Source organism: Pseudochaenichthys georgianus, chromosome 16 (assembly GCF_902827115.2).
Source record: "Pseudochaenichthys georgianus chromosome 16, fPseGeo1.2, whole genome shotgun sequence".
Lineage (NCBI taxonomy): Eukaryota > Metazoa > Chordata > Actinopteri > Perciformes > Channichthyidae > Pseudochaenichthys > Pseudochaenichthys georgianus.
In genome coordinates, this window is record NC_047518.2 from 28,026,543 (window position 1) to 28,162,621 (window position 136,079).

Below are 136,079 nucleotides of genomic sequence, written 5' to 3' on the forward strand. Positions count from 1 at the left end.
TTTATCTAAAACCTTAATTCATATTCATTCAAATCATCAAATCATGTATTCTGGTACGTTCTAACAACGTCTTCCAGGAAAAGTCCAAATCATGTATTCTGGTACGTTCTAACAACGTCTTCCAGCAAAAGTCTAAATCATGTATTCTGGTACGTTCTAACAACGTCTTCCAGCAAAAGTCTAAATCATGTATTCTGGTACGTTCTAACAATGTCTTCCAGCAAAAGTCTCAATCATGTATTCTGGTACGTTCTAACAACGTCTTCCAGCAAAAGTCTAAATCATATATTCTGGTACGTTCTAACAACGTCTTCCAGCAAAAGTCTAAATCATATATTCTGGTACGTTCTAACAACGTCTTCCAGCAAAAGTCTCAATCATGTATTCTGGTACGTTCTAACAACGTCTTCCAGCAAAAGTCTAAATCATGTATTCTGGTACGTTCTAACAACGTCTTCCAGCAAAAGTCTAAATCATGTATTCTGGTACGTTCTAACAATGTCTTCCAGCAAAAGTCCAAATCATGTATTCTGGTACGTTCTAGCAACGTCTTCCAGCAAAAGTCCAAATCATGTATTCTGGTACGTTCTAGCAACGTCTTCCAGCAAAAGTCCAAATCATGTATTCTGGTATGTTCTAGCAACGTCTTCCAGCAACCACTTACCGAGAGCCATCTAACCCAGCTCTGAGGGTCAGAGCTTACCGGGAGAGAGTATACCAGGGGTTTCCCCCTCTCTCTCCTTCAAATCATTCCACTCAGCAAACAAATAAATTCACTCAGCATTCAAAGAAATTCACTCAGCATTTCATCCAAGAAATTCACTCAGCATTTCAACCAAGAAATTCACTCAGCTTTCAATGAAGAAAATCAAGAGATATTTACCAAGTTTGAGAGAACCTTACCGAGAGCTATTAACCCAGATCTGAAGGACAGAGCTTACCAGGAGAGAGTATACCAGGGGTTTCCCCCTCTCTCCCCCCGAAATCCCCAAAAGCCAGTCTTTTTAAGCTAAAAAAAACCGGATAGAAAACCCACAAACACCTCCTCTATACCCAACCAACATATTCTATTGGCTCTGGCATAAGACACACCTTCCCAAGTTTGTGTAAAACAAAACATGACTAGACATATTCTATGACTATGACATAACCACCTTTTTGAGGCCTCAATGTGTTTCTCCTTAAGTCCGGAGCCCCCCTCCCTGCTGTGAGAGGAGAGGAAAGAACCTGCCTACTCTCTGATAAGAGAGTAGGACATAAATCATTATAAGTCTTACACTCAACTAAACAAACCACTTTGTTTTGTTTATGCTGTAAATATAGAAAAACCTAAAATATGAAGCATTTTCATTGTGGGTTACACAAGAATATAATTGATTATATTTAATTACAACTAACTTTCGTTTTAAGTATTCAACATACTATGAAGCTCTCAACACTTGCTTTTGGCATTCAAATGTATTATAATCTCAACTTTTTCCTGGATGTCAGGAAGGCGTTCCCTTCAAGTCCGCAACCAGTCATAGGAGTTCAAATGCAAAGCCTGAAAGATGACAAGAGCGGGAGACTTACATGTTACAAGATAAGTAATACCAGAGCAGTGTTTAGGACATGCAGAGAACAGATCAAATCCCCTGACAGGCTCACACACTTTGGTGATGTCCTCATCTGATAATGATGTTTCATTTTTAGCAGCAAAGTAACATTACTCAAGGTATATGTTGGACCCAACTCATGTACAGTATGTTTTGAATCTCCTCAACAATGGTCTGTATAGTTGAGTAGAAACAAACTGTCCCTACAGTTTCAGGTAGATTAACAAAGAAAAGTTTGCAATGAAGCACAAAACCCCTCTTTGTATTAAGCTAGCTGCCACAGAAAGTACAGCTTAAATGAATGGTATGCTCATGACACTCATTTTTAAATAATTATCATCCGATAAAACAGACCAGTCTCTGCCAGTCTTTCTTTTTTTTTTTTTAATCCGATGACATTATCAGTGATTTTAAACTGATTATATACCGAAATAACATCAACACTGTGGGCGCCGCCATTTTCCGGACGTGACGTAAACCATGCGTTTGGTTTTCGAGGACACGTTGATCTCCATGTTATTTACTGTAGTTTCTCTCTTCAAATATGCCTCACTGTATCGCGAAATATTGCCACAATTCTGATAGGAACAATCCACGGAATGCTTAGTTCCATCTGTTGCCAAAAGGTAAGCATAAGAAGTACATTCAGAGGCAGTGGCTAGCGAAATGTGGCCAGCCCGAACCGAAAGATTCACAGGCTCATGTATGCAGCGAACATTTCAAATTTCCGGACGACTAGAGTATGATGAAACATAAGATGGGATTTATGGAACAACCATTACTTAATGGAGATGCAGTACCATCGGTCTTTCTGGTGTCATCACCGACCAGGACACCAGTTCGGCCAGTTGAGAAATCGCCCTCTGCAAGTGTGAAGCGACGGAGGAGCAGAAGTAGTGCTCGGAGTAAGAATAAGGTATGTTATAGCGCATTTCCATTGCAGCGGCTAGTCCCGTTTTAACGTCCTTCAGCGTCCAGGCCAGGACCGTTTTTGGTGGCCTTTCCATATAGCGTAGTACCGACTAGTGTGTATTTTCCCCCAGTTTTTTCCGGCCCCATACAATCGTGATTCTATGGCCAGGGACAACGAAGCTGAGTATGCTAAACTAGAGAGGGAATCGCTAGCAAGGGTGGTACTACATGCATACATATAGTATCTTATATCATCTTCCTATTATACACACATGCATTTCCAAACATCTGGACTACCTATGTTGCAAATGTATTATCTCTTCAATTTACACACGGCATCTATTGCACGTCTGTCCGTCCTGGGAGAGGGATCCCTCCTCTGTTGCTGTCGTATTGTCATACTGATAAAACATCAACACTTCTTCCTCTGCTGACGAGTCCGAACTCAAATATTCAGCCATGTTTCCGTGTGTTGACAAAGTGAACGCATGGATGACGTCACGACCATCACGTGACTACTTAAAATGTCAAAAATGGCGGCGGCCAGACGGAATATAAAGGTTTTGATAAAAAAGAGCTATAAAATCATTATTTACCGGGGAATATCGCTGATTTCTTCAGGGTATGGTTTAAACATAATGTTTCACTAAATACTGAAGTTTTGATTAATTATCTAATGAGTGGACCATTCCTTTAACATGCTAACCTGGTGGAGTTAGCTAACGTTAGCTAACTTCATGTCCAACACAAAACCTCTAACGTGCATTACATTGACGATTTTAAACACAACTTAACTCTCTCAACTTGTAAAATAACGTTAATTTAACATACCCTTAAATAACTACATCACGTTTTTCAGGGGCAACACAAACTGCAGAAAACGTTAGCTGCTAACTGTTGTTAGCTAAGACAGCTAGCTCGTAACGATAGCCTCCTAGCAAACGTAAGGTTACGTTAACATTAACTTAACGTTGTAAGAAAGCAAAACTAACCTTCGAGACATATTTTACTCTCAGACTGGGTGTAATTGTGTAGCGTTGCTTCCCTCCAGAAGGACTTTTAGCTGTTTCCCAGTAGAGACTAGAGAGAGCTGTCAGAGCGGTTGCTCTTAGAAGAGCAGCATTGGGCGGACCAGATAAGACCAGAGAAGACCAGATAAGAACCAGTTAAGTCTTGGAGCCCACCGACGTCTTCCATGTTGTTATTTTCATTTAGTAGTTTGCCTTATAGTCCTTCTCCTCAATTTTCTTCCTCTTCTCGAGTAGTCAGTGTGGTGCTGTTGCTTTGGTCTGGGTCTCTGGACCTGTGAGCTAACCACGCCCTGTTCATTTGCATATAACGAATGGAAATGTCTGATCATGAAATACAAGTCACATGAAATAAGCCATTATGAAATACGAGTCTCTTGAAATAAAGAAACGCGTCATTATGAAATACAAGTCATCTGAAATAAATAAATATGTCATTATGAAATACGAGTCTCTTGAAATAAATAAATGTGTCATTATGAAATACAAGTCTCTTGAAATAAATAAATGTGTCATTATGAAATACAAGTCTCTTGAAATAAATAAATGTGTCGTTATGAAATAAAAGTCCCATGAAATAAATAAATGTGTATTTAAATGTACATGTATACATATTTATTGCCTAATTTATTTATTTTATAATTTATTTCATAGGCATATTTATATATATATGTATTTATTTAATTATTTATGTATATATTTATTTATTTAATATTGGCTTAAATGGCATTCCATACTACTGAAGCCTTCCGAGTAAATCGCCAGAACGCCGACACCTCCTCATCTCCACCGCTCCCATGTTTTATTATTTTTGGGAGTTTTACGGGGCGTGGTTTGCAATCCGCCCAGCCAATCAGAAATATAGCTCTTTTCTCACAAAAGAGCCGCTCGAAAGTCCCTGCTCTCTAGCAGGGACTTTCGAGGGGGTAAAAAGGTTCACATGAACTAATTTTAGTACCGGCTCTTTTTGGTGTGAACGCGATCATGAACTAAGTTCGCATGAACCTTTGTGGGAAAAGTACCGCAGTGTGAATGCGCCTATTATATCATATATTTTGTATTTATAAGGTCTAATGCTTATTTTTTAAAAGTTTGGTTTTAAATATTTATCCCCCTCTACCATAAAACAACAATGTTATTTACCCAGGATATTCAAAATTCTAAATATTTACTCTGATTTGAGCACAAGTAGGCCAAATTGCTGTGTCCCAAATCATGTTTGCTCAACTTCTGTAACAGATATAAAAAAGAAATCAAAGAAATACAAACAAATTATACATTGTTGTCACTGTTGTATACCCCTTTTGCTAATATTCCTCACCAAATTTAATTTTTTGTTATTAATTCATTTTTATTGTTTAAAGTTTTTTTAAAAGTGTGTGTCCCCTGTTTGAATGTCCTCCCTGTTACTCTGATTTGAATCCCTCTGGACACACCCCTTTACTATTCCTATGACTCAAGATTGAAGAAGGATACATTTTGAGTGGGAACCTATGGTGGGAACATCATCTTCAAGAAGCAGAGTGGATGCATTCTTCCTTCAATGTTTTTTAAAAATGTTTTAAAGAACTTAACTGTTGCGGTAAAGCATAACATGTCCACGCTGTTATGCTCAGTTTGAATGGAAACTGATCATTTGTTTTACATTTAGAAAATAGGGTGAATATATCTATCAAATATATGTTTCTGTTGTCACCAAGTGCTAGCTTGATTATCATCACGCATGTAGCAATAGCTAAATTTAGCATAAAATGTCCACCCTGTTACTATTTTTCACATTAACAGGGTGGACACACAGTAACTGTTGGGGATGTTAAAAAATCCTGATCTTGACCAAAATATTTTTCTTATACTTTAACAAGCCATCATTCAGATAAAAAAAAAAAAAACATGGACAATTATGTTTTTGATTTTTGATTAGCCTAGCTGAAATGGCACCGAATGCTAGGAATGCCTCATGTTTAAAATCAAAATACAGCACTGAAACGGTTAACTCATATCCACTATTGCTAATTTCATAATCTGATATACTATGGCCTAATGTTTTATGATGCTGTGAAATATTTAGTTGTATTTTCTAAACGGAGTTATATCAGATGTTAAGCCTTTATTTTATTTGGACCTTTGCTTAACTGAGTAATTATTGAAAGCGAAGTTTAAGGAGGAAAATGCTAGATTCAGATTTGTTTTATTCATTTTGTTAGATTTATCAGCTTTTTATCTCTTTGAAATTAAAACAGACATGCCATTCACCCATTATATCAGTGTATGTTATGTATAATAAGAAGCAGCTCACACCTTTTATTGAACTTCTCACACGGGTGACACACAATTTCTTCCAGGACCCTGTACTGTCAGTGAAACCTCCTTTGTTTACAGACTCTTATTATCGGCTGGACAAATCTGGCTTCAAAATAAAAGTCAGCACTAAATTAGGCACACATCAGAACATGTATAATAATGTCATTGAAATATTAAACATAACAAAAGAGAGTATTTCAGTTTTAGTTTTTTCGTATTGGTAATTATTGTAAGTGTAAGTGACGTTAAGTAGTCGATCCACGGTCATTGGGAGGCACATGACATGACAGTACCATATTTACACACATGAACCCGAAATTGGTTGGGCGACCTTATTTGTCATGTTTATGAGTATATCCTTTACCAGGCACGTGCACACATAGACATCAAAGTGGGCTTGAGCCCATGCTTGAGCCCCATGCCCTTTTTCTTCCTCCAGAGAAAGTGCCCTTTCCCCCCCCTTTTTAATTTTCTTTATAAATGAAAATATATCTACTGCTGTTTGCGCACAGTTTCCCTTTCCAAAAATATATTGATTGAATACAAAATTAAAATATCAGGTCGGGAGATTAGACTGTGAAGTTCCGTAGCTCTCCCTCCCTCCCTCCCTCTCTCCCTCCCTCCTTCTCTCCCTCCCTCCACGTCTCCTGCACAGCGGTGTGGACATCGGCAGTCCCTTCAGACAGACAGGTAGCAGCACCTCCCACTTTACTGTTCCATGTTATGCCGGCTTTTCTTGGCTTATTTTGAAGGTGAGTGGTGATGAACAAATTACTAAACTGCCAGTGCCTCGAGTTTACAGCTACTTAGTTAAAAGAAAATAACAAATATATAGTTAACTAAGGCTACTAGCTAATGGATAAATTAGCTCAAGGTTTAGCTAAGGCAATTTATCACGGGCATACAGGCTAATGTACTGTACTCAAGGGGAGACACTTAAAGTGAAAATAGTCAAATGTGTATCTAATAACGTCATCACAATCGCTACATTGATATGCAAATCAGGCGTTAACTATAGGCTTAATTAAAATGCGTTAATTTGCATTCGGTTACCAAGGCATTGCAGGTAGAAGGATAAAACAAAAAACACATCACCTCACAACTTCCCCAGATAGTTACTCACGTCAAGTCAGTATTTCCCCCTGAAATGTTATGTTTATATTAGGGCTGTCAAACGATTAACATTTTAAATCAGATGAATGCTTAAAAATTAATGAATCATGATTAATCACCATTCGAACTATGTCCAAAATATGGCATTTATTTATGTATATTGTTGGGAATGGAAAGATAAATGAAAGAAGGCGGATATATCCATTTAACATACAGTATCTATGTTTATTATAAAAAAATTCTGCGTGTCAAAATGAAAGACAACCCACACACCTATCAATCATCAAACTGTGGGGTCTTAATTCATTACGTGTTGATTTCTATCAACGGGGGAGTACTTCAGGAAAGTCGACAGAGGGGGGGGGGGGGGGGGAGGCGGTGGACTACTTCGTGACCACAGAGTGTGAACGTTGTGATCAGCTGTTTTAGCGCAGTTCTCCAGTGAAGGGGGGGGAGTCTCCCTCCACAGCCGGTTGGCGTGGTTTTGGCACAATTCCGTTGTACAGACCGACGTTAACAGCAGCCCTGTCTGTGCACACGGAGACCGATTCTGTCGTCCGGTGATCGAACCGCCTTCTGGAAAAGCTTCACAAGTACGTCGGTACGCAAATGCGCTTTGTGACACAAGTGACGGTACGCATTTCAGATTACGCACATAACCTGCGTACCAGTTATGTGCACCCCTGTAATATGGTAAAAGTATTCTCCGCCGGGACATCCTGCAACAACACCACGCCGTTATCAAAGATGTTCTATTGAGAAGACGATCACTACGTGACAAAAGTTTTCAAAACCGTGGCTACTGAAATCAATCTTACCAACTGCTGTCTGTGCAATTTACTCCGCGCGAGTTGGCAGACTTTATTTTGCTTACTTTAACATCATTTTTCATGATGGGGCTAAGCCATTTCTTGGTATGGGTGTAGCCTACCCCAGCCATACCCTGGCGCTGCCACTGGTGGCACGTATGGGGCGGGCCATTTTGCACATGCGTTACATGCGTTAAATATTTTAACGCAATTAATTCAAAAAATTAATTACCGCCGTTAACGCGATCATTTTGACAGCACTAGTTTATATATGCAGATTAGCTTTAAATCTAGCCTATAGATTAATTCAGACATGGTAGTAAAACGAACACCATTTATATGCATTTCTTGGAAGTTCTCTTTCCATTGGAGTGAAAGAAAACATGGAAGCAAAATAGACCAAAATAACAAGTAGGCCTACAAGAAAAAACTATCTTTTAGCCTTTAATGTCCTTAAACAGTAACTTCATAATTTTGATTGTTGGCTGCTCATTTAATAACTATGAATTGTATTAGTTTGTTGTCTACTCTTGTGCTTAGTGAATACTAAAGAAGACTCTCTGTGTTAGCTGATTATTTTGTAGAATTCTGTTGAGTATTAAACAATTGCGTGAGTGTGAGGGTATTAAAATAAATTGATCAGTAAGTCAGAGATGTGCAACTATATTTAACTTTTTGTTTTAAAACATTTTTTTATAAATGATTATGGGAAGTGCCCTTTTTCTCACTTGAGCACCTACCCCCCAAAATGTCTGTGCACGTCCCTGTCATTTATGCACATGCCTTCAGGTAAGTTAAGTAGTCGATTTACGTTTTGTAGGAAAATGCAGCTGCACTATTCACACTCAAAAACATTTGCATGGTTTTGGGCCTACCTCGATTTAAAAACGGGGCCCATTCGCGTATCTTTCTGGACGAATATGTCACCAATTTGTTGAAGAAGTCCAATGAGGTTTTACAAATCTCTCCAACTAATAGTAATCATTACCGTGGATGTTTTGGAGGGGGAGCTTTTATTCTGAAGGTTCAATCCGGAAGCTCTATCATTTTGACTTGACGCAGGTTTGTGTGTAGCCCCTCCTTCAGCTGAGCAGCGTGAGTTGCTCGGAGGTGACGGAGACAGCCAGCTGATCCTCCCCTGGTGCAGAGGCAGAGGAGTGGGGACCACGCACCGCCCCCGCAGACACCGTCACGGGCCGGGGATGGCGTCGCTCGGCGTGGGGCTGCATCTTGTCCGCAAGCGGGGATCAGGCAGGAGCTCCGCGGTGGAGAGGAGGAATCTGCTCACAGTGTGCAGGTAGGGATGAAACTGCGTCTGACGGCAGATTTGTTAATCAAATGAGGTCAGAGGCGTTTTGTTTGAGGTTAGCTTGGGCAGCACATCGATGTTTAAAATATGACTTCAAAGTCATTCTGTCTGCTGGATAAGATGCATAACAATATTATTGAAACAATTATCAAATATCAGCTGGCTGACCTCAGGTAAATTCCGTAATCCTGTTTGTTTTGTACATCATGTGCATCTCTTTCATTCATTCAAACACACAGATACACCCACCATCAGCAGCATCCATTAACAACAATCACATTTCACTCTCGATTACACTGACTATCAGTCCAATCACTCCAATGTATAGGACTAAGCCCAAGATTTTAGAAATACACACCACATTAGTTTCTGTTTGTTTCTGATTGATGCTGAGGTGTGCTCACACATGTCGCCTGCCTGTGTCTCCCCCACCTCTATGTGTCAGTTCATGTTAAAAGCGCTCCGAGTATTGATCTGTGGTCCTCTCAGAGCTGTTGGCACATGTCAGTTACTGATTGAGAGTCCCTGTGGTGCGCTTGAGACAGAAGAGCAGAAAAGGTCAGACAATAGGGAAGATATGGAGCTGAACTTCTTTTCTTTTTTTAGCACCAAGAAAGGGTTCAGAAATAATAATGATCATGCACCACCTGGCATCTGCTCAGTTTACAGAAGAACATGTTCAGGTATCAGGAAAGTGTCAGATGTTATTTTTCCTACCTCTATTAAAGTAACTCAAAACAGATGCAAAGGGAGAGTAATTAGAGGCAGGAACACTCTGGTTGTTCCTGCCTCCGCACCAGGCATCATCTCGCTAAATGGCACAAGTAGAGGAGGGAGAAGAGGCAGAGAAGTGATGTCGGATTGGCAAAAGGAATAAACCGAAGATGAAATATTAGTTGTTTTAAAGAAAGACCTGCACAACATGGAAGCAAGAAAACAACTTCTTACATATTCTTTCCCTCTTTTGTTTTCCCCTGAAGCAGCTTTACTGTTGTCAAAATCCTCTTCTTCCAGACTGTGAGACAGAATCTTAAAGACCTGAAATGATTTGCATAATTCGACTGGCAGATTGATGAGTCATTTTAGGCATTCTTAAACAAAATGCCAAACATTTACTGGTTCTATTCTAAAATGTTGACATTTGATTTTAAGTATGATACACTTTATATTCTTGTGTTTATGACTGATGGTTTCTCCATATTGTGAGTTGTAGGCAAATGTTTGTGGTGCTGTGATAAATCTCCCTGATCTGCCCTGTCTGTAAAAGCCTTCTCTGCTGAAATGGACACTTTCTTTATAATGTTGCCTCACTCAGATTAGTCAGCCTTAGCTGCAGACCCCAATTAACCTTACAACTAATCTTGTTGATGTAGCTTTTCAATAGACATGTTGACATGTCACAGCAGGAATAACAAAGGTGTAATCAATATCATTAATAACTTCAATCCATTTAGGTCAGCCAGTTTCAAGATCATGGTATAGTACAGAAAATAGGCATTATTAATTATATTTGTTGTGCTTTTCCTTCAATGACAAAATGTCTGCTGTGAAAACAACTTTTAAAAGTTGATTATTTATGGTATTGTGCTGGAAGAAGATAGTTTTATATTTTGGTGTTAATCATAATATCAATCATGTCTCAGTTTTATTCAAGTGTTCCAGTATTATTTATTTTATTCATGTTTGGACCTGTGTTCAAAATGTTTTCTGTGAAAAAGACCTCCAATAAGGAAAGCATGTTGTGGGGTAAGGGTGAAAAACAACCTCATCAGTAACATTTAAATCCAGCGTTAAACATCTGTGTGGGCGGACAGTCGCTGTTGATCCTTTGACAGTCTGACTCTAAATGAACTGCTTTATTCAGTTGATCCAAAGGGGAAATCGATGAGTTTGACCCATCTTAAGCCAATTTACAAAATGTTACCAGGCCTATTGGTTAGTGGTATTTATTGTAATTTAAATGTCTCTGTAAAGCATTTTGATCAACATCTGTGGTTTCTTGAAATGTGATCTATATTAAATACATTAACCGGACTGTTGCAACCGTCTTCATAGATATACAATTTCTAAGACCAATATGTGTAATGTGGATTACATCTTCAAGTTTGCCTAGAATTTGAATTGCAACAGCAAACATGTACAACACATTGTACATTGGTTTTTCCTTTATTTCATATTTCAGGTTGCCAATGTACCAAAATGTTTTCTGTGTGAATGTTAAATAAAAGTATTAGCTGAGAGAGTAAATGCAATTTACTTAACACAGGAAATTAGGCTTGTGTAAATTCCTTTGAAGATAAAACTGACTGAAATATACACGATATTTAATTAAAACCTGCCCTAAATCATGGAAATAAGATGAAATCTTCTTCTTCAAAGGAAGCCTCTGTGGTCACCCTGCTGCTTAGCAACGAGATAGGGAGAGATGAAGTCAGATTATTTAGCTGACGTTAAGGGCTACTTTCATTTGGCAGATTTTGTACAACACACACACACACACACACACACACACACACACACACACACACACACACACACACACACACACACACACACACACACACACACACACACACACACACACACACACACACACACACACACACACACACACACACACACACACGTCGATTAACTCTCCTTCCTGTCTCATCAGTTGAATGAGATTGAAACCAAATTATACAGACTGTCGGTGCACAGACATGTCACAGTGGGCAGAACATAATGCTGATATCATCACAGGATATTAATGCAACCCTCATTACAGCTATAAGGCCAGATGTGTTTTGTATATGTTTCTTGAAATATTAAAAAGTAACTTCACATTGCCTTTTACATTGCTTTAGATACTTCTTATTTTTGTTTGTTGGTTATTGCGTGTTCAAATGTGCATTATCAGTGTGAGTGTGTCATCTTTTTCATATCATTCAGTCTGCGATCGGATGGCAACACAGAAAGCATTTTGTCATTGTGGTATTTACATGTCAGTGTAGAAAAATGAAAATGGGGATAGATCCATTACATATTTAATGGGATGCTTACACTTCCATAAGATTTAAGGACTAACAATAGACGGATTAACATTTTTTTAAAAAGGGTATTAACTGAAGCAACAGGGGCCAAAGTCTTCATAATGTTCAATCAATCAATCAATCAATCAATCAATCAATCAATCAATCAATCAATCAATCAATCAATCAATCAATCAATGTTTATTTATATAGCCCAATATCACAAATGTTACATTTGTCTCAGTGGTCTTCACAGTGTGTACAGAATATCAGTATGACAATACGACACCCTCTGTCCTTAGACCCTCACATCGTACAAGGAAACACTTCCGAGGAAAACCCAGTTTAAAGGGAACATGGGAGAAACCTCAAGGAGAGCAACAGAGGAGGGATCCCTCTCCCAGGACGGACAGACGTGCAATAGATGCCGTGTGTAAATTGAAAAGATAATACATTTGCAACATAGGTAGTCCAAATGTTTGGAAATGCATGTGTGTATAATAGGAAGATGAATCCACGAGGATATCCATCCAGGACCGATGATCCAGGACCACAGCCACGACTCAAGATCCAGCGCTCGCGATCCAGGACACAGGACCGCAGGATCATCCATGACTCCGGATCCCAGCGTATATAGACACCAAAAAGAAAGAAATGTGGGGAAGCTGGGTTAATCAGAACATGAGAGTACACAGGTATAGACAGAGAGAAGGAAGAAGTAAGATGTCCCCCGACAAACTAAGCCTATATCAGCAAAACTATGGGCTGAATCTAATCAGCCCTAACTATAAGCTTTATCAAAAAGGATGTGTAACAAATACACTGGATCCTACAATTCCCCAAATTCTACCAGCAGAGTATTTTCTTTAGACCTTACCTCATTGTAAATCTCTATCAAGTTGACCTTTAGGCTACAGGCCCAATAACTAATTTCAATACCACCATGTGCCTCTGATTTTTGTTTTCAGGTTTTCAGTGAAGACTCTACTGGACCGCTCCTGTTTTGATACGTTAGACGACGCATCTCCAGAGTTCGTTAACTTTATTTCCATCCTGGAGCACATCCTCAGTCACAGACTCAAAGGTAAAAAACGTAAGCAATTCTCTTCTCATCGACATAAAGGTAATTTACCTACACATAGTGTTATGTTTAAACTGCATAATTCAACATTACTTTGATGTATTTGACATTAATTTGAGGTAAGGCAAACGGAAAGAGATATAACATGTGATGATGGTCCTTAGTAGGAAATGATCAGCAGTCGGACTCGTCTTTATTTAAGATGATTGTCAAATATGGACGCTGGTGTATACATACTGGCCTGTTAAAGACAAATATTTGACTTCCAAAAAGATGCAAACTTTTTTATGTCACTTCAATTTATTTGTTCTGTTAAAAAAAAAAATATAACTGTATCCACTGACATTTGAATAACAAGTCCGTAATAGCTTTGTTCATTTTTAAAGTTCAGAGCACTATGCATGCAAGCTTATGAAAAAACCCTCTGTCTCTTTTTCTCTCAGGTCAGACAACTTGGTTCGGCTATGAGAGTCCTCGCAGTTTCTGGGATTACATCAAATCCGCCTGCAGCAAAGTCCCTCATAATTGCATCCGAAGCATCGAGAGTATGGAGAATGTGCGATCATCGAGAGCTAAAGTGAGTATAAGAAAAATCTTGACATCAGATTTAATTACCCAGGGCAGCAGGAAAGAAAATAACTTGAATCTTCACAACATCAGAAAGTTGAATTCAAACAGAGCGTTAGGTTAGAAAAAGTGTAATTAAGCAGAAAATGTAAAATATACAAGCATTATCAGTTTTATATAAGCAGCACTGCATCTTCTACAGTATCCTGAGATACAGCACACACATACTGCACAAGCAGGAGCTGTTATTTTTGCTTTCTTTTGATTTATCCACTCAGAAAAGCTAAAAAGGAAAGGCAATGGGGCTGTAGGTGAGAACAAGACACACAAACACTCTCTCAGGTCATGAACTGTTTGAGCATCCACTAACAGCCCAATGTCTCTCTCTGCAGGGCAGGGCGTGGATCAGAGTGGTCCTGATGGAGAAAAGATTATCAGAATACATCTCATCTGCACTGAGGGACTTCAAAACCACCAGGTCTTAATGTGCTGTTTCTCCTTCAACCATATAATGACATACTATCAAATCAAGTGTATTTAGGAAGTTAATCTACAATATTACCATGCTGCCGGATCATTTAGATCTTCTTACACTTGACCTCCAGATGTCTAGTATCACACATCAGTTGTTGAGATCTGGAGGAGTTGAATCAATGTCAGTAACGTACGCACGTGTGTTGACTAGGAGGTTTTACGAAGACGGAGCGGTCATGCTGGGAGAGGAGGCAGGGCTGCTGGCAGACACACTCATCGGACTCCACACCATTGACTTGAGGTACTCATTACATTTGGCTATTTCTCACTGTAACTCTTCAGTCCTGCTTTTGTTCTTTGTTGCTTCTTTGGCAAAGTGTCATAGGAAATAGTCTAGTTGCCAGCTTAGGGAACCCGGAAATGTTAAGTACACCAAAGTTTTATAATTTATTTAAATCTAGGGTTAAGGTCCCCTGCACTTGAGAAACTGCCAGATGGTAACTTGCATATTTTGGACAATTAGCATAATTTGCGTTAATTCAAATGAATGGCATTATAGCCTAAGTGGAGATTTTCTGGTTAAAACTGCCATTTTTGATCCTGAAAATGAGAGCATCCTCAATGACCCCCAAAACCACTCCAGCATTATCCAAATCAACCATTTATAAACTAGTGTTATAGGCTATAATGGTAATTCATGCTTATTTACGTAATTTATGCTGATTGTGCAAATTGCCCAATATATAAAAGTCAGCATCTGGCAATTTCTATGTGCTGGGGACCCCTACTATACTTCTTTTTTTTTTGCAGACACAAAAAATAGAACATACATGGAGATGCTTACATAGCTGCACCTGTTGTGCGTCTCTGTGTTACAGAGTTACGTTAATGTCTTCCTTGGACACCAAAAGGACATCCAATATCTCAATGCTCCTACTATACATTTGTAACATAACAATTTGGTGTACTCAACGGGTTCACAATAGGTGGCAACTAGACTAAAAAGTAACAATCACGATAAAAGGCTTTCATGTTAACAGGGTTAAAAAGGAGAATGTGGTTGCAATAACAACCTGCTCCTCTTAAATGGAATATAAATATGTTTTAGATGATATGTTGTATAACTGAAGAGGAACTAGACATTTCATGTGTCACCATCATAAGTGTGTCAGTCAATTTGGATAAGAGCTTTCTTTGAACCACTGGTCCTCTCTGCGGGTTTTTTTTTACCTAGGCCATAATCTTTATTGTTTCTAATGCTTCAACAACACAGGCAGTGATTCAAGCTCACTAAAGTGTAGCAGGCAAATTATATTAGTTCTTAACACAATATAACAGAGAAGCAACAGGGCCAGAGTGTCGCTGCCTGAACTGCAGGTGCATCACTTGCAAACGTTGCAGAACTATGTGATAGTGTAAGACAAAAAGCTTTAAAGGATTAATCATATGCCTAACACACTGCATTAGCAAAGAGGAACAATGATCCTCAGCGGAAAACTGAACGCACTTAATGGGATATCTGCTGAACACTACAAACTATATCCTCTAGAATAAACGTCAGGTAGAATCAGTCATCTGCCTCACTGAATAGTTACAAATGTTTTTATTTACTTCCGGGTTGTTAATAGTGCCTTCGATGAGATGAGTAGTAATGATGTTGAATATGCAGAAAAACATTTGTGTTTGCAGTGTTGATATTTCTTGCTTTTATCATTCTCAAATAGCACTTTATTTAAAATGTATGATAATATAAAATACATGAAGGATTTGAAAGTATTTGAAAAATAAATCTAGTAGCTATTATGTAAATGTTTTATGAAATCATCTGACACCAATCAACAGAAAAATAATAGAAACAGATGTATTCAAAGAAATTAATTACAAATATAAAATAAAAATAGATGTTTGTTCCCCTACTTAATTATACTTTACTCTTGAATCATAAATATTGCACCAGAATAGTTATTTACAAGATAAGTCGGTTAAAAATCTGGCAAAATAACAGATTTCCTGTCTTGTAGCTTCTGTCTGAAAGGAGAGGGTCTGGACGGCAGCTGCCCCGCAGTGATCGACTACACGCCGTACCTGAAGTTCGCTCAGAGGTACGTGAGATCAAACAACGTCCATCACACAGTTCATTATCAGTGTACAGTATAGTAAGGGAAAACAAAGCCATTTTGGCTGGTATTTAGAATAAATGTACAGTTGAAACGTTTTGAATATTCAATAATTCAGCTTTGGTCTCGAGGGTCAGATTCACTGTTGGCTGGATGTTTGTTAATATGAAATGTGCTTTGCAGTGCAGAGAGCATCAGCAGTGACGAGGAGGAGATGAGGACTCTGGGGAGCAGCGGCAGCGAGAGCAGCACCCCCGACAAAACGGCCACCGCCGCCTCCATCTTCACTGAGCAGAGCAACTTGGTCAGCAAGTGCAAACGCTTTGAGCAGAAGTACCGAACATCACTGGAGCAGAAGGTGTGTGTGTGTGTGTGTGTGTGTGTGTGTGTGTGTGTGTGTGTGTGTGTGTGTGTGTGTGTGTGTGTCCTAGAATTACTATACTTGTGGGGACCTACATCTGTTTACACAGTCACGTGTGGGGACTCGCCTCCCTTATGGGGACAAATTGGAGGTCCCCATAAGGGGAATCATTAATTTTAGGTTGAAGACTTGGTTAGATTTAGGATCAATGTAATGTCTCCTGAAGTGATGTATACATCGTGTGTGTGTGTGTGTGTGTGTGTGTGTGTGTGTGTGTGTGTGTGTGTGTGTGTGTGTGTGTGTGTGTGTGTGTGTGTGTGTGTGTGTGTGTGTGTGTGTGTGTGTGTGTGTGTGTGTGTGTGTGTGTGTGTGTGTGTGTGTGTGTGTGTGTGTGTGTGTGTGTGTGGTTATTTTGGGATAAAGGGAATGGTATATGCAAATTTGACATTTTCCATGATGATTGCATGATCATTAGAGGCTCGAAGTGTTGAATGTGAGTTCTGTGAAGAGATTTTTTTTGACAAGCAAACAGAAAGCTTGATGTTATTTCTTTAATTTACAGCATCTGTAATATATCTTACCTCAGCAATTAATCTAGACGATGGCGAAATCACTTCTGGTTATTTTGTTTGCTGGCGAAAACAAACTCAGATGTGAATTTATACAGCAGTACCTTAATGGAATTAGCCAAACAAGTGGAAAACAAAGTGTGTGTGTTTCAGGGTTACCTGGAAGAGCTGGTGCGTCTCCGAGAAGCCCAGCTGTCGAAGGCCGTGTCTCATAACAAAGCTCTTCAGCAGAGCCTAGCAGACACACACCTCACACACAATCTGGAAAAAGAGCAGCTTGAGTACATCATACTGGAACTACAGAACCAACTGTGAGTCCATCCTGCCCGGTGTGTGTGTGTGTGTGTGTGTGTGTGTGTGTGTGTGTGTGTGTGTGTGTGTGTGTGTGTGTGTGTGTGTGTGTGTGTGTGTGTGTGTGTGTGTGTGTGTGTGTGTGTGTGTGTGTGTGTGTGTGTGTGTGTGTGTGTGTGTGTGTGTGTGTGTGTGTGTGTGTGTGTGTGCATGTCAGTGCATTTAAGGGATTGTGAGATGGAGGTGGAACATCCAAGGTATACATTCTTCTCTGTTTGGACAGAAATATAGAACAGATAAATTTAAAGGGAACACACAAAATGTAGACATTATCATCCTCCAAGAGACCTGGTGTAGATCTGATTCCAACATCCACTGTCCCCCAAATTACAAACAAATTCTTCTGCAGAATTTTTTTTAGAGAGAACATTTGGAGGTTAAAGCGTTTTACACCAATACTTTACAAACTATCAAGGAGCCCTTCAATTTGGTAAATGAATAATTGTAATCGACATATGTTTTGGGGCATTTTATTTTTCAGTAACATGCCCTCTGTAATGGTGATATATTTTTCTAGCTACTTGTTTTTACTCTTAAATTGATTGTGTTTATTTTTGGAATTTCTGTTTACTTGATGTATTTGATAAGAAAAAGGAATACACACAGTAAAAGGTCCTCGAGTGGCTGCCAGACAAACCGTTTTTAATGTCTTATATTTGTGCCTGATCTGCCTTCATTGAATGATTCTCCTTGTTTTTATTTTGAGAGTTTATTTAGTTCATAACCTGTGTGTAACTGTGCCTGCTTTTGTCTCCAGGACGGTGCTGAAAAACAATGATTTGCGGTCCAGACAAGAGCTGACAGCCCACCTGACCAATCAGTGGCCATCTCCTGTCGCCTTGGATACCAACGCTGTCGCCTTGGACACGCTGCTGTACAGGAAGAGCACGGGACAGTGGGAGGAGTATGTACTAAGAGTTCACATCTTCTAGCATCAACATCTTAATAAATCTCAGTTATTGACATTGAATTATTGAATGTTCACAAACATGCTTAGCTGTTGTTCAGACAAGGAGATGTTGCTTATTTATCTTTCTCAATAAGCTAGCTATTCCTAGAAAAGAAGGTGCTTTTATGAAGCGTCCAGTGTCTTCTTCTTTGTTATTTAGTCAAGAGACTTTCCTGAAAATGTGCCAGGTATCATTGGGAGCAGGTTAGTTAGTATTTAAGATTTCACTCAAAATGATGGCTAGCAGTATTTACTGCAGTAAAAACATGGAAATCATTGGTGTAGACTAGAGCATATTTAGATACAAGTATCTGTGAATAAGTCTCAAATCACAAAGACTGTTCCTCCAATTTATTGTTGGGAATAAGAAATATGGGAAAATGTGTTCATTTCTTCTAATTATTATAATAATAATTGTATGAAAGAAAATGCTTTGATTGTGTTTCTCTAACATTATAAAATGTTTTACGATACATTTCCTGTTTATTGTTTCAGCCCAATATCTTTACTGATCTTCTGTTCTCTCATTGCAGGAAGAGTTTCCAGAGTCTGGAGCAGCTGTCTGCAGACATGAGTCTTTCTCAGATGTCTCTTGACCCGTCCCACACTCTGAGTCTGGAGGCCAGGCCCCCCGGCACACTGTGGCCTCACCAAGGTACGTCTCCCCCTGCAAGTAAACACTGGAGGGTGTCCACGCCGATGTGAGTATTGATTATGTGTATCTTGTGAACCAGGTAAAGAGGAAACCCCGTCTCTAAGAGGTCTGTGCGGCTCCCTGACGTCGGTTGCGAGCTACAAGTCTCTGGCCAGCCTGAAGTCCAGCGAGTGTTTGGCCAGTCCTGCGACGCAGATCAGCAGCCCGGGCTTCACTCCGTCATAATGAACGGAGAGATAAACAAAAACACATCTCCAGATAATCCAGGAACTCTCTTCATTTAGGTCATGTAGATTTGTAGACATTTATTTTCTGTAAGTGGAGCCAAGCGCTTCAATAGAAATAAATCAGGTTTGCAAGTGGAGAATCTGGTGTAGCATGTTCTCTGTGTTAAAAATGAAGTGCAGTTCTGTCGGACTCATTAAAGTCTTTAATATTAACGTAATATCCAGTGGAAATACTCTCTGACTCTTATTAGAGGATCTGCTGCCGTTACTTCATCGATCTGTGTTTGAATTATTTTGTTTAGTTTCTTTTTTTGTGGAACTTCAGTTTTTGTTTCCCTTTTTTAAAGGAAATAAATGAAAACAATAGCAGATGATGTAAGAATTGAAAGGTTTGCCGGAGTCACAGCATGCATATTCAGTATGAAAATACTGAATATAGATAAGAAAATACCGAAAGCCTCAGTCAATGTTGGCACTATGAAACATTTCCTGCAGTTAAAAGGGTATGTTATGTTCTGCTACAGCTGTTTATTTAGTTTAGTTTTTGACAAGTAATCTCTTTGATTTACAATGTATGTACTCTCACTTTTGTCAGATTACAATTTCAAAGTTTTGCTCTATGCTGTCTCACATTTCACGTCAGGTGTAAATACTTTTATTTTATCAGTGTTGCTTTGTTATTGTTGTACAAATTGCAGTCTCACAGGGGTTTTGTTCTCAGGTAATGATCCCTAAGATAATATTCACCCTTCACTTCTGAGTTTACTTTAAAGTCCAGCTTCATCCGACACCGACACTTGTTTTATTCCCTTTGATTATCAAAATGTAGTATTTTGATCACTAGTTACAACAAATAGGTAATTCCTAAAACTCTATGTTAAGACGTTGTTAAAAAAAATACTTTGCAACAGATATTTCCGAGAATGAGAAATGAGTGAACCATCAGAACATTTCTATTTGTTTTGTTAGTGACTAACCGTATACTTCAACACTGAAATATGATTTTGCCTTTAGCTCGTTCCAGCAGTCATTTGCACAGACATGCAGCAGATGTTTTATTAGATTTATTTGCCTTTTCATTCTTCATTTTGAATAAACTGCTCTTACTCAAACAGTGAGATTGATAATGAGTGAGGTGAACACGTTGCATAAAGTCAATGAATGAGAAATTCTAAAGAATATCACGTACGTATATTCAACACTTTAGACGTAACATTTTTAGAAAGTTTACATGATTCACAGTCCTCTTTCACAGTCTCTTCAAACTGAAAACAAACTCGCAGCTTCAAAATGGTACGATTTTGGCTTTCGTGTTTGTCTCTGTCTCACACGTATTCACAGGTCACAGGGAATTGGAGAAGAAGTGCAAGAACATGGAGATCTGTTCTCGGGGACAGGGGAGGCTACACTGACTGAGCGTGACACAGTGGAGATTAATCTTACATCACCAATAAATGACTTCAGGCACAGTGCACTCAATCTTTAAAAAAAATACAGATTAACAACACTGGGGTGCCATCTGCTGGCAGTTCAATTAATCAAAAAGCATTTGATTTGAACACTGATGAAAACATCACTTCTTTTCATTACTACACACAGGATCTATCGCATCAAATCCTAGAATACATTATAAATACTAATTCAAATAATTTAATATAAATCTTCTTACTCCGAAAGGGTAAAGTAGTTCATAATTTTGTTCATTTACATTTATACTCCCCCCCCCCCCCACTCTAGCAGTAGTTCTGGTTGGTTTGCAGAGAAATGACGGGGAATATATCAAGCGTTCGTGTCCTGCAGTGGCCTGAGTGTCCTCTCCTCGTTGTGTTTGCGGAAAAAGGTTTTTCCGAACTCATAACTGCTGATCATGATGGCGCAGGCTGGAGCCACTTTGATCAACCTCGGGATGAAACCTGGCAGAGAGACAACAGATCAGAGGAGCGATTAGATGCCATGTGGTTAGACGTATCTGTAATCATTCACAAAACATCACAGAAGAAGTATCTACCTGCAAACAGTCCACTAAACCCGCCCTGCGCCACAATCCTGCTCATCACGCTGAAGGTGGAGGAGGAGACCTGACATGACACTGAAGAGACAAAGATAACATCACCATCAAATGACACATTTAACTTAAATATAAGACGGACCACAAAGGATTTTATTTCAGTAAAATAAAACGGCCTTTTTTGTCTACCCCCATAGTCAGATAAACTGAAGGTTTCTCACTCCTAGTAACCTTGTGTATGAAAAAACGATTTATTCCACAAGGCCAGTCCTTTGTGCTGGCATACATCAGGCTCCTAACTAAAGCTTGACCCCCACAAAGGAAATGTAAGACCTGCACAGGAACGATGCAATTTCACAGTTTCAATACTGAGCCTGAAACCTATCTGCAGCACAAAGAGTCCTCAGATAGGCTTTTATATCCGTTGGGGTTTGATGTGATACTTACTTTTGACTTTGAACTACTCGTATATTTATTTAAATGTGTAAATTGATTGGGACTGAGGCTTTTTAATCAACAGATTGCGCATATGCCCACTCACTACCTCACACAGAGATCCAGTGCCGCTAAGGGCAAGCCTCCCATTGTTTGCTTTATCTTCATTCAAACACCACATTTTTATTCTTAAAATAAGATTATATTCTGCGCTCTTACCTATATCTCTCCTTTGTTTCATCCTAATGGCTGTTGACTTGTTTTCCAGGGTCTTAATAAAGTTTTATCTTGTATTTCGTTTACTGAGAATGTATATATTTAAAGGAATTCAAGACAATGATAGGATGCACAATCTTTTCATGTGAGTTAAGACAAATGCAGAAGTACCACCCGGTAAACCTATTCCTTGTTGGGAATCCACTGACATACAACATTTTCAAACTTTAGTAACATTTAATTATTATAAAAAGAATAATGCCATAATTACAATTCTTTGCTTGTAGCTCTCCCAGCTCCAGCTGCCTTCTCGTTTTGACGACATCAAAGGGTAAAGTCACAATGGACGCAATCTAAGAGAAATGTACAAATGATTAGATTATGGTTTACTTATATTAGATGACAGTTTATTATATTTGGTTTCTTTTTCTACAGGTTGAAAAACAGATGCACTTACAGAGCCAGACATCGCTCCTGATACAAAGGTGATGGTAAGGGTGGGTTCTCTGGTGTGAGAGCGCTCACACAGCCAGCTCTTGCCCTTCTCGTAGTTGTACCAGTACATGGCTGAGAAGGGCACGTCTCGCAGGAGTGTGGGTCCCAAGCCTCTCCACAGAGACAGCCAGCCCTCTGACTGCACTGCAGAGCGGATGCAGTCAGTCAGCTCCCTGTACGACTGTTTCTGCGACTGCAGCTGCGTACGGATCAGCTCCAGAGGGCTGATCACTGTCGCTGAACCCACTGACACACACATAGGAAACAGGGAAGAGAAGATCAAAACACATCTTCTCAAAATCATACTGTTGCAGAGAAAAATGATTGAAATGCACTAGGTGAAAATTATGTTTCACCGTGGTGGAGCATTTTGTATTTGAAAAGAGTAGTGCATGTCAAGAAAATTGTATTCAACCTCATAAACTGCCCTTTTTAAAACCTGAGCCATTATTAAAAAGTCAGGGTCTAAATTAAAATCTAGAGTAACACAATCTGTTACTTAAACTACTAGCATAATTTAAATACGGCAATAAGGTTACTATTCTGGAAGGGACTTCAGTAGATAATAGATGTGTTCCATTCTGTAAACACTAATTAAATGTAGATAATAATACATGTTATTTATATAGTGCTTTTTCTGGTGGTCAAAGCGCTTTACAAGCAAGTAAAGAAGAAAAGTAACAACAAAGTAAAAAGTGCAAATCTAGGTGGAATAGGGGCGAGGGGCTAGTGGATTAGGAGTTGAAGGCAAGAGTGAAAAGGTGAGTTTTGAGGGATGATCAGCAGTAATTGATGATGAAGCTCTAAATAGTCCTGTTCTGTTCGGTCCTGTTCTCTTGATGTGACAGCAGTTAGCTCACCTCTAGCGACCGCTCCTGCCAGGAGAGGAGCCTCCTGAGAGTGGTCTCCCATCCTGACCCGCAGCGCTGAACACAGCTGGTCGTAGCACGTGAAGTAGATCACGGTAGCTGGGACTGCCATAACACTGAAGAAAACATATATATCCACATATTATACTCAAGTGTTCCAAGCAGGTGGTTTGCCACTAATTGGTACAACTTAAAAAAAGAGAACACAAGACTTCACACTCACAGGGTTGGAGGTAGACCGCTCCATAAGGCCTTTGTTCCTTCTTGGCGCACTATTTTGACGAAGGCATCCTGCAGAGATGTACAGTGTGGAGTCAGTGAAAGAAGACAAACAAGCTATGGTACATGTCAAAGTAAGGCTACTAATGTTTTACTGGGGTAAAAAGTGAATGGTGACATGCATGGGCTATCTGAAATGTTTACCAGTGTGCCATTGAAGTGACTGGGGGCTTTGTACCAGGCCTTAGTGTTTCCATTATCACACACGCATATGTGGTCCATAAGTCCATTGCAGTAAACAAAGCATTTCCCTGAAAGGTATTAACACAAGACAAACTTGTGTAATCTTTGAACCAGTACTATATTAAGCATAACACCAGAGCAACAAAGTAGATATTCATTATACCTTTGGGGAAGGGATTTTTCTGAGCTTGCAGTCTGATCTTCACGACATCCAAAGGAGTAACTGAAAAAAGAAAGAAATTAACATGATCCTCCATGAATGAAATTAGGCACATATGTTTTCTATGGATCCTACCACCACCTTTTGTGGACAAGAGTATTTAAACAACAGGATTTAACAAGTAAAACACTCAAAAATGATAATAACTACTTGTTTTGAATGTAGGAAATGTACTAGTAATGCTGTCTTCAATACTGCAGTGCTAATTTTACTTAAGTATAGATATAACTATTCCATCACTCAGATAAATTGTGCATTACACGAGATGAAGCAAGCAAAGCCTCAACCTAGTTATTTGACATAAAAAGTGTAGTATCTCACCAAACAGAGATGTGATGATGGCTCCGGAGCAGGACGCCACCATCTGCTGAAGAGGGGTAATGCCATTACTGGCTGCAGGACTTTGACGACTCATACTGTCTTCTTTAGAAACAACACAAAGACACAGTTTGACATTAGACGTATTTTAATATGTACATAGGCTTTCATTTATACCTTTCGAAATGAATTAATGAGCAGCTACAGAAAGGTCAGCGTTAGTCAGGTGTAGTGGGGATTTTTTTACTGGGTGGACGGGACGGGGCTGACACTATGGACGCGCTCGTGAACTGTCAATGGGGGGGGGGGGGGGGGGGGGGTACACCTCTGGACCTCTGTGTCGCCTGTCAGCGCAACTTACAAGATGCCGGTTACACAATATAATAATAAAGGGCGGTCTTGGCTGTCAGCGAACCGATCCTGCCTTTCTGCGCGACTGTCACTCAAATGCGGGACAAATAATAAAAATGCGGGACACCTGGTCACCCACACACACACACACACACACACACACACACACACACACACACACACACACACACACACACACACACACACACACACACACACACACACACACACACACACACACACACACACACACACACACACACACACACACACACACACACACACACACACACACACACACACACACACACACACACACACACAGCTGACGCTTTTATCCAAAGCGACTTACAATAAGTGCGTTCGACCAACAAAATACAAACTTGAAGAAAACAGAATCATATAAGTACATCAGGTTTCATAGAGCAAAAACATTTCAAGTGCTACTCAACTGGCTTTAGATAAGCCAGCCCTTTATTAGTATACAAGTGCTTTGTTAATAGTTCTATCGCTCGAAGTGGAGTCGAAAGAGATGAGTTTTCAGTCCGCGCCGGAAGGTGTGTAAGCTATCTGCTGTCCTGATGTCAATGGGGAGCTCATTCCACCATTTTGGAGCCAGGATAGCAAACCCACGTGTTTTTGCTGATGGGAACTTGGGTCCCCTTCGCAGCGATGGTGCAGCGAGCCGTTTGGTTGATGCAGAGCGGAGTGCACGTACTGGGGTGTACGGTTTAACCATGTCCTGGATGTAGGAAGGGCCAGATCCATTCGCAGCATGGTAAGCAAGTACCAGTGTCTTGAAGTGAATTCTAGCAGTTATCGGAAGCCAGTGAAGGGAGCGGAGGAGCGGCGTGGTGTGGGAGAATTTAGGAAGGTTGAAGACCAGGCGAGCAGCTGCATTCTGGATGAGCTGTAGAGGTCGGATGGCACATGCAGGTAGACCAGCCAGGAGGGAGTTGCAGTAGTCTAGGCGTGAGATGACGAGAGCATGGACCAGAACCTGCGTCGCTTTCTGGGTCAGCTGGGGGCGTATCTTCCTGATGTTGTAAAGCGTGTATCTGCAGCAGCGGGTTGTAGCAGCGATGTTTGCAGTGAAGGACAGGTTGTTATCTAGGATCACACCCAGATTCCTTGCAGTCTGAGTCGGGGAAACAACAGAGGTGTCAATGTTGATTGTTAGGTCAAGAGTGGGACAATCTTTTCCCGGAAGGAAAAGCAGTTCAGTCTTGTCAAGGTTGAGCTTGAGGTGATGATCAGACATCCAATGAGAGATGTCAGCTAGACAAGCAGAGATGCATGCGACGACCTGGGTCTCTGAGCGGGGAAAGGACAGAATTAATTGGGTGTCGTCAGCGTAGCAGTGGTATGAAAAACCATGCGGGCTAATGACTGATCCGAGTGAGTTTGTGTACAAAAAGAAGAGGAGGGGACCAAGAACAGAGCCCTGAGGGACCCCTGTAGTTAATTGACAAGGGTCGGACTCGGACCCTCTCCAAGTAACCCTGTAGGTGCGGTCTTTGAGGTATGAGGTGAGGAGGGAAAGTGCAGAGCCTGAAACTCCAAGTTCTTGGAGAGTGCGAAGGAGGATCTGATGGTTCACCGTGTCGAATGCAGCAGACAGGTCCAACAGGATGATGACAGAGGAGAGGGAGGCTGCTTTAGCAGTGTGCAGTTCCTCAGTGACAGCAAGGAGGGCAGTTTCTGTGGAGTGACCTGCCTTGAAACCAGACTGGTGCGGATCCAGAAGGTTGTTCTGATGGAGATAGCAGGAGAGTTGTCTAAAGACAAAGACAAAGACAAAGACAAAGACACACACACACACACACACACACACACACACACACACACACACACACACACACACACACACACACACACACACACACACACACACACACACACACACACACACACACACACTTCAAATCAAGTTGCATAAATGCTTGAGCTACGTTTTATTATAATTACTGTGAAATCTGCCTATTATGTTTTCGTCATTATTACAACAAATACACACTTGCAACTGATAACACTGGCAATGATTTTATATGTATTAGACTATTAAAAAAAAAAAATCATGATTCAAATAAGTGGGGGTACGGTACGGCGTACCCCCGCGTCCAACGCCCACTACACCACTCACTGTACGATATTACAAAACCATGCATGTGTCGTACGTAACATTACATGAAAGCAGCTCCCTAGATAACCAGAGTTAGCTAATCCATGTAGCTCACTTGTTAACTTTACCTGCTACAGCATCTCTACGTTAACGAAGCCTCCCATGTACAGACACACTACTCTCAGGCTATAAAAGAAAAAATAATAACTTAAACACGTGTGTGAGTTCAGGAGCTCTAATCTTAGCTAGCTGTTGAGTTTACACAGAAAACATTGCATGATGACATTTCCTACGCAATAGGCATTTCAGCAGAGCACATTCTTGAACTTTGCGTAATTACAGTAGTTACATTTGATGCAATAATGTATGTTCAGGTAATTACATATTCAGTGTATAAGATGTATTCGCAAATGAAACAAATGTTGCTATAGATTTTTAAGGTATATATTATTTTTTTTAGTAATGTGGAAACATCACATTCAAACAGAAAGGATGCATTTACTTATTTCCGCCGTTGCCAGGTTTGACGAGTTTCCAAAAGAAACACAACTACTGAGTTTCTCGAAAGTATGGAAATTATGTTTCTTAAAGACAAGCAGATTATATTCAAGAATACTATCTGATTTAAATGTAATAGAAGAACATATGTGAGTATTAAACTGAGAAATGTGTGATTCTGTGGTTACGTGACCGGAAACTGTCAGACATGGCAACACATACTTCCTCTACTTACGTTATGATTTAAAGCGGGAAAGAGATGTTTTGTAAACCGGTGATCTCAAAAGTTGACTGCAGCTGTATAAACAGTTGGTAAAGCTCCTGACAATGGATACCCTGCCTTAAACAAACAACGCTAACACAGGCGTTGTGTGTGAAATAATGTAACGTAAATTGAGCAGCTAACCGACGGAGCTGTCTTTCCGCCGGGGAAACGTTATCGTTACACGGTAATCCTGAATTAAAAAATTAACGTTATCGTCAGTTAGTTTAGCGTACATTTCAATAGGAAGGGACCAAGGACGTGAGGTTAGCCTTAGTGTGCTCATACTTTATATTCAGTCTGCCTTACTGTTTATGTTCTTCTTATGTTCTAAACAATGTCTTTGTTTACACACAGGGACAAACATGGATTTTCTGGGGAATGTTTACTAAAGACAGGAGGGCAACAACAACTTTTGTTCTCAATGAGAGAGAACAACATGAAGCCGAAACACACTCACAGGCATCCAGAACCCAACTGGCAAGGTAATGTTTATTATTGTTATAACATGATTAATGTTATTATTATTTATATTCTTGTATTATTATTATTCCAACCCACAATATGTTTATTAAAATGTTAACACCATGAAACAGCCTTTAATATTTATATAATACACTCTTAGTGGTGGAGGAAGTATTCTGATGTCAATGTGAAAGCTAGTGGTCAAATACATAGTTAATATGTAGTTAAATACAAATAACCACATTTTCCTCTGAGATGAAGTTTAGTAGAAGTATATAATAGTTCTCATCTGAGATCTACAAGGGACCTGTCTGTGTCCCTCTCATCTGTGAGTTTTCTGATTGCCTTTCAGGGAAAGGAACCGGTAAAGCCTGTGAAAAGGCCACGCTGAGCCAAGCGAAGCCAACATGTGTGTGCTCTCCTGCTCGAGTCAAACCTTTTGCTGGGAAAGTGTTTTACCTGGACCTGCCTTCAAACAGAAAAGCAGAGAAATTGGAGGGTGACATCAAAGACCTGGGAGGGGTGAGACTAAACACATTTTTCAAATGATTTTATATTGGCTGTCAATTCTTCTGCGCTACATCACATAATGCTAGATTTCCTCCTCTCGGCTCAGCGGACTTTATCAGGCTTCATCTGATCAATAAAGGCTTGTCTTATCTTAATTCTGATACTATTAATGATGATTGAAAAAACACACTAGGGCTTGGTGTTGCTTGACAATCGTCAATATTATTAGCAACACAATGCCTGAGTTTTGGTTTTAATATTTGAGTAAATACAAATTATTTATTTTTTCATTTAAAAGACAAACTATTTAACTGTTGGCTGAATATAGACAGCAGAGCTAATAACATTGTAAGTTAAATCAGGAAATATTTGATTAAGATAATAAATGTTACGTTTTGGACATTCAATACCAGTTTGGCCAGTATTCGATGAACTGCACTGTGGACACGTTGTGGTTATTATCAAAACAATTATTGAGGTTTGGGCACAAACCCTTTCAGTCACCATAAGCATAGTCGGTGCGTTGCATTTGTTAAAGAAGGTGGTATAAATGTCTTAAGGCTTTCCTCAACAACTTTTTCTCTCGTTTTTCACTCAGACTGTTGAGAAGTTCTTCAGCAAAGAAATTAGGTATCTGGTGTCCAACAAGAGGGAGGCTAGATATGTGCACTGCCTCAGGAAGGACTCTCCGGTCCCCAGCCCGGGGTCCGGCCCCAGCTCCCCTCAGCCGGCACCACAGCAGCAGCAGCAGCAGCCTGGGGACAACATGAAGGGAAAGTCTCAGGGCCAAACGGATTCTGTGAGTTCACCTTTGTTGTTCAACCATATCAACTACAGTGCAGATTTGTTGCCTATGTCACTTCTTACCGTGACAATTTATTTCTAGATAATTTTTTCATATTCTTTTCTTTTTGTCTTGCAGTTTATTCCCAGTCGAGGGAAGTCTTTGGTGGAGAGAGTGGTGAAAGAGCAGGTTTGTCAAGTCAACACTAGCGAGTTAGTGAAGAACTGTTTTCGGTGCTAATACACTTTGTTTGTTTTTAGGAGAGGGTGAAAATGAACAAGATCCTGTCAAATGCTCTGGAGTGGGGTGTGAAAATTGTCTATATAGATGGTATGTTGTCTTAAATAAGGGTAGATGTAATCTGTAATGTATTTATAATTCTGAAAATAAGTAATTATGTTTTTTTTCTGCCACGCAGCTATAGTTGCATATATTCAGAAGAAGCAAAAGAATTGCAGCAGGCATTGTCCGGCTACCACTCCTGCCAAGACAAGTGTGAGTGTACAGGTTACAATTCTTCAATGCATCCTTTTTTGAAATTGAATAACATTTTGGGATTGTTATTTTAAATGAAAAGTTTGGATTTAACCTTGTAGAATAATTATAGCTTTTTCTGCAAATGTTATAGGGCAAAGCTGGCTCAGCAGCAAAGCAAGGCTTTCAGAAATGCAAAGGTACATTGAATTGGCTCATTTCCCCGTCCTCTTTAATGTTGTCCATTGTTTTAATTGCTTTGTAAATGCATGCTTGAATTTACTTTGACTATCAACATGTCTGTTCCAGCGGGGCGGATCAGTAAACCCTTCGTCAAGGTCGAGGATTCAAGCAGGTAAAGAGCCAGTTTATAAAAAGATGCTTGTTTGCCTCTCCTTTCTGAGGGTTGTTTACATCTGACTATAACATATTTATTTTGACCTCCTCAGGCATTACCGTCCTATCAGCCTCACTATGCCGAACATGCCGGTGTTCAACCTGAAGACTCTTCCTCCCTGTAGTCCCTTCTTTGTCCACGACAAGGTGAATCCTGGGATTAAACAGCAGGGACACAGGTAGGTGTTTCCTCTCTGCTGATCTCAACACAGTGTGTCAAGCTGTCACATGACTACATTTAAAACAACATTTTAACCACTGAAACTAGCAAATTCCACCAAAAATTACCCTTAAGGATCTTATTTTAACTAACTAACTTACTTTTTAACTCGGCTCCTTCTGTATTTTTCAGTTGTCTATACTATTTACAGCAGTGTTAATACAAATAACTGATGTTCTGGTAGGGATGCCTGTTCTCAAATACTTGTGTTGTTGTGCAGGTTTGGATTCATATTGTGTGGTGAAGCCAAACTATAAATTTTGATGAAATATAACTCATCACACTTGTAAAAGAAGTTGCACAGAAGTTTTAGTTGGCACTGCTGGAGCCACTCTTCAAGCCCGAATGACATTTGATCAAAATGCAGCGATCCAAACTGTTTTTTTTCTGATGTTTGGTTTTATTTGTGCAACCTCTGGGAACAGAGGTGTGAAAGCCTCGGCCAGCGAGGAGCGAACAAACGTCCGAAAGAAGAAGCGAGGCGGCTACTGCGAGTGCTGCCTGATCAAATATGAGAACGTCTCAATGGTAAGTTATTTTGGTAAAAAACTTTCAATGCAATACAATTGGAATACATGAATGCAGGGCTATTCAATTGGCGGCCCGCGGGCCAAATCTGGCCCCGGGTGATATTTACTGGCCCTTTGAGTATAATGTTTTTACAATATGATGTAAAAAAATATTAACAAATGGAGGAGGCTCTTATACTTTTGAATTACGTTAACATGTAATATAACTGTATATTGACTATTAGTATTTGGCCCTGTTTTAATTACACTGACAAAGATGGTACATTTGTCTCCAAACTGTCTGTTTTTTTTTTAATTTAAAGGAATAATAAGGGAAACTGCATTTTCTCTATAATGTTATTCTCTCTAGGCATTTGTGAATTGATTGTTCATGCAATGGAGGAAATGGTGTATGTAGTACCCTCCAAAGACAGCTGTAATGTTGGGTTATTAAACTGGCTGATTTCCTTTTTGTTAAGCATCTAAAGAGTGAACGTCACAAGGATTTCTCCAAGAGTGATGAGTACCTGGTGGTGGACCAACTGGTGTCAACCCTGCACTGCAACTTCCTCCACATCAAATCTCAGGTTGAACGGTAATATGACCAAACTTCCACCTATATAATATATGTTCACAAGATTATAAAAACTCAATGTGTTTTTGATAGACCTTTTGTCTTTCTATTCACTCTACTCATGGAAACTTGTCTTTGATTCCTTTCAGACTGAAGTGCAGTGTTTCCTCTGTTCTCTTTGTTCCCGAACCCTGTGGGAAAACTGCTCTGAGACACAAGACGGATCTGGATCCCACAGAGATTATTAAAGAAGAGCAGCATCAGACTGCTGATGGCCACATGGGATCTTACTCTGGACACACTTTAAAAATCAGTTCAGTTACTGATTCTGCTCCTCTCAATCACATGGAGGGGGAGAGGAGGAACAATCACTCAAACTCGGACAGATCAAAGCACAAATCTCTTGCACGTAAACGGCCGTGCCGACAGAACTCTTTGACTTCTCGCACCCAAAAAGCAGAGCAGACTCTGAATGATCAGCAGAATATGGAAACAGCGCCCTCTGGGGGTGAATTTCTTCCCTCTATTCGCTCCAGAGAAACTCAGGACAACAAGGAGCACCAAACAATATCTCCAGGCACGAACAGCTCTCCCTCTCACCTCCATGATGTGAACACTCATCAGCTAGAGGAGTCTGATGAGAAACAGGACTCCTCGGTGTGTGAGGCTGCTCAGGAAGGAAACGTTCTGCCCGACCAAAAGACTGGAAACAACCTCTCGGAAAGGGAAGAAGTGAGCCTTCCTTCAGCAAGCCTCTGTCCTGTCCGGAAAATACAGAGGAGGGTGAGAGTTTATAAATGCAAAAGACGGAAAATGAGCACACACGATGAAAGTGTGAAGCCGAGTGACATCCCCAACAACTCCCTGCTGAGACTTTTTCAGTCGAGTGATGACATGGAAGTAGAATTTCTGGGGTTTGAGGACTAGGGAGAAAGGAATCGAAGGGATGAACTGGACTATTACTGCCTTTTTAAAATACTTGAAGGATACCATATTCATATATATATGTTCATATACACTATAATCTCTCCACAGGAATCTCAGTAGGCAGATTGATCTCATTTTGTTTTATATCAGATGTAAGGCAGATGTGGATGTGCTGTGTTTTTCTAAAACTGAAATGTGGTTAGCAGCATTCAAGGACATTCTATTCACTTTAAAAGGACATGTTGCACCTTTTTCTTGTGCTGTTTTTAAACCAGATTTTGAATTTCAAATTCTAAACTGAACACAATGAACAGTCTCAGTAGACTCGAAGTTAAAGTGATACAAACTGAAATATTGTCTTTATAGTAATATTTGTCAAAACATTTTGTTAAATTACCAAAATAATATGTTGATATCCAGTCGCAACCCTTTTCAAACGATCCTCATCAAACATCTTGTCAAATTTTAGAAGGAAAAAAAAATTGTTAGAAGAAAAAAAATAATAGCAAATTGCTTTAACCTGAATTTAAACTCTTAATCTACTTTGTGAAGAAAAATAGGGTGGTGTAATAATATGCTCATCCATTGTTCTACATTGAAATATCCACTAATTGCCCACATGGTCTAATTTGGTTAAATCATAAAACATTATCATTTGTTCACATACTTGACAGTATGTCAATATATTTAATTTTAGAAATGCATGGCAAATTTGGGCCTAAACATTAGTCCAGTCATTTATACATATAGTTTCAAGTAGATACATTCTCTAGATGCTATGAAATGAAATGCCACCTGAAGACGTTACTGCTCTGAAGAACAGGAAAAAGGCCCTGACACTTTAAAGTCCCATGGAAACAGAGGCCTTACGTTAGAAAGGAAAAGTGATTTGTGTAAAAAAGAGTGTATGTAATAAACTATTGGTGAATAATTTATTTCCATATTTTACAGACCCTACTTGCAGTTGTGTCCCATAAATATTTTTCATAAAAATGTAGCATTTTGTGAAAGAAGCAGCTTAAATTAAAAATAATTTCCCCAATAACCTGAACAAAGGCAGTCTTGAATCTTCTTAAATATGCCGAACTGATCGTATATGTATTTGAAATGCATATAATGGTTGCATATATATTTGAATGTGAATGTCTCGTAGGTTGGATGTGTGGTACTTGACATTATATATGACATTTTAGGATTATTCCTAAGTGCACTTTTCATGACTCGCCTTGTGCTTTTCTGATGCATTAGCTGGACCAGCCTCTCTCTGCCCTGCAGTTAGTGCATTAGCATAGAGCCCTGTTCTCCCTTATGGCTCTCTAATGCTCTGGGTCAGATGGTAGTCTCTGCCACTGACATTAAGAAAGACCTGAGCAGCAATGTTCGGAGGCGTACAGTAAGTACAGCTGCAAATAAAAGCACGAAATTTGTTTCTCATACATATTCAGAACTACTGAAAATGCTTTTATGGTCATACAACATGTCACACATAACCTATTAACATGCTCATTAGGTTCATCCATGAACAGTTATATTTTTCAGGGTTAACGGGGCTTGAGTTTATACGCATAAACTGTTTTTATTATACGGTGGCTGTTCTTAATCCATATTAACATTAACTTTTGCCAAATTCCTCAGACTTAATGTGACATTGTGACATACTCTAGCTCTTTGCCCAGCCACACCAGCTGTGAGTAAACAATCCTCATGTGTCATGGTTCCGGGCATAATCAGAATTAATGAACGCTGTTGTAGGTCTTGTTTTAAAGTGACACAATATTTTGTTGATGCTCCCATGTGTCAACAGTTGGAATGTTTTGTAGAATGAAGGAATGAGAAGCCTTCCTAAATAGCTTTTCATAAACATGTTGTTTGGCCCAACTGGAACATATTAATCCACAAAAACAAAATTGCCACACAAACACACATGTTCTTGTTATTCATAGATGGCACATGATAGAGTGACTCATGACAACAACAGGCAGGTTGGGGCAGGAATGGCGCTCCTGCAGATCTTTAACATGGAGGAAGGTGCAGGAGGCGGACCATGATCATCCCGGAAGGCCGGGCCCGCAGCTTTTCTCCATCCTGTCTCCACTCGCTCATATTTATGCGTTTCTGCAGTGAGCCGCTGGATATTGACGTGTTTTAAGGAGGTGTCCCTAGTCCTCCCCTCCCCTGCACCCTCCCCTCTCCTCCCTCTCTGCTCCGTGCTGCTGGTTCGCGGGTCGTCGGTGCGCTCAGACGCGCTCCGCGTTCAGACTAGTAAGGACTCCGATGGCCCCCAACCAGAGGGACTGCGCTAACCAGACGACCAGCCCCAGCTTCAAGCTCCCCTAGCGAAGGCAGGACGCTGAGAGCCTGCTCCCGGAATACCGCATTGTTTTATAATTTCCAGCAGGAGAGTGAAAGGTGATGGTGCTGATGATGCGCCCGCGATGGTGGATTTCCCTTTTGTGCGTCTGTGGATTGATGCACGTCGGCCACCAGACCAGCCCTGATGCCCAAAATGGTAACTGATGCTTTTTAAAATATTACATCAAAACATCGTGCTGATAAAAGACTTAAATTACCATTCACAGGCCTTTGTTTGTTTTTGTGTCATCGCTTCGGCTAGTTGATGGTTTCCCTCTAAAATATTCATTTTGCCTGTAGCTGCTTCTTGTTATCAAAGGAAAAATGAACCAGTCGACATTTCAGATGGCGGTGTTTATGATGAACGTGCCTCCGTTTCCTGCACGGAGGGACAGGCGGGTAATGACATCTGTGTTTTCCTCTCTGTGCAGGAGACGCCTTGTCGAGCCTGAAGGCTCTTCGTGATGCAGGCAGGTTTGTGGGAAAGGAGGACACGGTGCCTCTCCGCCTGCTCTACAGCAGGCACAACCACAGCCAGATCACAGAGGATGAGCTCAGCACCAGGGTGAAAGCCAGCTCCGGCTCCAGCCAGGTACACAGTGTGTTGTTGTCTGGATGGAGAGGTGTGTGTGTGTGTGTGTGTGTGTGTGTGTGTGTGTGTGTGTGTGTGTGTGCGTGCGCGCGCGTGCGCGCGCGCTGCTCTCTGCTGCCTGCGTGTTTATGTTTGTTTCTCCTCCTCTACCCTTGTTCTCAGACGGTAAAACTAATAATTAGTCAATTACAAGCAAAACAGCAGAAGCTTGAAACTATTAAGCCTCTCTGATTAGACTGTGCATGGTACTATGGGTCATCACTCTGCCTTTCAATGGATATACAATATTTAGTTTATTGATTTGTCAACAAATGTTTCTCTATTCACACTGTACATTTAGGCAACTGTAGGAAATCTGCTTTAGTCATCTGGCCAACCAGGATAATTAATAATTGTGTGATAACTTGCATCTTGTGTGTCCAGCTGGGTTGCTGTCCCAGGAGCTGCCTCACCTGCATCAGCTCACATAAAGCAACATTTTATTTTGTATTTTGGTCAATTCATGCAAGTCGAGTTAAGTGGAGGGGATTACATATTATCAAGAGATCATCCATCGATGTGAACGGCCCATGTACAAAACGGTTACACATGTCTTTGAGAGTCCCGCTTTCACAATGTTCAGAGAGGGCTGAGAGGACAACCTTAAGGCAGGAGTTGCAGTGGCCTCCCCTGCCAACTGATTAGAAGGGCGTTAACAATATTTATAATTGAACTTTTTCCAGCATTTGTCTGGTTCAGGGCCAATACCAGTAGTTGATATGTTTAGGCATTTTTAACCCATGAAATGCCAATTTAAAACAAATGTTTTTATGGACGTGTTTCGTCACAATCTAAACGGTCATAACACGGTTAAGTGCATTATATTTTTAATAACCACATTTAAGGAACACATTTTTGTTATGTGTTTATGTTAAAGAACGGTACCGCTAAATGCAGTATCTGTTTTTTAGCTCTCAAATATCTACATTCTTCTAAAAAAAACAATAACATTTTGGCTGTACTAGCTCAATATCTGAATATTTACAGTGATATCTCTAGAAAATATGTTCTAAAGTAGGATTGATAACCAAGATTATTTGATAATGGTTGTATAGGTATGTTTACAGTTCTTTAGTTAACACTACTGTTTGGAACAAACACACCACTGTAGTCTTATTGGCTTGGAGTAAACTTTGTTTTGCAGTAAGTTTGGACAATAACACCCACAAACCATTATGTTACAAAATCATGCAGAGAGCTATTAGTGATTATCCAAACCCAATGTTAGCAACAACATAGTTTGACAAGAAACCTTACATTCAGCCTTGTCTTTAATAACCAATGCAGTGCAGTAATAATCCATATCACTGTAGCAGTGTTCACTTACTCAGTTCAGTGAAGCAGCGTGTCTGTTAGGTTCATTTCAAGAGACGAGTCAATTAGCATTGTGCAAACCTTCCATGCGTTTTTAATTTGTGCAGCTTAGGTTTGCTAGCCTATTCAGGGCCCAGAGATTGGAGACGGCTACAGATGGTAGCATGCAGGGAGGTGTTAACCCTTTGTCCCTCTCACACATCAGAGCTGCAGCCCGATGGGTAAACATGCTAACAGCAGCCATCTGCCCTCAGATATCATTTTAGTGTTTTCCTTTGAAGCTGATGCTAACCTCCATCCTAAGATTAATACAGTTTGTGCTGGGCAAAGGAACATTTTCAACTTTCTACAAAGATTCTTAAGAAGATTAGCTAAAATCATGCTTAAAATATCATATTTTCACGAGTCAAGTACCTTCTTAGGAGCCTATCTAGATACGCATTTACTTTTTGAGTTGAGACCTTTAAGATGTGTTTATTTAGCTTAAAGATGTATTGTCAGCCCATGGTTACTAATTAAAATAACAGATAATAGGTAATGGTTGTAAAGTTCTTAATTAGCGGTTTAATATATATTTTGTAATAAATCCAGGGTAGAAGAGGACACGTGCCTCTCTCAATTTATATTTGATGTTCTGAGTCTCTTATTCTCCAGAGGCTTGAATCTGGTCTGCAATCAGCCGTGATGTCACAAGCACGTTGCAAGTTTGAGTTTTTAGACCAACAGTCTAAAAATAAATCTGTCAAATAGTTCTGAAAATATGTGACACACAGAAGTTTATTATTAGACTTCAGTTACATTGCCTATTTTCAGTCTCAGACACAAACAGCTTCACCACTGAATGAGCCGTGGAGAGTTCAGCAGAGTGCTCATGTTGTTTTGGTGGAAAAACCAAAGCTTCCAGTGGAATCAGTGTGTGTTGGTTTGCATGCTTGCCTCTCGGTCTGGGCGCAGTGCGTTGATAGCACTTACAGTCATACTTCGACAGTCATGAGTGGAAAGTCTGCTATAACTCAGAAATCAAGAGTCAGCGGTGGCTTCAGAATATCGGCCCGGCTCAGTGAAGCTGGGATGTGCTTTCATTAAACACAATTACTGGTACCTCCTCCCATCATGGATCCAATCCTGCCAGATAAGATTTCATCGCAAGTGTGCCATGGAAAGGGATTGCCCTTTGAACGCACTCACACACACACACACACACACACACCCACACACACACCCTCTTAGCCGCTCATATATGCATTGACTGCGCGCAGACACACGCCTTCAAACAATGGTCTCTGGTCAATGGGGACTTCACAGGCTGAGGTCGTGCTTGGGTGAGCACAAGGGCACCTCCTGAATAAAAAAAGAACCCAACCCACCCCTCCTCCCTCCCTGTTATGGGGTGTCCGGTCTGTTGATGAAGGTAGCCGGGGGGCGAGTCTGGGGGAGGGTGAGGCGAGTTTTAGCCCAGCTCGGGGACTCCCCTAGACCTGCAGAGCAATGATTGGGCCGAGTTCTCATTGACCCGAGGGTTTGTAGTGAAGCCTGTCCCATATGTGCCCAGAAGACCCTCCTCCAGCCAAATCAATCACACACAGCAGTCAGCGGAATTATATGGTTCAGTATGGGATGAGGAATATCAATGAGTCCTTGGCGCTGTGAAACATACAAACTCACTCTGGGAAACATAGAAATGACGTGTCATCGAGGTATAATAATATGTGTGCGTTTTTAATTATGAATCATAGTGTGAGATGGTATTACATAAAAAGCACTTGCATGAGATCCTTTGCAGAAATTCAAATTCAGTAGAAGACAGATGTTGATGGCTTAATATAAACAGTCTTCCTACTGCTGATTGGTTCTGAAAGAGACAATGCAGCCATCCATCAATGGAGAGCAGAATTGATCCTTGCATATGATAATGAATAAACCCATGAATATGATAATGTCTGCCTTTAGTAATAGTAAATAACATGTCTTCTCTGCTTTTCCTAGGTGAACCATGTGGCCCAAGCAAGCTTTCAAGTGGACGCTTTCGGCAGAAAATTCATCTTGGATGTGGAATTGAACCAGTGAGTAACAGTTATTATATAATTACATCTGTCCGCCTGAATAGGAATCCATCTACCAAAAAGAATGTATGTCTTTGCAGAGGTATTGTAAGGTTTCATTTGCATTTAACTTTTTTTAAAATAGTGTGGCTTGGCTGACACTCAATATTGTTTTTAAGGCAAACAAAGGTGGCATGGTTCTAATACCAAAAATGTTCTTTAAATATGACTTGCTTGCAAAACTTGCTCCTGTTTAGTGTAAATGATCTTGAGCACATTTTGTGCATCAATCGAGTGCTGACTCCAGTATTTTACCTGAATCGTTCATCGTGGTTCTGCGGGTCATATTTTCCTGCTCTCTGAGGGAAGTGTATTGCCTGTGTTTGGGAATGCACTCTTAAGACATTAATATCTAATACCGGTGTGTGCTGTGTATGAATCAATGTATCTGTGTGAATATACGTGTGTTTGCAGCAGGTCAGTTATTGTGTGCGTGTGTGATTTAGAGGTTCCATCATAATAGGAAGTGATTTACGGTAAAGGCCGGAGCGCTGCCCTGTCAGACACTGATATTGATCACAGTACTGCTGATGGAAAGCGAGGAACTCTCTTCTTATTTCACCTCTTCCTCTCACTAAGCCTCTCCCTCTCTTTTTGCCTCGACCTCATACACTTTCATACAATTGAACCCTTTGGCATCTATATCTAAACTTTTCTGTGATTGCTTTTTGTTTCGGTTTTCCACCATCTCTCCTTGAGACCAGGGCTTGTTTGTCTCATTTAGCCCCAAAACAGGAAGTCTGTAAACACACAAACATTGATGCTGCCCGCTCCTCACAGCAGAAGTCACTCCCCCACAGTGAGAGCCGTTACATCACAGGAGTTCCCACGTTTGGAGGAAATGTTTCTGAGAAGCCTTCAGCTCACTGTGTGACGCATCAACCGGTTATGGATAGAAATGTGTCGTTCACACATTGACAAATGCACACACACACACATTTATGCACAAGCTTCTGCACATGCACTTTCATTAGCACATGGCTCGGTGCTGAGTCATTATTCATGCAGGTGACCTTGTCTGCTTACAGCTTCTTTGTAAATCTAATCTTTACCACCTGGTGTGGTGCAGAAAGTCCATCAGAAAGTTGACCTAAAGAAGACAATTGGGAGAAATCCTTTGTTTAACTTTCCACAGAGTGAGGTAGCCTCCATGCGGACAGCTCCGGGGAACAGTTTGACACGTGTGGCTCTGAATAAGAATGAGATCAGCGCTGTGGAGCTTGGACTGGAAATCTTTACTTTTCTCTTTTTCAAACAAAAACAACAAACATTGCCTAGCTCCAGTTTCTCCTGTGAGGATTTGCAGTTGTTTGTGTTTTATCCGATCATACTGTATACTGAATGTTTTTAGAGATTTGGAATATTGGTTGGGAAAACAAGATGGGTGTATGAAGGCATATTTAATACCTTTGGGTTTTAAAGTGTTGTTGTAAATCAATCAATCAAAAGAGAGTAAACAGATTAATCAATAATAACAATGATAGGTAGGTTTGCAACTAAGGATTACTATTATAGTTTCATTGATGAAATAGTGAGAATTCATATTTTAAGGCTTTTAGTTTTCCGTCCTGCATGGTTGCAGATTTCCAATTCCCCTCTGAGTTTGAATGAGTACATCCCAGATTCTCCTTCCTACTGCCCTCCTCTCTCCTCCTCATCTTCCTCCATCAGTACTGCACTCCTCTGTGAACTAATCCCCGGCTTCACGGCCACACTGATATTTGTTTACAGATACCTTCCATGCCAGACAGATTAAACCCAGTTGATGTGTGTGGGTGTAGGAGTGGGAGGTATTTTGACTGAATGGGCCAACATTTGAATTTTTGGCCTTCAGTTACAAAGACTAGCTCTCTGGTTTTGATCAATGACTGAATCTGAATCTGCTGCTTTGCATTTTTTTGTGTTTAATTCTTGCCATGAGCAAACAAGACGATTTTTCAGCTGTAGTTGACGTCTGTGTCTCTAGTGCTACAGTATTATCATCGTTATCATCCTGTCTGAGCCGCCTTCTCAGAGTCTTTCCCCCGAGTTAATGTTTCAGCATAGACTGAATAATAGCAGTGTAGGCGTATTGTTATACAGTCATATGTCTTGTGAATTGCCACCACATTTTCTTTTTGGACCCATGATAGTTGTTATATGTACATTTTTCGATGTTAACTTTGAACTTGGTTAGATTTGTCCCAGCAACAATGTGTTGTAGAAATGGTATCTGCTCCATGGATAGCAATGTCAACCGATGACAGTCTGTCAACCACTTTGGACCTATGAGACATTTTCATGTCATTTTGTACAGACATTCACTCCTCGTGATGTTGGTGGTCCCCTGACGTTTTGTCTCTAGCACCGTTATGAGTAGCGAATTTCAGTTTGTTCAGTATGTGTTTTGAGCAAATTCCCAAATAACGAAAAGCATTCCCATCAGGATCAGATTTGTGTTTAGTGCTTATAAGCAAATGTTAACATGCTAACATGATAAACTAAGTTAGTGGACACGGTTACCATTACACCTTCCTAAGCAAGTAAACTAATGTAGTCTCATATAGCCTCTACCATGGCTGAAGACCATAACAACACTTGTGTTATTTATTTCATCTGCTAATAATATAAGTATATTCTACATGCAAACAGACATTTCATTCTTAAATGTCCAGGAATGTACTAATTAACTTATATTTTAGACCTTTTTAAATGTTTACCATCCATCCATCATCCAAACTATAACTGATTCTACTTCAGGGTCATGCAGGCTGCCTATCCCAGCATGCACTGCACAGGAGGTTGCTATCTTATTACAGAACTATGAAGACAGATTTGGTTAAGATAAGAATATGATTGTCCTGCATGGTGAGCATAATTGGAATATATATTAATGAGCGGTTTATGGCTGTTCTTTAGATGAAATGTGTCTATCGACAGAGGTCACCCCGGTGAAGTGTGACTGTCCATGGAGAGGAAGTCAGGAGGGGGTTGGTGGGTCACAGGGTCTTTCTTCCCCCTCTGTCTTTGTCTTCCTCCTCCATCACAGCGGCCGGCTACAATTTTACCATTCATGGGACTAGAGCTGAAAATGTGCACAGGGTGGGGGTTGCCTCCTTTAAAAAAAAAAAAACCTCACACACACACGCACACACGCACTCAATCTCACACTTACACACATGTCTCCACCCTTGATTGCCCCCACACTCCACACCATCATTCTATTCAGCCATGCCCCAACTACCGCTTTACCCCGCCCCTCCCACCTGCTCTCGTTGAATAATAGATGCTGCTTTAAGAATAAAGACGAGTGTGTATATATGTATATGTGTGTGTGTTTTTTTTAATGGTTACCTGCTTGTCCATCGTGAGTTGAAAGGGAAACATTCAGATGTGTGTGAACAGTGTTGCATATAACTCTACAAAAGTACACACATTCAGTATACTCAAGCATGCACATACTCACCTAAATCTTGATGAGTGAAGTAGGGAAGCTAAACACTCGTGTGTGTGTGTGTGTGTGTGTGTGTGTGTGTGTGTGTGTGTGTGTGTGTGTGTGTGTGTGTGTGTGTGTGTGTGTGTGTGTTGTTTATGTGACGTAGATTCATTTACAACATAAACCTCATATAGATTAACATAACAAAAAATGGCAGGCAATAATTCTAGAAGAAATTCTGCTTAAATGTATGTGAATTGATCACCTTGGGATACTTTTCACAATGTCCTGATATTATATAGACTTGTATATGAAATGACTAAATTCATGATGTCCCCAAACATTTCATTATATAATATTAACATTGATCATTTAAATAATAGATAACATACATTATTATTTTTGAAACAGAATAAGATGATATGATGAAATTGTGAGGACAGTGTTCCACTAATTGTACGTTAAAGGATATTATTGAATTGTGATTTGGTATTCATACAGTATGTAGCTTATCTGTGTATGACAATGCGTGAGTTCAGACAGGTCCAGCTGGGACGAGAGAGTTTCATAACCCCTTCAGTGTTATAAAACAGTCGGCTGCAGCAGCATAAAGAGAAGAGGGCTTCGCTTCTCCCTCCCCTCTGTGCGATGTTGAAACTGACACTTTGAGTATTATTTCTACCACTGTATCGTGTCAGCTTTCCCTGCATTCACAGAAATACTCAATGCAAATACTGAGGGTCAATTACAGGCAATGCTAAATGTGTTGTATTCCTGTGTGTGTGTTCACCAGTGGATGTCAACATTAGTGGGGAGGGGGCTGGAGGAGATAGAGCACTGATATACATGGGGTCCCTCCAACTGTCTATGTTAGCCAAGAAGCTAACCAAACATCCCATGGTTCAGTGTGTGTGTGTGTGTGTGTGTGTGTGTGTGTGTGTGTGTGTGTGTGTGCGCGTGTGTGTGTGTGTGTGTGTGTGTGTGTGTGTGTGTGTGTGTGTGTGTGTGTGTGTGTGTGTGTGTGTGTGTGTGTGTGTGTGTGTGTGTGTGTGTGTGTGTGTGTGTGTGTGTGTGTGTGTGTGTGTGTGAAGGGGGAAGTTCCTACCATCACAGTCGTCAATATAATGTGAAAAGCTGCAGGGTTTTTGGATGTGTCGTCATGTTGGGCCTCAGGTGCAGATGAGGCATGTGAAGTGTTGTCTTCATTAGAGATAACAAGACTGGATCGACAGAAATGAGGCTCAGACGGAAAAGGGGAGGATCAATACTCGAGAGGAGGAAAACCAAGGGAATTGGGCAAACAAAGAGAGGCAAATTAAATATCTGGTTCTTTATATTCAGTCAGTCTTGTTGGAGATTTCAAATCAGTTTATGAAGTGTTTGTCTCATATTTTGTTAATTATCTTCGTTTTACACAACGGTGGTGCCTTGAAGCAAAAATGAGTCTTGCCTTTTGAACTCACACAAATAATCTCTTTGTTGTCAAACATTCCTGTTTACACGCATTGTGTTAACAGGAATGCATATATGTTGTGTATGTACTGTGTATATATGTATTTTTACATCCGTGTTTGCTAGCTAGCATTTAGCCTTTCTTCTCCCTTTGTCAGCAAATGATGGTGTTATTGTTCTCACCTGCAGATGGCAAAAAATATTATTCTGAGTTCATATTAACTAACAGCGCCAAATGCAACGCAGATGTCGGATACAAATAGCTTACAGCAGGCTGAGCTAGTTCATTGTGTTGTGTAGCAGCACATTAACGTGATGTACATTTGTATCATCAGTCAAGCAGATATTTTCTAACATCTTGCTCATTGTTGGTATATGAACGAGTTTGTTGCCCATCCAAGCCCTTGAAGTATTCTAAATGCCAGTTTAACAGTGGCTTTGTATGGAATAAATGAGGTCTTTATTCCAGAGACACTGACGTCCCAAACATCTCTTCCTACTTGTTTGGAGCAGCATAGTGTTGTTTGAAAATAATTTGTTGCCCAACAATCATCTATTGTTCTCTTGGAGGGTGAATAAGTGCATACAAATGCCTTTGAGATGATGTCATGACCATGTTGACTTCACGACTTTGTCTGACTTTGGCCATTTGATTTGTCTAATGTGTGTAAGCGTCCGGCTGCCATGGGGCGTGAAGGCTGCTGATGCTTTGGTGGTATTGGTGCTCGGCCTTCTGCTGTGTCTACATGCACGTGTGTATTTATGTGCGTGTTGCTTGTTCTTACATGCAGCGTTACATCTCCACATGTATGTGATTTAACTCTCTCTCATGTCCCATTCCAAGATAATATATCATCCATCCGTGTCTCACTGCCTGCATCCTGACATTGATACGACCCAACTCCACTCTTCTCCTCCTTTTCCATCTCCATCTCTCCCTCTCCATCTCCCTTCCCAGGTCTGTAATTTATTGCAGAGAGGTGTGATCTGATTTACTGTGGGCTTAATGAGAAAAACACTGAGAGAGGGGAGTGTGTGTGTGTGTGTGTGTGTGTGTGTGTGTGTGTGTGTGTGTGTGTGTGTGTGTGTGTGTGTGTGTGTGTGTGTGTGTGTGTGTGTGTGTGTGTGTGTGTGTGTGTGTGTGTGTGTGTGTGTGTGTGTGTGTGTGAGTGAGAGAAAGAGGGAGTAAAGACATAGTTAAAGGAAAAGAAATGGACAGGGAGAGATGTGTGGATGTCCTTCATGCCTTGACTCTTTGTGGGTGGGTTGAGTAAGTGTAAGAGCTAGGGAGAGACAGTGTGTGTTAGTTTGTGGGCATGCTTGAGGGAGGTAGGTACTTGAAAGAAGTACCCTGAAAACAGTCCCCGCTTTCTCCTCTCCTCCCTCCATCCCTATCTCCTTCCTTCCTCCTCTTCTTCTTCTTCTTCTCTCGCCTCGGGCAGGGCTTCTGTCTCTGATCTGTGTGTTGTCTGATCACACACACACACACACACACACACACACACACACACACACACACACACACACACACACACACACACACACACACACACACACACACACACACACACACACACACACACACACACACACACACACACACACACACACACACACACACACACACACACACACACACACACACACACACACACACACACACACACACACACACACATACATACATACACTTTAGCTATCACATTGGGAATTATGGTTGTGAGTGTGTCTGTAAGAAAATGCAGTGCTCGCAAACAGTATATTACAGATTGTTTGCTAAGTGGCTCAGCGGCGCATCCCGGACTGTGTGTACAGCATGTTGTGGTAATATAAGGGAGTGTGTCCATGTTTGTGTGTGCCTGAGTGTGTTTGCAGAGTTTGTAGTGTGTGTAAGGAAGGTGGATATAGATTAGTTTTATGAAGGTCAGGTGAGCAGGGTGAGTGAAGAACAACTAGCAGTATGGATGTTTGCAGTTGCAGCGTGTAAATATACGGTTGTTTTCTCAGGAGTCTATATCTAAAGACACTTGCATTCTCTTATAGCCTGGTTACCTTTAACCCATTGACAGTGTGTTTTCAGTTCTTGAAACTTAATTGTAACATTTTGGGCACCTACATTTTTTATTTTCTCTATCTATCACTGTCAATGTAGGCCTCATTTTTGCTTTATCTGCTTCTAAGAATGTATTTCTGTGCAAAATTAGAACTTCAGATGTTTTTCCGCATCATTTATGCCAGGATGCGATCTCTTCAATGCCGTTAAAACAGGAGGTAGAATAGCAAACTGTTTCCTGACAACCCATTTCATATTTGTTTAAATTTCACTCCAAAAAAAAATAGTATTCATCATCCGGGAAGAAGTAATGCCGTTACAATATTTAATGGCAATCCATCCAATATATATATGACATATATTGTTCATTTTTTAAGAAATGGGAAGGATTTGTGTGTGTATTCTGTGCAGGACATCCATCATTCTTTCTCCCTTCTCCTTATATTCCTTATACTTCCTCCCCCTCTGTCCCTCCCACCCATCTGCCCCCCCCCCTCTTCTCCGTAGAGCTGTCTCGACTCGGTATGAAGGATTAGAGTAGACAAAGACAGATCCAAGAGCCGACTCTCGCTGAAAATGACAGAAGGAAAGTCTGTTGTTCTCTCAGCAGGAAAATATACTAATGCCTTCCTAAAGTCTATTGTCTATTATAGATTACTAATTTTCCTCTGTCATGCTGAATACAAATAAATAGAAATGATGGTTTACTGTTACGAGATTAACTGTTTAACCACTGCACAAATGAGATGGAGTCAGTGGATAGACTGAGAGCAAATGTACCCACCAACACTCATAATGATTTAAGGGCATACAACAGAATAATCAGCTGAATATAAAAAAGTAAACAAGTCATGTTTACCCTATTTACATGGCATGGAGTTCACATGTTGTGACAGTTACAGATCTTCATGTTCTCCTTCGTGCCCACAACATCCCTGGCCCCTGCATAATTCAGGAGTCAACTCTATATGGCTTGTATGTTGCGTGCTGTAGACTCAACCTGCATAATGGACCCAAGATTGCATTGAGTGGGAATATAAGCTCTCTCCATGCTTCTTCTTTCTTCTTGATTTTTTGTTTTATTAGCATCAATATTTCTTGTTTGTGAGTGTCAGTATTCCCTGTGCAATAAGAGGAGGAATCCCAAAGACAGAGCTGGTGGAATTGCATGTCTGATAAGTGATTGGAGAGTGAATGAATTATAGCCTGGAGACCTTTAATGAGGCCTCAGTGGGAGGGAGGGTATCACTGGAGAAGGGGGTGGTGGGCAGGTGAAGGCAGCTGCAGCTTCCCCAAAGAGCAACCTCCACCCCCTCTCCTTCTTTCCTTCACTCCTTCCACCTTTTCTACCTTTTCTGTCGTCCGCCCTCCATGTTTTCTATAGTGCACTTATCCCCTTCTGTTTCCTCAGCACTCCCCCATCCTCATTACAGACGCCTGCACAGCGCATGTTCAGTCCTTTGTGTAGCAATGCCCCTTTATTACCGGGTTAAATGGCAACAAATCCATATATGGAGCAGAAGTCCATTTGATGACTACAGTGCTTGTGTGCAGAGGTGTGCGGACGAGTGATTACATCTGATTACGAAAAACAAAAAGCTTGTGGTTGGGGTTTATTAAAAAGGGTATTTGGAAATGGCTATTGGCAAGCATGAAAAGCAATGGGAAGCCTGCAACCCCAACACTTGTGCCAATCCGCTCTCTCACACACACACACACACACACACACACACACACACACACACACACACACACACACACACACACACACACACACACACACACACACACACACACACACACACACACACACACACACACACACACACACACACACACACACACACACACACACACACACACACACACACACACACACACACACACACACGGACCTCCTGCCAATCTGTCCTTTTTGTGTTGTTCTTCATCTCGGTGTCATGGTGGTGCCTGGCGACTCAGATCGTGAGAGGAATTTTAGACCACACTAAACTTGGTTTGTGTGCATGATACACTTCAGGATATCGGACTGGGTTGCCATAGCAGATGTATTCATCCAAAGCAACTCACAACAAAATACTTTAGAAGGACTGATGATATTTGACGTGACTGACAAGCAGACACTTCAGCTTCTCACTGCTCAGTTAGGTTTTAGTTCCTGCACACCCATTTGAGAAAGTTGAATAAGTCTTTTCAGAGCAGCATTTTCCCAGCACTGTCAATGCTTTTAGATTTGTGGTGTGTGTGTGTGTGTGTGTGTGTGTGTGTGTGTGTGTGTGTGTGTGTGTGTGTGTGTGTGTGTGTGTGTGTGTGTGTGTGTGTGTGTGTGTGTGTGTGTGTGTGTGTGTGTGTGTGTGTGTGTGTGTGTGTGTGTGTGTGTGTGTGTGTGTGTGTGTGTGTGTGTGTGTGTGTGTGTGTGCTGACTGACATTGAAGTGTGGATAAAGCAAGAGAAGGATGTGATTACTATGCACATAGCTGTTCCAGGTTGTCTATGAGATGTTGTTAGCTGAAAGTGGAGCCTCTGCGGATCCTCCTCTGAAATCTCCTGCAGGCCTGATTGACAGATGGATGGCAGCTCTCAAACAGATGTTGCCGCGGCGACTGGGCAAAGAAAACTCTCCGCCAGTGTAGCTTGAGGATGAGCCGACTATTTAGAAAATTAATGAGCTGATAAAATGAGAGTAACAGACACTGAATGAGACAAAATGAGATGTCGGTGCTGTTCTCTTCCTTGCAGCAACACATCCGGTCTGCACACCTTTAGGTGCCAGATACCACGAAATAATGAAAATAAACTTGTTCCGCTTCACGCGTGTTACTTTAAAACCCAGGAATGGTGAAAGATGTAATGAATGACATATCTATTTATGTTTTCCCTCACCAGTTTGTTTATGAAACCCTCAGCATCATCTTACAAAATGCCTCCCTTTGATCATCATTCATGTTGAAAGTTTGCAGCATTTATTTCCACCGAAAGATAGATCGCGTGCAAACGGCGCATAAGAGTAAATCTGTCATCCTGTCATGATTATAAAAAGAGGAGGCTCACTTTTACATGTGTGTAGGGGGCTGTATGCGTTGGTGGGGAGACCTCTGCGTTAGTGTGTGTGTCAGCGTGGGGGATGGGTCGGAGCTGAGTTTGCGTCTTTGTCTGTCAAATAAATTATTTAAATCCTGTTACAATTAAAGCTGAAATCTGTTATCAGCATCCTCCATTAGAGGCCGTGTGTCTGCCTTGCTGCCTCAGTATGCTCCCCCTGTCTGTGCTCAGCGTGAAGCCGGGTGAAGATCACAAGCTCTGAATCTTAAACACACATCCCAGCAGAACAAAGGCTAACAGCGCGCCTGTGACCCAGGGACTCATGCACACACTGAATGTCTTCATCACATGAGTGTGCAAATATTCTGACAGCGCTTTTTCAATAACATTTTACTTGTCTCAAGAGTCATTGTGTGTTTATTTTTTGCAGGATGTTGACTGAGGTGTAAGATGTGTGATCTGAGAGAGGAGGCTGTGAAGTGTGTACAATCGGGGTTGCCTGTTTGAAACATATGGCAAACATCTTCGTGGTAATGCATGATGGGATATTTGTTAGGGCCCTGATCTCTTTATTCACACCTTGTTCCTCCCTCTTTTAACTTTCACTCCTCCTATGTCTCATTATTCCCCCCTTGACAGCCATTCTCTCGCTCTTTCCCTTTTACCTCGCTCCCTCTCCTCTTTCCCTGCATATTTCTTTATCGCTGTAGCAAACTGCCCATTAGTCATTTTAGAAAGCAGCCTCCTGTGTGTGTGTGTTTGTGTGAGTGTGTGCACACTGATGTCAGGGTATTTCATTTGAATAATATAAGGTATATTAACTTTGGAAAATGTGACTTTGTGAAAGAAAGCTCAGATAATATTTGATCAAACAATCCGTCTGCCTTCAGAAGAAAAACAATTTCCTGCCATCTGCATTATTACAGTAACTGATTTTTCTTTTCTTTCAACACTCTGTCCTTTTGTCAAATACATCACAGTTTTTACATAGTGGATATTAAATCTATTAATACTTTGAGCTGATCCATGACAAAATAGACGTAGAAATTGGACATCGATCTTTTAGACTCCTTTTTTGTGCACGCTTACAAACAGCCTTGCCAATGGTGTAGTTGTTTGAAACGACTCAGCAAATGTAAATTAAGTTTGAAGTTTGTTTTGCTGATTATACTATTTTAGTTTTATGTTTCTCCCTTCTGGTGCAAGGTTGACTTTATTTGTTCTTAGCATTTGGATTTTGTGTGTGTGCGTACAAGCTTTTGGCTGTAGCAAACGCTCACCGTATGTAAAAATAAAGAAATAGCACTTCAGCAGTATTGTGTGTGTGTGTGTGTGTGTGTGTGTGTGTGTGTGTGTGTGTGTGTGTGTGTGTGTGTGTGTGTGTGTGTGTGTGTGTGTGTGTGTGTGTGTGTGTGTGTGTGTGTGTGTGTGTGTGTGTGTGTGTGTGTGTGTGTGTGTGTGTGTGTGTGTGTGTGTGTGTGTGTGTGGGTGGGTGGGTGGGTGGGTGTGTGTGTGTGTGTGTGGGGTGTGTGGGTTACTTAATTGTGAGAAAGTATGCTAAAACCTTCTAAATAACACTTTAAAACAGTAAGAAAGGACATACCCCTGTTCATATGCCGCATTCCTCTTTGTGTGTATGCATATATATATATGTGTGTGTGTGTGTGTGTGTGTGTGTGTGTGTGTGTGTGTGTGTGTGTGTGTGTGTGTGTGTGTGTGTGTGTGTGTGTGTGTGTGTGTGTGTGTGTGTGTGTGTGTGTGTGTGTGTGCCCACAATAGCCCATACATCTCTGTCTCAGATTGGGCCAGCAGTGTGTATCTCCGTTGGGATTCTTGGGTCCAGCTCTGCTGAGAAAGCACACACAGAATGATTTCCTCTTATTTATGCCTATCTTTCTCTTCCTTCCCCCTCTCAATTTATTTCCTGCCTCCTTCCCATTCTGCCTGTGTCACTACTTATTTTACAAGTTACTGACCTTCACTTGTCCTTCATTCCTTTGACACACACACAGATACAGATACACACACCAGACATTAGCTCCAAGGCGTGATTTGTTTAATTGTGTTTGTGTGCTGGAAATAGCCACGTCCCTGTACGCTGGTCATAATTAGCGGGGCTGATGCTCTGAAGCTCTGAGCTGCCGAGACTGCATACAATAATCCTATAAAATACAAGCACGTCTGCATATCTGAGTGACACTTGAATGAAAATCACACATTTTCTAACTTCTCTTTTTTTCTTTCCTCTCTGTTCCCAGCGATCTGCTGTCTTCGGGGTATGTGGAGAGGCATTTGTCAGAAAAAGGGAAGACTGTCATCACCAATGTAAGTTCCTCCAAATCATCTATTCTCACGCTCACTCACTTTTATTATCACTGTTTGCTGTTAGAAAGAAAGCTTAAGGGTTTTTTAAGGTGATGTGGTCTTGACAATCCTATTCAGCCAAGGTGTTCTCATGCAATCGGGATGTTATGTGGATAAAGATAAGTGCTTTTAAACACTCACTGTGATTACATACAGAACACATTCAAAAAGTTGTCAGCCAAACCACATCTCGATGTCATCTGGATTGAGTTATAGACACATCTCAGCCAATTCAAGTACAATCTTTGCAATTTGAAAATATTCCTAAAGCTATTGTAATCAATATTTGTATATCAACAATGGATGAAATATCTGTGTACTCAGCAAAGGCCTTACTTTTTTGATAACACCTCAGAGAATTCTCTACGGTTCCACCTCAGTTATTCTGAGCATTTTAACATATTTTACGTCATTCTGTTGTTTTGACCACTTCGCAATGTGACTGTTTTGAATCACTGTCACTGCTCTTGGCTGCTTCATTATTGACCCCAGTAGTGAGAGAAAAAGTTTGGATGAACAGACGGCACATGACTTGTTCAGAGCGAAACAGCTGCCACATTTGCATATTGAGATTACATCACAACTAGTTGACTTGAGAAAACAAGAACCCTTATTAATATCATGTGTTAATGTAAAACAAGACAGTTAGATATATCAAGGCAATGTATCAATATACAAAACACATGTTAATACCAGTGTGTAACGTAGCAGAGTTCAGTTTGCTGAGTTTATATATATATATATATATATATATATATATATAGGATGGATCCTGCTGCGATGGCGTTATTTTTTACCTGACTCTGAATTCAAAGACACAGCAGAGTAGCTGAATCGGCTACAAGGACAGTTTTTTTTCCTCAGCAGTTTGTTGTCCAGCTGCATTTTGCTGCAGACCCCACAGGCTCTTCCCTCTCAGAGCCTTTTATTGGTTAATCAATGTCTTACTTTGCACACTCAGAGAAATCACAGCCCCTCCATTTTTTCTTCAGGTGAGATTTCAGAGGGCCAAAGTGTCGTACACCTTTAATTTACATGAAATTAAGATCCCTGCGATAATCCTCTGAAATCTGGACTTCAGTTACAGGACATCCACTGAGGGTTATATCACATAAGTGGGGGGATTATACTGGTCAGGCTTACTCAGCTAAGAAGCAGATTAGTAAAATATTAGATTTTACAGAGAATGATCCAAATCCAAAATTACACCACATATTGTGTGATATAGTCACTTGTAATTATGGAATTTATTATAAAGCAATCTCCCTGTGAATTATTTCAGCTTGTGGATGAATATCCAGAATGTACTCACAGTGCAAATGATTTGGTCATGCTTTCCATTTGAGATAGCAAAAAGGACAAGAGGCACTTCTTTATTAATGGCTGCCGTTCAGCAAGGTTAATATGAGACAAGCTGCTGTTTGTTACTCTGCTCACTGTAGAGGTCAAAAGCCAATGTAACACAGTAGACTGACTGTATTCATACACAAGTGGTGAGGCACTTTCTGCCTCATGAACAGTAACATATGATGTATTTTGTGCCATATCGTTATCTTTTATCTGATTGAGCACATTTTACTGACATTCAGAGGGCAAAGTGTCCCACTTGATAACCAGCAGACCTACACCTAGTTATTGTGTATGGTGGCGTCCAGATTAGATGATGAATTACTCTAAAATGAGTCTAAGGAGAGCACAGATCAGACCAGTTTAGTAACACACACACGCACATGCACACACATGCACACACACACACACACACACACACACACACACACACACACACACACACACACACACACACACACACACACACACACACACACACACACACACACACACACACACACACACACACACACACACACACACACACACACACACACACACACACACACACTGAGGATGTACCCACAGCGCTGGGTTTTGGGTGTTTCTCGCTTTGATGAGAAGTGGAGCAGAAGGTTCAGGGCGACAGGGGGAGGAGAGACGCTGGATAGTAGAGCACAGCTCCACTTATAAATAGCCCTCTGTCTCTTCAGCGAACACTTGTCTCTTTACCTAACCTCTCCCTTCATCTGCAGCTCCATCCAGCCTTATCTACCCGACTTGTACAACTTATTTTGTTGCAGCCCATTTACAGTGGGGCAAAAAAGTATTTAGTCAGCCACCAATTGTGCAAGTTCTCCCACTTAAAAAGATGAGAGAGGCCTGTAATTTTCATCCTAGGTATACCTCAACTATGAGAGACAAAATGAGAAAGAAAATCACATTGTCTGATTCTTAAAGAATGTATTTGCAAATTATAGTGGAAAATAAGTATTTGGTCAATAACAAAAGTTCATCTCAATACTTTGTTATATACCCTTTGTTGGCAATGACAGAGGTCAAACGTTTTCTGTAAGTCTTCACAAGGTTTTCACACACTGTTGCTGGTATTTTGGCCCATTCCTCCATGCAGATCTCCTCTAGAGCAGTGATGTTTTGGGGCTGTCGCTGGGCAACACAGACTTTCAACTCCCTCCAAAGATTTTCTATGGGGTTGAGATCTGGAGACTGGCTAGGCCACTCCAGGACCTTGAAATGCGTCTTACGAAGCCACTCCTTCGTTGCCCCGGCGGTGTGTTTGGGATCATTGTCATGCTGAAAGACCCAGCCACGTTTCATCTTCAATGCCCTTGCTGATGGAAGGAGGTTGTCACTCAAAATCTCACGATACATGGCCCCATTCATTCTTTCCTTTACACGGATCAGTCGTCCTGGTCCCTTTGCAGAAAGACAGACCCAAAGCATGATGTTTCCACCCCCATGTTTCACAGTAGGTATGGTGTTCTTTGGATGCAACTCATCATTCTTTCTCCTCCAAACACGTCTAGTTGAGTTTTTACCAAAAAGTTCTATTTTGGTTTCATCTGACCATATGACATTCTCCCAATCCTCTTCTGGATCATCTAAATGCTCTCTAGCAAACTTCAGACGGGCCTGGACATGTACTGGCTTAAGCAGGGGGACACGTCTGGCACTGCAGGATTTGAGTCCCTGGCGGCATAGTGTGTTACTGATGCTAGCCTTTGTTACTTTGGTCCCAGCTCTCTGCAGGTCATTGATTAGGTCCCCTGTGTGGTTCTGGGATTTTTGCTCACCGTTCTTGTGATCATTTTGACCCCACGGGGTGAGATCTTGCGTGGAGCCCCAGATCGAGGGAGATTATCAGTGGTCTTGTATGTCTTCCATTTTCTAATAATTGCTCCCACAGTTGATTTCTTCACACCAAGCTGCAGATTCAGTCTTCCCAGCCTGGTGCAGGTCTACAATTTTGTTTCTGGTGTCCTTTGACAGCTCTTTGGTCTTGGCCATAGTGGAGTTTGGAGTGTGACTGTTTGAGGTTGTGGACAGGTGTCTTTTATACTGATAACGAGTTCAAACAGGTGCCATTAATACAGTTAACAAGTGGAGGACAGAGGAGGCTTTTAAAGAAGAAGTTACAGGTCTGTGAGAGCCAGAAATCTTGTTTGTTTGTAGGTGACCAAATACTTATTTTACAGAGGAATTTACCAATGAATTCATTAAAAATCCTACAATGTGATTTCCTGGATTCTTTCCCCCATTCTGTCTCTCATAGTTGAAGTGTACCTAGGATGAAAATTGCAGGCCTCTCTCATCTTTTTAAGTGGGAGAACTTGCACAATTGGTGGCTGACTAAATACTTTTTTGCCCCACTGTATATGTTCATAACAACCCTGTCTCCTAAAAATTACGTTCCCACAGAACGAAACTGCATTCTCAATTACGTTTAGCAAGAAACGTATTTTCTCCTACGTTACGTTCGTTATGAACGTATCTCAAATACGTTTATTTTCTACATATCTTCTAGAAGCATATTTTCTCCCACGTTACGTTTCTTATGAACGTATCTTAAATACGTTTATTTTCTACATATCTTTGCCATTTATTGTCTTGCTTATAATAATGATAATAGTCATTTATAAATATCATTTTAGAGCACACATTTGAAATCAGTAGGCGAGGCTGTAATTTCGCCAGCTGTTACTCTCATGAGCGAGGCAGAACATAATAGTTTTAACATGCCAAAAAGCTGCTGTGTTTTTATTGCACCTCAAACATTAAAACAAATCCAGAGTTACGTGTTTCTGTACTTCCTCTAAGAAGAAAGGACAGTAACAGAAGATCTCTGTGGCTTCAGGCTTGATCGCCGTTCAAATGACAGCGTTGGTTTCCCCAAAAGTGGGCGGGGCTGTAAAGTGACGTAGATTTTACTCTCATCTATTATTCAAAACCATTCTATTTATTCTAACGTAAATTACATGCCAGTGTTTTATGTTTTTATTTTAAATCGTATAATGTCGGACTTTTTTTCCCGTCTGTGAGGAAAAGAAATGGGGCTTAGAGCCTCAAAATACTGAAATCTGTATTTTTGAAAATCTTTTTTTCCTTATTTACTCAACAATAACACACAATTATCCTTGTTTTTATTTATTCGTTTAATTCTATAATCTTGGGCTTTTTAGCCGTAAATAAAGTCACCGGAAACAGACGTAGGCCTATAAGGGACATTTTGAGGATACACACAAACCCACTGAACAGATTACCCAAGATCCTCAGCTTGAAGCTCGTTGATTGGATGTTTAGCCGCAATGCATGTTGGGATATGATGTTAATGCGATATGATATCCGAACAAATAAAAATAATAATAATAATACTTTATTCCGAGTGTTCTTGCTTTTCTCTTTGGAAGTCATCACATAACGGCATTGTAATACACAGTTCGGCTGCATTAAATATTACACATCTGCTGTAGTTCTTTATTTATAGAGCCCTGATGAGAAGACTTCTGGACAAACAGGAGAACTGCCGCCAAAACTGAATATGTGACGTGGATCATAAATATATCAACAATTAAACAACACCTTGCATTTCTTTTCACAAAATACGTCTCCTTGCAGTATCAATACTAATTCGGCTGACTTTTATATTTGATCCAATTGGTAGATAGGTTACATTTACACCATAACGGTGCACAACTGATAGAAAAGGACTGATTTTCTTTGAATATAAGAATGTAAATACTGAGTTGAGAGAATAGTCAGGGAATTTGGGTGATGGGAGACACATCTATGGAATCACAATTTCAATAGCTTACCATTAAATGACGGATATGCCTTTCTGTCTGTGATGTTTTACAAATCAGATATTAATGTGTAAAGCATGAGAAATAGTATAGCAATATCCTGTAAAATGATGTAAAAACATGAATAAAACTACACATCTTCAGATGTTATACATAAGTGTCCTAATACAAAGTTATTATTAGTATGCTGTGTGTACCTTGTGTGCACCGCCTAGTGGTTAAAGCACGTTATTGAATTATTTTTGTTGAATAATGTTATTTTTGTTGAATAATGTTATTTGATGAAAAAAATATTAAGAGTACATACTTTCATAGGGGGAAAGTAGAAGGTCTGTGATAGAAATATAGAATATAAAAAATCAAGAAGATACTGTAAGTGATCTCTACAATAAAACAGTTTAGTGCACGATGTACAAAGATATTAATAGGAGGATGTGCAAAACAGACAAACTAATTAACCTCTATTTAAACATTAAATAATACTTTAGGTTAAGGTCTTCTTTCAAATAAGAAAAAACTTTGGGGGTATCTATCTACAGATAAATATTAAGCCTGAGAAAGTACTTAACGTCTAATGTATTGCTTTCCTGCAATGTTAACTATGTTGAAGCACTTATTTTAACTGATATTATACACATTAATTATACTCTTATGTATGTAGATAGTATAAGAAATGTGCAGAATTTGACAGTTTAATGGTGGAGGTACACACATATTGATAGATGTCTTGTAATTAACTATTAGTAGAGAATAACGAGTAATTAATATACTTTATAGAGATCTGCAGATAAATGTTTAGTCTTCTCAAGCACCAACTATCAAATATCTCGCCTGATTGTTGGCACTTGACAATCACCTTTCCCTGAATTTTACTCAGGTGTAACTAAAGTCTGCTTTAAAGGTTGTTTATTTCACATCATTAATCAGAATCTGCAGAGTTACTAAAGTAAATGTAGTGGAGTAAAAATACCAGGTTAACCTCTGAATTGTAGTGGAGTAGAATATATATTAATGCTGCCCATTATGGATACAAGCGATTTTCACCCATGTAGTAATTACATGTTTTAAATGTGTACACACCAATGTGTTTCCTATCGCCTAAACCTCCAGGGCTGTACACAGTTTAATACTGTCAACTTCTAATTTTTGGAAAAACGAAAACGTCTTTTAAAACTAAAATTCCCAGTAGTGACGTGCCATAGTATGGAAGCCCATTTCCGCCACTTGAAAAAAATAAAATCCCCATGAAAAGTCATAATTATGAGATAAAAAGTCATAATAATGAGATAAAAAGTCATAATTATGAGATAAGAAGTGCGCATGCGCTGCAGTAGCGCTGTCTTTAAAGGTCCCTTCATCACCTTGCTGCTCTCCACCATGCAAACGGCATCTAGTCCTAAATAAGGTAACTATTACAGGTGACTTTTGTAAATGTTAGATGTTACATATAGCCTATATTGCAGCTACACTACAACAATGCAGTTTATAGCTTTGACATTACCTGTTATGAACTATAATATATATAATATATATGCCTATAGTTTTGTGGTAACGTTCACGGGTTAGAGTTAGAGCAACTCACAGCAGCAGTATGACTTTTTATCTCATTATTATGACTTTTTATCTCATTATTATGACTTTTTATCTCATTATCTCATTATTATGACTTTCTTATCTCATAATTATGACTTTCTTATCTCATAATTATGACTTTTTATCTCATAATTATGACTTTTTATCTCATTATTATGACTTTTTATCTCATAATTTCGACTTTTTTATCTCATAATTATGACTTTTCATGGGGATTTAATTTTTTTCAAGTGGCGGAAATGGGCTTCCATACCATAGAGAACATGTTGCGAAACATAATAGCCAGCATGTGTCGTTCTGGGGGGGCGTTCGAGTCCAGTTTTGAATAGTCTGCCGTGGTTTCGTTCTATTTCAAAGAGCTTGACGCTCGGCGTAACCTTGGCGCACTGCCACTCCAACATCCAATCACAGAGCGGGGTTTGTCAACGGGACTGTAGTCCCAAACGATAGCTGGGGATTATGGGTAGTGTAGTGTCTTTGGCCATCCTAAACTGAAATGTTTTTCGGATATCATATCGCATTAACACCACCACATCTGGCGTCACAGAGATCTTCTGTTACTGTCCTTTCTTCTTAGAGGAAGTACAGAAACACGTAACTGGATTTGTTTTAACGTTTGAGGTGCAATAAACGACACAGCAGCTTTTTGGCATGTTAAAAACTATTATTTTCTGCCTCGCTCATGAGAGTAACAGCTGGCAAAATTACAGCCTCGCCTACTGATTTCAATGTGTGCTCTAAAATGATATTTATAAATGACTATTATCATTATTATAAGCAAGACAATAAATAGCAAAGATATGTAGAAAATAAAGGTATTTAAGATACGTTCATAACAAACGTAACGTGGGAGAAAATATGTTTCTAGAAGATATGTAGAAAATAAACTTATTTGAGATACGTTCATAACGAACGTAACGTGGGAGAAAATACGTTTCTTGCTTAACGTAATTGAGAATGCAGTTTAGTTCTGTGGGAACGTAATATTTAGGAGACAGGGTTGGTTCATAAATATGCTCCCTATTTAGCCAATAATGCACCCACTCTTAACTGTGTAAACTGTGCATTGGAGTTATTTCTCCTGTCAGTTCTGGCCATATTGGATGTGGAAAGAGAAATTATAGACTGATATAGTTAGTACTGAGAGAGAGCAGAAGAAGCAAAGCACCACAAATGTCCGCATGAATGATGCAATTTCACCAATAATGATAGCAATTTTGGCAGATGAGTTGATCACACACACAACAGTAAGGAAATAAGCGCTATCAGAGTAATTTGCTCACATCTGTGCACATAACTTTGGATTGTTATTCATGGTTTGGGCTATTGTCTCTTAGTTCCAAAAAGGAAACTCTCAAAGGAAGATTTTGGCATCTTAGAAAATACACTTATTGTCTCTCTTGCTGATCGTTTGACTGTATGGTGGTTATCAAAAAGCTACAGAGATAGTTAGCTCATTGTAGCATTAAGGCTACACAGGGAAACAGCTGTCCAAAGAAAATCCTCCTACAAGTATATTTCAAACTTAATAATACGGCCATATCTCCTTTGTTTGATCCACACAAAACACAAAAAAACTGAAAGAATAACAGCGCAACTTCCCAACCTCTTTGTGAAGACAACATAATGTTTAGAGGCTATAGGCACATATTGTTACATTTGGGCAAGCTAGCTGTTTCCCACTTTTTCAAGGATTTGTGCAGAGTTAGCTAGCCGCTGGCCCCAGCTCCAATCTTTACACAAAAACAAGAGAGTTGTGTAAATGTTCTAATCTAGCTGGGCAGTTTGTCAGTGTTTAAAGCGGAAAATAACTTGGCTGGGACGCTTAGAGCCATGACTTCAAACCCCTCCAAAAATGTTTAGGGTTGAATTGGATCCTGTATGAAAACCGGTCTTATTGCACAACATCATTTATGCTCTTGTGACTGAATGTGACCAAATTCCTGTTCCATAATCTTGTGGCAAGCGACCATCATAATGCATGTAGCTAGGTTTTACATACTTTTAAGCATGTCGTTTTAAAAACCACAACACATGCTTACATGACTCCTCCGATAAACCCCTATACAGGATCGGATTGGGATGAAGTCCACAGAGAGAGCTGGAGGTGGAAGTGGACGTAGCGGGTGCGTTGCTTTGCAAAGCATCAGACTGTAGCGAAGAAATTGATCCTCTGATAAAAGCTGCATTTCCTCAGGGAGACCGGCATCCTGCCTAATGGCTGTTAGGCAGCGAGAAATGGACCAGGAAGAGATGGCCTGCAGAGCACTTAGACACTTAGACATCATACACGTCTATATAAAATAAAAATGTGTTTACGCTCGCAGAGAAACACACACAGACATACAGGAGATAGAGAGCAAAGACAGACAGTGTGGGTGGTGAGTTGTGACAGAGATGGAAAAACTTTTACCATTGACTGATGCTGAGGCCTACAATAGTGGGTAGACGTTTGGAAAGAGGACAGAGCAGTTAACAAACAGATGGTTGGATGTGAATGAGTTCAACTCAAAGTGTTAAGCATGACACGCGCACGCACGCACGCATGCACACACACACACACACACACACACACACACACACACACACACACACACACACACACACACACACACACACACACACACACACACACACACACACACACACACACACACACACACACACACACACACACACACACACACACACACACATCTATAGCACATACTTGTTAGTGGATGGATTCTGTGTGATTGATCGCTCTGAACTCATTATCTGATGAAAGGTGGTAATAAAAACGACAAGTGGGACATTTTTCTTTCCGTTTGAGAGAATAAGACATGTGAAGAGGCCACCATGTGTATGATTTTAATCTGTGAGTGTTTGTGTGTTGCTACAGGGAGGAGAACACTGCTACTATCAGGGGAAGGTCAGAGACGTTCCTCACTCCTTTGTGGCTGTCTCAACCTGTCACGGTTTGCAGTAAGTACAATTATGATGTGACTTTACATGTGTACATGTGTGTGTTTCACTGCTTCCGCTGTGTGTCCAAGTCCTCTGCCTCGCTCCCATGTATCCATTAGGTCAATGTAATTAGTTTGAGCCAGCCTTCCTCTGTGTCTCTGCTGTTTTTGTGACAGGTTATCATTCTCACAGACAGGTGCTGCTCAGACGTCTTCTTTTCTCTTTCCTTGCTAGTGTTGGTATTTTTAGAGTTTTTACTCTGAAGCAGAGAGACGGGTCAGAAACAAGGCCTGCAGGGAGGAATGGATGCACACTGTATATGAGTTAGTATGTGTTATAGGGTGTATGTGCATATATACGAAGAGATGAGAGGCAGGTGTATTGTGTGGTGTTGAATGTCATTGTCTGCGGACAATACAACACTTGCATAAAGAGGCACCTATGAATAATCAGGTATGACACATGCGCATGAATTACAGTTTTTCACAGTTGCTTCCTCACAATTCCTGAAAGCAAACATTATTTTCCCATTACATAAAAAGGAACATTTAGACTACTTTGGGCAAACCTCAGACATTTAATCCGCTATGTGATATTTTGTTACCCTTGCTCTTTTTACAATAATTATTAAGGTGTAAAAAGTTATTGCAACATATAAGAAAGACACATTTATTGTACTTTCGCTATCTGTAAGAAAAATATGAAAATCAGTGCTCGAAGAAGCTCCTTGTCGGTTTTATCTACTGCTTATTCACTAGCAATAATCTGTGTTCATGGAGTGTTTCATTATGCTTGATTGACTGAACATTTTCAGATTGCGCAACATTAATTTTCCTGGCAAAACAAAGAGTGTTGAGTGGCAGGCTTTGTAATAGTTTTCCGAACACATTTAGGGTTTGATGTGAATAGCAATCTAAGCTTTGTAACCCATCACCTCTGCAAATTGTTGGCAGAATAAAACTATTTCATCTTGTTATCCCTTTTACTTGTTACTGGAAATATTATTCATCTGTCTCGATCCATTATGTCACATCAAAGCTTAATTCAGTCCAATATATTTTCATTCAACATAACATCAGGCTAAATAAACAAAAAAATCAGTGCAGAGAAGTTAACGCATGTAATTAATGTAAATGGGTGAAATCAGATTGATGATCGCTGAGTAAGCTACACTCGGGTCAGGCTTTTAATAACGTTGTATATTTCATGTGATTGTGGCAACATGTTGGGAAATGTGTCAGCACAGCAAATTAGCATTGTAGCGTTGCACACAAAGCAAATGAAACGTAGGCTATGAATTAATCAAGTCATGACAAGGTAAATGCGTTGCACATGCAGTACATCATGACATGAGGTTACAGACTAAACAGGCTAAATGTTAATGTGTGACTTCTAGTTAGTCCAAATACAACATTAAATGATACAACATTAGTGTAGTAATAATACTGCTGTCATGCATGTATTTGTTATTGTTTGTTGCATTGGTATTAGAAGCATTTCAGTTATAGATTTATTTCAATGAGATCCACAGTTTTAGGTTTTTTTATTTCTGATTTTCTTAATGTGGAAATATATGCATACGCTGACATTATAAAGGAGACAGAGACACTTTCATAGTATGCCCTGCACACACTAATGTGTGTTTGTGTGTGTCCGTGTGTGAGAGAGCCAGTAAAAGGGAGAGAGTTGAGGGAGTGCACAGTGGTGTCGAGGGGTTAGACATTAGAGGCAGAGCATTTCCCTTATGCTGAGTCAGGTATTTACAATAATATACATCCTGCTCTCTCATCTTTCTCTGTCTCTTATACAGTGCACGCACGCACGCACGTACGCACGCACGCACACACGCACGCACGCACGCACACACACACACACACACACACACACACACACACACACACACACACACACACACACACACACACACACACACACACACACACACACACACACACACACACACACACACACACACACACACACACACACACACACACACACACGTATATACATTTTACCCTGAAATACAATAGGGCATTAACCGTGTAAAGCAGCATAGAGCTCTCAGCAGAGAGTTACTTATTGACGCAGGTTCCTGTTTGGAACATCCTCCATGTGTTTTACATTAGCTACATGAAATGAAAGAAATTAGCAATTATCATTTCCCAGAAAAGTTTAAATGTTTGCAGATGTTAAAATTGTGTCTCACAGATTAATCCTGATTAAACCAAAAAGGATGAACAGCTAAACTATGAGATGAAACTCTAGGACTTAAACACAAATACGCATTTCTTGTTTGACGAGAACCATAATTGTTGCAACTTTGGTATACAAATAATTGGGTCATGTAAAATCCAATCAGATTTGGGAAATTGCCCCTTTAAAGTTCTTTAAAGTTCAGAAAACAGTGGTAGTATTGTAAAATGTGCCCGTATTTTCTCAGCAGAATGTCCAGTGTTTGTTTTGGCTTGCCAAGAAATGCATAAAAAACATCAGCATCAGCATCTTGTTTCTTTCATTGATAACTACATTCAAACACTTATTTTTCATGTTGCTCAATTCTGATTTGCAGTGACAAACTATATTGAAAGGGTATAAAAAAACAACACAGGGAAAATAAACACTAATAATTAAAATACACTTTGACCTGTGATTCCACTGTGTTTAATCTGCTGTAAGTGCAGTGTTGGATCGTTACAGAGAGTGTGTGCTGAAGGTGATTGTGTGAAAGACAGACGGTTTCCCCCCTCATGGCTGTACAGCTTGACCCGAACAATCTCCTAAAAGCTTCAGATAAAGTTAATTAACGCAGGTGACTTTTATGTTTTGTGCACATGCAGGCGGGCAGACAAGACCTTCACCCAGCTGCCTATAGTTGGAAATAGATTTTTGAATTCTTAAATGATTGCTTGTCCTCTTCCTCTCCTACCTTTATGTGATACAAAGAGTTTTTCTTGTCAACTCATTAAATGCTTCATTGAGTATCACCAGGACTTTGCACAGATTCTCTGCTGAACCCTTTTACAAGTGTCATTGCAATTTGTGGTCATTCCGTTTATTCTCTTAGTTATTGCTCCAGAGATGGAATCCTTAGGTGACCTTTAAGTGATGCTGTGTGGGGGGGAATATCTGAGCTGACTGGATGACCTTTTGTCTCGCACCACCCTCCACCCCTCCTCAGCCGTGCACATGTCAAACAGAGCAGCACAGCAGAGGATTCTGTCCAAAACGGCAACATGTAGGAAGGAGTGCATTGCAGTTATTATTCTGTCAAATGTTGCAAAAAACAACCATGGGCCAAAACTGAAATGGCCAATCTTACACATAACAATGGCTGAAGAGGAGTTTCATTCAGATGCATTATTCTTTTTGTGATGAACAAAACAACAGCGGTGTTGACATGAGCTCTCCTCTCTCTCTCTCTTTCAGTGGGATGTTTTTTGACGGCAATCACACCTACATGATCGAACCTGGAGGACAGGGAAGCAGCAATGTGAGTACTCAACACTTAAATGTATGTATGTTTGTACACTGCTGATGTTTTATCAATTCCCCCTTCTTTCATGCTTTCATATCCAGCTAGATTTGTTGTAATTTCTGTGCTCAGATATTGTTACCTCATTTTTGCATACAACATGTAGTTCTACTAAAGGTTTTGAAGGCCTATGTCACATGAAAGCAACATCCCTAGCTTTTATCCAAGTCTCTAAGATAGGGATAGTATTATCAAAACAAATGTAGTTATCCTTTATTTATGATGTTAAGGCTTGGTAAGGTGGTTAACCAGGAGGATTGTCAAGTTTGCATCTGCACTCAGATGATTTGTGTACTTGTTTTCCTTCCAAGCGTAAATTTGTGGATATACTTTATATTCAAATCAAGATTGTCACTTTTTAAAATTAGCTGAGCTACGTCACTGTACCTCCTGAAGTACACATACCCCTAACTAGAAATCACTACCCGGTTTATGTCTCTATTATTAGTGGAAAGAATAATTGTCCTGGTATTACAGGGTCCATACGGGTCGGTTATTGTCCTGAGAAAAGGTTGAGATAAAATCAGAATCAGTTACAGATGATGGATTTCACTTTTTCTCTGTGAGTGTGACCCTCAGGGCTCGGGACACAAAGTCTGCAGACGGTAGAAAAGCCTACAGCCAATTAGATAAAAACAATTACAGCCAGGCATTATGGTCTGCATGAATGGGAAGATCTGAGATTCTCTAAAGATGCTTTGAGCATGAGGGTGACAGAACAAGCTGCTGAAACTGTGCGCGTGCTTCGTTTCTGCTCTAATTAAAACATCCAGAAGAAGTGTGTGTGGTGTTAATCGAAGGGACGAAAGGGAAGAGATAAGAGAGGTCAGGGGTTTGCCTCTGTGCTTTTGTGTGTGTGTGTGTGTGTGTGTGTGTGTGTGTGTGTGTGTGTGTGTGTGTGTGTGTGTGTGTGTGTGTGTGTGTGTGTGTGTGTGTGTGTGTGTGTGTGTGTGTGTGTGTGTGTGTGTGTGTGTGTGTGTGTGTGTGTGTGTGTGTGTGTGTGTGTGTGTGGAGGTGTGTGTGGAGGTGTGTATGTGCACTTTTAGGTGTTGGTAGGGACTGTCTGGCACACAGCTACTTAAGGTTCATTCCCATATGACAGGGTTTAGTGCGAACAGCGTTAAGTGGATAGGAGAGGAGATAAAGAGAATGGATGTAGGATCAAACTGTAGGGCTGAAGAGTGTTAAACTTAGAAGAAAGGGATAAAAAAGAAGCAGTGGAGCTGAGCAAAAACACAACATTTAATGTTATTAGATTGTCATTGAAAAGAAGAGGAACTAATTGGTTTGTAAGAGCAGTTATTATATCACAATTTACAAACATAAAATACAGTTTAAGTTAAAGAAATAGAAAATTCCAAATGTGAACATTTTTAAAACAAGAAAAATAATAAACAACAACGCTTTCGCACACTAGGTTTATTTCCTCCCCTCTCCTCCCGTCCACTTCTTCTTCAACTCCCTCCCTTTCTGGCCTCCTCTTCCTCTCCTCTCTGCCTCCGTCATTCCTCTCAAGAGTTTTCTGGAGAGACTGAATTATTCAAGCGATGAGAGAGAGAGAGAGAGAGAGAGAGAGAGAGAGAGAGAGAGAGAGAGAGAGAGAGAGAGAGAGAGAGAGAGAGAGAGAGAGAGAGAGAGAGAGAGAGATCTTAACTCAAAATATTCTGCAGCCCTCGTCTTCAGAGATATAGTATCTTGGTAGCCTTTTTTGGGCCATTCACACAGGCACAGTGACGTAGAATGCACATCACATTTGGAGGAGATTCTCCACTAGAGTTTAACTGAGGTATTTTTAGAAATGTCGGGACAAACATTTGCCAATTTACAGCAGCACATCAAATATTAAAGAGTCAGCAAGACATCTTGTGGTAGCACATATACAAAGCTAAAAAAGAGAGCATTAGCCGATGGTCATCATGTACTACATTTGAAATGCCCTATAATACCAAAAGCCCTAATTTAAGACTGATCGATTCCTAATTTTCAAGTAACTGGCTTTTTCTCCATGTATAGCCAACTCATTGTTTCTGCATCAATGTTTGAAAGAAAATATTTGTTATGTTTTTATCATACTCAACATATTTGATACCCCACAGAATATACATTTTATTTGCTCCACTTCAAACAGATACAGTGGTAAAATATGACATACACATTACAGTATTATTATGAATAGTCCAATAAAAATGCTATACAATAGAAAACACTGACCTGGACACATACTTACTGAATGCAGGACTTTTTACATTGTTATATCCAAACGTTTGGATTAGTACATCCTTGTTCCACCACTGAACATTTGCTCTCCAGGTTGTATAATACGTATATTTATAATATATAGATTTCTGGATCTTTAAAAAAGGAGACTGTGGGAAACTGTAACATGTGGATACAATTAGTTTATCGCAAAAATATATAAACAACAATAAGGTATTCAATTCCTCTTATACTTACTCTCATACTAACCTGTCAACGTTTTTATTTCCTGTTACATACTTCTCAGGTAATGTAAATTATATAAAACATAACTCCATGTACTGCTGGGAACACCGGCTAGTTTTTGGAGACTATTGGGCACGTAGCTCCAGTGCCAATTTTGATTCTGGCATTTTAGGTGTGGGTATCTTGTCTGCATGATAATGCCAGTGAGACAGCGCTGCCCTGAGCCCAGCGGCTGTCAGTTTGTCAGCGCTGAGCTCTGGATGTGTGCTCCCTGCGGTGCTCGGTCCACCCTGACTGTCTCTCCCCCTCTGCGTCTCTGGGCTCCTCTCGGTGTGTCTTTTCTCTCGATTTCAAACACCTTAGTGCTTCTAGTGTATTCCCATGTATCAACACACACACAGCACATATTTAAGGTATTTCTAAAAGGCAATCTCTACTTCAAAGTCAATTTCAACTTTATTGTCAATCTTCCAGTTTGTGTGGACAGAGAGATCGAAATGCCGTTTCCCACAATCCCGAATATAAAAACAAAATGTATATAAAAATATGTGTGCAAATATGTATGTATGTATATATATATATACACAGTCAAAGACACATTTTTACATGTGCACACATTAAGATGGGACCTAAATAAAAACACAACAATCAATATATACAAAATATATATATAGAAATGTTATTCATTGGGATAAACCCCTTGAGATGCACCATCTCGTTTTCAAGGGGGTCCCGAAAATAACAGTAACACTCACTGTACTTAAAAGGGTTTCTACTCAGTCATGTTCTTGTTATAACCTGAAAAAGTCACTGATCAGTTGTTAAATGCAGTCTTTGTGGCCTGTTATGCACCACTAATTCCATCTGTTAAGATCTAGTTGAAAGTGATGAAAAAGAAAATGGCATGAAGGGGGTTTGAGATAGATGGAAAGTCCGCATGGCTCCTGTCGGCCATATGGTAAATCCATCTGCCCTTCTTCCGCCAAGGCAGAAAAGTTATGCAGGACATTAGCTAAGTGTGTCCTGAACAGGCTGCTCTCGTCACCTCATGCAGCTGAACTAGTTTTAAAGTGTCGTACGGTCTTATGTAAATGATGAGCTTGTAACAAGAAGACCTAAGTTGTGAGCATCACAGAGCGCCACAATTAAAGGATGTGATGCAGGTATATGAAGGATTAATCCTGCACTTCTTGAGTGTGTGAGTGTCCGTGTGAGCGTGTGTGCAGACAAATTGAAGTGAGAATATGTGATGCTGACTTGCATATGCAGAAAACACCATATGTTTAGCCCTCTTGTTTTTTTGGACACCTTTCCAACCCCACCTGCGCCTCAGCGTGCAGCGTCCCAGCAGCTCTTGACTATTCGCTTCAGGAAGTAATAATGCAAAGTATATGCTTTTGTTTTTCTTCTGTTGACGGTGCAGTAACCATGCGTACACAATGAAGGCTAAAGAACAGGGACACAGCAGTATTTTGATAATATATCATTCCTTATGTCATTTATCAAGGAAAAACACTAACCGCTTGTTCCAAATCTAAGCAGGATTTTGCTTGTGTAGTGTTCACACTGGACATGTTGTTAATGTGCTGTTGATTGACACTTCTCTCCCACAATGCAATTTGCAAAGGGAATGGAGTAGTTGCTCCTAAAAAGTACTTTTCAATACATTTGGGATGGTGGTGAAACAGCTCCAGAATGATCTTAAAAAAACATTTAGTCTGTATTTGTGACGTTTACTTGCAGTCTTTGTTTATTTGGTGCCCAAAACAATATTTTATGATGGTTAGTACGATAGAAGGTAGATAATTAGTTTGTAGCGGATCTATGAGGCTACTGAGAGGCTACAGCAATACTTTGTGTCAAATGCTAACGTTAGCATGCTTACACACTAACAATGGACAATGCTAAAATGCTGATGTTAAGCAGGTTTAATGTACACCACCTTAGTCTGGTCTTCTATGCTTACTTTTTTAAATCCGCAATAAACAAAATACATTTAAGGCTTGTATGTACATGGATTAGACCAAAATGGAATTTCAACCTGACGGGTGTTACCAAAATTATTACAATCTTGGAGCACAATAAATGCTTGTCCATATATAATCTTTTTTTCTGCTTGAAAACTGCTCCTCAAATGGGGAACTTTGCAGCATTTTCTCTGTTAAATCACATTACATTTAATATCCTTTAATTTTGGGCGGTCATTCCTGCATTTCTGTAAAATATCCCAAATCAGGGAGGATAAATAGGGAATAGGAGATGGGGGAGGGTGAAGTCAGGGGTGTGTCGATGGGGGTGGTTGCAGGTTGGGGGGTTGTATTAGGTGCCAAGAGGAGGATTTTGAATATTAGCTCAAGCTGGGAATGAAGCTCAGTGTGAGGTGAAGCTGATGGGATTAAATACAAATGGGGTCTCCCTGTGGCCTGAAGCCAACTTCCTGTTACTAAACCTGGACCAGTTCATTCACACATGCAGACCGAGAGCAGAAATGAAAGCATGTTACCCCTCCCTGCTTTATATTCATGAGCCTGTAGTCTGAGGTACCATCTCCCCTGGCAACCCAGGCTCCGCCCCGTCTCTTTGTAGCAGGACATATGAAAGCCATCTGTGTTTAGTCCTTTAATCTCCATCACTACACACACTCCCTGCAGAGTCTATATGCTGTTTTTTAACTGAGATGGAAGTGATCATCTGGGGAGTAAAGAAAACACTTGCTTTATTTCAACAGTTTATTCAGAAATAACTGCTCCGATCATAATGTGTGTATGTGCTACAACAAATACAAATGCAATACACTTGTGTTAATTATGGTTTTATTAATCATCAGCCACTGAAGCCTCAGCTAACATGAAAGAATCACATCAACAAGAGTTGGATCCAATTATAAGTGCTGCAGGTTAGTCTCAGATGCTCCGTCCACCAGGACTATATCAAAGATAAATCAAAACACTGGAGCTTTAAAGCTTCATTTAAAAAAAAAAAAAAAGATCACTTTTTGTAATTGCCTCTGGGTAAATTATTAAAGTTATCCTAAGGTCCAGAGAGAAACCAGAGAGGAAATAATAGTTCAGGCTAACTCAATGAGGTTATTCTCTCAGAGTTGCTTTAACAGTGCTGTATTTGTTAAAGGTGCAATGACCAAGAGTTCAGCGTTTCACCACATTTCAGCCACGTAGGCTAAAATTAAATCTGGACAGGCAAAGCTGTATTGTTGTTGCATTGCCATGTATTAAATTGCATAAGTGTTTAGTCAAGCAATTCAACATTTATAACCAATGTATCATTAAGGCAATGTACCAGTGTCATCCTGTTCCAGCTTCTCCAACATAAAGTATGCAGCTTTTCTCAGTTTTCATTTTACATTTCATATATTTGGGTTTTGCTGGTTACAGTACAACTATTTAGAATTACCCACTTTTTGCTTCAGGGCAATTGTTATTATTTGTATTGAATATGAATGTATGTAAGAGTCCTAGAAAGTTAAATGTAAACTAAGTAAACATGGCCTTGGCTCACTGGTACAGTACAGACTGGCTTATGAACAACTTTAACATCAAGTCATCATGAGGGGATTACAAAGGAAGTATTGCATTATGGGGAAACATTTCTGGGAAACCATGACCCCACAAGCCATTGATTTCCTCAAACAATTGATCAATTAAACTGTGAATGTGGAGACAACCAGCAGATAAGAGCCGAGTGTCTTTGCCAGTTTGTAATTCAGTCTGACTGAAATGTTGCTCAGATGGAGAAATGACTTTACAATAGCTCTCTGTATGAATGAGATTAGTTATTGATTGTGAGTATATTTTTATTGCAATTATGCGTATTACATAATCCTTTATAGCAGTTAGTACGTTTTTTTCTTTTTACTCCAGCAAATAAACAGGCATACATTAATGTTCTTATAAATACAAATGTGTGTCGAGAAAGATTTGACCTCAACATTGAAGGATCACATCTTGAACCGTAAAACTCGAAATGTCTCGTAGAGCTAATGCAAATCATGGAAAAAAGGTTTATGTAAACTCTATTTAAAATCATCTTAATCACAAGTACTACCACCAATGAACAACACTACACTTCCAGCTTAGTTGGCAAACGTTTTAATCATCAGCGGACATGTTGGGTGCAGATGAACAGCGCTCTCGTTCTGTTAACATTTTTAACATTACAGTTCAAATGTAATTCCACATTTGTCCATCAAATGTTACTTTGCTAAGACATTTCTTAGTGTCATGTTTTTTATTATACATGAGCACTTCAGAAAAGTATGTTACAATAAATGATTAGGTAATATGTTAGAAAAATACTTAAGGCTAAAGCAAAGAAAGGTGAACAAAGGCAATGTAAACTGGCACAGTATTCACAAAATTAGTGCATAAGAAACTTCAACAGCTGCTCTTCACAGGGCAATGGGTCAATATCAACAATTCCTGTTACACAAAAACAAAAGATACAAACAGCTGAGTTAGTTAGTAGTTGTTCCTTCAGGACCACAGGATTTAAAGTTATGTTCAGTAGTGATAACAGACTGTTTTTATACTGTAAGCTTTACATAGGCAAAAGTGACAAGTCATTTCAGTATCAATATAATGTGTCCAACATAAACAAATGTAACAGAAAAATATATTTATGCTGTAAGCTATCGCTTCATTTATGGCAGCCTTAATTAGGGCTTCTTAAATCTAAAAAGACAGTTTGGGAATTTATATTCAACCACAAACTAAATGCTAGTAACTACTAAGTAAGTTGGTCCTTTGGCCACTTAAGCAAGTTAAGAGTAAAAACAGTGGAAGGCTAGTTGGTTGAGGTATCTTTCTGTATTTCTGGCTGGAAAAACATCCATTTTCTTCTCTTTTCTACAGTAGTAAGCTGAATCCAGTGTTGCTTGCACTAGTGATTTAGTGATCTCTGTTTGTATGAAATTCCTAGCCATCATATTAACCCCAGGATTCTTTTGACTGGGTTTCGTCTTCCACAGCATTATCAGCAAATGACAGACCTGAGTGTATCACTCTAGGGCTGCAAATGGCTCCGTATTATTAATTTCCACCCATCATGCTCTATTAGTTCATTGAGTTTCTTCGCCAGGAGTCTGACATCTCTAGCCTCTCTTCTCTTACTGTAACTGTGTCAGCACGGGAATGTCGATCTCTATGGCAGACATCCGTGAGCGGGAGGAGTATCGCTGACCTGCGTAGGTGGATGCGTAGCCCTGAGATGGTGCGTAGCCCTGAGATGGTGCGTAGCCCTGAGATGGTGCGTAGCCCTGAGATGGTGCGTAGCCCTGTGAGGGAGCATAACTCTGTGAGGGAGCGTAGCTGTAGGCCTGGTTGCCTCCCACCTCTGAGCCATAACCATCAGGAACAGACATCTGAGACATGTGCACCTGTGGCAGTACAGGGGCCACCACACTCTGGGCGTAGCCCTGGGAGGTCACATATGGCTGGGAGTCGATCACTGTGGGAGGATAGGCCTGGGGAGGGAAGGGCTGAGCGCCGTACACTGGGGAGGGAGGATATCCGTTGGCAGTGAGAAGCTGGGTGGACAGAGAGGTAGGCATAGAGGGCAGAGGCAACCAGAAGGGTGAAGGCAACTTTTTACACATACAGTACCACATGAACATTAGCAGGGCGGCCAGCATTAGTCCTCCAGAGCAGCCTATAGACACATACACAGCAAAGCCATCGGAAAAAATGTTGTCATATTTGATGTTCATTTCCTTGGTCCGAAAAAGGAACCATACTGAGGGTGCGATGGCAAGAGCTCCACCTAAGAACAAAAACGTCCCGGCCACCAGGTGACAGCCTGCATTGTTGACCAGGAATCTGATGGTCTTAATGTCTGGTTCAGGCTTGTCTGAGCAGCAGCAGGTCTTAAACATTCCTGCCATGCACAGCAGCAAGGCCAGAGAGCCAAACATCATGCCCGTAGGAAGACAGAACTGCAGAAGCCGCAGATCCAGCTGGTCCACTTTAGAGTACCACTGGAAAAGTTGGGAAGACAAGACATTTGTTAGGACAATTAAGGACAGAAAAATATAAAAACAAGAAAAACAGAGGAGAGACCAATTCTCAAAGTAATACCTCTGAATCATAGTAGTAGCATCCAGAATAGCCATCCTGTTTCACACATTTAGCCCACAGCCCATCATACACACTGATATTCTTGGCATTACGATTGAAGGTGACGAGTCTTGTTACACGCCACTGTGGGATTAATGCTGCCACAGCAAGCCCTCCCACACAAACAAAGGCAAGGATGAAGGCAAAAGCGTTGGTGGCGTGGATATCCCGGCACGACATGGTGGTGCTGACAGGAACTGAGGCCACGAGGAGGGTTCCTGTTTGAACAAATAAAGAGAGGATGTCAGAAAGAAGTGGCTGGTCACTGCAGTGGAAATCAACTGGGCCACAATGTGACTAAAGTAAACCTATTTTCTGGACAAAGAAAAATACATGGTTATACAAGTTATTCCGAATGGCCCCATTACTATTGAAAAAAGTAAACTGTGCCACAGACTGACCTAGCTATGGGCAACCCCCCTGTACTTCTATTCACCACAGTGTAGTTGACCCAATAAATGCTGTCCCGAGAAACAATGCTCTCATTTCATTAGCAAACAAAGTAAGACTGACTTGGGAGCTGAGCTTGCAGGGCGAGAGTGTCTATACTGCAGTGCATTACATAAACTGTACAGACAGACAATGAGCGACTGAATTAGAAGTGTCTTTCTGTAGCAGCATGCAACACTGATTGACCATGACTGTGTGGAAACTTATATTTAGAAACTATCTTATGCCTTAATATAATACAAACAACTAAATCAGATCACAGATTTGCCTCTTTCAGTGGTAACCAGTTTGTCACGAAGTTGTCTGAAAATGTACTAATTTTATGAATTGTTAGGCCAACACATAGTTAAGTGAAGCCTCAGGCAATGTTTTTCAAGCTATTTTATATTTAGCTTTACAGTCTGCAGTATCCTTTAATGATTATCAAACTGTATCTGTAAAGTTTTTAATATATCTTTAAATTAAAAAAGCCTATTGTCACATGTTTGTTCTGTTCAGATGTGCTATGTTGTTATTCTATTCTTTATAATTATTATATCAGTTTATTTATTTGTTACTGTTTTCACGGAACACGTGAATTACACACTATGTGCTTTTTATAAACAATGCAGTCATCATTACAAAAAGTGGAATCAGCAGTGGTCGATGATGACTGTATCATCATTATGATACACCACCACGTTACAGCTGTGCCTATATAACACCTGTTATATTGCATTATAATTTTGTGTTTACCGTTACACAATAACTAACTAATACCTGGTGTTTAAGAAGCCATGATCACATGAAGCCTGCCAGGTGACGCCTGTCTGAGTAGCTTCAACAGCTAGCCACATTTAGGCAGGCTATTTAACCCGTTGACTGAGGCTAACTGGAAAACACAATTTTATCCTGATCAAAAGCCTCATACATCAACTGTGGTAATTAAACTGTCAAAACGTTAAATAATGAATAATAAATATGTTTGAATTGGCTGGCTTACCAGCATTTAACCCTGAAGCTAGTTTGTTAAATTAGCTAATTAGCAAGATGGTGGCTAATAAGTTAGCATTACAACAACCTGTTGCGTCTCGAAACTCAGACATGGCTACTACATAAACTACATAAACATAGACCACCATACCTTGTATTTCCAGTAGTGAGGTCGTACTTAGATCGAAGGCAGTCTCATTTCAGCCTGGTCCTCCTCTGACTTTATACAATCAGAAGAACAACCCAGAGTTTTTTTCACTGAAGTACAGTTAAGACGAACGTAAACAGGATGTGGGTGTTACTGCCCTCAGTGTTGTCTCACAGGGGGTTGACGCATGCGCGCAGAGTATTACAATCACAGGGATCATAAAATAGACATGGGAAATTAGAAGTTCAGACAAAGCAAAAATAGCACGCTTGAGGATACATTCATTTTGAAAACAAATGTAACTTAGTAAAACAGATGCCTGAAATGCAAACATTTTAATGCACAGAGCCACACATTGACAGAGCACAGACAATACAATTGAAGACGTAAAAATGAAAAACATTAAAACCTAAGTGTACAATAAAGAGCATATTTATTATATAGGTTAGCTTAAGCCACATTATAATAGTCTTTTAAAACACTTATGTGGTTCAGTCTTGTGAGATAGGAAGGGTTGGCCATATTTTATAGGATACATACATTTTTTTATGATCCTGAGTGAGTAAGTTATCCGTAACCTTTGAGACTTTTGACTTACATATATTCTTTTGACGATTGCCTGTAGGATTTCTGTAGGCTTGATGGATTGACTATGTGCAAGATTTCAATTTGAGAAGTTGCCAGTCCCTCAATACTTTTCTTTTTTATAGCATGATTATAGTAGGTGTGTCTGTCCAAATAATTAACAACCCTGAGTTTGACAGATGTACTTTATTGTGTGGGCTACAAACTCAGATATTGGCCTGTGAACTGATGAACTTAATTAAACTCAGATTTTTCTGTCTTTCAGGGAGATGTCCGCATTCACATGATATATAAATCTGCAGGGCATGAAGGATTTAATGATCTCTTCAATGGTAAGATAATAAATTAAGTAATGGAAAGAATTTGATTCATAGTTTCATTAAAAAAATACATTTTCATTTAATTGAATGTTTCTGTTTACTAGGTGATTTTCCAGAGCCGCCTTTTCCCAGCCCCCCATTTCCCGGGTCAAAAGTTGTTCACAGGAGAAAAAAGAGACAGGTACGTCTCCTCTGCAGCCATATTTACTGGAAAATTGTCATCATAGCAGATGGGTGCTAATGAGTGACGTCACTTTATGGTGTGCATGTGTGAAATGCTCTGAATGCTGATCATCAAACTGTTTTCTCGCCCGGTATGTTTTATGTAAATTCACAAAGCTAAAACGAGAGCGCTGTTTCCTCATCTCCTCCTACACGACAGTTCTCCACCCTTTCTTCTTTTTCTTGGTCTTCTTGGTCTTCTTCTTCTTCTTCTTCGCTTTTGCCTTCGTCTTCTTCTTCCTCATGAAATATTTAACTTGCAAGTAGAGGCTGCTTGCTCATCTTTTCTCAGGCATCTGGGTATTTGAAAGACAGACAAACCTGGTTTAGCATTGCAAAGTTCACCTGTTATAAATTACTTTTTTCTTTTCTTGGTGACGCATGAGACAAAAGCTGATCTTTGTGTTTACCGTGTGTGATGTTTAAAAGTCGTGTGGAGGAAAATGGAGAAAACCATGTCTCTCTTTCTGTGTTTATAACTAAAGTAGCAAACTGTGTTTTTCCTCTTAGGCTCCAAGTGTGTCTCACAGTGTAGAAGATGAGACCAAATACGTTGAGTTGATGGTGATCAATGACCATTTAATGGTAAGCAAATATGTTATGGATGTACAATTCTAATTGACTGTAAACTGTGATATGATTAGTTATAAATAGCTCCAAATACTACCTTAAATTGTGCAAAAAACATCAAAATGTCAAATCCACTGGGTCTGAATTTTTTTACAAACAAAAGGTGATATTTGGAGAAAACCGAATCTGCAAACCCTGGCTCCTTTTACACATTAAAATGAATTTGTTCCACATTATGAATCCAACATTTCTTCATCTCTTTCCCTCTCTCTGTCTCTCTCTTCAGTACAAGAAGCATCGGCTTTCTGTTGGGCTCACGAATAACTATGCTAAGTCAGTGGTCAATATGGCTGACATGGTAAGAATTGTATTGATCTTTTTCCTGAAAGCTTGCCACAAGCACTCCCAGGTATTAGAGCTGAGCGCACATTGCACTGATTTCTCATTTAACCAACCTCACTCCCTACATTTAAAACCTCCCCTGGTCCATAATATGCTGCGTGCGGCCATTAACCAGCCAGTCATGAGTTTCCAGAGGCCTGAAACAGCAGTGGCATCCCATCAGTACTGAGGCAGATATTTATATGTTTCATTATTCGTAGCCACATCTGTTTGCTGTGCTGCTGAAATCTGACCTGCCACAGGGTCATGTCTGAAAGCTGATAGGCTCAGGAAAGGTCACACTTTTTGTCGTGCCCTTGAAGAGGATCATATGAAGCCAACTCTATTTGGGACATATACATTGATTTCCATGTCTGAGTTTGGTTGCCTTTTATCCCCAGTGTATGATGTGATAAATATTACAGCAATTACTTGTAAGACAGAGCTTGTATAAATATACAATGAATGAATCTTTATAGATTGTATTCAGTAAAACAAGTACTTAGCTTAGTCCTGGAAAAGGAGATGTCACCGTTATGGCCTCTTTCACCAACCAATGTCTACTACAGAGGGTCACTGTAGAGTAAACCGTAGTGTAAGAAAGGAGTATATATAAATGAAAGTGCATGATTGAAATAACTTTTACAAAGCAGCACAAAGTACGAGATATTTCTCCATTATTTGTAGACTAGCGGGTTAAGGTTGTTTTTGCTCCAGTTTTTTATGTATTAACTCGACTTTTGAGTCACAGAGCTGAGCATCCGGTTTACTGATATATAAATACTGGCGATCTTTGGAAAAACCCAGAAAATAGTTTAAGAATAATTACCTGAATCTATTTCCTGAATCATATATCCTTGCTTGATTCGTAAACTACAAGATAATGCAAGATTTCTGGACATAAGGCCAATCAGCAAAATGGCTTCAACACTGGGTTTTCTTTTTAGAGATCACCGGTTATTTATTTTCTCACCTGTATTGAAGCAGACTATACTATATGGCGAGGATGACACTAAATGTGCACATACTGAAGTGGAGCTGCTAGGTGAAGTTCTTTATGCTGGATTGTGATATAACCACGCAAACATCATATATTTCTGATACTTCCTCTGCTCTGTTTTGAGGCGTTCAGCTTAAACAAAGAGGCTTTGCTCTTGTCCTCTTCTCTTCTAGTGTTTGTCTGGCCCCAGTACCCCAATAGATTCCCATCTTATGAGAGCAAACATTATTATTTGCCGGTCCTTCAGACTGTGCCCCGTATTGACTGCGTCTAGCTGCCTGTAGTGTGCTGCTGTCTGGTGGCAGGATCAGACTGATCTCACTGACTGGCTGTAACAACAGACAGCTGGGATGTTGATGAATATGAAGTCAGTTTTAATATCAATCAGTCATTTCTGTCTTTGCACTTTCAGTTTATAACGATAACTGTCACTGACATTAAATGTTATACTTTTAATTCCCCAGATTTTTAAGGAACAGCTCAATACCCGGATTGTGCTGGTTGCCATGGAAACGTGGTCAGCTGACAACAAATTCAACATCGACGTCGACTCGATGGTGACGCTGAAGGAGTTTATGAAGTATCGAAAAGACTTCATCAAGGAGAAATGCGACTCTGTTCACCTCTTCTCGTAAGTCGAAACATCTCAGAAATATGTTCTGGTGCTCTCGGGATATTTTCTTAAATGGATATTTGTATTAAACACATCTCTTTTCTCATCAGAGGGAATCGTTTCCATAGCAACTGGGGGGGAGCTTCCTACATGGGAGGCGTTTGCTCCCTCACTAAAGGAGGGGGGGTCAATGAGGTGAGTCTGGAACAGATTTCCAAAATCTCTTAATTCAATTAGCTTTTGACACATAGAGGATTTAAACCATAATCTTTTCACTGAACACCTCCAGCATGCTCTATCTTCTTTTATACAGTAAATGTGAATGCTGTACATTTATTTCTGTTGTATACTGCAGTTTTATTTGACATGAGGGGAATTTGTAGCTATCTCTTTTTGCTGTTAAAAGGAATGATCCTTCTTACTAATTATTCTCATTTTCATTAAAAAATATTTACATTTTTACAGTGGGGTTTTATTTTTGGAGCATCTCTGTTTTAAATACATGTTTGAAACATGTTTAGCCTATAACTAATATTGTTTCTCCTGTGATTTTAAATGTGCAGTCCGCCATATTGTGATTGCTATAACATTTTGAATAGTTGTTCGGACCTTTCTTATCACTCTTTTTTTTCAGACTGACCTGATATTCTGTTTATTTTCTGCCTCGCTCTCTGTCTGTCTCTCTTTCCGTCTGCCTCTCTTCATCAGTATGGGAAAGCAGATGAGATGTCCATAACCCTCGCCCAGTCACTTGGACAGAACATCGGCATCTTCTCTGACAAGAAGAAGATCCTCAATGGTACAAAGTTCAATCTTAATGAGTCTTTTAATTATTACTTTTCCAGCACGCATCCTTTTTTTCAAGATTCCTTTCCAAGCAATAAAAACATGTCGCGTGTTTCTTATTCTAGGAGAGTGCAAGTGTGATGATCGTTGGACGGGCTGTATCATGGATGATGTTGGGTAAGTTACTTTTACAGAACATTTGTGGTTTTAAAGTCATGACTTTAAAACCACAACAGAGAAAGAGTTTGTGTTTGCCCAACAAACGATATGACGGAAAAGCAACTGGCATACAGTTCGTCCATTTAGATTTAGATACATTTTGTTTGGATACAATGCACTTTGGTTTAATGATAACATCACACTTAACAAAAAAAATGATTTCACATTTATTTACTAAATTCATTTATTTTTTAACTGGACGGCTATTGTCACCCAAGTGTCACATGAAATTTGTCCTAAAGGTTGTAAATAATGTGTGGTCAAAACTCAAATTAATTGTGGACATTTTATGTTTCCAATTTGAATTGCATTTAATTTATCTTGTTATAGTTGAAAGGGATTATGTAAACCAATTAGATTTATTGTATCACAGTTAGCGTAAAGCCACTCCGCAAAAAAGTTTATAGAAAATAACATAGATGTCTTAATCTTCATCAAAATATAACATTGTTGGCAGGGTGAACATGCTGATATCAATATTTCCATCCCCTAAAGTGTTATTGTAGTTTGATAATTCACCACTAGGTGTCAGCCTATGTGTATCACCCTTATGACTTGTTTATATAACTTCATGGGGCTTCTTTCAGCAGTAATGTGTTATGTAATCTGTTGCTTGCTAGGATTAGAAATCAGATGATAAATCAGTGTATTTCTTTCTTGCATTAATCATGAATTTGTGTACATCTGTCGTGTTAATACTGACATGTTGCTGTGAGCATTCGGGTGTGTGTGTGTGTGTGTGTGTGTGTGTGTGTGTGTGTGTGTGTGTGTGTGTGTGTGTGTGTGTGTGTGTGTGTGTGTGTGTGTGTGTGTGTGTGTGTGTGTGTGTGTGTGTGTGTAAAAGCCTAAGCGTTGTGTGTATGTGTATATATATACCCCTCTTCTTAAATACTTCTTGCGTTCCCCCTCTATCCCGAATGGGACAGCAGGTGAGCAGAAGCTTGGCTAAAACGTTGCCTGTGCTGTGCCTCGGAGGGGTTGTCCGTCATCACAACCTTTCCCATCTCATCCAACAGCGCTGCAGCCGCTGTGGCCCCAGCTTCTCTTTCTTTATTCAAATTACATGAACAAATACAGTCTGATGACCTTTGATTATACTCTGACTGTATTTTTCATACTAATTTTGTACAATTTTACATGTAATTTATGTGTATTCTGCCAAGATTATTTTCTATTAATTATTGAGAGGCACTTCCTCCCTCCTGCCCTTTGAAAGTCAGGACTTCTCATCAGTTCCTTTTGTCCATGTCTAACCGATTGATACAGTCTGCAATGTCATTCTCATTTTAGGCCAATATTTTACTACCTCATTTCCCTGAAACGACAGTGCACTCCCCTAACACTCCCTGTCCATGTTCTGCTAGATTGGGTTGCAATAATAAACCTGCTGTAATGTCTTGACAGAGGACAGGTGGCTCTGAGCTCCTGTCAGCCAAACACCTGTGAGTGGACCTGGCCCAGATAATCTAAGTCAATGGTATTTCAGACGTTTGTATTCAATGACCTCAGTCATGTCCATTGACGGACCTGTCTTTCTATCCCTCAGCACCTGCATGTCTGATCAACTTAACTTACTACTACTAACTGTTCTCACATTTCTCACAGGGTTTAGCTTCTGTGCGTGTGTGTGTGTGTGTGTGTGTGTGTGTGTGTGTGTGTGTGTGTGTGTGTGTGTGTGTGTGTGTGTGTGTGTGTGTGTGTGTGTGTGTGTGTGTGTGTGTGTGTGTGTGTGTGTGTGTGTGTGTGTGTGTGTGTGTGTGTGTGTGTGTGTGTGTGTGTGTGTGTGTGTGCGCGTGTGTGTGATAATGCATAACGGTCAAGTCAGGATTTCAAATAGTTTTCTATATATTGGTTTTTTTCTGTTTGTTTACTTTCTCTTATCTTCTTGTGACAAAATAGATTTTGCCATGAAAAAAAGAAGGAATTATTGAGGAAGTCACTTAGAAGAAGGATAGAGGATGTTAGTGAATCCTTTTCTGGATATGTGCAAATAATACAATATAAACTGTGTTTTAATCTCCTATATCCTTATTTATTCATATCTTCATACTTTCCTATAAGGTGTGAAATGAAAAATATGAATAATAATATTAGTCCACAAGCTAACATTTGTATTTCTCCTGGTGTATCATTGATCAGTGAATCATTCCAGCATGTTCTTCATTTCACTCATTATTACTGTTTAAAGCGGATCAACACTACAAGGTTTTGACCAGAAAACGCACTAACGCAAATTTCTAAATCAAAGATGTAAATCTCTGTTATAGTTGGGACAACTTAAAACCGTATCAGTTGATTTAATCAACCTGAAATATTGTAGTGTGCTTCATCTGTCATCAAGTTGTCATTACTGGTTTTTAATACAACCATAATCACTGCCGGTGGCTTCATTTAGCCCCATCTCAGATCAAACAATGACGACATCTCTCTGAGTCTGTCTGTTATTGCATTGTCTCCTGATGAGCCACACTACCAGAAGCTCTCTAGTTAAACATGTGTCAGCAGCGTAATGAGCTTTAAGTGACCAATGGCGCAGCAGAAGATGACATTTAAGTGCTGCTCAGGTTTGAGTCGATGAATGCAGGACATCTGATTGGAATAGATTTATTTCAGATGTTGATTGTGCTTCAAGTGAGTGTATCATCCAGCAGGATATTATATTTATACTCAAAGTGAATAGAAGCAATCACTCAGAGCATTTCAGAGCTAAGAGCTTGGTTTCTCAGAAGACTAGTGAGAATCTGTTGAATACTGAGGTGATCATTTCAGTGTCACATGATAATGCAATAACTGATTTTGTGAATCATCGACCACATTCATCATGCAGGACAAGTTCATAAATGCAACTTAGACCTTATTCACATCCTACATATATCTCCATATGAACTTCACAATCTTAGCTCTACTGTATAAATACCTCCATGTTGTAGTAAGGATCTTCTCTAAACTGTGAGTATGGTCAACACGGGTAAATCCTGAAATATTCATGGTACAGTGTAAGAAACACAAACTTGATTAAATATGACACTGTGTTGCACTGACATTAAATGTGCGGTATTAAATGTCAAAACAATATATTTTCTAAGTGTTTTGTCCTGTAATTTGTTTGTGGGGAACAAGCCCCCCTCTCTCCCGGTATTATGTAAAGATGCAGTCTGTAGTGTTTCCACGGTAACTGCATAATGTGCTGCGGTTGTGTTGAACAGATTCTACCTGCCCAAGAGGTTCTCCGACTGCAACGTGGAGGAGTACTATAACTTTCTGAACAGCGGTGGAGGAGCCTGCCTGTTCAACAAACCTCTGAAGGTACGTCACACTCACTTCTTAGCAGTGTTAGAATGATAGAACTAAGTACTGTAATTAAGTATAATTTTAAGTTTTACTTACTAAGTATTTCCATTTAATGTTACTTTACATTCTCTGAAGAACCTTACTGTGGTAGAGAGGTTTGTGTGCCCTGATGAACCTGGGGGCTGTGTTGTCTGGAACCTTGTGTTCCTGGTAGGGTCTCCCATGGAAAATTGGTCTCAGGCAAGGGGCCAGACTAAGATTGGTTCAAAAGACCTCATGAAAGAAACAAGAACAAGAAGTGAGGATACCCGGCCCGGAGGAAGCCCGGGGTCCCTTTCTGGAGCCAGGCCCAGAAGGAGGACTCGTCGGCGAGCGTCTGGTGGCCGGGCTTGCCACGGAACCCGGCCGGGCCCAGCCCGAAAAGGCAACGTGGGCAACACCTCAGTTTCTCCGTCCCGCGGGCCCACCACCTACGGGAAACAGCGATGGGGTCGGGTGCGCTGCCAGAAGGGTGGCAGTGAAAGCGGAGGGTCTCGACGGACCAGACCCGGGCGGCAGAAGCTGGCTTTGGGGACGTGGAACGTCACCTCTCTGGGGGGGAAGGAGCCGGAGCTTGTGCGGGAGGTGGAGCGGTACCAGTTGGATCTGGTTGGGCTCACCTCTACGCACAGCGTCGGCTCTGGAACCTTACTTCTGGATAGGGGTTGGACTCTATTCTTCTCCGGAGTTGCTCAAGGTGTGAGGCGCCGGGCGGGTGTGGGGATACTCACAAGTCCCCGGTTAGGTGCTTCGTTGTTGGAGGTTACCCCAGTGGACGAGAGGGTCGCCTCCCTACGCCTGCGGGTTATGGGGGGGAAAACTCTGACTGTTGTGTGTGCTTATGCACCCAACAGCAGTTCAGAGTATACAGCCTTCTTGGAGACCCTGGAAAGAGTCCTGTATGAGGCTCCTGAAGGGGACTCTTTAATCTTGCTGAGAGACTTCAACGCACATGTGGGCAATGATGGAGACACTTGGAGGGGCGTGATTGGGAGGAACGGCCCCCCTGATCTGAACCGGAGTGGTGGTTTGTTACTGGACTTCTGTGCTAGTCATGGATTGGCCATAACAAACACCATGTTCGAACATAAGGATGCTCATAAGTGTACGTGGTACCAGAGCACCCTAGGCAGAAGGTCCATGATCGATTTCGTTATCGTATCATCGGACCTGAGGCCGTATGTTTTGGACACTCGGGTAAAGAGAGGGGCGGAGTTGTCAACTGATCACCATCTGGTGGTGAGTTGGGTCGAGTGGCGGGGGAAGCCTCTGGATAGACCTGGTAAGCCCAAACGTGTAGTTCGGGTGAACTGGGAACGTCTGGAGGAGGCCCAAGTTCAGGAGGCCTTCAACTCACACCTCCGGCGGAGCTTTTCGGGCATTCCTGTGGAGGTTGGGGATATTGAACCAGAGTGGTCGGTGTTCAAAGCCTCTATTGCCGAAGCCGCGGCGGGGAGCTGTGGTCTCAAGGTCCTAGGTGCCTCAAGGGGCGGTAACCCTCGAACCTCCTGGTGGACACCGGTGGTCAGGGAAGCCGTCCGACTGAAGAAGGAGGCCTTCAGGGATTTGTTATCCCGGGGGACTCCCGAGGCAGTTGCAAGGTACCGACAGGCCCGAAGGGCAGCAGCCTCATCCGTGGCCGAGGAAAAGCAGCGGGTGTGGGAGAAGTTCGGAGAAGACATGGAGAAGGACTTTCGGGCGGCACCAAAGTTGTTCTGGAAAACTGTCCGACACCTCAGGAGGGGGAAGCAGGGAACCATCCAAGCTGTGTACAGTAAGGATGGGACGTTGTTGACCTCAACTGATGGAGTGTTGGGACGTTGGAAGGAACACTTTGAGGAACTCCTGAACCCGACAACTCCGCCCTCTATGTTAGAGGCAGAGCTGGAGTATGACGGGGGATCAACAACAATCTCCCGGGGGGAGGTCACTGAGGTCGTCAAACAACTCCACAGTGGCAAAGCTCCGGGGGTGGATGAGATCCGCCCGGAAATGCTGAAGGCTCTGGGTGTTGAGGGACTATCATGGTTGACACGTATCATCAACGTTGCGTGGAAGTAGGAAACAGTACCGAAGGAGTGGCAGACCGGGGTGGTGGTTCCCCTTTTTAAAAAGGGGGATCAGAGGGTGTGTGCCAATTACAGAGGCATCACACTACTCAGCCTCCCCGGGAAAGTTTACTCTAAGGTACTCGAAAGGACGGTCAGGCCGATTGTCGAACCTCAGATTGAGGAGGAACAATGCGGATTCCGTCCTGGTCGTGGAACGACGGATCAGCTTTTTACTCTCGCAAGGATCCTGGAGGGGGCCTGGGAGTACGCTTATCCGGTCTACATGTGTTTTGTAGACTTGGAGAAGGCGTATGACCGGGTTCCCAGGGAGTTACTGTGGGAGGTGCTGCGGGAGTATGGGGTGAGGGGGTCTCTACTCAGGGCCATCCAATCTCTGTACTCCCAAAGCGAGAGCTGTGTCCGGGTCCTCGGCAGTAAGTCGGACCCATTTCCGGTGAGGGTTGGCCTCCGCCAGGGCTGCGCTTTGTCACCAATCCTGTTTGTAATATACATGGATCGGATTTCGAGGCGTAGTCGTGGGGGAGGGGGTCTGCAGTTCGGTGGACTAAGGATTGCACCACTGCTTTTTGCAGATGATGTGGTTCTGATGGCTTCATCGGTCTGCGACCTTCAGCACTCACTGGATCGGTTCGCAACCGAGTGTGAAGCGGCTGGGATGAGGATCAGCACCTCCAAATCTGAGGCCATGGTTCTCAGCAGGAAACCGATGGACTGTCCACTCCAAGTAGGGTATGAGTCCTTACCCCAAGTGAAGGAGTTCAAGTATCTCGGGGTCTTGTTCTCGAGTGAGGGAACAATGGAGCGTGAGATGGGCCGGAGAATCGAAGCAGCGGGAGCGGTACTGCAGTCGCTTTACCGCACCGTTGTGACGAAAAGGGAGCTGAGCCAGAAGGCAAAGCTCTCTGTCTACCGGGCCATTTTCGTTCCTACCCTCACCTATGGTCATGAAGGATGGGTCATGACCGAAAGAACGAGATCGCGGATACAAGCGGCAGAGATGGGTTTTCTCCGCAGGGTGGCTGGTGTCTCCCTTAGGGATAAGGTGAGAAGTTCGGTCATCAGGGAGGGACTCGGAGTTGAGCCGCTCCTCCTTCGCGTTGAAAGGAGCCAGTTGAGGTGGTTCGGGCACCTAGTTAGGATGCCACCTGGGCGCCTCCCTAGGGAGGTGTTCCAGGCACGTCCAGCTGGGAAGAGACCAAGGGGTAGACCTAGGACCAGGTGGAGGGATTATATCTCTTCGCTGGCCTGGGAGCGCCTTGGGATCCCCCAGTCAGAGCTGGTTGATGTCGCCAGGGAAAAGAAAGTTTGGGGCTCTCTGCTGGAACTGCTACCCCCGCGACCCGACCACGGATAAGCGGGAGAAGATGGATGGATGGATTACTTTACATCCACTACGCCTCAGAAGACATTTTATTGTTTTACTGCATATGTATTTGCTAACTTTAGTTGCACCATGAAGATTCAGATTATCAATACAAAACATAATAAACAAAATAATGTATTATATGTTATTATACATTCATCACATAAATTGTGTAGATCCCTTAGTGAAATTCACAAACTACACTCTTCTTTATTCAGCTGCAACATTCAAGTGATGAACACATACTACTTAATTTGTATCTAATAATAATACAAAATATATTCTATATCTGAAATAGGTAAATGTAGAATGAGTCTTTTTACCTTTGGGACTATACTGTTGGGTTGTGCTTTTGTACTTTAGTTAAGTTTGACTGCTGGATATAACTTGTAAAAGAGTACTTCTGCACCAAGTGAAATATCTGAGTACTATATGCACCTCTGCTTTTTATCATTTTAAATACAAATGATACTTTCCCCCCTCAGCTGCTGGACCCTCCTATTTGTGGAAATGGCTTTGTGGAGCCGGGAGAGGAGTGTGACTGTGGCAGCCCGGCGGTAAGTTAAATCACTGAAGACTCTCTCATGCTAATAAAGAGATGTAGTACCCTAAAGGGATAGCTTGATAATCATCATAATTGACAGTAGTGTGCTTATTAACCAACAACAAAATCTGCTGTGTCACACTAATATCATATGCACTCCATACACAGTGATAATACCAGAGTATGTCCAGAGAGATGTCTGTTTAAATTATTTAGAGGTCATTATGTGTTACATGAAATAACTCAAGTCTAATGACGACAACTAAGATCAGTTTCTGTTTGTGTGCTTGTCTTTTAGGAGTGTGCCACAGAGGGGGAGGCCTGCTGTGACAAGTGCACCCTGACCCAAGGCTCCAAGTGCAGCAACGGACTCTGCTGCAACAGCTGCCAGGTACAGTACAGGACACACCTTCACTCTCTACTGGATTGTATTTGGTTAAACAGAGAACACTATTCATACCACCCCTAAGGATTATGCATTTTTTTGTTTTTAAATCCAATTCCACATGGATTTACTTTCATTTTGAACATCTCTGTTTTAAACATGGCTAACAAAGAACACATCCTTACAGTTACAGTAGAGATGGTAAAATATGTTGAGTCCAGGCTGTCTGCTAAATCATATTTGTGAATTGCTACACAGCATTGTCAAAGTTGGACTAATGGTACTTTGGGATGTCAAGAGCCAGGAAAGAGAGAGTTGGTGCAGATGGTTGACATTTCCTGATTGAGCTCCTCTGACACAAAGCCCAATTACAAACACTCACATTCTGTTTGACCTTCATTGTGTGCTGCTGCAGATGGAGTTTGCGGGAGTCGTGTGCAGAGATGCAGTGAACGACTGTGACATCCCAGAAAACTGCACAGGCAACTCCAGCCAGGTGAGCCTCTCTCGCAGAGTTTCCTGCAGCTGCAGCTATAAACCTCATCTTCAGAAAATCACAGGATGTGCAAGACTCCTACAGTCAATCACATTGTTCTTTGCTCTCTTCCAGTGTCCTTCTAATGTGCACAAGATGGATGGCTACACGTGTGAAAAGGACCAGGTGAGATATTCAGATACTTTTAAGAAGTCTTTACTTCTGCACAGGTGATTCTTGCTGCATCTATATGGCTTGAGGATACAGCTAAAAACAAACTTAAAAGAAGAAGAAAAAATCTCATAATCTTGAAGTATTGATTGTTAGAGTATGGGTACATTCACTAAATGTAAACTGTGACTCAAGGTTTGACACTATATTTCTCTCTCCAGGGTCGCTGCTTCAATGGAAGATGCAAAACCAAAGACAGACAGTGCAAGTACATCTGGGGAGAGAGTACGTGTGATATTCTTTTGTGCACATTTATTTGGTATTGACAAATCTGCAAAGACCATGAGCATCTCTGTAATAACACCTTTGGTTGAGATAAACTCCTAAAGCCATAGATGTTAATGCTCACTGTGTGTGTGTCTCCCCCAGAGGCAACAGCGGCCGATAAGTTCTGTTACGAGAAGCTGAACATCGAGGGGACAGAGAAGGGAAACTGTGGGAAGGACAAGGACACCTGGATCCAGTGTAACAAACAGTGAGCGAGACCTTCTGTGACCGAACCCTGTGCACTTCTGTTAACGTCCTATTTTCACTCTCCATAATGTTTGGCTGCATCTTTGTGTTTCAGGGATGTTCATTGTGGGTATCTGCTGTGCTCCAACATCTCCCCCTCCCCGCGACTTGGAGAGATGCAGGGAGGACTCACCTCCTTCTCAGTGGCCCGGCACAGTGCTTCTCTTGACTGCAGGTACACATCATTGAAATACATCCTGAAATATACAAAGTCAGTACGTTTTTCTCTGGAGTAGTTTGGTTCCCTCGTTCTGTATTTCTAGCTGTTAAAACGAGAAGGCACCGCTGAAAGGCTACTAGTCAACTAATTTTAACATTGGAAGGAAATATTTGTACTTTGCTGTGAGTGTTTTATCACGTTAAATGCTTTGTGAGTGACTCATGTTTGTTGTTCAGCGGGGCTCACGTGGTGATCGACGGAGACACTGACCTGGGATACGTCGAGGACGGGACGGCCTGTGGGACCGACCGCATCTGCTTCAATCACAAATGTATCCAGATCCAACAGTTCAACTTCAGCACCTGTCCCGGGTCCACTGACAAGATGGTCTGCTCCGGACACGGGGTAAACACACAAATACACACATACACGAGGGGAACAAACATATCATAACAAACAACTGTGCGACCATTTCAGCCACTCAGTGTTGTGTGTAAGTCGGATATGTCGTTTTTTATTTAGCTCCAAATAGTTAATACGGTTATTTAGGTCAGTGTTTCTTTTTTATAAGAATGCAATAGGATCAATTCAACAACAGGTTCTGACATAAAGTTGAGAAACAACCTTTATGTAATGTAATGTCTTATTTGCTTGAATGAGCTTGCTAACAATAATGTTACTTAATAAATATACAGGTTACACATTTCAAAGCATCAGCATTACTCCCTGAAACCATAAACTACACGCGGCCTTTTGAATACCATATCAACACATTCGTTATTTATGGGCAGGATGTGGGGCACATTTTTAATTGCACACTTATTTTGGTGTCACAGCACCTTTCTCTGATCAGGTGTATCCTTTTGTTCATGAATATGTTTGCATTATAAGCATACACACTTTGTTAATAATTATTTTATCAAAACATGTCACACAACAGTCTTTCCAAAACATACATCGTGCTAGTCCCTGCTATTTAGCACAACATGTACTGTGGGAGTTCAGAATGCAGGTTTTTGAATATTCTCTGTTACTGTAGGTGTGCAGCAGTGAGCTGAAGTGTGTGTGTAACCTGGGCTGGGCGGGGGAGGACTGTAACTCCACGTCTCCTCTCAGCTATCCCGTGGTCGGACCCACCGCCCCAGATTCTGGTGAGAGATGTTAACCCTCTACACAATTCAATGCCTCTCTCCTAACCTGTTTTCAGCTCACATTATCTCCACCTTTCTGTCATTCTTCTCTACTTTCTACACATCAACTCTTTCTAGCCACCTTTCACTCACTTAAAATCCCATTCACAAATATTAATTTGAAGCTTTTCTTTCTTTTTTTTTGTTTTAGCCTCTGTGCTGGGTTTCATGTCTGCTCATTAAAACCAGCTGCATTTGTATTCACTGAACCATGCATGTCATTCTTTTTTTTTGTCATTCTTTTCACACTCATTCTTTGTCGACAGGCTGATGTCTTTGACGGAGTGACTTGAGGTCAGATTTGAGTTCCTTTTCATTGTATTTGTCCTGTCTTTGATGTCATTTCCTGGTCCTCTTCCTCTCTCACCCCACCTTCAGCTTCACCTTCGTCCACTAATTCTAACCTTCATTCAGTTAAAAACAAGCAGTTTGTAATGTTGTCCTGAATGGGAACCTACTGTAGGTTCCCCTCAGAGTAGTGCTAAAGTCTGACAGCAGTTTGGTTGTTCTCGGTTTGTCCCCCCTGTTCTCCTTTGACACTTCTCCTGCTAAGTGTACTGTGTTTTTGTGTTCTGCTGCAGTGGTTTGTGGTTCATGTATCCCCTTGTGTCCCCACTATTCAGGAAACAAGAGACACACATCCAATTAACACACCGCCTCCTCCCCACTGTCCTCTCTCCCACTGTCTTAGGTTACACCAGTGCCAACATCATCATCGGGGCCATCGCAGGCTCCATCCTCTTCCTCGCCCTCATCCTGGCTGCTACAGCCTGGGGTTACAAGTGAGTCCCTCAGCCTGCACTAGTGATGCTTTATGGATCCCAAACTGTTGATTAGGACTCCAAATAGGCATCACAGGGAGAATTATAGGTTATAGGTTATGACTTGGTATATACATCCTCTGTTTTATTTATTTGATTTGTTATATACTGCATTGTCTTGTTTATGTTTCTTATGCTGGTGTTAGGTATTGTGTATCTTGTTTTATGTGTTTGTACGGCGACCTTGAGAGCCTTGAAAGGCGCCTATATAAAATAAATGAATTATTATTATTATTATTATTATTATATCATTAACAAGAAAGGAAAGACAAAAAGCAGAATTCTGCTACACAAGATTATGTTTGTTATATCTTTTTTTTCTTTTGACTTATGGAATATGTGGTAAATACTCGTGTATGCTGCTCTTGCTCTTTTGCACTTTTTGCATATCATGTATTTTGTTTTTGCTATGTTCGTAAAATGTAATTTTCTTAAATGTTTTATGTGAGGGACTGCGGATGGAAATGAGCTCAAAGCTGATCTGGCACTGTTACGCTTGATACAATTGAATGTTTTAAGTGTTCATTACTGTGCATTGTCCCTGCCAAATAAACAATTAAATAAATAAATAAACTTAAACCTTAAGGTCTTCCAATAATCATTAAACAAAGCTAGCAACAATGGACATGGGCAACGGAAATGGCTTTGTATTGAGGGGTCATGAGTCAATAAGACTGGGAGAAACTGCTATATTGTATGCAATTTAACCATTTAACCAAATATATTCTATTGTTTTTTGACTGAGAATTATCCCTACTCTTCACAGGAGCTACAAGCAGAGACGCTATGAAGAATCTGAAGTTCACCGAAGATTCTGCCGGTTTGCTCATTTAAACTTGTTTTTTGAATGTGCTGCATTTGAGTTTAATATACAATGACATGACAGTTACAAGTTTTGAGAGCAAGTGTCCTGGAAATAATGTATTTTTATACACAAAAAAAGCTAATGTTGTTTTTGTTTCCAACAGTGGTTTACATTTTTTGTCTTATGGTTAATACAATTAAATGTATATTCATTATACTAATCCAGTTGTGGCACATACTAGAAACATTTATTATATATGGCAAGTTGAAGGATATCAAAAAATACCGCTCAAAGCAAGAACAAACATTATTTTATTTGTATTTGTTGATCATCACAGATTTATAAAAGATAACTACAGTATGAAGGCTGATTACTTCTGGGATTTCATATCTAAACGCATTCTTCTGTATTTCCAGGCAAATGCCCCCAGGTGACTATGTAACAAAGCCTGGGGATGCAGACTCATTTTACAGTGACATGCCTCCGGGGGTCAGCACTAACTCCGGCTGCAGCTCCAAGAAGAGGTCAGCCTGCCGTCAGATTTGCTCCCTGTCCTTCACTCCCTCCATCCCATCCATTTCTCAGAACATCTCAGTGTTTGGCTTCAGGTGTGCCATCTCATCATCACTCATTCATTTGCTGGCAATGTGTGTGTGTGTTGGGACACTGGTGTGTTTACATCATGCTTTGTTACTATCATGGCTTTCATAATGTGCCTCATTCTGCGCACATTTTGACTTTGAATCCAAATGTTTTCAAAATGATGCACATTTTGCTAATGGAGAGTCAAGCAGAACAAATCTTGCTACTACATTTCTCATATCATGTCACTTTCAGCTGCCATGATATCGTCTCCTAATGTTGCCATCTGCTGCGATGGTGTCTTCATATTCAGCTTGTCCGTCTTCTCCACTAATGCAACCAGAGCAGAAGCGCTACATGATTTGTTGCAGCTTAGAAGGACGATGATGATCTGATAGTGTGTGTGTGTGTGTGTGTGTGTGTGTGTGTGTGTGTGTGTGTGTGTGTGTGTGTGTGTGTGTGTGTGTGTGTGTGTGTGTGTGTGTGTGTGTGTGTGTGTGTGTGTGTGTGTGTGTGTGTGTGTGTGTGTGTGTGTGTGTGTGTGTGTGTGTGTGTGTGTGTGTGTGTGTGTGTGTGTGTGTGTGTGTAGATCTAATGGCCTATCGCACTCATGGAGCGAGAGAATCCCAGATGCCAAACACATCTCTGACATCTGTGAAAATGGGCGACCGAGAAGCAACTCATGGCAAGGTAACGCACAAATCCCCACATAGTTCATACAGGGAGAGAAAACCCTTACCTCTGCTGCTCTTTTGCACTTTTGATTTGATATTTCGTTCTCAGATTTGTAAATGAACACTTTTAGAAGTGGTCTTTGTATGTAGCAAATGTGAGCAAAAGAATTGCTCTTCATTGTGTTATTTATTTGTTGTATTGTGTGTGTATATAATGCAGATTTGGTTTGTGTCTGTATGAGATGAGTTGGTGGAAAATTTGTTTTTTCCTAAGAAATTGATAAAGTTTTCTGATATAAACTAATATGATTACCTAACATCATATGGGGGCCTCAAAAAAATTAAATGTCTTGATAATTTAAGTACATTTTCTCTACAACTTATTACTTTTGCCCCTCTGTCGCCCAGTGCCTGAATGTGTTTTGAGGAAACAAACACATCACAGCCCTTCTCATGGTTCCAATTGTTCTCTCCTACCATGAATATCGCCCCCAGTTAACTATTTTGTATTTAAATGTAGATCATTGTATTTAAAGAGTGTGTTTATGTTTTGTTTCTTTACAGGAAATCTGAGTGGGAATCGTAAGAAACTGAAAGGAAAGAAGTTCCGTGCTCGCTCCAACTCCACAGAGTAAGTCCCGGCATTTTGTGAGGTCCTTGAGCATTGTACACAGGATGTACACAAATGTGAGAGTACTTCCAGCCTTGACAGGAATGAAACAGTGTCTGTGTGGCTCATTTAGGTGTATTTAACCGTGAAGGTCTAACAATGACCAGGACAGTATGTTCTATTGACCCCAGTTGTTGCGGTTACTGCATTAGGATCAATGTAATACATGTCATTAGATTAGTTGACAATAAGAACATTTCCTTATCAGTAGGTAAGTTGTATTGTGTCTGCAAAAAGATTACAACTCTTTATGCTTCCCTTCAAATGTTCCTCAAACAGAGGTATCGATTATGTTGCATCGAGCGCTGAAGGCTAGTCAAAGGATTGTACGATCACATCGTCTCTAGCAGTGTAAACTCGTTGCTCTTGTGAGACTGTACCACCCCTCTAAATCTTTACTCACCTTAAACGAGTGGTTGCATTATGCCTGTTGACTGTGGATGAACGTTATGCATTGGCTGCTTCCCAGCCTGCTGCGTTAGTGCTTCTGTTCTCACTGCCAGCATGAGACTGACTGCGAACTGCTTGGAATGAAATGTAACCAATATGCAACTGAGCCTGTGACACACCACACAGTTGTTTGTGATTTCCATGGTGCCGTTTCCATCAGAAACCACACACAGGTCTGTCCGCCATCTTCTCACCATTTTCTCAACTGCATCTTGGTGTTTGTTCAGGATATCTTTGCTCTGCTCTGCTTTCTTAAATATGTCCTCTTCCTCTCTCCTGCCCTCCACACTTGCTTATTTTCTGTCCTTTTCAATTATATTCCCTTCCTTCCTTTTCTCTCTTCTCTCCCTCCTTGTGTTGTTACCATCAACCCCCCCCCCCCCCCCCCCACCCCCTCCCACAGGTATTTAACCCCTCGCTGCAAAGAGTTTTATGATGTAACTAAATGGGTAGAAGATGTGAATAAAAACACTCAAGGACCTTACCTTAGGTATAACTTCAGGATATGCCCCGTACCCTTCATGCTTGTCTTAAGACCCTCACTTTTGGTTTGATTTGTGGCTTGGTCAAGAAAATGAACAATTACTGTAGGTCGAATCTGGACATTTTAAAGTAAAATCTCAAAGATTGAAGCAGGCATGTTCGACTTGCTGTTCCTAAAAGGGGTAGTTGGGTATTAAACTTGTTGTTTTCACTTTCCTTTTAGTTTGAGTGAAGACATTCCTTCTTTTTTGATCAGCTGCACTTTACCTTGCAGATTTTTATTTTCAGCAAATCATTCTGCAGAAAAGAAAATGGCTCTGACTGCCTGTGCAAGAGAAACATTCATTCATTCATGAAGTCATTCATCATTCTTAATTTCTCCGTATTCCCTTCTTCCACTCAGTCCCTTGCTGCATGTTGTGTGTTGTTCTGTCAGTTGTTCTGTGTGGTGACCTCACGTGCACTCCCAGTGACCTCACGTGCCTTCAGTGTGATGTCGCTCCAGAGCCAAACATATTTTGGTCCGTGTTGACGTCTTCACTGGGCTGCTGTGACAAACTATACTCCGCCACTCTGATCGTGTCAGAGGTCTATAGCTTTCTATAGCTCCCTTGTTGTTTTCAAGGGAACGTTGTAATCAAGCCACAATGTTTCCTTGAAAACAAGAAGGAAGCTCTGGCCCTGGCACTGTAGAGTTTCACCGTTTGGTTTTAAAGTAACACAATCAATCAGCACAGTAATAGACCTTGTCCAGGAGCAAACCCCTCTGCCTGCTTTCACATTTAATGAAGGACAGAAACAGTGAATTGATTGAAGACATTTTACATCAGGGAGCTCTGATTCTTGAAGTAAAGCGAAACACACATTTTCAGACTGATTCAACTGATTATTTTCAGAACTTAAATCAGCTCAAAGCAACAACAAAAAAATAGCAGCTGCTTTGGAGAAACATCTCTGTTGAATGAAGAGAAGTCACAGGCACCACATGGGGCAGGTTCACTGGACAGGATCTCCCCCTGACTCTCTGTTTCTCACCCAGCACCGGTCTGGTCTGTCGTCCCAGTCCCCTCATCATACTCACTGCTCCCAGCATTCCTCATTTAAACACTGATCCTACATTTTTACAAATACACACTGGTTCAATAGAAGTATCTTCTCCAAATCCTGGCATGGTGTGTGTCGGTAATGCTGTGGCAGGTGAAGCATGTGAGTTGCAGGAAACTCGGACTATGCCCACACCGCTGCTGGGAACCATGCACTGTGAACAGAGGTTGCCCCTAAAAGCTGAGCTATGTGTTTAAAAGATGACATGGTCTGTCTGTCTCTGTGCTTTTGGGGAGCAGCAGTGAAAGCTTTTAAGACCAACCTCTCTCCAAAAGAAGGTGAAAACTAGAGCAGCTGAAGGAGGATGTTGCCCAAAGCCACAGATCTAACATTAGCTCCTGAGTCTTGCCTCATTTATCCATCTGTGTCTTTGGCCAACTTAATCCTAAACCAACCAGAACATAAGAGGCACTTTATTAATAATGCCACTTCCTCTTTTCCTCAGGACGCTGTCCCCTGCCAAGTCTCCCACTTCCTCTACAGGATCTATTGCATCCAGCAGGAGATACCCTTACCCCATGCCCCCCCTCCCCGATGACCAGAGGAAAGCCAACAGGCAGAGTGCCAGGGCAAGTGTCAATCATTACATATTACATCATTTAAAGACAGAAAACCCTGTCAGATTAACTTTGTTACATTATGTCATGAAATGCTCAAATAAGACTATTGGTGAACACATGTTAATGTCTTCTTTCTTTCTGTCTTCCCCATCCCTCTCTCTTTCCTGTGCTTTCCCCTTTATCTCCTCAGCTGTGGGAGACATCGATATAACCGCCTTCTTATCCGCTCTGCAAAAGATCTCAAGGAATTACACTTGTGTCTCCTTTTCTATGAATGAAAAACACAAAAACGAAACAAAATTGACTCTAAACGATTTAAGAGAAATGGAGAGAAAGCCCCCCACTGGAGTGGAAATAGGCAACGGTGTGTGTGAGTGAGTGTGTACAAGCATCTCCGAGGCTTTTCTCGCCACACGGCGTCATTCAGCGGGTGACCATGCGGATTGCCGGCGGAGAAACCAGCTCCACATCCACTCCAGATCAGCTGGAGCTCAGACTGAGCTGTTCCTGTCTGCTCAGGCCTCATTTATGGGGCTGGAAACCCCCCCCCCCGACCCCCAACCTTACCTTACACCTCACACAACCTCTTTACATCCCCTCTCGTCATACCCACTTCAACGCCACTTCCCCGTGTTTTGACCTCCTCTCTAAAAGGAGCAGTGGAGCCAGGAGCAGGTCATCGTATCACTCTGCACCTCTGGATCATTCTGACGCACGTGAATCACTGTAGAAACTCCAACACTGTATGCATGAGACAACCCTGTTTATTACAACCTCCTCCTACTGAAGAGACGAGAAGAACCCAAGTCTGATCTGAGAGGAAAGCATGCGAGGGGGCAGTGATTTTAATACTTTCTGTAGGCTTAGGCACTTTCTCTCCACCATAGGTAACCCATATAGTATCACCAGTTATAGCCCATAACCCCCTGACCCCACCCTGCTCCTCCTGCCCCTCGGTTTGTTTGTGCTGTGTACATATGTACAGTGAAAATACACACAGAGTATGTTTTTTGCTTTTATTTTGACAATAGAGTCGTCTCTTCCTGCTGTATTGTGTTGTAGACAGAAGCGGATTCTCTGTAGAAAAGCGTAAGACGTAAGGCTCGTTCTTCTGTCTGTGTTTCTATTTTTCGTCCTCTTGTTTTTCACTCCTCTGGCTTTTTTCTGTGTGATTGTGGCCTCGATAGCTTTCTCCATCCACAGCAGAATGTAAAGGTGTTTTTTTTACATTATCTTAGCACTGGTTTTTATTCATCTCTGGGAGAAATACACAAACATCCAGTAATAACTGAGGATTATTTGAGTGGATTGTGGCACATTAAGAGTGTTGATGAGTATTATTTAGGAAGAATGCAATAGTTTTTTGTGCCATTCCTGAGAGAAATGAATGGGATGTGTTTGGTGTAGTTATAGGCGTGCCAATTTTCACTCATTTTTGGAAATTCACCATTGATAATGTTAAGATGTGTTTAGTTCCCTAAGTTCTACATTTGGAGGTTTTTGAGGCCAACATGCTCCTTTTTCTACAATAGGCAGCACACGAGGTGGCTCAGATGAGATGTGAGAATAACATGAGTGCGGATGATGACCTGAATAGGACAAGGAATCTGGAAACTGATTGAAATGTGCATTTTGGATTTAGCTGTATTGATTGAGATATTTAGCCTTGTAAATGATTAACTATGCTGTACAGTGCTTGCTGTTTGAGCTTGTGAAGACCGACAGCATGACAGTTCTATAATCAAATTAAGTTATTTCTCTGGTAGGCTATTTGTGAGACCATAACGGTAAACAAGCATGTCACTGAAGGACTTTTTTTCTACATCATTGCCTTTTTGCTGTTGTCCAAATTTTTTTTTCGTACAGTAAGCAAATTCATGGCAGAAAGTCGCAGGGTCTAAACATTATTGAGAATGGAGGACACCGTTTTTGTGCTGATTTAACTATTTAAGGTGGACTTTGGAAATGTCCCCAAAAGCAATTTATTTGTACAGTTACGACTCATTGGTCTACCTTGTGTAGAAATTGTCGTCTCAAGGCCTCCTGTTCGTCATTTTACCGTTGTTTCGTTTTTGTTCAGGTGTGGGCACTTGTTCATTTGTAATTCATGTATGCATTAGGACTGTATAGGTAATACGATCTTTACAATATTGGACTAATATTGCTACTAGTATCTTTTTTATTAAGTACCTTTGTAATGTTCACTGTTTTCTCAGCGTTATGTACAGCAACGATTCAAACTGTTATTAAGTGCATTATTGTAATTATGCGTGTTGATGAGTTTGAATGGAGTTTTTCATTTTAAACACATGTCCCGGGGCCAATAGAAGCGCCAGTTACTCTGGCATTTTCTCATCGGTATCATATAAGGTTTGGACACACATAATGATGTAAGTGAAGTCTGTATGGGCTCATGATTTGCCTTTTACCTGAGCTTTCTTGTCTTTGCTCTGGTCTTCTTAAAGTGTGTTTAAGTGTCCCAGGGCTGCAGAGAGCCTTATCTCAGAGCTCTTGAGAAACATTTGTACCATCATACTGTGCTACAGCGAGACATCTGTCCTGTTGGTATGTACGGTGCACTGTGCTACTCTGAGGACTCTCCGCTCAGGATGGGACCGCGCAGGCTGCCGTGATTTCTGTCAAATGTCCAAACGTCTCCTCTTGAATGTATTCATGCACCGCCCAGCATCCACCATGTGGTCCCATCCTGCCCGACACATCAGCACTCTGCAGGAACCTTGAAGCCACCCACACTCGTTTAAATATAAATACTGCAGTTGCTGTGTTTTACTTCACCCCTTTTTTTCTTTTTGCCTGTATGCTGTACAGACTTATGATGCAAAAATCAATCCTCATATTTTTTTCCTCTTAATTATTCTATATTATTGTAATATATTTAATATAAAATAAAACTTTCATCAACACATCCGTCTGTGGATATTTCTAACTTCAGACTGTACTTCTTGTATCAAAACTTGCTTTATTAATTAATTTGTATTACACAATATAACAGGATGCACTGATCCACTGCTTTAGCTAACTAAGGTTCAGCGTTCCTCTCTTCCTAACATTCATTCAGATAAAGCAGGTTAAGATTTGACGCCACAATAACACCCGGGCTCTTGTTACCTTACAGTTCAAATATTTTAAACTTGGGAGGAAAAAGGAGAGCTCTAGTATTGGATACGTACTCTGTTTTGGAAGATACCCAGGGTCGAGGTTTGTGGACCAGTAATGAAAAAAAAGTTGGATCAGTGCATCCCCACAACACAACAAATAAATACAAACTTGATCTTTGTGAACAATCTGGTGAAATATAATTAAATGTATCTGGCTCAAAACATAGTGCTGCTTTTGCATTTGATGGTCAACATACTTTAATTGGTTAAGTATGTAAATCTGTTGCATCGTTACTCAATAAAGGGACCATGTTGACTGAGGCTTAGATTTTGATAACCTTCGACCAGCAAGCAAATATTCAAAGCACAGGTCAACCCTTTGAGCCACATTGGATGTTTTGACTTCCAGGGACAGTTCTGCGCTGAAAGCCGCATTTTCTGTTTCCACAGGGCTTTCTCAGGAGACACCGTTCCCCTGGCTTTAAGCTTTATGTGGTTTGAAACTTTTTTGGAAGCAACCCATCCGTCATTGTCCAGCAGAAATGCTGCCCAAGTTCTTTATATAGACGTGTGTGAGTTGTGCTTCAGTGTCTGCAGTGTCTGCAGTCTCTGCAGATGGACGTCTTTATTTTCCATTGCATCGTCTTCATCGAGGGATTCCCGCATGCAACTTTTCAAATGGTCGATACCGGACCCCATGAGGGCCGAGACAGGAACCACGTGTCTGAAGGTCATGTAGTTCTTCGGTATCATGTCATCAGCAAGCAGATGAGAGAACTCTAAAGGAAGGAGAGATAACATAATTCATATTCACTTCATTTTAGGGCTGCTACTATGTTTATTTTCTTTATCAATTATCTTCTCATTATATTCTAGATTTATTGTTTGGTCTACAAAATATCTTCCAAGGCTCAAAACCTAAAGATATCTGATTACGCTTCTTATAAAAAAGAAAAACCGAGGATATAGCAATGATCTTATAAATAGTTGCAGAAAATAGTTCTACACTAAAACACAATAACCCTAAGACATTAAGTTGAGTAAAAATGTGCATTTTGTAATGTTATTACATATCGAGATGGTATAGCATTAAGCGTGTTAGCATTTAATACACTTGTTTTCTGCGTCTTATAAACAGTTATTCATAAATTAATGGACCTTTAATATTTGCTTGAGTTTCAAAGGGCTTGGGTTGTTTGTATATTATGACAGGGCACTTTTCCCCTGCATTCAGCCTAATGGTGATTGTTATAGCACCATTGTTACATTATGTTGGTTTCAGTTCAATATTCTTCATGAAATATTATACATTTTGTTTTCATATTCACTGATTATATCCATCTTCTGAATAAGACAATTATCGTCATTGGCAAATGTCTCACATCCTAGAATTCCATAATTCGCAGAGGACGTTGGTAAATCGCTACCTATTTTGGGATCTTAAAGAGCCTGTGACAGCATCCCAACAACTGTTGTGCAATGAAATATTGGGCTATTAGCAGGGCCGGACTGGGACAATAAGTCAGGCCGGGAATTATACACCCAGCCAGGCCACAACCAGTTTTCTTTTGTGCCATTTTCCTGGATTTATTTGTCAATATTTACAGCGTTGCTGCCCATAGTGATAGCCCTAAACTTTAAATCTACTACCCCAGAATAAACATATGGACATGGGTTACTATTTAAAAAAAATGTGCAAATCTATTTAGGAACCTATCCATATGAACATATTTTAAGTGGAGGTGGACCTCAAATCCTCTAGGGGGGTCTGGGGGCATGCTCCCCCGGTAAGAATTTTTTTTAAATGTTGGACTTAAATGCATCAATCTGGTGCACTTTGAGGGGGAAATAAAGAGACTACACTCATATGAAACAGAACTGTATACATTTAAATAATCATAAAATCATAAGAACATGGCCATAACCAATAACATACCATATCCAATATGAAAAACTTGTTTATTTATTTGTTTTTGGTTCATTTATAGTTGTGAGTGTGTCTGGGCTCCTGAACCAGCCTCTCCCGTCTCCCCCCTGCTCCTCTTTGAGGCAGCAGCAAAGACTAGTTTTAGCTCTCAATAAGTTTCTAAAGTGTATCTTACCTTTTTTCAGCTAGTTAACATTTTTTTTTATTATTCATGCATATTTTACTAATCACTCCCCCCTCAAATGGAAATATGTGTTTACATAAATGGTGACCAAACCGTTTGAGACCCACAGAGAACTTAGACTAAGTTAACTATCTAAACACTCAGAGTCCTTTACCTCACCTGAGCTGTAGTTATCAGTCTCAGTCTGACAGCAGAGGACTCTCCCCCCACCTTGTTGACAGCTCATTATATCCGTTAGCGCAGCTAGCACCAGATGCTAACAACAACAATACACGTAACCGGTGCGCGCGCTTTCTCTCTCGCTCGCGCCACACATACACACCCTCCCGAGCTTGAATGACACACAGAGAGAGACCAATCGAGGGTGTGATCTGTATGCAAGTGGCCATGTCGGCAGGCCACATCATGTAGACATCCAGTCACCCTCTGTGAGGCAGAGTCAGACCCACATTTGCGCAGCGTTGCGTTCACAAAGTATACATAAAAAAAAAAATTCCTCAGGCCAGCAGGCCACTTAACAGGCCAGGCCATCGGGAAAACTCCCGGTCCTCCCGATGGCCAGTCCGGGCCTGGCTACTAGTCATCTCGAACCGTCAGTTTAAAAAAGAAGGTGCGATAACGTTCCGATAAATATCAATAATTTCGAACATCGCGGGGAAATTCCTTCGACTCCTTTTGAAGTTTTGGGGGAAGCCGGAAGTGACGTCAATGCGGGATCGCTTCACTGTGCGGCGAGAGAGCCAAACACGGACAAAGTGTGTTGTCATGCGTAGAAATGGTGAATTACTGAGTTTAGGCACGTTAATAACGTTTTAATGAAGTTGACTACAGTATATTCATATTTGTCAGTGCTTTCATGTCAATTCGGCAAACATAAACATAAATGATCGTGGTGAAGATGATGATTACATTAGGATTAAAAATCGGTAGTGAGAGCTACTGAATTTCCTCCCGTAGGATGTGTGATATAAAAACAAATCGATTATTTTTGTAGTTGTAAACTCAAGTGGATGAAACTACATTTATTAGTGCATTCATGTCAATTCGGCGAACATATGATACATTAGATGATCGTGAGGATGATGATTAAAAATCGTTTGTTTGAGCCGGTCTGCATTTCCTGATGAGAAAACAACCCGATGCTTTTTGTAGTTGTACACCAACATGGATTAAACGTGTGTTTTTTTTACCACAATGTTGGGGAAATTAATGGATAAAATGCACGGATTATTATTATTATTATTATTCCCACTCCGATCGGGACACTAGGTCCACCGTTTCCCCGCAGCGAGGCTCCCCCCGTTGACAGTTTACGTGGGCTGGGTGCAGTGGCGGACTGGTACCGAAGTGGGCCGGTCGGATAAGTCACTAACACATCCCCCATAGGCGGCGCGTGAGGCTCAGATTTGGGAAGGCTAAATAACTTTTTTTACCTGACGCTGCCCGCCTCCGGCGTCTATAGAAAAGAGATCAACTCAGTGTGCGGAGTTTAAATCTATCAAGTCATATTACAGGATAAAGGAAATACAGTTTAAACTGCTGTATGCAGAGAAGACGCCGACGTGTCGCACTTATCATTCATATTACATCATCAATCAGATCGTGTCTTGCCTTGGGCAAGACACTTCACCTGAACTTGCTCCTGTGGGTATTGTCCACAGTATCTGACCATTGCATGTATGATATATGTGTAATGTGTGTATGTAAAAGCGCTTTGAGTCATTGAAAAAGCGCTATAATAAATGTAAGGAATTATTATTTATATAATATCATAATATATCATATATTTCCTTATCTGAGTCAGCTGAGCCGTATCTGGCCGTGCAACACTTACAGTGTCACATACTGTATGCAGAAGTATTATTTTAAGCAACACATTATGTTGACGAAACACTCGAGTCAAATGTAATTAAAGTCAGATCCACTCGTGTCTTAGATGGGGCAGTGATATCATAAAACTATACGCTTTCAAACACTCGGTAGGCCTAGTTATTTTTTAACCAGTTGTTCTGTATTCACCTTGCAGGTGCAACTCTGTGGCTTGTATCCTGGATTATATGTTTAAGTCATGGATGTTTAAAGCTCATATTTGTCTAATATTAGTTTACTTTTCATTAATGAAGTATGACGCTGCGCTGTCAGTACACTTGTCCCTGTTTGTGATTGGTCAAATGTAGCTAACCCCGCCCCTTTCACGTGAACGCGCTCTCAGCTGGAGAGAGAAACCCTGGCTTGATTTACCGAGTTAATAACCAGCGTCGTAGGACCGCTTAGCGAGATCTCGTTTGTTAGTTTGTTGTTGTTAGTTAGTTTGTTACTCAAACATATCCAGGGTCTGTTGAACTGGCTTCGTAGCACAGGGCACAGGTGGCTAGCAGCGCTAATGTCAAAGACACAGACATTATACATTATATTTGTATTTTACCAGGATGCAGTGACACAAATATTTGGGAAGGCTTAGCCTTCCCTAGCCTACAGCACCCGCCGCCCCTGACATCCCCCACTCCCCCCGTTGACAATTTACTAGCGGTACCGAAGTGGGCCGGTCGAGAGTCCCGGGATGATTTTTAGTCCCATTCCACCACTGGCTACATGACCGTATGATCGCCCATATTGACGCACCTAATTCCTAAACTTCTAACAGATCAACATAAACCGATCCTTCAGCCTCATATGAGCTCTCAGACACGTTCAAAATTAAACTGTCATCGCTGTCTGAGCTTGCTGCTGTGTGCGCCATCGTGCGTTTACATGCAGAAACTGGGATCCTGAACGGTGCAGCTGGAGCGCTGTGCCCGCAATGACGTCACACATCATTTGGCGGGACTTGAAGAATCCCCGAGAAGATCCAGAAAATGGTCAACATTGAAGGCAGATTAATGGTTATCAAAGTACAAATATCCAAAATCAGTTCAGTAACGGTTTTCAAGGGGACAATATTTACTCAAATTGATGGGTTTGGATGATGGGGGAAACTCGTGTCACAGGCTCTTTAAGGCAAAAGAGTTGTCTATGTTGAACTACATCTCATTCAAATATAAAGCTATTAAATAAGCCAAATTTACCGGCTGGATTTTGTAGTTGCTCCTTCAGCTCTGCAAATTTGTCCTCAGCGTCAGGCAGGTCCATTTTGTTCACCACCAGTAGAGCAGGCTTCGACACAAGCTCCTCTTTGAACAACTCCAACTCCTTGAGTCCGTGGTGAGAGAGGAGGAGGGGAGATAAAGAAATATTTATGGCATGAGATGGATGGATGAGGCGTCAAGTGAAAGAAAGGAAAGGTCAAAAAAGTTCTAAAGATGTATGCAACTCTTTATTTACAATAAGAGCTTTATTAGAAATATTTTAGGATATGTTTTGAACAAAAGTCGTATCATCAGTCTCACCTTGGTTAGAAGTTGAATGGCTTCAAAGGCCGACCTAAACGGTGTTTTACTTGCCAGCTGGAACCCGGAAATATCCACCTGCAGCCAGAAAAAAGAAAACATCTGGTTATTCTGACCACATTTGAGGCGGGTTGCATGTTTTCCTCAAATCGTATACACATGTAGTTTTCAACGTATGACTTATTTCAGTCACAACGCACCACAAACATGAGCTGCTTGGTCCTCTCCACGTGTTTGAGGAACTTGTGGCCCATGCCTTTGTTTATGTGAGCTCCCTCAATCAGGCCTGGCAGATCCGCAACAGAAATCTGCCAAAAATACAAAAAGAAATATGAAGACCCTCACTAAATAAGGGGAAACTAGAAAAATAGACAAATCAAGTGATACGTAAAAACAAAATACATTCCCATACCTGTTTGTAATCTTTATACATCAGTTTGCCGATCTCCGGCCTCAAAGTTGTGACTGTAAAATGACAAATAGATTTTAGAAACGCAACAAAAAAAAGATCACAGTATACATCCGCAATATTTTGTACTCACAAGCATAGTCGGCAATCTGAGGAGTTGCATTAGACATGGCAGTCAGGAGAGAGGACTTCCCTGCATTTGGGTACCTGACGGTGAATCAACACCAAGAACATCAGATATTAAAGAGAAATATGTGTGCCAAGTGGAGTCTCATATGAAATAAACTAAATGTTAAGTCATGTGTGTTTCTGCTGTCACCCAACAAGGCCCAGGTCCGCGATGAGTTTGAGATCCAGCCGTATCTGTTTGATCTGACCCTTAGTGGGCTCGAAGGCAGAGTGGAAGGAGCCTCCGTATCCTCCTTTGGCCACCTTCAGACGGTCACCCTCAGCATTCAGGTCACCTTGGAAGGACAGGGTTGAAAAGTAACATTTAGTTTTCATTTGCTTTGCCTCTCCTATCTGATACTGATGTTCTGCCACATATGATGTTCTTACTGTACCTCCACAAATACAACGATGAAAATGCATTGGACAACATGTAGGAGGTGTACAAAAGTTTTACATACCAACTATTTTGCCATCATCAGCGGTGACTGTGACACCAACAGGAGCCAATATCTCCTTATCCTCCCCCCTCTCTCCTTTCAGTGCTCGGACGCTGTCAATAAATACAGTTCACACACTCAATACACAAAACAGCCCTTAGCACCTGTGACATGACATGTTTACGTTTTTTTTTGTCAATGTATTGAACATGTCAGAAACAAACAACAATAATAATAATATCTATTTTTTTCTTATAATAATCATTATAAAAAAGACAAAAAAAAACGTTCAAGGTACAGAAAAATAAAAATAAGTTCTCAAATAGTCTCAGTCTCTGTCATGTTCAACAGGGGCAAGAAGAAGCTTAAAACTACTTTTCTGGTCCTACCCCCTCTAGCATACATTTTTCTTGAAGATAAAAGTCATCAGCATCATGTTCGTCATGTTTTAAACAAATATATATATATTTTTTTACAAAACAATCAAAAATAAATAACTTTGACTTTACAGATCCTGCGCATAACCATTCATGATTTGGCTTCTAAATAATAGTTTTAGTTTAGATAAATATAAAGTTTTAGATAAAGATTTAAGTCGTCAGCTTATGTCAATGATTGGTGAATGAGCGCCACAACATATATTCTGATGTGACACTATGAGAGAGGAAACTTCATTTGTAGAAACAAACCTGCTGTTGGCTCCTGCTCCGGCCAAAAAACGTTTCTGGGGGTACTTGTCCTTGACCTTCTTCAAGGTCACTTTTTTTGAAGCCACCACCCAAACATCCCCCCCGTTTCCTCCATGTCCCCCGAGACGGGGAAGACCCATTCCCCCACTGCCTCCTCGGACGTACAAACGTAGGTTATCCACAAAGTTTCCATACTGTAGGAGGCAGAGAAATACAGTGATAAGATCTACTAAATGTGTGGGAGAAACTTTAGAGACAAAGCCATTCATAAACAGCTCCCTTCAAAACGGGTAAGCTAAACTACTGAAATGTTAATATTTTAATAAACAACATATACTGAGATGTGGTAGCATTGTGAGAAAGGGAAGACTGGCCGAAAGAGATACTGTAGGATTACACAATGGCCATAGTCAGTTACTTTTAACTACTAGTAATAATGCGAGTGATTAAAACAATTAAAAATGCAGGTGTTTATTGTATTGGTTTAGTAAAAGATCCCAAGCAGTTTTACTTTTTAAATAAAAGACAACAACGGGAAGTGTGGCGCAGTGGATAGAGCGTTGGTGTTCGGATCAAGGGAGCACAGGTTCAAACCCCACTGCAGTCAGCATGTCGTTGTGTCCCTGAGACACTTCACCCTAAATGGCTCCTGTGGGGATCGCCCACAGTATTGAGTATGTAAGTCGCTTTGGATAAAAGCGTCTAACAAGTAACATGTAATGGAAGTCTTAGGCATGTTTAAGTCTAGATGTGAATGAACTTCTAAAAGTACTTTTTACTTACAGCATCTGAGTTTGCATGTCAACACATCCAACAGGATTTGATAGCATTGTTTAGTCAAACGATACATTAATAGTTTATTTGAATAATGAGAAAATGAAATCACCAATTAGGAAAATAACAGAGATGACACACACTATTTCCAAGGACAGACATGAATTTTCATACATAAAAAGATATCCTTATTGTCATTGCATTGCTAGCATCATATAAATATTAAACGTTTAGGAAAAATATGAAAATAAAGGCTACAGAGACACTGCAAGTCAGTCAATGTTTTGACAGCAGTTAGCAAGAGGTAGCTAACAGTTGCTTAACTGCCAATGTCACCATAACAGTGGTTAGTAAACAGACACTTTTGAAACGTTAGCATGTTATTTACATAATGAATGCTACAGTACTTACTTTCCGGAAGAGGATTCTACTTAACTGGACCATCTTCAGGGGCGTTTATTGCCACTTTTGTGTTGTTGACTGAGCTAGCGGCTAGGTTCACATGTGTTTGTATGAAGGACCGGAAGTGTTTAGGTTATCTCATAGCCCATTGGATCATGAGGCAAATAGGCGGGTTTCCGCAAGGCTGAGTGACAGCTGCTTTTTGTGCATATATATAAACAAAGCAATGACGTGATGTTCTCGTGAGATTTCATGCTGTTGAATCACAAGATTTACCACAACAACCCTTAACCTAATTTTTTGAATCTATTGTTGTATAGAAGTTGCACATGTCATCTGCTTTGTATTTATTTAAGCTACAAGCCATATCATAATAGTGCTATTTAGGCGTTGTGAAATGTCTATATGGATTAAAGGTAGGCGGTTTTGTCAGGAGGAACACTGAGGGTTTCCTCTCTATACAGTCCAAATGTAGCCTACTTGTTTAAGTATATGGATAATGTTTAATTGGTAGGCTTAATCTGAGAAAAGCAAAATCACTAAGATGCTGTCCAACAATATGTTGGGATTTAAAACATATATCAACCCTTTAAATTATTGTCAAAAACAACCTTGTCCTGAGCATTGTTGATTACCCTGTTTGTATTGTAATTGTTACAGACTTGACCTTTCACCGTCTAGTCAAGGTCAAGTCAGTCAACTTATCTTTCAGTTTTTGTGTTCAGATATACAGTGATATATGTTTGCATAATACAGCTCTGTTTTACAGTGTTGTAAAGTAACTAAGTATTTACTCAAATAATGTACAATGCTGAGTATTAAAATGTGTTACTACTACTTTGTACTTTGTACTTCCACTCAAATGTATCAGATTTATTTAAGACCTTTAGTTAATTTGCAGATTTGGATTAATGTTCCGAAATATAAAAACACTTAAGTAAGACTTTAGTTACATCTGATGTAAAATGCACATACTATCCGTTATCAAAGATATTACATTTAGCTGCACCTTGCAGCTTTGATCAACACTTTAATGCATCAATAATCAAAACATAATATATATTATAATACAATGGGCCAATCTGCATAATGAGTACTTTAACTTGAGGTATTTTAAGTACATTTTGATGGTAATACTTTTTTACATTTACTTGAGCAACATTTTGTATACATGACTTTGACTTGTAACAGAGTATTCTCTCATGGTAGGCTACTTCTATTTTAACTTTAGGTCAAGATTACCTCTGCTGTTGTAATATGCAACCACCTGATTTTAAATGTATCTTGAGATCACAGCTTCCCACTGAAGGACCTCTCAGTGAGCAGCATGTCGGCGGCGCTGTGAGGATGAGGAGGCTGAGAGATGCTCTGATCTTCCGGATCTCTTCTTCTCCGTGAACGCGCATGCCTGCCGGTGCAGTCAGATGCGCATGTGACCGAGGTAAGTAGCCTATGTGTGTATGTCGTTGGTCTCTTTGCATGTGTGTGTGTGTGTGTGTGTGTGTGTGTGTGTGTGTGTGTGTGTGTGTGTGTGTGTGTGTGTGTGTGTGTGTGTGTGTGTGTGTGTGTGTGTGTGTGTGTGTGTGTGTGTGTGTGTGTGTGTGTGTGTGTGTGTGTGTGTGTGTGTGTGTGTGTGTGTGTGTGTGTGTGTGTGTGTGTGTGTGTGTGTGTGTGTGTGTGTGTGTGTGTGTGTGTGTGTGTGTGTGTGTGTGTGATGACGAGAGAGGTTGGCTTAATATCTCATGCAGAAGCCCGGACAGTCGAATAGGTCCTCCCACCGGTGTCTGGCTATTTATACGGTTAGAACCGCAGCCGTGGGTCGTGATAAGAGGACGCGGCTTGGACACAGAGATTCATCACAACGCGGTAAGAGATGCTGTTCTTGGCCGAGTGTTGCCGGTGCCGGTGTGTGTTTGACCTAAATTATGCAATGACCGTGACATAGACGCTAGTCGCATGTGCTCCTTGTGCCTTATTGGATGCATGCTGCAAGGACCGCTGCTCGGAGTCAGGAGTGTGTGGTGTGTGGTGTGTAGTGGTGGGAGGCTTCAGCCCATGAGGATGATGTGGTAACAGACTGCAACATCATCCAGGTCCTCCACCAGCTTGTGCTGCAATAACATCCCCACATACTGGCAACCTTGTTCTGGTTTCAAGTTGAAGGCCTGCACAAATTAAACGCACCTTTAAAACAGAACCTGCATTAAATCAGAAAGAAAGAGCAATCCTGATTTATTTATTTTTGTTAAATAATTAACGGCAAATAAACCAATAATTGTTACTCTTTTGACGACATTTGACGTTAAAAGTGTAACATTTGGCCTAAGTTTCATTGTTTTAATTTGTTTTCCAGAGCCCACAATACTAAGTAGCCTATGCGAGTTCTAGAAAAGTATGGCCCTTCCTCTCATGCTGTACAACACGCACATGTAGGCACATGAATGGGCAGGGATCCAGTACAACAAACCAAAAACAAGCAGCAAACATTAAAATCAACATTTCTTATCATTTCCTATTTTAGTTGTGGATGTATTGTGTTATCCTTGCAGGTAAAGGACTGGTTTGGATGATTGACACTGTAACATTGCTATTAAAGGAGTTAAATAAAATAAAATAAACACAGTGAATAAAGAACACAGACATTTGCTCAGTCTGTGTTCTGATTCATGCATTTGGCAGCATAATGTCAAAAATATTTAACTTTCCTTACATTTACATTTACAGCAAAGTTGTTGCATCATTTACATCCAGCAGAGACTACATACTGTAATTTAATCCCACTGTTCATTTGCTTTTTAAGACAGAAGATGCAATTAAAAGCCTACAAAATAAGCTATTATTGGTGCTTTAGGTTGGTATTTTTTTCATTTTACCAAACTGTTCCCTTCTGTTAATTGGTGGAAAATCTTGTTAAATGACAGTCTAATCTTGAATTTGAATACATTCATGTGGATGAGATGCACTGATTTAAAGGTGTGCACAGTGAAAGTTTCAGCAAAAAACCCAAACTGTTATGACTTTTTGCCAAATCGACCAGTGGCATGGAAATACCAGTATCAGCCGGCTAGCTGCGGGCACGGCCTTTTCCAAACAGGGCATGCAATTTGTGGAATCCAAGTGCTTTCAATGAAAAGGGTAAACAAGCCAGTGACCAGACAACAGGTTACAGACAGGTCAGACAGGGGGGGATAGGGGGGTGTGCAGCAGGGTTGGAGACAAGGGAGTTTTACCAGAAGTTAGCCATAGTTTTGGGTTGTAAGACAAAGGTGTTGTGGCCAGTAAGTAACAAAGTAAGTAAGACAAAGGTGTTGTGGGTAGTATTTTGGTTAGGGTTAGGGTTAAGTACAACACTGGGGCGATAGGCACTGTTTGCTGTGTCTGGTGGGAATGTTTTGGCGGGAGTGTGTGTGGTGGTGTTGGTAGTGGTATGAGAGGAGGAGGAGTTCTGTCAGCATGCCAACACCACATTCTCACCCTGCTGCTGTTGAAAGGGCCGGTAAAGACATGAACAGGTCCAGTGGGATTAGAGCCTACTCGAGGAGTGATCATGGGGGATTTGCTGCCCGGTGGGCACACAATGGCACTGTCGTGTAACACACAAACACACACTGCACATGCTCAACTGCAAAGTTTAACAACAGACCCAAGCCTGCATAAATCTGATTAGAACTCCCCTTTGTTTGGGAAGCCCCACCGGGGTTAACAGACTAGCCGTGCCGCAGGCCATGTTTGATATGACAGGGGGTGGGTTGACGTTGGTTGGACGGCAAAGAGAAAAGCTTGGGGCATGTTTTGTTGTGGCGGGGTGTTTCCACGTGTGTGAAGTCCCAGACAGACAGAGAGGGCTAGACTGTGTGTGAAAGCACAATAACAGGATGAACAAGAGTTTTTCCCCCATTCAGTGTGTGGGCACGAGTCAGCTGATGATAGGTGATGCAGACAGGATCTAAGCTAACATGAGACAACAACAACATAGGCAGACACAAAGACTGCAAGCCGGTTTGAACCTGTTCAAATAATGAGACTCAGGATAGATGCTTGGATGCATTGGGGGGACAAAGCACAAACGGGTCTCCGCTTTTAGTAGAGTACCGAATGGACATTTACAGAAATAATTTATATCGTTCCTTTCTCAGTGCCGGCTCTGGCCCAGGCTGCAGCCATGCCTCTTCTGGAAGAGACTACTCTGCCACAAGAGCACCCACCCACTGTCCCTGTGGTCATTATAGGTAAACGTTTTGCACTAACCACCTTAAGTTGTTGGAATTATTTCTCATTCTAATGTGTGTGATGCAATGCTTTGTGCTATTTTGTGGTGCTTAACCAAATGTTTCCAATCTGTTTTTAGGCAATGGCCCATCTGGTATTTGTCTGTCCTACCTGCTGAGTGGACATAAGCCGTACCTTGATACAGCAACAGTTCACCCAAACCCGATACTATACAGGAAACTACAGGAGTCCAAGCAACTATCCATCACTGAACAGGCAAGAACATCTATGAATTCCTTGCACATGTACACATGATCACAGTCACTCTTACATGTCATGAAATTGACATTTTTGTTGTTGCAGGATCTGGAATATTTGAGCGAAGGTCTCGAGGGGAGGTCAAGGAACCCGGTGGCTGTGCTTTTTGACACACTTCTGCACCCCAATGCTGACTTTGGCTACGAGTTCCCCCCAGTCCTTCAGTGGAAGAGGGACAAGCAGCAACACGTCCCACATCTTGTTCTGGGGAGGGCAACGCCTGGAGGTGCTTGGCATGTAAGTTTCAGGTTCAGTCTGCAACACCATTTAACTATCTATATTTTCTGTCAATGCTGTTGTTTTTGTCCGTCTCTGACCCTTCTCTTCTTTACCCAGGCAATGGAAGGCTCAATGCTGACTATTAGTCTTGGCATCTGGATGGAGCTTCCTGGGGTTAACTATAGGGACTTGACTAACGGGAAACGCAGGTACTGAGAAAGGTTGACAGCAAAGACATGACTAAAGTCTCGGCCTCATTCTGTGCCACCTCTTACCTCATTGTCTTTCTCTTCTCTCTAGAGATGTAACCAGTGACAGAGCCACCCCAGAGGAGATCTCGTCCTATTACCGTAACTATGTGAAGCTTAAGGGCCTCCAAAATAATTTTGTTGACAACACCTACGTGACCTCTGTTCAGAAACTCTGCCGGGGGCAGGAGGGGGAAGGTCTGGAAAATAGGCACACTGATCAAGGAGATGGAGGGGTGGGAGATGGTGGGAATCAAGGCTTTGAGGGTAATGGGGTTGACAAGGGAGGAGGGGGGACTCTTTGGGAAGTAAGGGGTTACCAGCAGGTGCAGAGCGACACTCATGTCCCCTTCTCTCTGTTTGCTGAAAATATCGTTTTGGCCACCGGTGCGTCCGATTCTCCGGTTCACTTAGGCGCAGAGGGGGAGGACCTTCCATTTGTATTCCGCAGCATCTCAGATCTGGGTTTGGCCATAAGTCGGAGAAAACTGGATATGAACTCTGATCCAGTTTTAATCGTAGGTGCCGGTTTGAGTGCTGCAGATGCAGTTCTTTGCGCTTGTGGCAGCAACATTAGAGTGCTGCATGTCTTTCGTAAGAGCGTGGACAACCCAGACCTCATCTTCAAACAGCTGCCCAAGACCCTGTACCCTGAGTACCACAAAGTCTACAACATGATGTCCTCTCAGACCTACACTAACGTGGCTCCCTCCTCTGCTTCAGACAGACCCCAGGCAGTTAGTATTGCCTCCTCAGTATGTGCCAAGATGTGCCCAAAGCCTCAGTTTGCCGCAGGTAACATGGCTGGTACTGCAAGTGTCAGCCTGTTTCCTGTCTACACAAGTTTCCCTGAACACGGCGTGGTGTCCTTCCAGTCTGACATGACGTGTTTGCTGCAGGGGAACGACTCCCTCAAGGCATTCAAGATCTCCATGGCCCTAGTGCTGATTGGGACCAACCCAAACTTGTTTTTCTTGAAGGGGAACGGCCAGTACCTAGGTCAGAATCCAACAAAACCCATCTCCTGCACACAGAACCCCATTGACGTTCACCCCTATACTTATGAGTGTGCCAATGAACCAGGTCTCTTTGCCATGGGCCCGCTGATGGGAGACAACTTTGTTCGCTTTTTGAAAGGTGGCGCTTTAGGCATTGCCTCGTGTCTTCTAAAGAGGCTCAAGAAGAAAGAGAAGCTCATCAGCAACGGAGGGAATAACTTCATTTGAAACACACTGGAGAAAAGAGCGGTACCCATTGGTCCCATAGAACAGAATAAAAGCGCCTATACCAGCTGAAGCAGAAAACAAACATTTTAATGTTTAAATCATTTAGGCAGTTTTTTCATCAAAGCTAAGGAATTTGTACAACTTTCTGAGACCAAAAAGACAATGGATGTACAATAATTAGTTTCTAAAGAAACAACACTTTTAAGAGTCTTGTCTGACTTCATCAGAAGTCCCCATAAGTCCATGTGCCAAGGTTTTTTTAGTCAATCTGTAAACTAAATGGGACCTTTATTTTCATCAGGGTTATTTATTTGTTCACCACGTGTCTTTCAATTCATTTATTAACAATAGTTGTGTTTCTGCCATATCACACTAAGTCTTATTTTAGCTTTATATGCTCCAAAATAGAGGCCACTGCGCTCATTTGCCATGTAACTTATGGCTTATAGTTAACAACCTGGAGTGGTGAGTTTTTTGCAATTGTAAAGGCACAAAAAATCTATCTCAGAACTAAGCAATCTCAATGTTCCTGATTATTCTGAGCCATTTAACTTCAGGATACTTTGTTAGGGTGCTATTGTAGGTAGTTGGAGCCATATACCTGAAAAGTTAGACAAGTTGAATACAAACGAAATGATGCTTAAGTGCTACTTTCTATGCAAACAATTCACTTTCAGATCTGAATGTATTCTTGGGACATTTACATAATGACTAGTATATAGTTAAAAACGTCTTCCAATACATATTTCTAAGACACAATGCAGGTAATTTCCCAAATCACATGATGGATTTTAGAAGGAAGACTTGTAGTTTTAATTGATATCTTACAATTATTTTGGCTTTGGTTTATTGATATTGCCCAACTCTATGAGTGACTACATGTGTGTAAATAAAAAAAAATCTTCTTCCATTTTTCTAAGTGAGCTTCACAGCAAGCAGCCATGTTTTGTTTTGAGCAGTTTTTGTTTTTAGAGGTTATGAGCAGAGACAGTAGCAATCTATTCTTTATTCACAGCTTTTTATTTTCTTTAAATCATTTGAATAGTGTTTGCAAAAGTGTGATGCCCTATTGAACACATATGTGTATGTGTGAGTGTGATGGTCATGCTCATGGTTTGTTTTGATCTGACAATTTACATTTTTGGTCAACCCCCTTTAATTCAAAAATGTTAGTCAGAGTCAGTGTTGGGGGGTTAATGCATTACTAATATACACGTTGCTGTAGTCACATTACTTTTTTCACTAACAAAGTTAATATGTTAACACATTACGCAAAACGCTTTGGTAATCATATAACAGTTAAATGAACATGTTACTTATGTTGAAAATAAATTGCATTTTATTCCTTAATGCTTTATCACTGACTATTGTTTTGATACGAATATAAAATATATGCATGCAGGCATGAACGATTGCCTAGCAGCATCTGCTCTGAGCAGAATACAGACCTGTGCTGTAAGGACAGCCATATGACGAGGACATCATAGGACAGCGGGGACAGGGTGACTGAAAGTGGAATTAACTCTTATTACTGTTATTAAATATAATCAATGTTAGACAGTACTATCCAAAAGCAATATTCTCACTTAATAAAGATTAATGCCCCAAGCAGTGTGTGTGTAACCAAATAATTAACATTTAAATGCAGATTTGTAAGAATCTTAGAAAGCAGGAAAAGTTGCTCTATTAACAAGTAATTAGTAGATGATCCTATTGTAATTTGGGGGGAATAACTGTGTTTTAAGGCCAGCTTCCTTCTGGCACTGAGATGACCATTTCCTTGCTGCAGTAAAATAAAGTAAATTCACAACTCATATGTGGCACTTGCCTTGAATATGAATAGACAGGTGGGCTTTGTCTGCACAGAAAGGCCCATCATTGTTTTGGCATGAAGTGGAGTCACCTGCAGTTTTCAGACCTGTCAAATGATCTTTAAGGAACAGCAACTTGAATCCATAATAAGTTTCTAGTTTAGCTAAAACTAACTACATACTTTTAGCATGTAGAGTTGTAATTCTCTCTTGTACAAATAAAGAGTTTTTAATGTTTTGTAAATCGCATTTTTATTATTGACAAATCAAACTTTGAGAAAGAAATTCTCTGAACACGAGACTCTTTTGTTACATGTCTCTCTGTCGGCTGTTTAATTAGTGACATACAATGCCAAACATTGGCAAACATTTCTGATCCATTTGATCAGTTCTGAAGCAGTTATAGTTGAAACACACAAACCAAGAATTACCGATTGAATTATCTTTGTATTTTTTCATATGGTATTGCTGGAGTTGGACATACTTCCTGTGCCCTTTAAATGCCCTCTGGAGGACATTAAGATGGAACAGCTCATCTTCTCCTGCTTAGTTTGGTGGGGTTGTACCTAAAACACACGGAAAATATCTTATCTCACAGGTCTGTCCATTTGAAGATGGGCTTTTAACATCACATTCACGTCATGGATCATTCCTCAATGTCCTTAGAGGCATTTTGAACAAACAATAAAAACAGCCCAAATTAAGCGCTGTAAAACGAGGACAGTGTTTGAACAGTTTAAAGCAAACAGGCTTCCTATAAACCGTGTCTGGAACATTTGTTTCATCCTACCAAAAAAATACCGGATTGTTTTCTTAGCAGCAAAGTCTGGCCACGCATGACTGACTGAGCAGTGATCAAACATATCAGCTTTGACACACACACAAAATAAATCACAGACTGTCTCTTTTTTGCTTAGTCAAAGAAAACACGGCAGCAGCAGCTTTCATCATCTCTGTTACCCGGGCAACCGCTGTGACGATAAAGTAACTCAGCTCTGATTGGTTAAGCTGAAGCTACAGTGGTCCTATAATTCTCAGTTAATGCTTTAATGAATAAAGTCTGCACCTGATTATAATGACTGAGGCTGAACAGACAGAATCTTCATTTCAGTGGATGTTTACCACTTTGACTATCATGGTGACAAAGTGTAGGAGCAGGCACGTCTAGTACAGGACACAATGTGCATTAAGGGTTTTGGCCAAACTTCAATGTCCGAGAGCAACAGACTAATAAGTAAACAGGGAAATATTGTAGCTCCTATGAGTTCTAAATCAGAAAGGATGCTACCGATGACAAAACTGAAGATGAAACATTTACACCTGCCTGGTCAAACAATAAACACAAAACAAAGTACAATTAAATATGAATTGAACAAAGAAAATAATGTTAACGGTTGATATATCAACCATTAGCTGTCTGTGCACTAAAAAACATCTGGTGCTAATACACAGCCCTGGCTCTGTAAATGGCAAACAGAGAAAGTGGATTGGACCGATATCTTTCAATCAATCAATCAATCAATCAATCAATCAATGTTTATTTATATAGCCCAATATCACAAATGTTACATGCTATAAGTAAGGCTTCTATTGAGGTTTCTGAATGAAGGTTTGAAAGTCTGTCGTCACTTCTGGATGTGTGTGGAAAGCGGGGGGAGAAGGTAGTCTAGTGTAATGAATTTCATTCACAGATATTCATTTGGTAAGAAGATTACTTTCTTTATTTGGCTACAGAATATTGTCAGTGTGGCTGGAGGTGAAAATATGACTTATTTTAAAATTACAAAATACTTTTTCAAGACACAGGTAAAAAAACAAGTATTTACAAGTTACAAGTATCTAAAGCAGCAGGAAAATCTCTAATAACTAAATAAATAACTCAATAAAATCAGTATTTTACAGAATATAACAAGCCACCGTTTAACTTTGAAATGACGTCGTAATAAAAGAAACAGAGGTAAGATCAAATGGTTTGGCTTTTTTTCCTCATACTCAAAACCTTACAATAATTTTTAGAATCAGAGTTAGTACTTTACTACAAAAAGAAATCCAGTTTCTCACCTAAAGAGGTCATCTCCAACACTCTCGTCCCGTTTGTTGTGACGCTCCTCCTGAATCAAACAAACGCTCAAATCATTAATACAAAACTCAAAGAGTTCTCGCACAGATACGAGAGACTGAGTGATAATATTACCTCAGCTGCATCTTTCAGCCACTCATCCAGATCGGTGTTTTTGCCCCGGTTGTGAACCAGCAGATCAGAGCCTCGGATGACGGGGCCCACTGCGCTCACTTCCCCTGCCCGGCAGATCTGTCACGTGCACACAAGAGCATTTATATAAAGAAATACAAAATGGGATTCTGTACACGATGTAACCTTTGTTGGAATTTCCTTTGTCGTGGTTTGAGGGGGTGAATGAAGTAGATTTGGACCAGACGGTATGTATCTGTCATGGAGACAATGTTAGGCATACACCATCATGTCTTCAACTCACAAAGAAATAGGACGCCGGTCTTACATATAATGAACATTTTACTGAGAAAAGGAATCACTTACTTAAGTGCTTGGAAGGGAAATACATTATTGTTTCTGCCACTTTTTTTACACCTTACCCAGGAATGAGGGCTTTTTTTTTAAATTGAGAGAAATTGTAATTGTTACTAAATATCTAGATAACATCTTACAGACAGACCTTTCTGTAGCGGTTATTCACAGCGCTGTTCCCAACTCCCCAACAGGAGTATGCTGTTTGTTTTAGTCGTGTACGTAAGTTGCATGGTAGACAAACCTTGCGGAAACTTTTGAAGTTCTTTGCGCAGCTGTAGCTCTGCACCCTCTGTGGTTTCGTCGTGGGAACTGCGCTCACAGTCAGAGATCTAAACTCCACCAAAACCAACTTTTTGGGAAGATCTTCATCAATGTTTGACTCCTGTGAAACAGCACATTAGTGAATCAACTTCTGATTAACAGTTTTTAATCCTCCTTGAATAAATAAATGTTGAACAATATATAAGGAACCAAACCTAAAGTGACAGTACAATGACTATCTGAGAGTTAAAGACAATGATAGCAATACAATCAGTGATGTTTCCCTTTTGCATAAATGCATAACATATAACATGTTGTTCTTTTCACAGCTTTTGTGTGAACTTACTTGGACCTCCTGTTTGATTGGAGGTTTCTTAGTTTCTTCTTTTGGCTGGCAAATATCTGCTTTGCGCGGCTCTATATCCTGCCGGCATAAAAAGAGTGAACAATGTAAATCAACAGCATGTCATGAAACAGCTTTAAGTCTTCGTTTCTCTAAGTAAATCCTCACCTCAATGAATAATTCCGAATCATCAGAAGGCTTTAAGTGTGTACTGGCAGATGAAGCTTTTGGAGGTTTGCTGAACTCATGACGAGGTGCCGTGTATTCAACAGGATGAATCTGCGCTGTCTTTATAGAGACAACATGCTGCTCAGTTGTTTGGTTCTTAATGGAGCTTGACTCTTGTTGCAGGCCCACCTCTGGCCTCTGCTTGTTTCCATTTTCTTCCAGTTGGACCCGTTGCCTCTTGCTTGAAGACGAAGCCTCCACATTATTTACGCCTTGTTGTTTGGTTGAACTGCTCACTTTTGGCTGTGCTTGCTGGCCTTGATTCCCTGAGGGTTGCTCATCAAAGAAGTCCATATCTTCAGACCTAAGAAACTCCAGTTCGTCCATCTTTATCTCTGCTTCCATCTCCTTCCTCTTTCTGTTCCGCGGTTCTTCCTGCACAGTGTCTGAGACCCTCTCCGACTGAGCCCCTGACCCTCCTCCAAAGAGATCAGCTGCTGACCCCAGAGGCGTCTGGGATGTTGCTGAAGGGACTCTGTCTGAACGGGAGGGTGTTTCTTTAGACGTGGATGAGGTGTTTGCTGCCTGTATGTTGATGGGTGATTCCAGTAAAGGACGCTTTGGCTCTGACATGGCAGCAGAGAGCTCGTCCTCCAAAGGCCTTCACGAGGAAACAAAGAGAAGGGTAAGCATAGAGTTTCCTCTTATATTGTTGCCGAATTCAGTTATTTGTAAATGTTCAGATCCCTACCAACATGCAGAAACACTGATATAGTCCTTTAAAAAAAAGTGTACCTTTTCTTGTTGACAGTTTGAAAGAAACTGGTCAGACTTGATTGTTTCTGTGGGGAAGCTTGTGCAGGGATCTTTTGTTTTTGAGGAGATTGCTTCTGTTGGAATGTCTTCGTGCCAACGTTGGTCCTGGGAAGGGAAGACTGGGACCAAACGGCACTACTGCCTGCACCTGAAACTGCAGAACATTGATTGATGGGTGATGGACGATCAATAGTTTATAGTTTTTTTTAAAGAAAAAGACAGACTGGTGCATCTCTAGTTTATTCATGCAGCTACCTCTAGGTTTGGACTCAGGCTTCTTCCTCTCTGAGGCCGTGTTTTCTACAGTGTTGAGCGATGATCTCATTGTGTCGGCCACGATGCACTGAGTGGTGTTCTGAGCGGCTTTGGATCCACAGAGCTGACTGATGTTCTGGTTTTGCTTCCTCTCAGGAGTCTCACCTACTGACATCTGCTCCGTTCCTTTAAATACCTCTGTCCTGTTAAATAACAACAATTACACACATCAGACAGGCTTCCCAGAACAGGAAGAAGAACCAAACGTTTGGACAACTTTCACACATTATACTAGATGCGTGTTTGCGAGTGTATGTCAGTACCCTTGTGTTCTCTCTGTGTTGACTGCATAAGCTGTGATGTTCTGAGAGGCAGCAGGCAACACAGTCTCCTCCACCGCCATGCTCTGAGACAGAGAGGCACTCGGGATTCTGGGTTGCACTTTGGGTGCCGACTCTGAAACATAAACAAAGACAGAAATAAATCAAAGAAAATGTATAACGCTAAAGAAAAAAAAGGCAGCAATCAGTGCTTTTCTATCCAACCCCCACCTGAGTCTGGTGTCAGACAGGATGGATTGCAGTACTTCTCACATGAAGCATAGATGGCAGCCAACCCGATTTCAGACTCTGTGATGACTCGGAGGCCTTTTCTGTCAGCGAAAAAAGGATAAAAGTCAGAGAGAGAGAGTTTTAAAGTCTTCACAAATCATCCCTTTGACAACTCAATTGCCAGATCACATACTAAAGTTCTTTTTTTCATTAAAAAAACAGCTTGTGTTTTACCTTTGGACAATGTTCTTTGCAGAGTTTGCCCACTCTGCAGCAGAAGTAGGAAGCAGAGGCTGGGAGCTGCCTGAGGTCACATCCACCACACAGCAGTGAGGACTCTCCAGCAGGCTGCGGGGCAGAGAGCCCACCTCCAGCATCTGGCTCCGGCCCCCTCCAAAACTCACAGCTGCACTCAGGCGCTTGAGCTGCAAACAACATTGAAGAGCGAAACCACGACTGTTTATCTGGACAGTGACCAGAGAGGCAGGAAAGTACTGACAGTTAATGTCTTCTGATATTTCTCCTCATGTAAGTCTGATTAAAAGCTCAATAAGCGATCAATAAATATTTTAGATATTGTAAAAGCATTTGTTCCAGAGGATATTCTTTAATGTCATGACGTCAGATTAGCCGAGGACAATGCAGATTTCAGATAGGCTCTTACCACGGATGCAAAAGCATTACAGGTTGAAAAATGGTCTCTCTGCACCGATCATCGATACACCTGCAATACATACTGTGGTCTAGCATAAAAGTATAGGTTGTATTTAAGCACTGTGTTGTTCTCCGTTATGCTGTGAGAGGGTCCTTGTGACTTAAACATCATCCCTTTTTAAATGACTAGGAGATAAGTGAGTGTAGGAAATGACTCACAAGCAAAATGCTGGAATTATTTGTAAATGAATTCATTACCATTAATAGCAATTTACCACTTCATTGTTTGATAACAAATGTAGATGTTTCTTTTTATATTAAATGGTTGCTTATTTGCTTGCTGATGACACTATGTAAAATAGAGATACATATGAAATTATAGTGATAGTAACATTAGTTCTACATTTTATTAACTATCATCTTTTTAATTAATCTTGAAAATATCTCATCTCTTGAGTAAACATCTTAACTACAGCGCTTCACTGGAGCAGTTGGTCTCCCAGAGGATCTCCGTGCTGCTCACTGCCTGCCAACTGATGTTCAGCGGATAAACAAGACGCTGACGAGATCATGTAACTTTCCAATTATTACCGAAGCTAATGACAGAAAAAACAAGCAGGGTACGGCGGAGATCATTTCTTATAAATCTCATGTGTTTTGTTATCCTTGACTCAAGAGGATAATTGCAGAGCAATAATAACTGATCACCTGCAGCCCTGCTGTTCTGTGACCTAGAATATCACAAAGGAAAAAATGGACGTACTTGTTTGGCACTGAGGAATATGAAGGTCTTTCCGTTGAAAAGCCGTTTCCGAATTGGATTCGCTCCAAGGTTTACATCCTCTTTACTCAGGCTGGGCTCATCGATCTCAGGGATGAAACTTAAAAACAATGAACGGCACAGTTAGGGAGATAATGTTCAGTGTGGCGTCTGATGGTCAGTTAATCCTCAGTGAGCATGTGTATACATAAAGATGGCTGATTTTGTACCTCTCAGATTTAGGAGGGGGCAATTTCTGCTGAACGGCTCTGCTGAGCTCTGAGAAGAACTCCGGCTTCACGATGGGACGGCAGCACAGCAGAGCAGAGATGGTCTAAATAGGAAATCAGGAAAAACATTAAATACATAATTGGGGCCAAATACACACATGTGCTATTGAGAATAAACGGGTCTGGTCCTGACCTTGATGGTGACCTTAGCAGTGGGCATGGCCAGGTGGGTGCAGTCCTGCGTCCAGGTGTTGACCAGCTTACCCCCCACAGCCACCAGGGCCTGGGAGAGCGACGTCTTGCCATCATTGTCCACACATGAGGAACACACTACGGGCTTCTGATGGTCCAAACTGCAAAGAGATTTGGAATTGAGACCTTTCTAAATGTTGAGGAAATAAAACTAACCTTGAAAGGAATTCAAGGCTATTTCCTTCAAGTCATAGTTTTTGTCAACAACATGTATTCACACAAGAAAACAAGACATCTATTGTAGATTTCAATTGACTAAAATATTTTGAGGTTTAGTCAAGTAAAATTGAACTGAAACTATTCATGTGACTTTTTCAAAAGACTTTGACTAAACCTAAATCAACATTCATAGTCAAAATGAACACTAGTGCAATAAAACAGGATGAAATCAGACTTATTGATCATGGTTCTGTTATATGAACAAATAACTAGCCTTGTCTTGTTAAAGTTATTTACCTGAATTTGCTGTGAAACACCCCAAATGTAACGTTGTCTCCTGACTTCAGGTTCATTGTTGTGTTCTCCGTCACGCGCTGGCCGTTCACAAATGAACCGTACTTGGAGGTGTCTTTGACAGTCAGGGTCTAAGAAATAAAGAAAGAAAGAAACTCATGAAATTGTCCATCAGTCAAACAAATCATCTGGACTGTCTGTTCAATTATTCATGTCTCGACAAGAAACCCATCTTTTCAAATAAGCGTAAGCTGGAAGTGTATCTTAGGCTTGCAAAATCAATTAAAACTGTTAAGTGTAGGAAGTAATGGACAAGACTACAGCCTGCATGCTAAACGAATGACATCCAAAAGCAGTAACCAAGACGGTTACTTTTAGAGACTTTAATGGTACAACAGCATTGTGAACAAATAGAAATGCACACATCAAACATAACATACCAAGAAGGTTCTGAAAAATACAGAAGAATAAAGAAATCTGAGCTAGAAGTGAGTTGATAAATGATAATCCCCACTTTAACCACATATACCTTCAAAAATAAAAACAAAACTTGCCTCAAACTTTACCTTTGTATTTTAAATGTGACGATACATACACATGAACTTTGATTGTGTTAAGTCTGATAAACATAGAGTAATACAGGAAGTATGTGAATTTGGGAACCACTACTAATCACTCTTAGTTGAGCATCAGCCTGCTACATGTTGGCGTGTGTGTAACTTTTTCTGATGTGTGCACTATCACTCGTAAACAACAGAGCTCTGGAAAGTGTCTCTTGTTGACTAATGCTGCTGCTCATGTTTCCATCAGCCTTTACATCTCTCTGTCTGTAAGTGCTTACTGACATCAAAACCTCACCCTGTAGATTTTTGTTTTGCAGTTGTGAGGGTATTGTGGTATTTCAACTTATCGAATGGCCCTAGACAAAAACCTGGACAGTATCAGTAAATATCTTGTATATATATATATATATATATATATATAAAACAACCTATCAGTGCTGATACAATAACAATCATGTATGTTTAATTGCGTAAGTGTTAACACTCAGCAAAGCCTGCATGGTTTGTTTTTAACCCAGTAAATGAGTGATGGAGACCATTTCATGTTTTATTCGTAATATTTTAGTGTATGTAGAAAGCTATGTTATTTCACCACTGCAACTCTATTTTTGGTCTCTTATAAGTTTAATCAATACCAATAAGGCTGGCTTCTAGAATGAGCATGACATAAACTACATTTCTTTACTAAATACAGAATATATCAAATCTCTGAGCAGTTTTATAAAACTGACTGATGTTACACTTGAAAGTAAATGACACAATTGAGAATCTGTCAGTCCTGCTACACCTCTGCAATAGCAATAGCACCACCTTCTGTGTAGAAGTGCGACCACGCTATTTTACACATAAAATCAGACTACTCATCTACTGTTACACTGTTAGAAGGAATGCATGATATAGTCAAATTAATATTTTGGTCTTCTAATTCCCTCTCACCTGGTCAGTGGCTGTGAGATGAGCATGAGCCCGGCTGATGGACTGGTCGTTGGGGAGGAGGATGTCACAGTTCTTGCGTCCCACAACATACTCTTTAGTGGAGAGCAGATAGTGTGTCTCACCTGCGAGTGACAGGAGGCAAGTTATGGTAAACATCCGAAACAGACAACCTAACTCTGGATTTAAAAACTCCCATGACAAGTTGTGAAAGTGCACTTTTAATGCGTGGACATTCTCTTACAGCAGATAAGATGCAAGATACCGAAGCTCAAACTGTTCTTGATGGTTCTGTTACGACAGATTTACACATTACACAATCTGCAATGTTTCCTATTAGTTTAGGTTTTATTTTGAGCAATTATTTGCAGTGTGATATAATTATAAAGGGAAAAAAATAACCTGATCACAAAGCTTATGTTTTGGAGTGGCTCAAAAGCTCAGAAACATTTCAAAAGCTTTTCAAAAGTTTCAAAGCTCAGAAACATGGTCACTGGATTACTAAACTTAACGTTATATGTCTGTATAAACAGAGAGGGCAAAAAATATCGTTTTTTTCCTGAAGAGCAGTGTTTATGTGGGTTTTTTCTTGTTATCCTGGTCATGTTCATGACTTTCATTTTGTCTTTCATAGCCCCATGTTCAGTGGCTTGAGGAACGAACGGTTTGGGGAAGAAAATCAGTTGAAGAATCAAAATTGTCTGTGGTTTCCTGAAGGTAAGTTGATTAATGAATTTGTCATAAGATATCAAATGATCCCAAAACGGTGACACTCAATTGTTTAAGCAGAAGAGACAAGAAACAAAGGAAATAATGTGAGTGACAAATAAAAAGTATTAGCAAGATTTTAGAAAATACAGGGCAACTAAGACAGACCACTACATCCAAATGGTAAGACTTGTGTTGTTATTAGAATTACATGATATTGAACATATTCATTTTCATATTGTGAAATTATATGTTATGATTGGCCCAGTGTTTTTTGCTGTCCTGTGCCATAAAAGCCTATGTTTAGTGCATGACACTCAACAAAACTAATGAATCAATCTTTGCCCAATTCAATGACATAAGAACATTTAAAATGCGCATGAAAACGAAACTCATGCACAACTTGGCACATGGCTAACCAGGATTTCATACTAATCTAAAAACATATGCACTCTCTTTTGGTCAGTTAAGAAGCTTTAGTTGTTTTTATCATAACTTTATCTACACTGAACAGAGATCTGCATTTAATTTAGCTGTTAGCTGTGTGTTAAGCTATCATTGTCGGCCATTACAGACAAAGTTACCTCCAGGCTCCAGGGCTGTCAGTATCCACATCTTAATGCCTTTTTTGTTGACTTTTCATATGTTCAAACTTGCATTAAGTCACAAGTAAGCTTATTTCAATATTTTAAGACGAGCAGTCCTGCAAAGGTATCAACAAGGCGGATACCCAGCGCGCCACCGCGTGACGTACAAAAGCTGCGCCACTGCTCTCTTTTCAAAAATAAAAGTATCTACCTTCATTCATCTAAGGCAGGAGTTTCAAACTCAAGGCCCGGCCGGCGCCAAATACGGCCCGCGACTTAATTGTATGCGGCCCTCAAGAGCTTGCAAAGAATATAATGTTTATTATACGGTAACTTGCCACATTACAGAAGCACGTTGTCCATAAACTCCATGTCCCACAATGCATCTCATTTTGTGACATGCGCACTGAAGAGACTTGCAATTATTTGCCCAAGACTTCTGCTTTCAGACGTAGGCTAGTTAATTATGAAGTTATTACCCTATCCGATAATACTCCAATTTAGAGGCAATAATGTAATATAATGCATCATTTTATATATTATATATTTATATATGTACATTTATATAGTTGCAACCGGCCCTTTGAGTGCAACCATAATGCTAATGTGCATTGTGAAAAGGTTAGTAAATCTTTCACAAATTCGAAATAATCTATGTTATCTAAGTAATGTCATTCATTTTTGAAGAAAGGGAATGCTAAACGGCTTGTTCGGGATAATAGGCTAGATTTACCAAACTACTAGCCTACCGAAAGACAGTTTGAGGTACTTTTACTTGACATGAGTATTTTTACTTTCTGCTACTTTCTACTTCGACTGCCCTACAATTCAGGGGCACATCTCGTATATTTTACTTAATATTCAAGGAATAACTGTGATGATTAGATAGATACACACTCCTACCACAAGGTGTCGCTACAGAGTTGTTATCTATGGTTAAATCCAGATATAAGGTAAAATACCTGAACAAAGATTATTATTAATAAAGATGGCTGAGAGTTTGGCACGGAGCACGAGTCAGTTCATTAATAGACCAACAAACAAAACAATAACTTTACTTTCAGTTTTGATATCTAGATATGAATATTGATGCGTTCTGGATACAAACCATGACCTGTGAAAAATGGGACATCTTCTGAAAATAAGACATGTACATTCAAAAACTGTTAATGCAACTTCGATAAATCCATAACCCTGCAGATTCACTGTCATGTCTTTGAACATTTTGTTTTCAGGATTTTTTTTAACTGTGTTTGAAACAGCACAAAATACTGTATGTTCTGCCAAGCAAGCACAAACACAATTAAATGTGTGAACCAGATTTGAAAATAAAAAATAACCCACTTGACAATCCCAGAAATTGGACATACATTTTAATTTCATTTTAAAATATGAACCAAAAATAATCAAGACATTCAGACAGAGTCAACAACAAAATACATCCACAACACAAGTCTAAAGTGTGTAATTATGCAGAGTTAACAGATAATCCGTGGGAGTTATTTGCAGATTTGGTTATACCATTCAGTACAGTTTAGTCCCTCACAAACTTTTTGATAATGTACAAATCTGAAATACACTTCCCACATTGCTAAATCCTTATTTTTTTAATTAAATGTAATTGCTTAAACTCAAAATAAAGGATCATTGTCAGAATTCCACGGTTTGCGTGCATCTGGCCTGAGACGTCCTCTTCCCCAGAGGCAGGGTAGTTTGTGATTGACTCTCATCACGGCAATACTCATACAAGAGTCAGGTTTACGGATGACCTCACACCAGTCTGGATAGTCCACAGGTTGAGGTCCGCTGTAGGGTAAGATCACAGTAACAGTAGATTTATTCTACATCCAAATAAGTTAAATACTTCTTGGGGAGGATTCTGAATTTAGAAAGAAACTCACTGGTCACAGCATCCTACTCCAAAAGGCTCCATGCAGACACACTGGTAACAGTCACTGGTTATCCAGCTCTCTCCTATCCCGTACATCTGTCCCATGTGTTCACAGCTCCCTAATAATATAAGAAGAAGAAGAAGAACAAATCAGTGTTCATTTCAAACCTTTATTTATCCAGGTGAATCCCTTGAGATCGATTGATCTCTTTTTCAAGGGAGACCTGCTGTTGATTACATATAAAGAATAAATACTTTGTGAAATGTACTCTAATGTAAAAATCCTGCATTCAAATGTTTTTAAGTACATGTAAATACAGAGGAGTGGTCATTATGCATCATCCTCGCTTTTATCTAATTATATATATAATATTATACTTTTATCATTCGTGATGCATTACCCAGCATTTCATTTCATGGTTGCAGCAGGTGTATACGTTTTATATTCGGATGATATGATTTGAAAAATTCAAAATGTTTAGCATTTACAAATTATAACCAAAATGTTTAGCAAGGTGTAAAGTACACAAATCTAAATATATTGAAGAGTTATAAAATAGCATAAATGTAGTGCAAGTAATGCATATACATAATTGAATTACTTTGTACCACTGGTCAAGTAGAAATATTACACTGTTGGAAACAATATGTCCGGACACATTTACATCCTGCACCTTTGGTATTGAAGAAGCACTCTCCACTGTTATACACAGAGGAACATGGACACAGCGGCACTCAGGAACAACAGTAACGCCAAAAACACTCCTCCTGCTGCGAGCGCCATTTCTGAAAAGAAGCAGCGCACATAGAGAAACAGCAGAACATACTCAGCACATGAAAGAATTTCCAGATGTTTTGCCTTACCTCTTGCAAAGTGTGCTCTTTTACTATAAAAACCTCCTCTTGTTGTCTGGATTTTCCTCTTGCTGTCATTCACTCTCTTGTTATTTTGTGTCTGTCTCGTCTGCGTCTCCTCCTCAGTGCCAGTGAACTGATGCTCTCATTGCCCACGGGCTCAGATATTTATACTGAACCAGCTCATCTCTAGTTTCTTCTCTGCTATTAGTCCCCCCCTCCCCGCTCATTAATTACCTTCGATATCTGCACGCACACAAACAGTATGCAGACCCACACAAACAAACGCAAACAAGCTTTATTATTACAATGTTCGTCATTCCCTCTTGTGATGCTGCACAGAAATTGCTCTAAAGTATACAGTGTGCTCGCTTTCAGATAACATTTACCTCAGGTTTGCCATTTGACCCTATCAGTAGACCTCAGTGGGACTCTATCCCTCGGACAACCAGTCGGTGGCCTTTTGTCCTCCACACACTGTGTGACCCCTGACCCCTGCTCAACGTCTAGGTGCATCTCAACGTATATTATTGTGACTTCAAATGCAAATAATACTTCAGATGCTTTCTTTTGAAAAATGCAATGTTAATGGTCTTATTATTATCTTTCTTTTGATTTAATTGATTTTAACATTTTTTTCACTATTTTTATCTTTCTTATTTTTCTAGTTTAATATTTGTTTATCTACTACTATCACTATTTATCAATATAAGCATAATTTGTCGCATAACGTGTTCCTATTTTACATTTACTTATAGAAAATATAAAGTATATAACTTACAGTACAAAGCTTATAATTGCATTTTTTCCTAATTATTTTTCTTCTAATGCGTTATTATTTCTACAGCCTTTTCAAATTGTCAGCAAAGGAAAGTAAGGTTGCTTTTTAATTTATTTATCGTTTTTTCTTGCACTTTAAAACTCTGCTATGATGTGCTGATTTTCTCATTTCCAGCGTTATACTATCATGATGTGTCTTTTGAGATACTTCAATCATTGTACGGTATATTCATTACCCATTGTTATGTTGTGTATAGAAAACTAATAGTTAAAACTAGAAATAAAAAAGGTAAATGTAGGTTTTATCATGAGCAGGAGAGCTGGCAAGATATTTTAGGGCTTGTAGGGAGGAAGGGCTTCAGTATCTTTGTGCTGTAGGTTGTTTTATGTACACCTACCATTGCACACACACACACACACACACACACACACACACACACACACACACACACACACACACACACACACACACACACACACACACACACACACACACACACACACACACACACACACACACACACACACACACACAAAGTTTGTTTGCGTATGTACCAAATGAAAGTTTCCGTCAGAGGACAATTGAGGTTTTTTGTTCGTTTACAGTGCAAAGAACAAACTGCTGACGAGTTGATTTTGGCAGAGAATGAAGAGTTGAGATAAGCAATCTATAACACACACACACACACGCACGCACGCACGCACACACACACACTGTACTCTAATCTTAGTGAATCGGTTCTAAAAACAAACCCTTTTTGTCGCTGCTTTTAATTGAACTATTCATATCTTAGACTGCACTGTAACTTTTATACATGTATTTTTTCTTTTTTAATGTTTTAAATTTAAATTTAATTAATTTCTCCATGACATTTATGAGAGGGACTGCTCGAAAGTAGGATATTTGGGATATCCATCGTAGCCAGGGTTTACGATCAGTTTTTGGGTGATTTGTACTGAGGAACAAGTATCACATCACCGACGGGTGAAAAATAGTGTTTTGGTAACACGGGGTGTTCAGGTAACACTTAAAGACTTTTTTATGGAACGCAAAGCAGAGTAGGGGGCTAGTACACCCTCCTGAGGGTCCGATTGTGGATGTCATGCGAGCATAACATGGTGAAAACAATCAGTCTAAATTAAAAATCGGGACGGAAATGTTCGGATTTCCAAAGGGAGGTTCTGTGAATAAATTAAAAATCAAGAACCGAAATAATTGAACTATTCATATCTTAGACTGCACTGTAACTTTTATCTTATAATGTTTATTTTATTAGCTTTTTTTTAATGACTGATTGTAAATGCCATTTTCTTAATGTCTTTCATTTTTTAATGTTTTTCTTTTAATGTTTCTTTTATTATCTTTTACTGTTTTTAAATGCCTTTATCTGAATGTCTTTCATTTTTGTAAAGCACCTTGAATTGCCTGGTGCTGAAAGGTGCTATATAAATAAACTTGCCTTGCCTTGCCTTGCCTTGCCTTGCCTTACATTTTTCCTTAAATGTGACAAAGGATCAGATGAGTGACATACTGTGTAGACGCACACAAATGGCCTCTATGACATCTAGTGTCGTCAGGTGACTTCAATGAAAGCCGACCGGCCCATCCAGTTTACTATTGTTTTAAAAATATTCTTAGAATGTCCCAAGCCAATCCTTCCTACACTGCGTAACTCTTTGAATGGCATGTTGGGATGTTGGTAACTGCATTTTCACAACATGTACTGTTAAACAATTACTCGTTTGATTGTTATTTCTCACATGAGTGGAATTTCCAGCCAGTGCTCACACTGCCCTTTATTACGCTTCTTTCACTATAAAATAATAAAATGCCCTTTGAAGATTTCATTGACTCAGAGAGCGGTCATATCATTAGGACAAAGTCCAAAAGCATTTTCCATGTCGATAAATCAGCTAATTAAAGTATAAAAATAGTATTTGAAGCATACTGCTTCCCATTTGTGTATGCAATTGGAGGTGAATCAGAGATGTGGAGAGAGTAATGAATCACTGCAGACAATGTTAACATGCCATCAAGCTTTATTTATATCCTGCATGGAGAAAATCACAGATGATGACAAAAAATATGCTTATTTGTACCTTCCTCCTCAAGTGCAGTTAAGGAATACAAATAGTACAGTTAGGGTTACTAACCCTAACCCTTCTCTGCTGAGACAAAGGCTGTTCTCAGGTTTGGCATTGTTACGTCACAAACCTGTTTATAGTGCCGGTTTTAACACCTGTTTGCTCACGGAACAGGATGTACTTGCATACTTAGATCCCATTGGTAAAACAAAAGCTATGTTGTCTCAGCTGTCAATCCTGTAAAAAATATTATTGTCTCACTATATGGGTGTGGGTGTCTTTAAGAGAGAGAGAGAGAGAGAGTCAAAGACCATTTCTATAGTGACATTTGATACTTAATGACATTATTGTTTACTTTTTAATTTAGTACGTAAGGATAATGTTAATAATTATCACACCTTCATGATAAAGGTGCTGCTTCAGAGTTAAATACTGAATGTCCCTATGAATAATATGGCATTCAGTCTTTGAGTTTACAATAAGATACTACAATAAAACTTGAAGAATGCAAATGAACACAACAATGACATTTCATGATATTTAGCAGTAGATAACAATCCTCTGATTGCAAAAGTTACCATACCCAAACATCTGACTTCAGGGGTCTTTTATCAGAGGTACGAGGATCAGAAGTTTTTGCCAGACTCTGTAGGAATATGTCTGATATTTAGTTGACACGATGAAGCACAAGAACAACCGAATATCAAACATATCACACAGCTTCTAGCCAGTTGGAGCCTCGGCAGACTGGAAAAACCTGTCGACAATTCAGTGGGTGTAAATAAGGGAAAGACAGATACAGAGTTAAATAAACATTGTCCGTCAGCTCGTTTCAGATCAGAATCTAAGCCACAGACAATAATAGGAGAGAATTACATATGTATAATTTAACACAATGAACAAAAAACTGAAAAAGCTGGGATTTGATGGCCTTGAGAGGGAGTCACTCACACAGGGAGTCAGATATCCTGTTAACGTCTAGTCTCACCTATCAGTGGATATATTGGCTTCAGGAAAGACGGGTTAAAGGGAAACCGTGTACACAGCAAAGGCATAAAAGAGGGAAACACGAGCCAACACAAATATGAGGATACTTGCCAATTCCTTGTATCCCTTCTCAGCGTCCCTGTGTCCTGCCAGTGAAAATGTTAGTAAAACAAGGTTCAAGTAAAAAAAAAAAGTTGTTACTCTGAGCAATCAAAAAAGTGATTCCCAACTAACTGTTAAATGTGTGTGTGATCTGTGTGTATGAGCTATTCCTCAGTGAGACAGCATTTATATACACAACCCTGTGAGTTTGGGGGGGAACATACACACAGTCAGTGCCCCATGTAATTAGAGGTATATTGATCAGCTGCTGTGGCCTGAAGCCTTTCCTCCCCACATTAGCCTGATCAATAGATGTGATGTTCATCCTACTGTGAGCCCCCTCACACACGACCGCAGATGCAAAGTCAAATAACTCTCAGTTATCGCCTGTAGGTAGGACATGGCGGTCACTTCACCGTCCCTGTTTGTTTCCTGTTACTCACAATTCAGATATCATACGACTTGTATTTTTTTAAAACTACCATCACATAGGGATGCACGCTTGCAATAAACATAGTAACACTATATTCATTTTTATAATAGCGCTTTAAAATAATGTTTAATTAAATGTATATGTAGAGAAAAGGAAAATAAATGTATATACAAACTGAGATAATATGATTACTTTCCTAAATCTTATTTTCCTTCGCTATATCTCTCTACTTCACCAAAAGCAATTACTAAAGGGAGTAAAACTGCGTTATTCATAGGTTTTGATATTTTCACACAGTGCAGCAAGTTTTGCATCTGAATGATAACCCCAACATTAGCTCTACACAGGAAACATATATTCTTTGAATAGAAAGACAGTCCTTGAATTTTTGAGGCAAGTGGAAGACCGTCGGGAGATGGTAGGGACTTTGGTCATTTATGGTGGAAAGTAACTAAGTACATTTTCTCAAGAACATTTATTCATTATTGAGGTACTTGAACATTTCCCTTTTTATGCTATACTTTACAATTCCCAACCTCCATATTAAAGGTGTTTTTGTTTTACCATACCATATGTATTTGGCAGCTATAATTATTAATCAATTTAAAAGCCACAGTTTTTGATAAAACTATGCAGAAGAACCTACAGTAGTCTTTCAAAGTCATGACACTAATACCAATCATAACTAATAATTATGTTCTTCATCACAGAGTAGTAATGTAATGTATTGTTAATAAGTCGTTACGTTTGTCCCTTAAAGAACATGCATGGTACTATATTACGTATGTAAGCATATTCTACTCTCAATACTTCTTCCACCAGTAGTTGTTGGTATGTGTGTCAGTACCTGTCATAACGTTTATTTCTTTGTTTTGTATGTGTTATGTTGGTTATCATGTGTATGTGTCTGTAAACAGTATCTCCAACTAGATGAAGAAAATTACAAAATTGAGAAACTCCATTAAAAGTGTAGGGAAATTATACATGTTAACATCAGGGCACTGCTGCCAAGGTGACCTCTGGCTGGTGAGGCTATTATCACTCTGTGTGTTAAGGCCCCTCCCTTAACACACAGAGTGGTCGTAACACGTGTTGACTTCACATCAACTGTCACATATGGTGGATTACAAAGATTAAAAACACTTTCACCTGGTGTTTGAGGCCATATATTTTCTTTTTAAATCAGCAAGTGTAGCTGATAGTGAGAATTTCAATCCAGAATACATCTTATTATTCCTAGGAACATTCAGTATTAGACTGTTATATATATATATATATATATAATATCAAAGTAATGTCCTTATTTTATCCACAAACATCAAACGTCATCAGTGACAGACAGCAGACTATTTAAAAAAAATGGAACATAAATGCTATGCTTTATGATTAGACAGTAACTTTAATGAACAGCAGCCCTCGCTTGTGACATCAGTGGGACTGAGTGTCCCCCCGTCTCTGTACCCTCGACGGTACGAGGCTGACCTTGTGAGCCTATTGGGGCGGAATGATAGCCCTCTGATTGCCTAATTGTGAGCCTGGAGGGAGTATTTTAATCTCCAACAGATGGAGGGCAAGTGTGAGGCAAAGTTGAATGATTCAAAAATAAACTAAATGTGGATTAAAAAAGGAATCCACTATATTCAGACTAATTCACTTAAGTCATTTTAAGTCCAAGATATAAAATACTCAGAGCAAACATTACCTCTGATTAAAGCCAAAGTTATTCTGCTTTTAAAGGTTCAAATATTACCCATGCAGATTTTAGTCTATATTCTACTGATAGCTTCAGTTCAACTGATGTATTTACATGCTTGTAAGGATACAGCACAAACAAATCAAATTAAATCAAAGTATGAAAGTATAGCCAGGATTATTCCTTTTTGCGTTCTTCTGCCTAATCTGGGATAAAATAAGGTGCTGTTTAAGGTGTAAAAAAGAAATCGCAGAAAATAAAATGTTCAAATCCACATTTTAACATTCAAATATGGGAAATGACTTGTGAACAACAGCTTGTTCGCACCAGGGGATTCGATCTTTACTCTATTGCATCACATAACAAAATAACTACAAACAGAATAATATGAACATATTGAAAATAAAGATAAATTGATCTATGCAGCCCCGTCTAACTATCATGACCAATAAGTATAAACACATTGAATGTAAGTACAGTTTTTCTCGATTGCTAACACACTAAAATTCTACATAAAGCACAATTATTTTAACTGACACTCAAAGAGCAAAAAAACTCTAAACACGTTTTCAGCTTTTCACACAAATCAACATGGCACTTTTTGCAAACCACTGCACACGTTTCTCCACGTAAGACACAGGAATCTGACATAAAGTCACGTGTTAGCAGGTTTAGAACACTGATATTCAAAATGCCTCACACATGGACCAATGATCAGGAAACACGTTCCACCTGACCAAACACCTGAGAGCATAATTGTTGGCTCATCAATCTGGATGTTAGCACTATAAAAAGACCACAGGTGAGTACTTTCTTACAGCAACAATGGAAGCCAACATGGAAGCAAGAGGAAGAGGAAGAGGAAGGGCTGGACTCAGAGTGAGAGGAGGAGGAAGAGGTGGGGTGAGAGTGAGAGGAGGAAGAATGAGAGGTAGAGGTATAGAGCTGGAGGGAGAGGACGTGGACAAAGAAGAATACTCTCAATGAAATTAAATGTTATCAACCATGGTTTGACGATGAGAGAGGCTGGACGGAGGGTTCAGCCTAATCTAAGCCGATGTACTGTCGCCTCTGTAATCCGGACACTTAGACTTGAAAACAGGTTAGTTAGTTTGTAGCTCTGCATAGTTCATGATATATCAGTGCTTATATCGGTTTTGTGAAACGTATTTACTTCATTACTGTAATTGAATTGTTGGCATGTTGCATACTATAACTGTACAACAATCCTGCACAATGTACTGTGGTAAACTTACTTTTATGCAACACAGACACTGACCGACCACTATGTCTTTGTTGTGTATCTGAAGGACTGAGAAACAAAGAGGTGGAAGGCTAACGATGTCCAATGAGGCACAGGAAGCAGCAGTTACAAACTGGGTTTTGGCAAACAATGCATCACACTTAGAGAGATCCGAAGCAGAGTATAACTATGTGCTGAGATGCATGTTGCACAGTGTTATTTTTGAATAAAATGTGATTTGTTTCAACTCATTTGTATTTCTTCATTTACTGTATCTCTGTAAACTCAAGCAATCTTTCTCTGCAGAAACCTCTATGTACAGAGCACAGCCCATAACAGATGGAAGTGCTTTAGAGTACGCTCAGCAGTGTGTAGTTGGGTGGTCAAACGATCTCGTGTTATGAATGAAGTGTTATATTTGGGGCAAAAGTTTGCATTTGGTAAGTGTTTATGTAGTTTTGAGTGCAGTTCTTCACTTAGCAGGAGAAATTAGGTGTTTTGCACTTTGGGTGTGTGGTTTTGTGAATTGTGTTTAGTGTTCTGAGAAACTGAGCAATTTAAAAAAAAAACGTGTGTTAGCAATCGAGAAAAACTGTAATCTGAGACCATCAAGCAGGAAAAAACACCTTCTGCTCCTAAATACAAAACCTTCATCCTG

General features: G+C 40.4%; 8 protein-coding genes and 1 long non-coding RNA gene across 14 annotated transcripts; 4 read left to right on the plus strand and 5 right to left on the minus strand.

Annotated features, from left to right (window-relative positions):
• Nucleotides 1-8,867: 8,867 nt before the first annotated feature.
• On the plus strand, nucleotides 8,868-20,092 carry rundc3b (RUN domain containing 3b). 2 transcript variants are annotated; one of them, XM_034102448.2, is made up of 11 exons: nucleotides 8,868-9,055; nucleotides 13,047-13,171; nucleotides 13,603-13,736; nucleotides 14,119-14,204; nucleotides 14,412-14,501; nucleotides 16,222-16,302; nucleotides 16,501-16,675; nucleotides 17,401-17,558; nucleotides 18,356-18,502; nucleotides 19,081-19,202; nucleotides 19,282-20,092. In XM_034102448.2, the coding sequence occupies exons 1-11, from the start codon at nucleotides 8,961-8,963 to the stop codon at nucleotides 19,425-19,427; spliced, it is 1,359 nt and encodes a 452-aa protein (XP_033958339.1). In that variant the 5' UTR covers nucleotides 8,868-8,960; the 3' UTR covers nucleotides 19,428-20,092. The 2 variants fall into 2 exon arrangements, with proteins under 2 accessions (XP_033958339.1, XP_033958340.1); XM_034102449.2 differs by having other exon boundaries at nucleotides 13,047-13,162.
• Nucleotides 20,093-20,478: 386 nt separating this feature from the next.
• slc25a40 (solute carrier family 25 member 40) lies at nucleotides 20,479-26,365 on the minus strand. Its single transcript, XM_071205874.1, has 10 exons — nucleotides 25,437-26,365; nucleotides 24,456-24,557; nucleotides 24,078-24,137; nucleotides 23,876-23,982; nucleotides 23,676-23,743; nucleotides 23,444-23,568; nucleotides 22,546-22,829; nucleotides 22,360-22,441; nucleotides 21,438-21,518; nucleotides 20,479-21,342 (listed from the first exon to the last, which is right to left on the minus strand). Exons 1-10 carry the CDS (start codon nucleotides 26,062-26,064, stop codon nucleotides 21,209-21,211), a joined length of 1,671 nt encoding a protein of 556 aa, XP_071061975.1. The 5' UTR covers nucleotides 26,065-26,365; the 3' UTR covers nucleotides 20,479-21,208.
• A 1,097-nt stretch (nucleotides 26,366-27,462) lies between these two features.
• dbf4 (DBF4-CDC7 kinase regulatory subunit) lies at nucleotides 27,463-33,159 on the plus strand. 2 transcript variants are annotated; one of them, XM_034102446.2, is made up of 13 exons: nucleotides 27,463-27,572; nucleotides 28,043-28,170; nucleotides 28,503-28,672; nucleotides 29,259-29,459; nucleotides 29,583-29,633; nucleotides 29,705-29,774; nucleotides 29,863-29,939; nucleotides 30,073-30,118; nucleotides 30,228-30,273; nucleotides 30,368-30,493; nucleotides 30,960-31,062; nucleotides 31,523-31,638; nucleotides 31,767-33,159. In XM_034102446.2, coding segments are annotated over exons 1-13 (1,914 nt in total). In that variant the 5' UTR covers nucleotides 27,463-27,570; the 3' UTR covers nucleotides 32,545-33,159. The 2 variants fall into 2 exon arrangements, with proteins under 2 accessions (XP_033958337.1, XP_033958338.1); XM_034102447.2 differs by lacking the exon at nucleotides 27,463-27,572 and adding an exon at nucleotides 27,667-27,872.
• Nucleotides 33,160-34,616: 1,457 nt separating this feature from the next.
• Nucleotides 34,617-98,638, plus strand: adam22 (ADAM metallopeptidase domain 22). 2 transcript variants are annotated; one of them, XM_034103469.2, is made up of 31 exons: nucleotides 34,617-35,053; nucleotides 35,328-35,488; nucleotides 38,828-38,904; nucleotides 51,164-51,230; nucleotides 60,894-60,976; nucleotides 64,388-64,451; nucleotides 75,484-75,550; nucleotides 75,643-75,719; nucleotides 76,271-76,345; nucleotides 76,617-76,688; nucleotides 78,176-78,342; nucleotides 78,435-78,519; nucleotides 79,033-79,123; nucleotides 79,236-79,287; nucleotides 82,536-82,635; nucleotides 86,580-86,651; nucleotides 86,937-87,029; nucleotides 87,439-87,519; nucleotides 87,634-87,684; nucleotides 87,891-87,954; nucleotides 88,099-88,204; nucleotides 88,298-88,417; nucleotides 88,639-88,807; nucleotides 89,442-89,553; nucleotides 90,284-90,374; nucleotides 91,180-91,233; nucleotides 91,635-91,826; nucleotides 92,390-92,490; nucleotides 93,039-93,105; nucleotides 95,627-95,750; nucleotides 95,932-98,638. In XM_034103469.2, exons 1-31 carry the CDS (start codon nucleotides 34,957-34,959, stop codon nucleotides 95,950-95,952), a joined length of 2,853 nt encoding a protein of 950 aa, XP_033959360.1. In that variant the 5' UTR covers nucleotides 34,617-34,956; the 3' UTR covers nucleotides 95,953-98,638. The 2 variants fall into 2 exon arrangements, with proteins under 2 accessions (XP_033959360.1, XP_033959362.1); XM_034103471.2 differs by having other exon boundaries at nucleotides 34,618-35,053; nucleotides 91,635-91,742.
• Nucleotides 70,726-74,790, minus strand: cldn12 (claudin 12). Its single transcript, XM_034103473.2, has 3 exons — nucleotides 74,637-74,790; nucleotides 73,025-73,281; nucleotides 70,726-72,924 (listed from the first exon to the last, which is right to left on the minus strand). The coding sequence occupies exons 2-3, from the start codon at nucleotides 73,241-73,243 to the stop codon at nucleotides 72,058-72,060; spliced, it is 1,086 nt and encodes a 361-aa protein (XP_033959364.1). The 5' UTR covers nucleotides 73,244-73,281; nucleotides 74,637-74,790; the 3' UTR covers nucleotides 70,726-72,057.
• Nucleotides 98,639-99,100: 462 nt separating the features above from the next.
• On the minus strand, nucleotides 99,101-107,402 carry gtpbp10 (GTP-binding protein 10 (putative)). The gene is made up of 10 exons (XM_034103472.2): nucleotides 107,249-107,402; nucleotides 106,064-106,257; nucleotides 105,396-105,487; nucleotides 105,086-105,230; nucleotides 104,900-104,973; nucleotides 104,770-104,822; nucleotides 104,558-104,665; nucleotides 104,358-104,435; nucleotides 104,037-104,160; nucleotides 99,101-99,639 (listed from the first exon to the last, which is right to left on the minus strand). Exons 1-10 carry the CDS (start codon nucleotides 107,279-107,281, stop codon nucleotides 99,419-99,421), a joined length of 1,122 nt encoding a protein of 373 aa, XP_033959363.1. The 5' UTR covers nucleotides 107,282-107,402; the 3' UTR covers nucleotides 99,101-99,418.
• Nucleotides 107,403-108,590: 1,188 nt separating this feature from the next.
• Nucleotides 108,591-115,476, plus strand: osgin2 (oxidative stress induced growth inhibitor family member 2). 2 transcript variants are annotated; one of them, XM_034102919.2, is made up of 7 exons: nucleotides 108,591-108,680; nucleotides 108,988-109,105; nucleotides 111,376-111,468; nucleotides 111,588-111,724; nucleotides 111,812-112,003; nucleotides 112,103-112,194; nucleotides 112,286-115,476. In XM_034102919.2, the coding sequence occupies exons 3-7, from the start codon at nucleotides 111,402-111,404 to the stop codon at nucleotides 113,457-113,459; spliced, it is 1,662 nt and encodes a 553-aa protein (XP_033958810.1). In that variant the 5' UTR covers nucleotides 108,591-108,680; nucleotides 108,988-109,105; nucleotides 111,376-111,401; the 3' UTR covers nucleotides 113,460-115,476. The 2 variants fall into 2 exon arrangements, with proteins under 2 accessions (XP_033958810.1, XP_033958809.1); XM_034102918.2 differs by lacking the exon at nucleotides 108,591-108,680 and having other exon boundaries at nucleotides 108,940-109,105.
• Nucleotides 115,477-115,572: 96 nt separating this feature from the next.
• On the minus strand, nucleotides 115,573-125,635 carry nbn (nibrin). 2 transcript variants are annotated; one of them, XM_034102916.1, is made up of 17 exons: nucleotides 125,564-125,635; nucleotides 124,061-124,182; nucleotides 122,565-122,692; nucleotides 122,050-122,209; nucleotides 121,857-121,960; nucleotides 121,630-121,747; nucleotides 120,447-120,637; nucleotides 120,213-120,313; nucleotides 119,985-120,117; nucleotides 119,662-119,864; nucleotides 119,386-119,560; nucleotides 118,591-119,251; nucleotides 118,426-118,503; nucleotides 118,060-118,200; nucleotides 117,465-117,581; nucleotides 117,332-117,381; nucleotides 115,573-115,836 (listed from the first exon to the last, which is right to left on the minus strand). In XM_034102916.1, the coding sequence occupies exons 1-17, from the start codon at nucleotides 125,571-125,573 to the stop codon at nucleotides 115,803-115,805; spliced, it is 2,526 nt and encodes an 841-aa protein (XP_033958807.1). In that variant the 5' UTR covers nucleotides 125,574-125,635; the 3' UTR covers nucleotides 115,573-115,802. The 2 variants fall into 2 exon arrangements, with proteins under 2 accessions (XP_033958807.1, XP_033958806.1); XM_034102915.1 differs by lacking the exon at nucleotides 125,564-125,635 and adding an exon at nucleotides 125,350-125,497.
• A 1,645-nt stretch (nucleotides 125,636-127,280) lies between these two features.
• Nucleotides 127,281-128,195, minus strand: LOC117461158 (uncharacterized). Its single transcript, XR_011644738.1, has 3 exons — nucleotides 128,108-128,195; nucleotides 127,918-128,029; nucleotides 127,281-127,362 (listed from the first exon to the last, which is right to left on the minus strand). It is a non-coding gene; the product is annotated as an uncharacterized lncRNA (long non-coding RNA).
• Nucleotides 128,196-136,079: the final 7,884 nt, after the last annotated feature.

What these genes read in the sequence shown, in the direction of transcription:
- rundc3b (XM_034102448.2), top strand. Translation starts at nt 8,961, where the DNA reads ATGGCGTCGCTCGGCGTGGGGCTGCATCTTGTCCGCAAGCGGGGATCA. An exon ending in AATCTGCTCACAGTGTGCAG is followed by an intron (nt 9,056 to 13,046) that starts GTAGGGATGAAA and finishes TTTTGTTTTCAG; the next exon opens with GTTTTCAGTGAAGACTCTAC. An exon ending in TACCTGAAGTTCGCTCAGAG is followed by an intron (nt 16,303 to 16,500) that starts GTACGTGAGATC and finishes TGTGCTTTGCAG; the next exon opens with TGCAGAGAGCATCAGCAGTG.
- slc25a40 (XM_071205874.1), bottom strand. Translation starts at nt 26,064, where the DNA reads ATGTCTGATCATCACCTCAAGCTCAACCTTGACAAGACTGAACTGCTT. An exon ending in GTCACTTCAATGGCACACTG is followed by an intron (nt 23,744 to 23,875) that starts GTAAACATTTCA and finishes ACATCTCTGCAG; the next exon opens with GATGCCTTCGTCAAAATAGT. An exon ending in GGCAGGAGCGGTCGCTAGAG is followed by an intron (nt 22,830 to 23,443) that starts GTGAGCTAACTG and finishes TGTGTGTGTCAG; the next exon opens with TGGGTTCAGCGACAGTGATC.
- dbf4 (XM_034102446.2), top strand. An exon ending in CTCAGGGCCAAACGGATTCT is followed by an intron (nt 29,460 to 29,582) that starts GTGAGTTCACCT and finishes TTTGTCTTGCAG; the next exon opens with TTTATTCCCAGTCGAGGGAA. An exon ending in ATCAAATCTCAGGTTGAACG is followed by an intron (nt 31,639 to 31,766) that starts GTAATATGACCA and finishes GATTCCTTTCAG; the next exon opens with ACTGAAGTGCAGTGTTTCCT.
- adam22 (XM_034103469.2), top strand. Translation starts at nt 34,957, where the DNA reads ATGGTGCTGATGATGCGCCCGCGATGGTGGATTTCCCTTTTGTGCGTC. An exon ending in GACTCTGTTCACCTCTTCTC is followed by an intron (nt 78,343 to 78,434) that starts GTAAGTCGAAAC and finishes TTTTCTCATCAG; the next exon opens with AGGGAATCGTTTCCATAGCA. An exon ending in GAGAAGCAACTCATGGCAAG is followed by an intron (nt 92,491 to 93,038) that starts GTAACGCACAAA and finishes GTTTCTTTACAG; the next exon opens with GAAATCTGAGTGGGAATCGT.
- cldn12 (XM_034103473.2), bottom strand. Translation starts at nt 73,243, where the DNA reads ATGTCGTGCCGGGATATCCACGCCACCAACGCTTTTGCCTTCATCCTT. An exon ending in GCTACTACTATGATTCAGAG is followed by an intron (nt 72,925 to 73,024) that starts GTATTACTTTGA and finishes CAACTTTTCCAG; the next exon opens with TGGTACTCTAAAGTGGACCA.
- gtpbp10 (XM_034103472.2), bottom strand. Translation starts at nt 107,281, where the DNA reads ATGGTCCAGTTAAGTAGAATCCTCTTCCGGAAA. An exon ending in GGAGCAGGAGCCAACAGCAG is followed by an intron (nt 105,488 to 106,063) that starts GTTTGTTTCTAC and finishes ATTTATTGACAG; the next exon opens with CGTCCGAGCACTGAAAGGAG. An exon ending in CCATTCAACTTCTAACCAAG is followed by an intron (nt 104,161 to 104,357) that starts GTGAGACTGATG and finishes CACGGACTCAAG; the next exon opens with GAGTTGGAGTTGTTCAAAGA.
- osgin2 (XM_034102918.2), top strand. Translation starts at nt 108,982, where the DNA reads ATGCAGAAGCCCGGACAGTCGAATAGGTCCTCCCACCGGTGTCTGGCT. An exon ending in TGTCCCTGTGGTCATTATAG is followed by an intron (nt 111,469 to 111,587) that starts GTAAACGTTTTG and finishes ATCTGTTTTTAG; the next exon opens with GCAATGGCCCATCTGGTATT. An exon ending in AACTATCCATCACTGAACAG is followed by an intron (nt 111,725 to 111,811) that starts GCAAGAACATCT and finishes TTGTTGTTGCAG; the next exon opens with GATCTGGAATATTTGAGCGA.
- nbn (XM_034102915.1), bottom strand. Translation starts at nt 125,380, where the DNA reads ATGTGGATACTGACAGCCCTGGAGCCTGGAG. An exon ending in AACACAGAGAGAACACAAGG is followed by an intron (nt 119,865 to 119,984) that starts GTACTGACATAC and finishes GTTATTTAACAG; the next exon opens with GACAGAGGTATTTAAAGGAA. An exon ending in ACTTCAAAAGTTTCCGCAAG is followed by an intron (nt 117,582 to 118,059) that starts GTTTGTCTACCA and finishes TGCACGTGACAG; the next exon opens with ATCTGCCGGGCAGGGGAAGT.